This window comes from Cyprinus carpio, chromosome B15, assembly GCF_018340385.1.
Source record: "Cyprinus carpio isolate SPL01 chromosome B15, ASM1834038v1, whole genome shotgun sequence".
In the NCBI taxonomy this organism is placed as follows: domain Eukaryota; kingdom Metazoa; phylum Chordata; class Actinopteri; order Cypriniformes; family Cyprinidae; genus Cyprinus; species Cyprinus carpio.
Genome location: NC_056611.1, coordinates 10,792,696 through 10,936,874, shown reverse-complemented (window position 1 = coordinate 10,936,874; position 144,179 = coordinate 10,792,696). Strand labels below are relative to the sequence as shown.

Below are 144,179 nucleotides of genomic sequence, written 5' to 3'. Positions count from 1 at the left end.
GCATGTGCAAAGTAATAACTCTGTAGGACAGGGGTCTCCAAACTAGATCCTGGAGGGCCAGTGTCCTGCAGAGTTTAGCTCCAACTGGGCTTAACACCTATCTGGAAGTTTCTAGTGTCTAAGAGCTTGATTAGCTGGTTCAAGTGTGTTTAATTAGAGTTGGAGCTAAACTCTGCAGGACACTGGCCCTCTAGGACCGTGTTTGGAGCTGTAGGATAAAATAATTTTTTTTATGTACTTTATTTACATTTACTTTATAATGCTGCTGTTTGCTGACATCATGTCTGTGGTCAAAAATTAAAATGATTGATGCCTTGACGCAGCGCACACATGCAAAGCTCGGGATATGACGCATGCGCGTGGTTAAAGCTAGAAGGGATACGTTTGGTGCTACTGGGCATGCGCACATAAATACAACCTAATTTGTCACACTGTACAACATTAGTATTTCATTATTGTAAAGTGTAAGTTTAAGGCTATGTAGGTGTAGACGTTAATAAAACACAATCTAACAGGTAGAAAATTAAATTAGAAACATCTAAACTTTTCAGAACGCAGCAAGTGCTCCGCTGGTCATGTGACAAGAATCAACGAATCAGCTTCATCCTTTCCCATAACAAAATTGAAAACTAAGCCAAGATGGAGAAACAGTTGATCATAGCTGTACAAGGATAGCCATTTTTTAAATGAATTTATTAGCAGAGCTACTGCAAGGGATTTTAAGTGCTGGATATCCATATATCCTTTGCTGAAACTTCTGCGTCTTCATGGAGAGCAGGTCATGATTGCTTAGCAACGGTAGACGCCACTGGACCAGAAGCATAGAGAGTGCTTTGGAAAAAGGGAGAAAACAGCACGCCTGGGAGAATTCCATAAACTCTTCCACATACCGCTCCAGAGGACGACCATCTTGCCGGATGGAGGAAAGAAGATCTTCATCCCAGTTCATATTTTAAAGGTCTGTCCTTCTGTCATGATGTAGTGATAGAAATAGCACGAAGATGAAGGAGATCAACAAAAGTTATCTTAATAAGAATAATCCAGGGGAACAGGCATGGAAACCAACTGAAAACACATTGAAAACTAGGACAAAAACCAAACATAACTCTAACAATACCAGAACAGGTACCATTTTTCAGCAGCGTCAGCACACACACATATTATCTCCCATTATTTCCACCATCAGCCCACTGTAAACACAATTAATTTACAACCAACACCTGTTATCACACAGCAAATTACAATATTGGACAAAAGCTAATTTTCTAAATTTGCCTCATAAAATAAATCATATTGAGGCTGGTGGAAGAACATTTTTCTTTAATTAATTTACTTTTGCAGTCAGGCACAAAGATTAACAACCCTCATGGTCTTCAGAGGCTCCATAATGATTCATAATCACTGTGTGTCTCATGTTGGGATTGGAGGAAGTGGGTCAGCGGAGTTCAGGGAATGGTAATTTAAGATTTAATCCATATTCCACTGCTGCTCATGCAGTCATGTGTTTTCTCTTGAGATCATTTTGCAAGCTCATCAGCTGTATCACAGGGACATGGAGAGCTCCCACAGGATCATATTTACGGGATGCACATTATATTGTCTATTAAAAGTAGCTAAAGTATTGGTTTAAATGCAGATAGATTGTACATTCAGCAGTTTTTTTTTTTCTCCTGACCTCCCCTGGCCTTCATACATATCGACTGACTCATCATTTTAACACACTGAATTTTTGATTTCTACTATAATGCTCTGAGATCAAAATACAAATGCATTGAAATCTCTGCCTTACCATGTTCAGTCAACCATGTTCAGGTCGATCAAAACATTTGCACAAGCACGCAGAAAGTCAGAGAGAAAAGCTGATATTAAAACACACCGCTGGTAGCAATAATTAAATCAAAGACCCCATGAAATCAATTTTTTTTTTTTTTTTGTGGCTATTAGTTCACATCTTTGAGGCACTTTAGATTGCACAGCTTTAAAGCCATTTTTATTGTACTGCTACAAGTTTAGCAAATATGAACATCTAAAATGTAAAGTCTTTGGGGCGGTTCAGACAGCATGTTTTTGCATTCTATTGCACTTTTCCATTGTTTTATATATATATATATATATATATATATATATATATATATATATATATATATATATGTGTGTGTACAGTATACTAAATATAAATGTGTGTGAATTAATATAAACAGATTAATATAATCAGATTTGATCACACATATATTTTGTAAACCCCAATTCAACATATTTATATGTAACTATACTTTTAAATATGGTATAATGTAATAAATATAAAGTGTATATATTATATTATATTATATTATATTATATTATATTATATTATATTATATTATATTATATTATATTATATTATATTATATTATATCATATTATATTATATTATATTATGCAACCAGATTTGTAATTATATTTACCAATGTTACTACATTATGTTTTTAAAGATTATTTAAATGTAAAAATAGGGTAAATGTGTAAATTATGCATTATATATTCTTAATCAACCCATAACAATAATAAATGTAAAAATTCTCTAATATTGGCCGATAACTGATATATCATGCTTCAGGTTCTATAGCACAAGGAAATTTGAAAAAAGCGCTGCATCTGAGTGAATTTACAAGGTTTTTCCATTTTAAACCCTTTATGCTGTTCATATTTGTTTTCTTACTACTGCTTTTCTTCCTTCATGTGTGCATGTCCTCACCTCCAGTCACATGTTGTATGCAGTGAGTGGGTGTTGTGGAGGAACCCAAGGGGTTTGGGACACGCTCTCACTCTCTTTCATTCCATCTTTAAATCTTCATCTCTCTGGACTGTGAAAGCAAATTGCCTCTCTTTAGAGCTCCCCTCTATTCACAGTTTCCAGAGTGTGGGCAGAGGAAGAAGGAGGGAGAATAAAAGTCGGTCAGGATGGCCTTCAGTTACAGAGAACTTACTAAGCGTAAAAGAAAAGAAGAAGAAAAAAAATACAGCTGTCATGATCACAGCCCAATAGATAACTCTCTCCTCCACTTCTATGATATTTCCCCATAACTGCTGGCTGTTCAGGGCTCATTGTCACAATAAGGAACTCTCCGGCTGGTCAAAGGATTTGAAGTATTCTTGGGAGTGTCAGCACTGATTCCATACACATGATCAACACACAGCCTGCAGGATACATTCCTCTTACAAGAACAACCAATTTTATTTAAACTATATCCATTTAATACAGACTGTGGTTACACTAAAAGACAGCGTTTCAGTGTTTTAATTTTCTGCATAATGTTGACAGGAAGTTTTTTTTTTTTTTTTTTTTTTTTTTGAAAACTTGCAGTTAGCAGCAGGTCTCATTAGTCTTTAATACGAGGCGTCAAGTGGGCGAGAGCTGCTGCACCAAAGAACGAAATGAAGTGGGAATCAGCAGCAGCTGGTCTTCCTGATTGGATAATCTGTGTATCTTTGGTCTGGGCGGCCTCACAATATGGTGGCAATTTCGTTGTTAAGTATGCAATTACTGTGCCATGGCACTTGAGGTAAATAAGCGAAGGCGAAAAGGTTATTATTCAGATCTAATGATGCAAGTGGACATAAACATCAATTACGGAGCTCTCCCACAGTTGCAGAACATTATGTTTTCAAAATGTGCTGGAAACTTCTGTTTACATCTTTCATTGTGTCATAATTTCTGTATAGTGTTGTTTTCAGGGTCGCTTCAGGAGTTCAGGGTCATTGAAAGTAGTTGAAACGCAGTCGGTAGTTCAGAAGTGGAAATGAAATTTATCCTGCTGTGGCGTGTGTTTTGACCCTCAAAGCTCTCCTGGCACCTAGAGTCGCCAAGAAACTGCCACTTTCTCCTCAAATCATTCATCTTGAGCGGCACTGCATCTCTTGCACACTCACTCCATCTCTCATCTCTCCCAGACAATCAGCCATAAACACTTCAGCCTGACTGGACGGGGGTGAAACAACTCGAGACGATTCACTGAAGCACCAAAAGTGGAGGACTAATACCTCTCATGAGGTGTAAATGAATTTAATTCACATATTTGGCTAATCAAGGGCAACGTTTTAATTGTATCCTATATATGCTTTGTGAAGAGACTGCAAAAAAACGCCTCTAGGGACGAGCAAAATAAAGAAATAATGGATGAAAATAATGTTTTTTAACAGGAACTGTTTAACAGGAACAAGGCTGCTCTGACATTTCAGTGGCAAGTGTGCTGATTCATTCCTCCCTCTTATTCCCGTCTCCACTCCTCAGCCCACGGATTTCAATGCCGTAGGCCTGGCGGCCTGCTTGCCTGCCCCCACTTAGCATAAGAAAAACATTGTCTTAACCCGACGCTGTTCAAATCTAGTCAGAGAAGAGATTGTGTCCATGCGATGCATCATTCTACAAACTGGACACTCATTGTGTTCTTGCATTCTCAGTGCCAGTACTTATTTGGTCAGAAAAGTAAGTGAAATGCATAAATGCCATATTAGTAACCGTTGCTGATTACTCCAACATAGCTACAGAAAGGTTGAGAACACATAAACACCAAAGAGAACTGACAGATGTGGTGTGCATCAGTTTCTTCCAATCAGTTATTACAAGAGTAAGTTTGGCATAAATGCCAGACGATTATTCATATTGCAGATGCTATGTAATTTCAAATTAAACAGAGTATATACATCGGAAGGACATTTAGAATTGTTATGATGACAGGTTGTGATTAATGGCTTGAAATGCAAGAGATATAAGGGTGGTTTTCAGCGGACTCTCTGAAATGCTGGATTCTGATTGGACAGATTGACTTTGATCTGATTGGTTGTGGTCACTTATTCCCTGATAATGACCTAAGCCAGGTAAGACGCCAAAGTGAGTTTAACACAGGTGAAAATGAGGCAGTAACTTCTATGGAGTTTTTGTCTGCAGATTTTATTTTTTTCCAGCTGCACAATCAGTATTAGGTTAAACAACCGCACAATCCATTGGATGCACTGTTCTTTTATCCCTCACAATCTCATTATATAGTGCTACCCTGACTAAGGTCTATGGCAAAACTGTATAATGACTTTTTATCTGCATATTTGAGGGCTGCTTTCTTTCATGTCTCATGTCATCTTGTGCCTCAGTTATCGACAGTGTTGAAAGAACAAGTGTTTTGTACACTGTAATGGATCTTTTCAAATTAATATTTCATGTCCCCGTCATTATTTACAGAAGGTGGTGAAAATAAATCTGCATTATTTATCCATTTGATCTTTCATTTAAAAAATAAAAATAAAAATGAATAAAAATCTAACATTTACTTGAAGTGACACACCTTTAGACTTCTAATGTGTAAAATATATCTTAAGTGTATTCCCATTCATATTAGCATTTTTTAGCACCAGGGTGAACATGAAATTATTCAGCCATGGCTTCCTGTTGCATTAAAATATACATTTGACGAACACAAAGGCCAATTTCTCATAATCATCATTCACAATGAGTAAGACCAAAGAATATAGCTCTGATGTGCAGCAAAAGATTGTTCAGCTTCACAAATTAGAAAGTGACAATGAAAAGAGCTAAAGTATTGAAAATCCCCATTTCCACTATTAGGGCAATAATTAAGAATTTCAAATAAACAGAAAATGTTACAAATCTGCCTGCAAGAGGATATTTATCTATATTGTCTTAGAGCAAGGTGAGGAGGAGAGTTTGAGTTGCCAAAGACAAAATACTGTAGTTGAGTCTTGTTGTCAGAAAATTCATAAACAAAAATCTAAATCTGACTGTCCATGCTATAAATCTTATAATGGGCCTGATCTATTGTTAGGCATTCTCCAAATTCAAAATGTTTATACCAAACACGATTGGACTAATTCAGTACCAATTGGGTTGGTTTTGTTACACAGAACTGGCAGCCCTTTTTAATGGAAAATACCAGTGAATACCGCTGTGCCCCTGTAAAATATTGCTGATAAATCCCTGTCTGATGGCATAGATTACCATATAATGAGAATCATTTTCCCTGATAATATTTATTGATATAAGCAGTCAAACTGTTTCGCAAAAAGGTCAGAAATTGTTTGCAATTCAGTGAATCATTCATATGGGTTTTTTTTTTTTTAACAGCATTTTACAGCAGAGGTGCTGGCGGAGATGGATATGTACCTACAACCTATTTTAGGAAACAAAATTTTCCTAAAAAGTAAAAAAAACAAACAAAAAAAAGAGTATCAAAATATGGGTACACTTTTTTGATGGTGGCCTGTGCCCCAGTACTCATGAAAGGCTATGCTTCTGGATGTGAGTGTACATTATACCTCAAATGTCCATCTTGTTTGTACTTCTCAGTTTGTTGAGGCCCAAAGCTTACTAGAAACTCTTTTCCCCCTGGAATCTTTGTGTTTACTGAGCTAATAAAATATAACTCAAATCAATAATTATTGTCTAATTATAATGTATGTGTCAAATAGCTGTGTAATAAGCAGGATAATCACTTATTTAAAACAGTTACATAATAGCATCATGAATATTGTTGCCACTGCATTATTTTTTGTGAATGAATTAACTTTGAGGAAAACAAATATACTGTATGTTATAATAGCTACCCACTCATTTGTATGGAGTAAATTGCAAATGCACAAAATCACTCTTTTTATTTTTTATTTTTTTCTTGTGGTACTGTTTAATTGAATGCTATAAGAAGGCTGAGCAAAAAGACAGCAGAGGAGCAAGGAAGAGAAGAACAGTAGAACGATCCTAGCAGTAAAACAACATCAGATAAAATATGTAAATATGACCTTTGTTTTTACACAAACCTTGCTATTATTTTTAATAGAACGAGAAGTGCTTTCTCAGAAGCTCTGGTTTAATTCAAACACTGTGCTACAGGACTTTATAATAGTGCTGTCATCCATAATGGAGTATGCTGAGAAAAGAAGCACAATGTTTGTACAAAAGCTTGTATGATACTCAACACAGGTCAGAGCCTCTTGGCTGAAACAGTCTTAGAATTAGACTTGATCACTTACATGCTGACATTGACCCTTGACATATATCCACTCACCTCTGCATGCATCTTGGATCGCCCCAGTTCATTTTAATGAATTTTGCCAAGAGCAGGCCATGTAGGCACAGCTGTAAATTATATAAGGCCTGAACATTCAAATGTGTCAGCGTTCTTGGCCCAGGCCTGCCTCACCTCATTCTTTATCAGCCATGTTCAACATGACACATGGAGCTCACATGGGAAGTTCACATCGCTCAGAGTCACAGGACATAAATTCAGCTCAGTGTCACCCTCACTACGCTTGTTATGCAAATCTCAGGGACGAAAGATAAGAGATTGGCCCATGAGATAATGCTAGTTCAATTTGCACTGAGCTGAAAAGACCAGCGATGGATGCGATCTTATGCCCGACCTATCAGTGTGAAGAGCCACTTGCAATCAGTGGAGTTTTCTTTCATGTTCAGTGCATGTAGGGCGGCTGTGAGTCTGTGTTTGACATATTCGAAACTGCTGAAAGCAATAAAGAGTTTTATGTGAATTTGAGGTGACGTGTGGAATTAAGATGTTGAAATACTTTCTCAAATCCCAGTTTAATGCATAGAGACAACTAAGGAAGTTATTTGTAGGTTGTCTTCTCGAAGAAAGTAAACACTGTCACTCTTGTGACACATCAACATTGCTGTATTTTTTTTTGTTTGTTTGTTTTTGTTTCGATATGTGTGTTTCTAGCATAACCAGTGGCGTGGGTGTAGGGTAGGACTATCTGTTCGGCTGAGCAAAGCTGGGGGTTGTAAATTACAGTTCATAAATTTACGGTCCATCAAATTACAGTTGAACCACTGATGTCACATGGACTATTTAAACAATGTCCTTGCTACCTTTCTGGACCTGATAGATGCATTGCTGTCTATGCAGGGTCTGAAAGCTCTCAAATTGTATCAAATTCATGTTCTAAAGATGAACAAATTTCTTATGGATTTGGAACAACATGAGGGTGATTAATTAATGACAGAATTTCATATTTGGGTGAACTATCCCTTTAAGGGTAATACACCAAAGGTCTACTTTAATGTGTGTACACTCACAATATCAACAAAACTTTGTGCTTTTGTAAAACAAAGAAAACAAACAGGACACGCTTTGTGCCGTCTCTCTCTGTGAACTGGAATGCAACACAAAAATGAATGAAACTCAATGTATAGGTTACTTGTCTCACATACATAAGAAATATATCTATAGAAATTTTTAAATGTCTACTTTTAAACTAACCAGTTTGAAAACAAAAACTCTCTGATTATGTTATCCATATTAAAGATACATTTCTCTGTGAAGGTGCATCCACTGTACTCTGGAGATAGTCAGTATGCAGTTCATCTTTGCAGCTGACACTGACCCAGAAAACACTGGTTTATTAATAAATAATTAAAATATATCCTTGCTATTCATAGTCATTACTTTCACTGTTTTTTAAAGCAAGCTTTTTGCATGTGCTTGAGTGTAGAATAGTTTATGTATTAAAGGCCTTTCAAGTATATATCAAAGTGATTTAATTAATAGAAATGTGTGATTAGTTGACTAATGACTTAATTGAACAACTATTAGTCAACTGTAAAAGTTTATAGTCAGGGGTAACCCTAGTACATAATTCATCATTTCTGGCACTGATAATACTTCTAATTCCTTTTTAGAGTTCGAAGAAGACTACCATTCACTGCCATTTTATGGACACACATAAGCAGGACTTTTGTTGTTGTTGTTTTGTTCCAGAAAGAGAAAGCTGATATAGTTTTTTACAATAACACTAATTTAATATACTAATAAGATATTTTGAAGAATGTTGGTAATCAAACAGTTTTGGTTCCTTTTGATGTTCATTGTCCTTCCATTGTCCTGTGGTACAATATCTGGCACCAAGACAAAAGCAGCAGATCCTTTAAGTCCCGCAAGTGGTGAGGTGAAGCCTCAATGGATTGGATTTATTGGTCCAGCAAATCCCATATATTCAGTCGGATTGAGATCTGAGGAATTTGGAGGCCAGGGCAACACCTCGAACTCTTTGTCATGCAAAACTTTCCTGAACAATTTCTGCAGTGTAGCAGGTGCATCATCCTGCTGAAAGAGGCCACTGCCATCAGGGAACGCCATAGTAGTGAAGGGGTGTACATGGTCTTCAACAATCTTTAGGTAGGTGGTACATGTCAGAGGAACATCAACATGAATGCAGGACCCAAGATTTCCCAACAGAACATTTTCCAAAGCATAACACTGCTGTAGGGCTGACTGTTCACTTGCTGCTTAATATATCCCACCCCTTGACAGGTGCCATTTGAAGGATATGATCAATGTTACTTCCTTCACCTGTGACAATGTAAACCATTTAAACACGTATTCAAGGGAATAATGAATGGTAATGATTTTATTTATTTATTTATTTTAAATTTTTGGGTGTACTATTCCCTTAATATTTCCCCCTTTAGAATTTAAAAGCATAACTTGTAAATTCTGCACCATTAGCATCAGAATATGCAAAAGACTTTTTAAAAGTCCCACTCTAAACACAAACCATCCTGCTGGTTGGGATGCTCAAAGAGAGCAATGCTTAGTGTCACAGTGTCTAAAAATTGACAACTGAGGTTATGAAAAACATGGAAAGCAACTGTTACACGACGAGTCAATAACCATTTCTTCTACACTACTCAGTATTCAGCTGTCAAGCTCAACCCCAAATTTAGTTGATTATTCCATCAATTCGCCAGCCAAAAAAAATGACTTCTCCAGATGGTCAGTCTTCTCAAGTGCTCTCTCACAATTCACCAACCTCTATGAGCTGTATCAATATTAATTCATTCCGCTTCTTGACCTTACCAGAGGCTCATTACTGGACAAGCAGGGTCAGACTGCGTTTGGCAAGTCGTGTCACGGAATGGTCGGCTTCTAATGAACTGGACACAGCTCAAGCCGTTCTGCGCCATACCACCTCATTATCACTGTGCCAATGGCATTAACAGAAGTGCCTGTCACATACAGAGCTGCCATCTTCTGCTTGGAATAGCATAAATGTCACTTGATGTCCACCTTATTTTTAATGTAAGAACGTGTGAGAACTATTTGTACATTGAATGTGCGAGTCTTCTAGTGTCATCAGCTTTTCACCAGTGTTATTCTTTGTAATGGCTAATAAATCTGAAGTCTCGTACAATCGAAGAAAATATCTTACTTTTTCATTGCAAAATAATATAAAAAGCTGTCATTTGGTTATTGTTTGGAGATTTTTCATTAAAACTGAGTTTGTAAGCAGTTATAGTACAATTTGTGAAACGGCTAGAAGAAAATATACATGCATAAGTTACGTAGTCTTAAAGAAATGACCTAAATACCACTTAATCTAAATAGGCTGCCATGACCAAGTGTATTATTGGATTCCTTTCAGATTTTGAAGGAAGTGTAGTCAAAGAAGTAACAGAATTTTTAAGCAATCTCGCCCTAAAAAATGAGGGTGTCATATAAGAGGCTATTTGAGGAGTCGAGGTTAGAAGCACTTGCTGTTTTGTGTGACTCAGTTTAAGATGGGCTGTCTTCTGAAATCTCTGGGTAAATCCACAATCAGAGTTTGAGTCAGAGATTTCTGATCTGGCTCTATCCACAAGAGGACTATATACTGAATTTGGGGCTTTGGAGTCTCTGATACTTACTTCGAGGTCAAAATTTGGCTTTCATGATGACCTTTTCTATTTTTTGGCCTTTTTGACAAATTTATTTATTAGAACAGGCGTCTTCAAGGAAGGCATCTTTCAGGCCAATAACAATTTTAGACAGGCCAAATATGACTTGGAGTATGAAAGACTTAGCAGAACCATTATATTTTATTTTTGTCCTGACCAGCCATGATGACAATGTGCAACAGGATTCTATTTTTGGAATCATTTATATTTCAAGTTTAAATGTCACAGCTGGGAACAAGTACTTATTATATGACTGAATTTGATGGGTTGTGATTGGGTCTAGCCATCTCCCAGAAGTTTCTGGAATCTTAGCACATTGCATTCAGTTACGACATGAAGAAATGGACATCCATTAAATCCTGACCTAACATTTTAATAAACCAAGTGAAATTCCAAATGAGTTTCGACTGACAGTATGTTGGGAAGAAGATTACAGAATTTTCGAGTGAAAGGTGAAAAAAAATGCATGGTAACTCTATATATTTCTTATCAAGGACCTCAAAGAAGGGCTCTTGTTCATTAGCCCAAACAGGCCGGTAATGAGCATCACAGGCTGAAATTTAGTACAGTAGATCATGTTCTTTCTAAAGGTCATTCATGCCCTAAAATGCTGGGCTGGATATGAACACGTTATGCTCCAGATCTATTTGCTCTCTCCCTGCCTCCCCCTTTACAACACTGTACTCTCTAGTGGATGTCAGATGTCTTTCAAAAAGCCAATTTCTGACACAAGGCCAGCATGCCGCAGGAAGCAGCTTTCAAAGTGATGGGCCCCGGGTGCTGTTGGCCTGATTCAGCCCTGCAAACAGAGGCAGACAGAGAGGAGAGATGAGAGCTAATCCTGAAATTAATGATTGCTTTGATTCAGAAGAGAGACCTCACATGACTCATATTTCTTCACATGAAGATTGCAAAGAATCCGTGAGAGTTAGAAGCACCGGAATAGAGTTTTGCAAAGTCTGTGGGGTGTATGCCATTTGAAGCCTTTTGACTCTCTATTGCCTCACTCTGCTGTTAATTTTATAGCTGTATTATCTGACTATGCATTAACAATTGTCTCATGTTTTCCTATTTTTATTTTTCCTAGGGATTTTAGATTAAACATCTAAAACATGAAATTGGTGATCATGGTAATGATTATGGCAGTGATGATTATTATGACAATGGCATTGATGATGTTGCTGGTAATTCTGGTAATGATGGCAATGATAACAGTGGTGGTGGTGGTGGTAGTGATGATGATTATGATAATGATGGTGGTGGTAATGAAATTACGGTAATGATAGAAATAATAACAAATAGTGATTATGATTATGATGGCAATGGTTCTGGTGATTATTGATAATGATGATGATAATGGTTGTGGTGAGTATTGATGATGATGCTAATGGTGAGGATTATGAAAATTATGGTAATAATGCAATTGACAACAGTGGTGGTGGAGATGATGATAATAGTGGTAATGATAAAAATGATGGTAATGATGGAAATGATAACAATGGTAGTGATGATGATTATGGTAGTAATGTGAATTATGGTAATGATGACAGTGGTGGTGGTGGTAATGATTCAAATTATGGTAATAAATTAATAACTTGTGGTGGTGCTGCTGGTAGTGATGAGTATGATGGTAATGGTGGTAATGAGGGAAATTGTGGTAATGAAAACAGTGAGGTGATGATTATGATGATGATGCTAATGATGAAAATAATGATAATGATAATTGGTGGTTGTTGTGGTGGTGGTGATGATGGTGGTGGTAATGATAAAAATTAGGTAATGATGGTAATAAAAATGGTGGTGTGATTTTGATGACAATGATGATGAGGATGACAATATTGATGATAAAATAGTGGGATCGGTGGTAGTGATGATGATGATGATGATGACAATAATGAAGATAATGGTGGTTGTAATAATTTTGATGACAGTAATGATGATGTTGGTGATGTCAGTGATGATATATACAGTAATGATGAAATGTAATAATGACTATGAGAATAATTGATGCAGATGAGGATGATAGTAGTAATGACAATGATGATTTCCTTATGAAATTGAAAATTAGTTTTACACTGACGGCTTGCCAATTCTTTTGTAATCTTGTTACAAATACATCTATTTACTTAATGTAAGGTAAAAGTATTCTGTCACTGTAGTTAGAGGGTCTCACTACAGTCAAATCATGCAATGAAAACTATAGACTTTAGGCTGTTTAAAGTCTGCAATATAGGTTTTATTCTTTTGTCATCCCCCATTTTAAGGAGTTAGGAAAATCAATAAAATGCTTTTAACTTGGTCATTTAGCACTACAAACTTACCTGGTTAGGTGTTATGTTCTATTCTTTTGGCTCATCCTCTCAAGTGGTTTACTGACAGTTGCTTTACTGTGTGAGAGAGTTCAGAGAGGACGAGTAATACATCATTTGTCCACAGACCTTCTTTTGTGCCTTTGCATAATTGATCAGCCCTACATTTACATATCTCAACAGAGGCGCGTGCTCTACGCCCAGTGTTGACTGGCGGTTTTCTCCTACTGATCCCAAACCCTCACTTACTGACAAAACAAAGATTATATGGATCCACTGTGGTGTTGAAGATATAATTAACTATGCAGGGTTTATACAAAAATTGCACTTGGACAATAGATGTATTTTCACTGAAAATGAATGAATAGTGGTTTTGTATGTGTAGTACAGGATGTGAAGTGAAGAAAGTCAAAGACATGGGAAAACACACATGCACAGGGTATAAAAATATAAGCTCATTCACACACTGGAACTTTGTTCTAAAGCACAGGAAGCAGCCTACATCCTACATAGACAGCTACCTAAAACTGAATCTGATGAGTGACTAATTTGGATCTACACAGACAGCAGCTTCCACATGTGAAGTGCACAGGAAGAGACTCAACTCACGATTGATTCCAACAGTGTTTATTGGCATGTTGCTAAGCTAACAGCAGCTGTGTCCGAAACCACTCCCTATCCCCTATATAGTGCACTACTGTAGATCAAGTATCAGCCATTTTGCAGTGCTGTCTGAATTCTGAGTGAGCAAGTTCATTCGCTACATTTGTTCACTACTTTTTACCCACAATCCTCTCTAATTTTGTGTGTACAACCGATGTACATTCGCTGAAGCATTTTCCGGAAAGCTGGATGATATATATTGAGTTTGAATGAGAGATGCAGTTTACATCTTTCTTATTTCAGCTTTAACATTTATTTAAAATAAAAATATATTATTTAGACATTAACTCAGTTTAATGTTTTACTACTAAATTACTGAGGTGGCGTTGTTGTCCATTTACAAGAGATGACAGGGATGTTATGATAGTATGGTGGATGATTACGAAAAATATTTGTAAATCACATAGTGTGTTCATTCTAATGTAAAATTAAAGGTCGCCTGAGGGCGCTCTACAATCAATGTCATGTTATTTAACTGCAAAATGCGGCTTGGGAGAGTTTCATTCCACAAAGCTGTCACAGAGGTATGTATAATTATAAAGTGATTGTGAGTGTCATTGTTATTAATATTATTTTCTAAAATAAGGTACATGGAAGATAAAACTACGTATGTGACAAAGATTTCCGCGACAGCTCCAGCTCTCTGACGTGCAGCAAATACCTAAGTGTCTGAATTCATTCACTTCATTTTGTTCACTCCTTTCTGACATAGTGCACTCAACTGCCATGCAGTCACTATATTGGAATTAGTGAATGAGTAAAGGAGTGAGCAATGTCAGACACCACTAATGTGATACTCTAATAAGTATAAATACATATGCTGTATAAATGAATAGTAGGTAAAATTTTACATTCTTGGTCCTTTAAACATGGGGTTAAAAAAATAGACCTATTCCGAAATGGAAAACACTCCAAAATGAAAATTTGCAGAAAATATATTCACCCTCAGGCCATCCAAGATGTAGATGAGTTTGTTTCTTAATCAGAACAAATTTGGAGATTTGTCTTTTGAAAGAAATTCTGCAAACACCATCATCTACAGTATGACATTATATCAAGCCTCAGTCAAAACGAAAATACCATAAATTATCCTACCAAAATCACTTTACTCTAGCCAAACTTCAAATCAACACAGCACTAAAATCTTCTTTCAGAGACATCAAAAGCATAGCCCTTGTATGCCACAATCTTCCAGTGAAGGGCTTTCGACAGTTGCTACAGACAATTACAAAAAAAAGCATGATCATCTCAATAGCCTCCTCAAAACATCTAAATGCTAGACACTAATTAGATGGTTGTTTGTTCAGGCTCGCAAAAAGCAAGTAGCAAATGATTGTTTTGCCAACTTCTCAATCTCAACTCGCACTTTACAATGCCCGATAAAAATAGTATGCTATTATAGTCCTAGCTAATCGAACAAGCTTTTCTTAAACAGTCAGAGTTATGCTGTGCCAATGGATAAGATTTTAACTTAGCTAAATGAAAACAAGTAAAGGCATTTGATCATTTTAGTTTAATTTATGTGATTTCAAAAGCACTAATTAGCATATTTTCTTTATGGTGTATTAAGAATAAATATACCATAAAGCAAGTTCTATCATTTCTAATCAGGCATAACATAGATAACATTTCTTTCTCAGTCAATAGAAAGGTTTTGCTGATGAAGGGGTATAGGATTCCTATTCAATTTCCATTTCAATAGGAACTATGGCAACATAAAAGAGAAATGTGCATTCATCAAACCATTTCATGAGGTCTTAAATGAATCTTTAATAATTTAAATAAACAAACTTCCATCTTGTTTGATTAGTTTAAAGTTTAGAAATAGATACGTATCTGCAAAGACTTTAACAACAGATGTTTTTGACACTCTTTAGATTATTTTTATTTTATTTTTGTATTTTTCCTGGTCTTTAGGAGCTGGCTTTGTTATGTGTTGAATATCAAGTGCATGCGGTGAAAGTGTGCATGGCCTCATTACCTATCCTTCATTAGCCTTTATTGATCAAGACTATATATAGTTTGCTGAATAGGTCACACATACTGTACTGTAGGTCATACTCAAAAAAACAAAAAATAAAAAATAAACAGTACAAAACGCAGATGTTATTTTCATTAAGGATGATGCTTATACAACTGTGAAGAGAGTGTCCATGTTATACAAATATTTGACCGCGTAATCTGTTTGTTTGGTGTCAGCAATCCCTTAATCTCATCCGCTGTATATGTGTGAAAGTTGGATTCATTAACAGAGTAAAGGAGTATGAGAGATGAGAGAGTTCAAGAGTATAGACATGATGCCAGATTGTCAGAGATAAACTTGAGATGAGAAAATGAAGAACAATAAGAGTGAACAGCTGTGGATTGTTTCCCATTTTGGAGATTAACCATAATACCAACACAAGCCGATCAAGGGGAGGCTAAATAAATTAGATTTTTATTCAATTTAATTTGTTTGTTATTTCCTTGTTTTAATTTCCCTTTTAATGTATTCCCCTTCATTAAATGGGTTATTTTGAGATAATAAATGTAACAAAGTCAAACAAACACAGTCAAATAAAATTAATTAATTAATTAATTAAATGGGAAAAAATAATAAAAATGACAAAAGCACATAAAATTACTAAAATGTAAACAAAAAATAAACAGAATATTGAAAATATAAAGATAAATATGAATGTAAAATATTATTAAATAGCATAAAAGTTCATAGTTTCAAATCAAACCACTTTAATTTAGTATTATTTATACTTTGATGGTATGATTAAATATTGGTTTACACTTATTTGCAGTTAATTATTCAGCATATCATCTAATTTATTCCAATAACATTTTTAATCGATTGGCCACTCTAACATTTTCATGTCTCTATCACAAAGCCTTATTTCTGATCGATAAAGTAATAATTTTCTATGATTAAAAAAAAAAGAAGAAGAAGAAGAAGAAGAAGAAGAAAAAAAAACACTTCATCTCTAGTGTTTATTTACTGGCCGTGGTTTACAATCTCTCACACTAATGTCCTGGTGAGATAATCACAGGATTCTCATTTGATCTGGGCCTCCTGGGTGAAGTCTGGCCAAAGTCTTCCATCAGCAATTTCCTGTTGTCATTGATTCTGCTGTTGTTCACTAGCACACAAGAGAGACGATGCTCATTTCAGCTGGCCCAGGACCAGTTTACCTGGCCCGCGTTGCACATACTAATGCAGCTGAGCTCCAAAGCGCTGACTGGACTTGAACATCCAGAACATTGCAGAAAAGAGGTTTCCTGATCTTGTGCAGCGGGATGTGTACTATTGCTAATCCCATTTAGAACTCTTCAACACTGTGAACGGCCTGGTGGAATATTCATGAGGTAATTAGAAGAATGCTAATTAATTCCTCATAAATTATTAACAAATTGCCAACACACATGCTAACATCTGTTTGTTTTGGGGTTGCAGAAAAGCTTGTGTGTTGAGTGGTACCACACTGCATTCCAGTGGTTGGTGATGGTATTACAACACATCCATTAAAGGGACATTCTGGGTTAAGGGATAGTTCACCCAAAAAAATTAAATCCTGTCTTCATGTGCTCACCCTCAAGGTGTCCTCAAATTGAAAACAAAAGAAGATACTCTGAAGAATGTTGGTGACCAAACAGCTGACAGTAGCCAATTACTTCCACAGTATATATAAAAAACAATAATAAATAAATAAATAAATAGTAGACATCAATGGCTATAAGCAACTGTTTGGTTACCAGCATTTTTTAAAAAATATCTTATTTTGTGTTTAAATGAAGAAGAAAAAAATACAGATTTGGAACAACATGAGGATGAGAAATTGATTTTATTTTTATTTTTTTTCTCTAAAGCTTTACTATGACTACAAAAATAATTTCAAGGCATATTGTTAAAACATTTTTCCCCCACAAAAGCAATTGTCAAAGCCACAGAGGCATAACAATAACCTGTCAATAGTTGGTATTTATTTACATATACAAATATAATAAATAATCATATTGTATGTAACTATTCTTTTAAAGATGGAGAAGCTTTGTGGCATAGTGTGCATCACAGAGGGACTACTAAGAGGCCAGCTTGATGCATGGTGTTTGGGTTAAAGAGGGGCATAAACTGAATCAATGGAGAGCAATCGATAGGGGGTCCGCTTGGATTGACTTCACATTACGTACAAAGATGTTGCTCTCAAGTGTATGTACACCAGCGGATAGACTAGACAATGGCTATTGACAATAAGGTCACTATATAGAAAAACAAGGCTCTGTAAACAAAAAAGATATTCAAGCAGTTAACAGACTATATTAATGGATTTGGATTTGTAACTAGAGGCCTTTGTCTTATGATTGGTGCATATTTTTCTTCAACTATGGACACTTTGTCCTTGTGGAATAAAACAACTGAGAAAATTAGAGAGAGGAAGAAAAAAAAAGGAACATTAGGTTTTGCCTTGCCCTCTAATTTCCTCCAAATTTCTCAATCTGGTAGAGCATCTATGGGATGTGGTGGACCAACAAATGTGATCCATGGAAGCTTCACCTCAAAAGTCAAGTTGAGCTTTATAGTCATTCCATTACATATATGGACATACAGTGGAACGAGATGTTGTGTCTCGCAGGACCACGGTGCTACATAAATAAACATAATATAAACATACAACACTAGACGTGAGAACAATTTTTAGACCTATACTATAAATAGTTGACTATACATACACATAACCTAGGACAGACTATACAATTACTTTACATAATAACTGTGCATGATATTGTGCAAAATAAATATTTAAAGTTAAGAAGCAAGTAGTGCAGTATGATTTGTGGTGCATTCACAAGTAAACATTTGTGTTATATTATTAAGTCCTTGTAACATGGAGTGTTTGTATGAAAGTGTCTGGTGCATATAGAGAGAAAAGAGTGTGTTTTTCTACAGGTGATTTGTCCAGCCCACTCACCTGTCCGTAGCACACTCAGAAATGCACAATGTTCTTGAGGTTTTCAACAGTTTTCATGTGGTGTGGTGTGGTGGGATGGGGGGAGAGAGGGTCCTGGTTTCAGGAGCTAGGGCTGTGGATGAGGTTTCAGTGGGTGGTGAGGTTGTTGGAATTGAGGGCTCTCACAGCCTTGGGGAAAAAGCTGTTGAGCAGTCTTGCAGAGTGGGCTCTGATGCTCCGGTACCGTCTTCCTGATGGCAAGAGCTGGAAGAGACTGTGGGAGGGATGGGTGGGGTTGTGCAAGGAAAATGTCTAGAATGGAGGGCCTTGCAGGACCTGCAAATGTTTTGGTGCCAGAAACATTATGAGGCCTTGTGGAGTCAATATACATTTAATCTGAGTTAAAAGCAGGGTATATAATGACGATAACACAGGGTCCTTCTTTATCTCTCCACCTTGGCTAAAATAGTTGACAGATTGAGGCCATCGGATTCATTACTTGATATTGTGCCACCAAGACTGACCAGATAAGCTTTTGATGTAGCTGGGCCTTGTATTTTATTGATAAAAAATAGCTGTCTTGTATCAGGGACTGTTCCTGCTTTTTTTAAGCATGCTTTAGTACACCCTTAAATCCCTTATATGTGTGTGTAGTACACCCACAATTAAATCCTTAAGTTGGATCCAATCGATCATTCAATCTAGGCCTATTTCAAAATTACCTTTTCTCTTAAAAGTGCTGGAGAAAGCTGTTCTCATTCAGTCCTTTTTTGAATAGGAATTCTTTATTTGAAGTATTCCAGTCTGGGAGCATGATAGTACAGCTTGAATGGTTGGTAGGGATCCGTGGCACTATTTTAACATTGTTTAAGTCCTTTCTAACTAATAGGAGCTTTGAAGTTACCCTGGGTACATTTACATCATCTTTGGCATCTCATAGAAGTGGGAACCCTCAAGGATCCATTTTGGGACCAATTTTGTTTTCATTGTTTACATTGTCCACGATATCACGATTACAGATTGTCCAGAATGCCGCTGCTTATTGACAGGTTCTCGGAAATGCGACAATATTACTCCTGTGCAGTGTTGGGAAGGTTACTTTGGAACTGTAACAGGTTAAAGATTACAAGTCACCCTATGTAAAATGTAATAAATAGTCTAACTTTTTTAATTACTTTATGAAAGTAATGTAACCGATTACATTTGATTACTTTTCTAAAATCTAAAGGTTTTCAACTGGTAATCATTTTAAAACAAAGGGTTAACATTACAGTTGTAGTCAACACTGATTACTGTCAGACTTTCAAAATCCATCACTTGAATTAAGATTATTATTATTACATTTTAAAGCACAGCTACCACAAACTCACTTACTTTGAGATCATTCTGAAGTTAAATACAGATTTAAAACTATAACAAGAAATACTTTAGTAGCTATGATACTGTTTTTTTTTTCAATCAAATATTTGTGTAGTTATGACAAGAAACACTGGCATATAACAATGGCTTGGAGGAAACAGTTAATCTTAAAAAATAAAGCATATACACAAAACAAATAGGAAATAAAACAGTTATCAAATGAGCATGTCCTATTCTGTGTTCTAAACTCCTGAAACATTGGTGTCTTATATTTTAGAGCGGTCAATGCAATTTATGAAAGCAAACAATAAAATCTGTATGTGGGTATGTGAAAAAATAAATAAATAAATAAATAAATAAATAAATAAATAAATAAATAAAAATCAAAAGTAACCCCCATAAGTAAATTTACATAATTTAGTTGCATGTAACTAGTTATTTCCCAACACTGCTCCTGTATAACAGATGTGTGTGTGTACTGTATTTGTATGTTTTGCGGTTTACATATGTTTTAGAATCTGTACAGCACATTGGTCAACTTACTCTTGGTTTTAATTGTGCTTTATAAATAAATTGTCTTGCCTTAAATGCAGTTGGACAAAAAAAAAGAAAAAAAAAGCCATCGCATATGGACAACAAGGCACAAGCAGAAGGTGGTGATGCAGTAGAAACTAATCAGAATCCTCACGGGTTCTAGCATCTAAATCTTTACACTATTTAAAGTATTTCTGTGTATTACTGTATACTACTTCAATGACAATGATAATAAAAGAAAGTCTCCCCCTTTACAATATCTCCACCAACTGAAAAAACATCTGAGTCAATAGTTAATTCAGTGCACTAAAGTCAGTCAAACATTCATGTACTTCTAAAATGAACTTTCTCAAATAAAAGATATTTCAATCTTTCATTGTCTATGCAGTTCTTCCTCTATGATTATCTATAACCTGAGTGGAGCATCTCACAAGTGTTGCTCCTGTGCAAGAGTGAGCTCAGTTGCTGAGCAACAGCCTTCCCCAGTACCTTGGAGATAAAAGACATGTGAAATAGACCAATAATTAAACCAATCACAAGGATCTGCTTTCTTAATTAAGTCTTTAATGTCAGCAGTTTTAAGGAATTCTGGCATGCGATTTTGCAAAATCAGTGGGTTATTTTTACTAATTCATGCGCCACAATTTACCAACTTCACACTGCGAATCTATGAGCAGCATTAAAGGTACAAGACTGAACAGACATATGCTGTTCTCTGAGATGGGACCAACCAACTGGCTCAAAAATAACAAGCTGTCAGCGGAAGGAACACATACACTGTTACTGTAAACTGAAGAGAGTCTCATTTATTGACTGGATCTTTGCTATTTCAGCCACTGTATGAAAAGTGTATCTATGTTTATTCTTAAAGGGCTCACAGAATTAATTCTTTAATTTCCCTTGACCTTTTCAAAAGTTCCTCCAATGTGCAAAAAGATCATTTATTTAAACTACACTGCAGAAAATTCTCATTCAGGTGTCAGGCAGATGAATATATTAACAGATATGACCACCCGGCATTTGCACGTCAGCAACATATATTCTTTGCTCATTAATGGAATAGTTTACCCAAAAATGTAAATGTCCTTAAAATCTATTCACCTGGCAAGCCAAGACATAGATATAAGATATTTTAATTGTCTTGATGTTTTTTTTTTCTTTTTTTTTTCTTACAAACATGCAGCTTTTCACTTCACAAGACAGACTGCAATGGATTATTTGTGGATTCTTGTGATGTTTTTATCAGCTGTTTGGACTGGCATTATTATTATTATTATTATTATTATTATTATTATTATTATTATTATTATTATTATTATTATTATTATTATTATTCTGACATAACCCATTCACTGCAGAGGATCCATTGATGAGCAAGTGATGTAATGTTAAATTTCTCCAAATCGGTTTAGATTAAAATAATAATAATAATAATAATAATAATAATAATAATAATAATAATAATAATAATAATAACAATAAATAAATAAATCAACTACACTTAGTGAGCAAATATGTTTTCTTTTTTTTTCTTTTTCTTTTTCATTTTATTTTGTGAAATATTCCTTCCTAGGCCCACACAGTCAAAGACAATATTACGGATAGATACAATAACTCAGTTAGTACAGTACATAACAATCTTACAATTCAAACACATAAGGCACATTTCATTGTAAACTATCTGAACGGAAGGAGGCTAGCTGTTTTGTACGTATAATTGTACATGTTGCAATACATTCTGTACATATTAATTTTGGATGAACATTACTATTAAATGTAGATTAGCAATAAAAACCCATTGATTATCTGCTCAGAGAGGAGATAATGTGTAATGTCAATGTAAAACTTCTGACCTTTTTTTTATGGTGGGCTATAGCTTAAAAATATTCAGTGTCTAAAAAACCATGCAAGAAAATGGAAATCTTGTCATGGTCTTACTTTCTCATCATGTAATTAATTCAGGAACCACCAAGAAGAGTCGCACTGCATATAAATAAAGGTTAGGCCTATTCTGAATCTTAAAGTCTTTGTAATTTGCATTAACGAGAGCCACTAGATGCTGCAGCTGGCTTACATTTGCAAACTGCAATACATCTGATGAATACTGCCACTGTTGTATATTGCATCATATAATTGCTCTTATTAGTTAATACATATTAAAGTCAGCTTGTTCAGTTCAAACATCTGGCCACTGCATATGTTCAGTAACAAATAATGGATTATATATTATCTTACTCATGAATAAACTCACGGATCCGATGAATATTTCAATGATTCAATCATAAGTGATTCAGATTGCTGGTGTATAAGCACTATTTCAATTTGACAACAAACTTTGCATTGCAGTATAATGCTCATGTTTTATTCATGAATAATTCCTTTTTACAATGCTGATGGAATTTCTGACCCATGTTATGACATCATCATGTCCTTCATCAGATCAACAGAAATGGCAAAGTGTTTTGTGAGAGCTAAAGGTGATGAATCAGAAAAGAAAAAAAAAATAGAAAAAGAAAAAAAAAAAAATGAATCGATCAATGTGATAAATATCTTTGTTTATTGCCTCAGGTGATGTACCTACCGGAAACTTAATTTAACACGATGTCTCTCTCTGTTCTCTTGAGGAAAACGCTGACATCAAATGATACACTAGAGGGCGAAAAAGATTCGTTTTACTGTTTGTGGAAAGCGTACTGCGTTCATTTGACCGACCTCCTCCGTTCCTTAAAGGGATAGCCATCATTTACTCATCCTCTTGCCGTTCCAAACCTGAATGACTTTCTTTCTTCTGTTCTGTGGAACACAAAATGGATATTTTGAATAATGTACTAGTCACTGTTTTTACGGATAAGATGGATAAGAACTGATCAAAGGAAACTAAAGGCCTACTTTGCAGTGCTGATAAGCTCTCTTTAAGCACAAGAACTATGTTCATTTTTGCTGTTTAGAAAGGAGAACATCTGTTTTAGTTAGTTAATGTTTTCGGACCACAGAGGATGTGGTAACGGTTTCAGACACTGTTATTTAACCACCACAGAATGTGGCAGGAAACGATAGCGCTTCGCTGATGGGAACAAAGAAATTTTGAGTCATGAGAGATCCGAAGTCCATACACAAGATCTTCTGGATCATGGAATTTCTGCCTTTCGCTTAAAATATATTTATGTGTTCTGTTATAAGGGAGAAAACAAACTTTGCAGGGTCTTCATGCTCAGTTATGTGGTACCTGTCCATAGTATTTACCTTCACAGGTAAGCACAAATGCATTATTTTAATCAAGCATATTAAGCATTTAATTTACTTTTTGAATATAATATGCACTCATTCGGTTGACAGTATATGGAACCCATGGTTGTGTGATAACCAGTCCAGACCAGAAGGCTAATGCTGGGACAGATGTCCATTTGTCGTGTAATTTCTGGCAATGTCCTGGACCTCTGGACATCATGTCTCTTAGTGTGGAGTGGGAATTCAAGGTAGGCTTATTTTTTAGGAATACAGACATACACAAATATACTTGACACTTTTTATACAAGCATGTATTATTATTATTATTATTATTATTATTATTATTATTATTATTATTATTATTATTACTTTTTTTTTTTTTTTTTTAACACAGGGTATCTCCTCTGAGCCAAAAATAATCCTCTACTACATCAGAAATCGAACTGTACCACTTCTTGGTGTGTTTTTTCAGGGAGATGTCGAATTAGGGAGTTTTGATATACATCTCCCGTCTGTGACCCATGAGAACAGTGGAACTTATTTATGTAGATTACGTCTCAATGGCATTTTTCACAAGAACCAAACACACCTTATTGTGCAATCAGGTAGAAAACCCTCCTCTCTCTCACACTCACTCTATCTCTCTTTTTCCACAGTTTATGTATTGCTTTTTTGTCAGTCATTACTTATTGTGGGTCAGCTGTTCATGCAACAAAAAGTAACTGGACAAAGGGATAATATTATTCAGCCATTAAATTGACACCTTAAATTAATCCCAAGTGACAGTAAAGACATTTACTGTATAATGTTACAAAATATTTTCATTGTCATCAGTTTTTCTGATGAGTGAAATTCATCTTCAATTTCAACGAAATGATTGTTGATCAAACCAGTGCTGTCGCTGGTCGAACTGGAGCCTTATGCATAATTGTGTGAGTTTCCTTCATTTTTGGAGGAAATAGAAAGACCTGTTAGTGTTTAAGTGTTTAATGTTAAGCAACTGTATGTGTGCATGTTCTGTGATCGTATGACTGGGGGACAGGACTAATGGCCAAACTTAGATTGTGTAAATGGTGTGCCTGCCCTAAAATTAATTTATTTAATTTAATGAAAATTAATAACATGTATAGTATCTGTTCACATGCTAAATGTACAATTTGCAGCATGCAGATTTAATTAACTATAAATACATAAATAGTTGTGTTTGCTTTAATTAATTAATCTGAGCAAACAGCTAAAGTATATATCTATGTGACACTGAACAGTTGAGTAATGACTGCAGAAAATGCAGTTATTGAGTGCTCTTTGTATTTAAATTTTGTGTTCAGTAGCTTGCTAATAAATGCCAGACTAAATGAAAAAAAATAAATAAATAAATAAATTAAACTTCAACTTCCATGGCATATCCAGCATACAGTTAACAACTGTCAAAGTTGATAAAATAAAGGTTTCTTTGTGGATTAGAGTGTGAAAAGACCTCCAAACTCATTTTGCCCATTTGTTTTCTTCAGCACTGACCAGGAGAAACAATCCAGGTGTAAATCATCTGCAGAAACGTCCTCCCTGGTTGCTGCCCCTGGCCTCAGTGGCATCAGTGGCTGGGTTTGTGTTACTAATTGGTACAGTTTTTTGGGGGAGGAAAGCTTACACGTCAACCCAGAGAGAAAACAACTCAAAGTAAGTCATTGTCAGTTCACAGAGAGAAATAGCAGCCTGTAAGGCATTTTTTCTGGCTTCATGTTGTGTTTTATTTTCTACTAGGCAAAATATGGAAGAGGCTAAAACCAGCACTGATGCTGAAGACAAGGGAATTATATATAAGGTAGCACATCTATGCAACTTCCTTCTGCATGTCTGCTCTCATTTCCTTTCTGTAGTGGTAAAGTTAATTATTAAATCCAATTTTCTTTGATTTACATTTATTCTGTTTAAATTAAGAAAACTGTGGTTGAGGTTTGATTCTTAAATGTGTAAATGCGTTGTTGCCTGGGTCTTGAAAATGACTTGCGTCATGTCTCAGGTGGGATTCAGCATGCCTGACCTCGCAGACGTGAACAGTCCTCCTAGCAGTCCAGATAACATCTATGTTACCATGGTAAGATGGACATGAAAGCAAAATATAAAATAAACAAAATAATGTGAATATTTGAGTTATTAAATGTTATGTTAACGTTAAGTGAGAGTAGATTTTGCATGAGTTTGAACTTCCCTTGTGTAAAAGAAGTGTGCATATGCTTGTTGTGGACCTTAAATCTTAAAACTGTATTTTTAGAAACCCGTTTTGCAAATAATAACATTTTAATGAACTAAAAGTCCACTTAAGTGTACTCAATGAAAGAGACTTTCATGACTATGTTTCTTAACACACTTTAGTACATAAAAAAAAAAAAACTTTAAATATTATTTTCAGATTAAATATTTAAGTTTGAACTACATTTTAAATCATTGTTTTAATAACTATTTTCATGCTTTACATAGAGGTGCATGTTTCAACAGAAATTGCATTTAAGTGTTTACCATAAATGCTTAAAGTACATTCCATATATATTTCATAAACAACAGAATTATGAAATTACATAAAGATGTAAAGTTCTAAAACTCTCTTTAAACCATCTATATTTATACTGTACTTCATACTGTAAAATGTCATGTGGACATTAATTATACAGCTTAAATCTATTCTTAATGACGTGCATCTTCATTATTCTAAGTGAAATATGAATATGCATACATCCTTTCATGTGTAAACTGATTATTAACCATTTATCACAGAAACAAAAAAAAAAATGTTCACAAGATGTAAAATGGCTTTTGTTTGTGTGTGTTTGTGTGTATTCTCAATCGCTGGAAGCAGCATGGTTTGCCATTCGCACCAGATGTTCCTGCCACAGCTGGACGCAACAGACGTCTTCCCTCTGATTGGCAGCTGAAGGATGAGGAACCCGTATTTGTCCGCTGATACCAAGATTTATTAGTCAGATCATGCCACTTGAAAGATGAGACACAGAATAAGTGATTATTTAAATTAGTGAGAGTAAGTATTGTCAGATATGCATTATATAGTCCCCAAACAGACTGTTTTGTGTATTATTTTTCAATACTCACCAGCTGTACATCACTGTACATTATCCCTCATAATAAATCTGTTATTTCCTCATGCACCTCTTTCATCATCTACCAGATGTCAACAGTGGTCAATATAGTTTAGTTACTGCACTTCATTGTGAGCTTCAGCCCTCGACTTTTTCCTCTATCTTCTCAATGACTTCTCATCAGCATGAAATTGCCAATTCTTCTAACTGTCTCTCTGTCTCTGAAGAGGCAAACAAAATTGCCCTGCAGTGGAGAAGTGGTTTTAGCATTACACACTTAATTATTCATGCCAACTGTCCTTTGAGATTTAAGGAATCACAGATCACGAGTTTTGTAAATCACAATAAACTAGTTGCTAACCATTACTGGCATCAAGGCACACCCTCAATGAATGTGCTCTCATTTCACTAATCAGATAAATAGGCTACACTGCCTACTGTATATGGCTATGTATATCTTTAATAATCATCATCGTATTTTTCGGCACCATTCTCATCCCTTGTGTGCATTTCCACCTCCTGCTCATCTCTAGTGCACTTTGATCTCCATTAGTGAGGAGATGAGGAGAGGTTGTCCAACTGCAAGCTAGAGCCTTATTATTTGGTTTTGCGTCAACGGCCGTTTGGATTTTCTTAGGCTGATTTCTGATTTTTCTCAAATTATGAGACACATGTAATATAAAGATGCATTCAGATTATTTTTTTTTTAAATCATGTAAAACTGATTCATATCATATTTTATTTGCTGCTATTATAGTATATTGTAACATGGTTCAACTGAACCCTCAAACACGACAAACAACAATCCACAACCATACTATCAACCAGTTTTCCTTCTACAGACACTGCCAGCCATATCATAGCACAAAATAAAAACATTTTACGTGGTTTTTTTAGTATAATTGAAACGAAAAAAATAGATCTCAAAAGCTTTTCTGTTTTTATTGTCCGCTACGTTTATTGTCATCGACCAAAATGCCTATTTTATTGCATTTTGGGAAAACGCAGTGGGCGTCTTCTTTGAAATTATCCTGCGTTGCATTGATGGTATTTCTGGGTAAGTAAAAAAAGCTTTTAATATGGGGGGAGAAAAAATAAATAAATTAAAGCGCACCATTAATTTCAATGTACCAGTCAAACAGATGTGTTAATCTAGCCATTTGTATGCGTTTAAGGATGCTCATACAATTAGAAATATGTCATTACATCATAGCATTTGATAGTTGTTACAAATCATCTGACAAATACATTGAGCAACACTGTTGTGATGTTTTTCACATCGCCATCAGCATTCACTGTTTTGATTGTGAAGCTGCTGCGAGCGCGTTCAAGACTATAGAAAATAAACAGGATGTATTATGTCTTTTTTTCATATCCATTGTCACAAAAGAAACAACACTTGTGGGTGTTTCAGAAAAGCAGCTTTGATAAACATTGAGCAGTGCTGCGGGTTTAATGATCTGTTTAACATTGTACAGTTAGGTCCGTGTCGTATTGTCGATATAGAGTCAATATGTAGTGTTTAAATTGTATCACGCCGTTTATTTATGTTTTCAGTGACGCTTTTCTTGAAGTTGCATCGTTACACCAGTAAGTGGCAACAAATGAATGTGTTTATGAGCGAGTCATAGAATCTTCCTCTCAAACGATTCCTTCAAAGCGCTGACTCATTCAGAACAAAACACTGCTTATCTGCTGCTCTGAGACACACACACACACACACACACACACACACACATATATATATATATATTCTGCTTCGTTTTGAACTATGTTCGCTGGTGGAACAAACATAATTGGAAATATTGTGATTAATGAATGCATACTCCCTCCCATTGACTGTTCAGTAAAGATATTGATAAAAGATAATAATAATAATAATAATAATAATAATACTTTATAATATTACTAATTGTATTATTAATACTTTATAATAATGCAATACTTTCTGGTGAGGAAAATTGGCCTGATGAAGTGAATCAATATTGAACTGAAGTATCTATATATATATATATATATATATATATATATATATATATATATATATATATATATATATATATAGATATATATATATATATATATATCAATAAATGTATAAATGCAATCAAAAAAGTCATCGCCTTGGAATTATAAGGTTCTATCTGAGATCTTTTGTAATATGTGTACATTTTGGGACTTTTTTAGAAAACAAAAAGGATTCTGTCTACAAGTCTATGGAATGCTAAAACTTTAAAACTCAATATCTTCAAAACTGCTCAGAATGCAGATAAAACCTTGGAATTCCAAGGTGGCGAAGTCTAGTTAAAATAATTAATGAACAGTCATATCCAATATGCATGTTCTGGTTATTTTGCAAATAGGTTTATTGCTACAGCTGTGGCCTCATAAGACCATTTCTGTTAAAGGTTGCATGAGGATTATGTATTTCAACAGAAGGCAGATGACCTACTTTCTTGTGCATAACCCATGTGGTATAGTTTACAAATTATAATTAATTAATATTTTCTTAGCAAAGTACTGTTAATTGTAGGCTTAACATAAAGAAAAAGGAGATGCACACACCAGAAGAGCTGAATTTGGAAGTTTGATTCAAGTACAAGTGCAAACAATGCAGTTTTTCTAAAAAGCCACTAGAGGGCGGAAACCCCAGTGTTTCGGTGACAGTAGAGGAACATGACCTGCAATTACAATTAAAACCCAGTTTCAATTAACTGTCTACCTCTAAAAATCCTCACACTTCTATAATAATCTTAAATGATTTAATACATTTAGATGATATGGCCATATGTAAGAATCTAAGAGCTATTAGACATGTTGTTAACACAGATGACAAACACAGATGTCCATAAAAATGCACAGTTAATGTCTTCACATTAATTAATTGATATATTTATTTAAAATAAATGCCACTTTATTTATTCATGTATTTATTTGTATCTGTTGCAATGGCATTCAGAAATGTGTCTTAAGTGTTCAAATATGTCATGCATTTTAATGCAAGTTTTTATCTTGAGAACTGAGCCTTAGTAACTTCCCTGTGTAAAATGATTTGCATATCAATACCACATTCAGGTATATAGATAAATACTATGGATTTTAGCAATATTTGTGCGGCATACTATTCTCCAGGAGATTGAACTTAATAATACAATTCAGTCAGCTTCATGAAAAATCCTGAATTATTCCACAAGCCCCAAAAGCTATTGAACTCAATTTCACTATTGAAACCGCCTCCTCTTCTTCTTCAGTGTAAAGGTAGGCCTACACTGCACTACAGTTTTTACTGTATTTTTCACTAAAACCACTAGCCACTAAAAAAACTGAATAACAAAGTGCAGTAAATGGTAAAACTAGCTTCACTATGTCATGATTATGATGATAAATTAACATAATATGATAAGAAATACTAGTTTGCAGTATCTAGCAGCATAACTCACCATGTACTGTTTTTGTACGTGTTAAATAACTCAAAGCAGATCGCACCGGAAGCCTCGCACATTCAAGTTACAAACAGTCGCACACACTCTTACGTTAAAAATAAGGTGGATAAGATGTTCTTTCTTCTGTGGAACATCATGTGAAATACCTTTCATACAATGAAATATGATGACCGAGAGCTGTCAAGTTATAAACAGAACAAACAAAAAGGTAAATTAAAGAGATGATTTCAGTAATTAAGAAAAAAAAAACATGAATATGAGTGAGATGTGAAATGAACAGTGAAACTGTAGACTGTATATCAGCTCACTTAGAACGCTGCTCAACCAATCAGATTATACTGTAGGACTATATGTCACTGATACCATATTTACTAATTATTGATTCTGAAAATCTAGACAAAAAAATATTACAAATATGGAAGACTTGTAGGCTCTGTTTTCCTGTTCATGCTATGTTTAATGTACTTAATGTTATTGATAAACAGAATGAAGTATATTTTGTTTTTATCAGAATGGTACAGTATTTTCTACTCAAGTCTTTGGATGGGATATTAAGTAAAGATTATGTTCCATGAAGATATTTTGTAAATTTCCTACCATAAATATATCAAAACTTAATTTGTGATTAGTAATATGCATTGCTATGAACCTCATTTGGACAAATTTAAAGGCATTTTTCTCAATATTTAGAGTTTTTTTTTTTTTTTTTTTTTTTTTTTTGCACACTCAGATTCCAGATTTTCAAATACTTGTATCTCAGCCAAATATCGTCATATCATAACAAACCATAAATCAATGGAAAGCTTATTCATTGGAAAGTTTTCAAATGGAATTAAATTATACATATCAATAAAATAAAAAAAAAATACCCTTATGACTGGTTTTGTGGTCCAGGGTCACATATGCAAATGTTTTATTTTTCTTCTCACATGTTCAGATATTAAAATTTAACAAAACAGCAACAATGTCCATAGATATCGCTATCAGTTCACACTGATGTTAAGATTTTCTCCGACAAGTGGATGCGATGAGACTCGTTTTCCGGTTTGGTCAGGTGACATTGAAACAAACATTGAGCATTGAAAAAAAAAAAATTCTTTAAAGCTGCTTTGAAACTATATGCATTGTTATAAGCAGTATACAAATAAACTTGAATTGAAATGAAATCTACTGTATGCAATAAACAAGTTAGGTAAGAAGTAATCTAAAAGTAACCAAAAAGAAGTTAGATCAAAAGAAATCTAAAAGTAATCAGATTAAATGTGTAATCTTATAGATTACTGACAATTTGCGTTATGTATTTTTGAATTAGGAATGGATTACAGTTTGTAAGTAATTTACCCAGCACTGTTTGTACTGTATGTATGTATTTGTGTGTGTGTCTGTATTATTTGTTTTTGCATGTATATCCAGCTCCACAATGTACCTTGTCCACATTTCTCCTTTTACCATAACCTTGAGAGCAGAAAAAAAGAGGACACAGACAGCACAGGGAGGGTGTAGGGATGGGGTTTGTCAGGGACTGTTGTGTGAGAGAGAGCTTCACTGCAGTATTTTATGCCTACAGCTCTCTGAACCGGTGAATATTGGTATATAACCATCAAATCAGTAACCCAAGAGTAGGCTAGAGATGTCAGTGTTAGTCAGACCCCTTATATAAACCCAAACATTCACAAACAAGAGTGAACAGATACTAAAGATTCACTGTAGCTTTCAAACTACAACATCATGGCTATTATTTCCTGATTCTTTTGAAAGAAATGCATGGATGCGGTGATTAAATGTGCATGGTGTATGTGAAGGAGTTTTAAAGCGTCTCTGCCGTGGTACATACCGCAGAGAGAAACGGACTAAATATACATGAAGGTAAAAGGGTGGGTGGAGACGACATTGACGTAGTGCCGCTATTGAGTAACACGCCTGGCCGAGTGCTGACTCTGCATGTGTGTGTGTATATTTATGCTGAACATGTGTGTGTGTGTGTGTGTGTGTGTGTGTGTGTGTGTGTGTGTGTGTGTGTGTGTGTGTGTATTTCAGCCTACACTGAGAGCCTATGTAGGATACAGTGACATGATGCAGCACTGTATCATTTGTAGCACAAAAAATGTTATGTATATAATGTATTGTTGTATATCTGTAAAGCTCAATGTTGCCTTGTTAGCATTCTGGGTTTAGCGCACCATAAATCATAATAGTTACTGAAGCTATTCATATATGCGTGAGGTTTGTGTGTGTATGTGTGTTTTCTCTGAACACAGCTGCTGTAGTTCTTGCTCTCTATCCATGAGGACACCTGATTTTTGTAAAGGGAGGGGGACGGACTAAACTGCAGCACTTTGAGGGGGGGTGGGGATGGGATGGGATGGGAGGGTATGACGAAGTTGCCGCTACTGCTGCAGAGAGCCGGGCCGATAAAGCATAACTGCTGCAGCAGTGGGAACTTGTCCAGAAACACAAAACTCCTGACTGCAGAGGGATGAAATGGTGCAGAGGTGGAGGAAATAAACCTTTAGACTATAGGATAATATTTTATTTGGCAAGTAATGATCATAGTTATAGCAATGCAATTTATAGTGTATGCTTAATACAGATACAGATTAAGAAGTCATTTATTTACATTGAACTTGCCAACACTGAAAAAAAATATGGTTTATTTAAGGCATTGTAAACATATTGCTTAGAGTAGAATGTCATTAATATTGTAATACATATTAAAATATTTAACATTTATTGGGATTTAAATAAGTTTGATACCAAATGTTTAAGTGAAAGCACGATTTTTTATGTGGTCTCAGATTCTTGTCTTGTGCTGTTTTATATATATATATATATATATATATATATATATCCTAATTTATATATATATATATATATGATATATATATATGAATATATATGTGTGTATATATATATATAGGAAATGAATGCTTTATTCAGCAAGGATGCATTAAATTGATCAAAAGTGACTTAAATACTTTTCTGTGATTTTCTATGAACTTTCTGTTCCACAGATAATAATATAATTGTGAAAACAGTTTACAGAATAAAAAAAGCAGCCAAACTATTTTCAAAACAGGTAATAATAATAATAATAATAATAATAATAATAATACTTAAGCACTAAATTTGCAAATTAAAATAATTTCTGATATATCATGCAACATGTGAGTACTGATGCTGAAAATTCAGATTTGCAATCACTGCAATACATTATATTAAAAAAATAAATATCCAAATAATATTTACCAATATTCACAATATTTCACTGTATTTTTAATTAACTAAATGCTGTTTTTGGTGAGCATAAGAGACTTCTTTCATAAATAAAATCTTACCAACCCCCTACAAGTTTGAACAAGGCTTATCCAATCCAAATTTACAGTCAAAACTAGTCATTCTATAATAAATTAACTTTTAAAAGGTGTTTGGATTACATAATTATATATTCATCATTAGAAGCTATAAGATAACTACTCAGACCAATGTGAAAGTTAAAAAATAGCTTGTTTATCTTTTGAAAATGACATTTTAACTTACTTGAAAAGGCATTTTCATGCACACTGCATATAAAACATGCACTTTACAGAAGTATCTCACCAATCAGATGTCATAGACATGTATATTTTCATCTCTCATAGCCTGTCCAGTGAATTCCATGGATGTGCTGGTGCCACCACAGATCCTCACTCTCAATGGGACTGATGTCAGAATCCCCTGTGCATTCACTTCATGCTACAAACTGGACCCCAGCAAGTTTGCCATGAACTGGACCTATCAGGAGACAAGCAACAGTACAGAAGAAATTGTGAGAGAAAACAAATGCTAAACATGCTAATACCATTGTATTACCAATTCTTTAAAATTACACAATTCCCTTTTTTCTTTACCTTTCTCAATCTACCTTCATCCAAAATGTCTTCTTTTCCAAGTTCATGACCTATAAGAACAAGATAACACCCTTGAAGTCGACCCGATTTGGAGATCGAGTCATATTTTCTGGAAACCTGGATAAGAACGACCTGAGCATCACTATCTCAAATGTGCAGTTGACAGACGAGGGCATCTACAACTGCTATGTGCGCAACCCTCCAGACCGCATTCGGGGCCACGGCATCATTCAGGTCTTCGTCCCGACTGAATGTAAGGCTTCAGTATGGGCCAAGAAGCTCTACCCGGGTTATTTTAGGATAGGCTATGATGAATGGTGTTTCCTTATTGCAGGTGTTGTTAAGTCCAGAATTAGAATAGAGTGCTGCATTGATGATACATTTTTGAAGGTTGCTCAACAATAAGACAAATTTCTAGTGGCTTTTGGATTATTATAGAGAATAAGTTCTGCAAACAACAAATGTTTATGATTCTTACATGTTTTTCTTTTCGTCATGATAATCTTTACAAATGAAGACAAACTTTATAGATTTTGACGCCTAAATACAATCAAAAGAAGTAAAAAGCTAAACATCTGTAGTCCTTTTAACCAGTTGTTTGCAGCCGCCTTTTTCAAGACATGTAAAATATCTTAAGCAGAGTATCTATTCACGTTAAATGCAAATAGTCCGCCTTGTTGGCAGAGGCTATTTACACTAACTCCACCCACCAACGTTTGTTTGCGTTAGATGATATTACAAAAGACGGCTGGCAAACGACAGCTCTAGTGGTGAAGATGATAAAGCACGTTATGCATTCTTTTTGACGCGATTGATCCAAGTTCGAATCCACCTTTTGTATAACTCGTTCTTCTCCCTTTTTACATCACATATTTAAGGAGTAACGCAATATTGTAATGCATTACTTTTAAAAGTAATGTAATATATAAATTAGAGCCCGACCGATATGGATTTTTGGGGGCCGATGCCGATGCCGATATTAACTCGAAAAGAGCCGATTTATAAGCCGATATTTTGATTTTGAAAATAAACTGGATATTAGACCCATTTCCTATAAACTACACTTACACAACATTCAATAGCAAAATATCTGCCTGTTCTCTGTGTATGTGGGCTGTATAAACCATTTTCCAGAAGGGATTATGTTAAAAAAAGCCTTAGATGACAGTCTCAATGACTAAACAAATTGCACATCAAAAGTATATATCTTTTTTAATGATCAAAAGAACACTGCATTAGAGGAATCTTTGCAGAAGTAGTCCCACACTTTGCTGCTACAGCTTTCACCTTTTTTCAGCCATCTGTAGGGCAGAAAGAGAGACAGAGAAAGAATAAGCATGTGTATTAATAATATCACCATGCATCATTACTCATGTCATTATTAGAATTATAATAATAATAAACAGGGATCTCCTACATAGGCAAAAATGAGAAATATAGAGAAATATATATATATATAAATATATATATATATATATATATATATATATATATATATATATATATATATATATATATTTGTCAAGCAATAGGTATTACCTATTACCTACTTATATTTAACTATATTATTACAACATATCCTGTTATGTCTGTAAAGCTGCTTTGAAACAATCTGTAAAAAAAAGAAGAAAAAAAAGCGCTTGTTCAGCTCACATTTATTTACATGTCCCCTCTGGTTTAATCATTTCTGACGCACCTACTGTAGTTACTGTAACTACACTATATTTGCTCTCACCAGACACATTCACAACGGACCCGTATATCTTCTCCTCTTCTCTTTGTGCAGTCTGAATCAAAACATCGTCATGCGCTGGCGAACATAAAGTTAGCCTACTGTTACCGGAAGATTACGGAATCAATTCGAAGTTGAATGGTTAACGTTAGTGTCATGAACACACCGTTGTCAATTTTGAGAAGAACCACCTTCAAACAAGTTGATAGCAAGCATTTAAGGGGCCTGCTAAAAAGGAAGCTATGTTTGCGTTAGAATAACGTAACAGTTGTTGTTTTTTCGAGGCACGCTGTACATAACTTCTAGTCATTGACTACACGCGCCCCCCTGCCACAGTTACGCGGTCATTATGTGGGAAACACTGCAGATATATTTAGAATAGGTTAAACGCTAACGTTATAGTTTGACCTCTTATTAACGTTCGCGCTCTTCCACTGATAAACATGGTATTAGCTTTGTGGCTAATCTAATATAGCAATGCATTAGCGGCTGTAAGTGATTTTACAGAATATTTAGAAGTGATAATGATAGGACCGAATATTTAGAAGTGATAATGATAGGACCGTTAGCTAGAACTACCACACTGTTTTTATATACAGTGTATGAACTAAATCTACAATCATTTCACATGACGAACAACAGACTCACCGTCAAAAGAGTACATCTCAGTGGCTCGGCTGATAGCTTTCTTCTGTAGTGGATTTCTGGCGCTGTTGTCAACTGGGGAGTTGCAGAGCTCCCTCTGGTGGGCAAACTATGCAACACTCATAACATGAGTGAAGCATGAGACTCTGTTTTTTTTATGTTTCATCAGCCGTTATAAACGCCGATGCCGATTTAAATGCAATTAGCTCATATCGGCCGATAATATCGGCCGGCCGATATATCGGTCGGGCTCTAATATAAATTACATTAGCTCCCCAACACTATTTATAACATTACTGTTGAACCACTTAATTATTTATTTATTTATTTATTTCTATATGCTAATATGCTACTCTGGTTTATTTTGTTTTCCTCAATTTTTGTCTTCCTCTGCCCAGTGCCGCCACCAAGAGATTCGACCATTGCTGTTGCAATCGGGGCATCTGTGGGGGGAATTCTAGCTTTGCTCATTCTGTCCATGGTAGTGGTGAAGTGTATTCGCAGACATAAGAACCAGGAGCTGATCTCAGATGAGCAGAAGATGGAGGAAGAGGGCAAAGCAGATGGAGAAGGAGGCACAGAAGAAGCAACAAAGTAAGAATTTCTTTGTTTCTTTTTTTTTTTTCGTAATAAAGAGTTATTCTCTATAAACAAACTGCTAACTTTGAATCCTGAAACAGACAGCCCTAACCGCCATCTTAGCCCTGGAGGTCTAACGGATGGTGGAGCTCAATCCTACACATTCTGGTAAAAATAATTGCTAGCAAGTGTGTTTTGGTGGGTCATGTGACTGTGGTTGACAGTAGCCCTTTCAAGTTCTCCATCTTCGTTTCATTAGCCTGTTCTTTATGTTTTATGAGTTCTGGACCCGAATTACCTGGTTACTATCAATATGTTTGTAATCTTGCTTTATCTGGTTGGGTTCTGTAATGTCTTTGTGCTTGTGGTATGTTTGTGGTATTTTTTTCTACATAACTGCAAATGACCTGCACTTGCAACAAGTTCTTTTAACATATATAGCCAATAATCTTAATTTTCTTTTTTTTTTTCAAATACCAAAGTTGTACCTATAAATAACCTGTATATACCTACTGTACATAAAAAATGGCATTCTACTTGCTTGTCAATTTCAGTTACAAAAAGGGCAATTAACACATTTAATTAAATGTGACATTTTGAAGTAGAAAAAAACTGAAACAGTATTTTCTAAAAATATACTTCAACAATCAGTTTTATATACATATTGTGCAACTGTACAGATACTGTACCTCATTGGTCACAAACTCAATTCCTGGATGGCCACAGCTCTGCACAATTTAGATGATAAAATAGTTGTTTGTTGGTGATCCAGCTAATCAAGGCCTTCGGGATTACTAGAAACTTCCAAGCAGGTTTAATTTGGAGCTGGTTGGAGCTAAACTCTACAGTCATGGCAGTGACATAAATTTTGTGTTTTGCAAAGTTTGCTGCTTCAGTATTTGTAGATTAATTTTCCACATGTTTCTATGTTATACTGAAGAACAATAATAATTTACAGTGTTGACCCTTGTTCTTCATAACCTCTGCAATTAGTTCTGGCATGCTGGATATTAGCTTCTAGACCAAATCCTGACTGATGGTGATCCATTCAGTTCTCTGAGTTGATCACAATTTGTGGGCTTCTGCTTGTCCACTCGCCTTTTGAGGACTGACCACAGGTTCTCTATGGGATTGAGATCCGGGGAGTTGCCTGGCCACAGATCCAAAATTTCAATGTAATGATCTTCGAGCCACTTCTTTCATCATTCTTGCTTCGTGACATGGTGCTCCATCATGCTGGAAAATACACAGATCATCACCAAATTGCTTATGGATCGTTGGATGAAGTCGCACTTGCTGGAAGTTTTGATACCATTGTAAGAGAGCCCACTCCCTTGGTTGAAAAGCAACCCTACACATGGATGGTCTCAGGATGCTTCACTGTTGGCACAACACAGAACTCATGGTAGCATTCACCTTTTCTTCTCCAAACAATCGATTTTCCAGATGTCCCAAACAGTCGGAAGGTAGCTTCATCAGAGAAAGTAACTTTGCACCAGTCTTCTGCTGTCCAATCCTTGTACTTCCTGCAGAATTTCAATCTGTCCTTGATGTTTTTCTTGGAGAGAATTGGCTTCTTTACTGCCCTTCTTGACACCAGGTCATTGTCCAAAAGTCTTGGCCTCACTGTGCATGCAGATGCTCTCACACCAATCTGCTGCCATTCCAGAGCAAGCTCTGCACTGCTGGTGACACGATTCCATAGCTGACTCCTCAGGAGGAGACAGTCCTAGCGCTTGCTGGACACTCTGGGACGTCCTGAAGACTTCTTTACTGCAGTCAAACCTCTCTCCTTGAAGTTCCCTATCCAAAGCTACTCTCGATGCTGCGCTCAATAGCGCTAATGAGAACATTCTTTGTTCAACCGGTTGTGAAGCATGTGTGTCAGACACGCCAAGAATTGGCTTAAATAACCTCAGCAGGTGATGTCATCTGATTACGTGAACCTGAGGGTTATAAATAGACATAAAACGGACACATCTTGAGGTTTCTTTGTCTTCAGAGACCGCATTGTGTGTGTGTGTGTGTGTGTGTGTGTGTGTGTGTGTGTGTGTGTGTGTGTGTGGCATGCTGCTGAAAGCAGTGTAGTTTAAAAGGAAGCATGTTGAGAGTAAAAAGTTTAAGTTTAAACAACTTACTATTCTTGTTGACTGAATCTGTAAGACATGCGTGCCTCGCTCTTCATGGCCGATCTCTGAAGATAAATCGTGTCTCTATTGTTTGGAGTTTTGGGAGAAAAGCAAGCTGCTGTCACGTTCTAGAGCGGCAGATGTGAGCACCGCGGTTCACTTCCTATGCGTGCTAGGCTCTTTTCTCTCACGAGGAACGAGCTGTGCCCGGGCACTTCTTCAGATCGGCAGAAGTTGCTGCAGCTCTTGCTTCTGTTGAGATGGACATTAAAAGTGCTGCCTCCAAGCGCTCCTCTCGCGATTATAAGCATATGAGGAGTTACTAGGTGGTGACTCGTGTAGTGACCAGATTAAAGCCTTAAAGTGAGATATCTTGTACATTATGTTTTCCTTGACGAAAGGGACGCTATCTCTCCCCTAGAGGAGCATCATCGCTTTTTTCAAAAAAAGAAAAAAAAAAACAGCCAATGCTCCCTACCAAACAATGTAGCAACATCTACACGTGGAGGGAAAGCTTTACACGCTGTGGGTCAGACTAGTGCTGCCCTGCCCACATGGGGGTTCTGCAGGCATATCAGGCTGATCTTCTTAAAGATCTGAGTGCCAGGAGGAGGCTTTCAATAAGTTTCTCACTCACTGTGCTCAAGTGTTGGAGCTGTCTAGAAGAAAAAAAAGCCCAGTCCCGACCCGGTCCAGCTCCTCTGGGGCAGGAGGTTCAAAGAGAGAGTGTGGCGAGTCGTGCGCCCCCTCGTAAAGACTGGGGAGCAGCTTGTAGCACTTGACAGCCACAGATGAAGATGGACCTAAGAACGGTCATTACGACCAAAGAAAGGGCCTGAAGCTGTGCCCAGGACAAAGGGTGTGTCCCCTCAGGGAGGGCCATGGAAAATTCCAACAGAAGTTTAGGGCTCCTTCCTGGCACCCTTAGGGGATCACTGTAACCTCCGCCACCACAGGCCACCACTGGTGTTTTGGGGGGCAGCGATCTCCAGTGAAATGTTACATGTTCGGTTGTGCCTTCAGTGTTTCAGGACACCAAACATTTACATTCCCCCCAGCAGAACCAGTGTCACGATTAGTGCCCCTTCAGAGAAGTTGGCAGTGTGGAAGCTACTGCCAAATATCTCCCTGTGGGTAGAAGGGACTGTGGAGAAAGGCTACAGGATTCAAATTGTGTATCGTCCTCCGTGTTTCAATGGCATTGTCTCCACTTCCGTGAAACCAGAACCTGCCAGTTCCCTTGCCAGACAGACAGTCAGGCTATTGCAGCTGGTATTTTCTCATTCCCAAGAAAGATGGGGGGTTGCGTCCATTGTTAGATCTTTAGATGACTGGTTTGTGACTATCGATCTAAAGGACGCATATTTTCACATCGAAATCTTGCCACAACACAGAAAGTTCCTGAAGTTTGCTTTTGGGGGCGGAGCTTACCAGTATCAGGTTCTTCCATTCGGCCTAGCTTTGTCACCCTGCACGTACACGAAATACATGGATCTAGCTCTGGCTCCTCTACGACTCCAGGGCATCCGCATTTTAAATTGCATAGACGACTGGCTGATTCTGGCTCAGTCTCAAGAGCTTGCGCTTCGACATCGGGATGTCGTCCTAGCTCATATTGAAAAACGTTCTCTCTCCTGCTCAGAGGACAACGCATTTAGGGGTTGAATGGGATTCGATCACAATGCAGGCACAGCTGTCTCCTGGATGCATCGAATCCATTCTAAATGCCCTAAAGAACATCTAGCTAGGCCAGAATATTACTGTTCATTACTTTCAGAAAGTTCTAGGTCTCATAGCAGCTGCATCCACGGTGATACCTTTGGGCCTCTTGCACATGAGATTGTTTCAGTTGTGGCTCAGAGCCAGGGGATTTCATCCAAGGGCCAATCCCCGAAGGTGAATAACGGTTACACGCCAGGGGCTTCATACCCTATCTATGTGGTTCAGACCCCGGTTTCTGACTTTGGTTCCCACTCTAGCTCCGTGTTGTCTTCGCAAGATGCTAACGACAGACGCTTCCCTCATGGGTTGGGGTGCGGGCTTGGATGGCCGTCCAGCCCAAGGGATCTGGAGAGGTCATCTTCTCGAATGGCACATCAATTGCCTCGAAATGAAGGCTGTATTTCTGGCCCTGAAATACTTCCTCCAGCAGTTAAGATGCTGCCATGTCCTAGTGTGGGTGGACAACACGGCGGTCGTCTCATAAATAAATCACCAGGGTGGACTGCGTTTGCGCTTTGTTGTACTTTGGGCACAGGACAAGTTCCTGTCCCTCAGGGCGATTTACATCCCTTGGCATATGAATGTGGGAGCAGACTTGCTGTACAGACAAGCTGGAAAAGCCAAATCTGGGAAATATTTTATGAAGCTTCACAGGAGACGGCACAATGTCCCCTCTGCTTCTTTCTGTCTTCTCAAGCTCCCATAGATCTGGACGCCATGGCCCATAATTGGCCCAAATGGGGTCTTTATGCATTTCCCCCGATCGCTCTGCTCCTGGCCAAGGTCCTTCAACATGGGTTTAGCCTCTTACTGATAGTGCCCCATTGACCGACCAGAGTATGGTTCTCAGATCTAATATCCCTCTTCGATGGCTCGCCATGGGCGATTCCAGTCAGCAGAGATCTTCTGTCTCAGGCGCAGGGGACAGTATTTCATCCCCGGCCCGAGCTCTGAAACATTCACATCTGGCCCCTGAGGGGGACCAACTAAGAGATGCTGGCCTTCCAGCCAATGTAATAGAGACTATTCTAGTTGTCCTCAGGCACATGCCCTAGTACTCTCAGAACCTACGTGGCCGCTTTTTCGGCTAGCCATGTTTTGATTGACGGGGTTTCTGTGGGAAAGCACCCTCTAGTCGCCCATTTCATTCGTGGAGCTAAGCGGTTGAGGCTGCCCACTAGAGCTACGGTCCCTTCATGGGATTTAGCCGTAGTGCTCGAGGGGCTGGCTGGCACCCCTTTTGAACCATTAGAATCAGTGCCTGCCAGGCTTGTGACTCTAAAGATGGTTTTTCTTATGGCCATTACTTGTTTAAAGAGAATTGGGGATTTACAGGCTTTGTCAGTCCTGCCATCGGAGTTTAAAACATCGGAGCAGCAAAGACTTCATTTACTGTGTCCAGTACGTGCTCTTCAGATTTACATCCACCGCACTAGCCAGTGGTGTATGTCAGAGCAGCTTTTCATATGGGGAAAGAAAGACCAAACTATGTCACTTTGGGTGAGGGATGCTATTGCCTAGCCTACGAGGCGCGTGGTCAAGCTACGCCTCTAGGAGTTAGGGCCCATTCAACCAGGGGGGTTGCAACTTCTACGGCTTTAGCAAGAGGTGTCCCCTTGCAGCAAGTGTGTGATGCGGCAGGCTGGTCCTCTCAGCACACATTTGTCAGATTATATAGTTTGGATGTTCATGCTTGAGTCAACATCCCAGAGTCATGTCTGAGACCTCTTCGATGTTTGTGTGCACACACTACACAACCTTGGGGGTCCAGAAACTTCCAGTGCGGCGGCTTTGGTATTCTTGTTCCCATTAGCGCTATTGAGCGCAGCATCGAGAGTAGCTTTTGATAGGGAACGTCTCAGGTTACTTGACTGTAACCCTGTTTCCTGAAAAAGCGGGAACGAGATGCTGTGCCTCAATGACGCACTGTCGATGTGCCTGGATGTCTCTTCAGACAAAAAGGTAACCTGAAGAAGTGTCCATTTCACGTCTATTTATAACCCTATAAGGGTGAACGTAATCAGATGACATCACCTGCCGAGGTTATTTAAGCCAATTCTTGGTGTGTTTGACACACATGCTTCACAACCGGTCGAACAAAGAATGTTCTCATTAGCGCTATTGAGCACAGCATCTCGATCCCGCTTTTTCAGGGAACAGGGTTACAGTCAAGTAACCCGAGACATTCTTGATGATCCGGTAAATGGCTCTTTCAGATGCAATATGCTTTGTAGCAATTTCCTTGCATTTGAGGCCATTTTGATGCACAGCGATGATGGCTGCACATCTTTCTTTGGAGGTAACCATTACTAACAAGAATACAATGATTGGAAGTGCTTCTTCCTTCCTTTTATAGCAATCAGTGTGCTCTTACAATCTAATTAGTATGACAGTGATTTTACCTGACTAGAACTCATTCACACTTTCATGTGCTGCTGATATGATTAGTCAATTAATGTTAGCTGGTCATTTTGTGTCAGAATCAAAAAACTTGCCAATGAAGCATTTAGCAATTATTTAAAATGCATCTGATCACTCTACACAATAATCTAGAAACAATGTTAATGAACACCACAACAGCTTAAGCAGCAAACTTTGTAAAACACAAAATTTGTGTCACTGCCAAAACTTTTGGCAACGACTGTACAGAGCTGTGGCCCTCCTGGAATTGAGTTTGCAACCACTGCTGTACATACTGTAAACTGTTATATAAAAAAAGTTATGGAGGAATGTCTTCCTATATATATATATATATATATATATATATATATATATATATATATATAGATATATATATATATATATATATATATATATATTATCAAAACTTTAGAATAGATTTTAGATTAGATTCAACTTTATTATCATTGCAAATGTAAGGTACAAGGCAACGAAGTGCAGTGTTTAAATATGTAAATTGATATGCATTTTAAGCACATTTAAAAGTAATGATGCAAGTGAATCATTGTTATCGGTATTTGGAACCACTTCAAAAATTAGACAAAACTGACTCAGAAATTAAACAATTTTTTAAACTTTCTTGACATTTTAGTACATACTGTAGGTCCTGGCAAATGAATCAGATTTTTTTTAAAAAAAAAAAAAAAAAAAAAAAGGAAAAAAAAAAAGAAAGAAATTGAAATTAAAAATTGAAATTGAAAAAAAAGAAAGAAAAAATATCAAAATTTATCATATTTGCTAAGTCTAATGGTATTTTTTTTTTTCTTACAACATAACCACAAATGGAAATCATACAAAAAATCAATGTTAATATTTAACCTGCTGATTGAACATTCTCACTTTTTTTTTCCATTGTCTTTCTTTTTACCTTTCAGAAATTTAAGCCTCCTGCCTGAAGATATCTAAGACCTTGTTTGACTCTTCATCCTATAACGGTCTCATTCAACATTCCTCGGTTTTCTCATGTAGCAGTAGCATGTCATAAAGGAAGATCTCCACCACAGTGCCATGGTGTCCAGTTACCAGTGAGAAATCACAAAGGGTTTCAAACTGCCTCTTCCACTCAATACAACAGGTTAAGGTGATAACTTCCTGCAGAACTCTTCGTTTAGACCACCCTTTTTTCAAAGTCAAGTAATGTATTTTTTTTTTCTTCTGCCACTATTAGCACTATTAATATCAGCCATCCAGTATTTCTGCTGAGAATTTTCTAAAGAGATGAATTTTAAATTATACAAGGTCCTCTTACAACTGCCAAAGTGTTTTTACCCTTATGGTGTTTATACATTTTAAGAGTTTCTTGAGAAATCACTGCCCTCAACAACCTCTCAAGTGGATGTAGAAACATAACGTGTGTTTGTGTGTGCCTTCTCATTGTGCCAGTTTGCTTCTGCTGGGTCTAGAAGTTTATGTTCTTTTTACAGCAGACTATTAGGCAGGACCATGACTATACATCAGTGTTCAAAATCTATAATTCGTTAGTGTACAGCACATAGTACACCTCCAAAACATGTACAATCAATGCATGACAATTTTCTTATGCATGATACACAATTTGCACAAAACAAATCATCAATTTGCACAAGCATCTGGCACGTTCCACAAATAGGGTATATTTTGCTGTTCCATGACATTTTTTTTAAAGTCTTAGAGGCATTAATCCTATGTTGTGTTTTTTTTTTTTTTTTTTTTTTTTTTGGACCTATTAGATATTGCATATTTGTTATCTAACATGAAACATCTAACATGTTTTTTTTGTGTTGGTTTGTTAATTGGTAATTTGGACTTCCACCTAAGAGGACTTGGTCTTCTTGGACTATCTAACAATTAAAATCACAGAAAAGCATCATAATTTTAAAAGATGAAAAGTAAAAGTGAGTGAATTCTTAATTTCTAATTAAATAATTAAATTAAAATGCATTTTGAGGCCCCAAAAATAAGCTAGTTTGAATGTTAATAATCTCTATTTTCCCAATTCTGAATAGACAAAAGATCAAACAAATATCATACTGAGTGGCAGCTTAATTTATGCCAAATTTGTTCCAATTTGCAAAAAAAAAGAAAAAAAAAAAAGGAATTTCAGCTATTTTACACCCTATTTATGGAAAATGCCATTTCCAAAACATTGCTTTCACACATAAACATCATTTCAGGTGCAATGATTCGTTAAACATGATCTATTTATAGATAAAAGCGAAACAACCTATACACAAATTTGATTGCTAATATTATAGATTGTGTTTGACATGTATGTTGTGGTGTGTTATTGAGAATGTGTGAATTTATTTTACATGAGTATCTTATTGAACGTATAAGCTGTGAAAATAATTTTGTCAATACTGAATTTATTAACCTCATAATCAAATTTCACACATAATCATATAATCTGTTCTGAAAGGCTAAAATGGTTTTAAATTGAGTAACAAGCAAATGAAAGATAACGGATTAATGCGCATTTAATGGAAAGATTAAAAAAATAATCAATTATGCATGACATCATATCATATTTGTATGCATACAGAGGAAATACAAAACTTTTTTTTTTTTTTTTCATGTGATGGGAATCCATTTTGATAGTGAAACACAGTGATTGTGAACTTTCAGTGGACTCGTGGTAATAGACTGCAGACTGTGTAGTAGATTATGTAGGGAATGGGGCAGGTCCCCTACATACCTTCTGCTAAATCAAACAATTTCAACAATTTTCAGAATAGCCTCAGTATTATTACAGCATATTTTGTGCTATGGTCAGGAAATGTGAGTATTAAATAGTTCTATTTGATTAAAAAATAAATATATCAAAATATATATAATATGTTTGTATATTGTAATCTTCTATGATGTCGAAAAGTAGCAGTATATGTCTAATTTAAATATTCTGTATATTTAAATTGAAAAAAAAGACAGTATCATAGAGATGTATGCTCATTTACAAATGGTTTTGTTCTACAAAATGTTCTGATATAAAACCTCATACAAGATAGACAGTATTTGTATGCAGACCATAGGAGTAAAGTATTCCAGCACTTAATTCACCATGTATGATTACTTAGTGTGCATGCTGTAACACTGCATTCTTGCTGCACAGGCCCAAAGCCTGGAGCCACAGTGATACTGAGGCCAGGGAGCCTCACCCTCTGCTGGGCAAAGCCGACACCCACACTGGCTTCTGTTTACTCACACTTTAACTCACTCAGTCCCCTTCTGACTGGCTTATTTTATTAATTTTTTAACTGACATATGTGTTATGTTACACTTCCACATCATATTGTACTCCAATACATATTTAATAAATCAAATTATATTGCTTGTTGTTATATGAAAATGTACTTTGAAGGATTGCTGTGATACCTCTAAAATGTTGCTCCATTTTGACCTCAAATTCATTGTAGGGAATGTATCTATTATTATTGTTCATTTGAATGTTTAATTCAGTAATGCTTTATTGTATTATGAACCAAAACTGAGATTTGCATATTGTGTAATCATAACTGTTAACTGTTATTGCTATGTATTCAATGATAATCATGTATTCAATGACACTCAGTTACATATGTACATTGTATTTTTACCACCGTGTTTTGCATTAGATATTTGCATAATGTGAGCGACATCAGGCATCCACAAGATGTTAAAAAAGGCTCCTAAAGGATATAATAAAACCATTAAGCTCATAATTTGATTTGCTGCACAGCAGTTAACATTAAGCCAGCTTCTGAAATCCAGACTGAGGCTTAATGATTTTATGGCTAGCGCTTTAGTGGTTGCCATTCATAGGTTTAGTTGCCAGGAAACATGACTCCAAATCCCTGATTATCTAGCCTGATATTATACTGAAGGTGAATTGTATCATCACATATATAATGCAACCATGATTGTACTGCCTTGATGTTTTGTTTCTGTTTTGCATTTGCCTTCAAGATTTCATTTGTACATCAAGATCATTCAAACATAACATTTATGTGGGCATAAAAAAATAACAGCAGTCCAGCGAGGTTGGTTGGAATGGTTTGGGGACCAGTTTTTGCTTTATTTTTTTCATCATGCATGCCTCTGTTTAGTGTCTCGCTGAAGGTCTGACTCTGGCCTACTTTAAATACATACTGTATACTTGCACTGCACCATAACTAAGAGCTGCATCACTGATTGTTTTTTGTTTTGGTTTTGTCTTTTCAATAAAAACAAAGAAACAAGGCATTTTGGTTCTGCCTCTTTTTAAATCTAAAAATGTTTTATTAATTAAAAGTAATAATTAATATTCAAAGAGATAGTTCCCTCAAAAATGTATTAATTTACTCTCTCTCGTCATGTTCAAAACCCATGACTTACTTTCTTCTGTGGAAATCAAATGAAGATGACCCATTCCTTTAAAATAAATACAATTTATTAAAATCAATATTAGTAGAATTAATGATAAAAAAAACAAACATTACAATTACTGCAAGTACTGTATTAAAATATTGGTTACTGTTTTAAAGCAATTCAAGGGCATTAATGCATTAAAAGATGACGTTAATGCATTAAACCCAACCAAACTATGTTCCACTAAATGGAAGTCTTAAAAAAAAAAAAAAAAAAAAAAAACTGCTGGAGAAAACTGCTGCACAGGCAAAAGTGAAGGTGACTCATGCATGCAAATATTCAACATAGATATTTATCAAAGTGGCAAAATCAGACCACAGCAACACGACAACTTAAAGTTCAAAATAATAAAAATCTGGGAATCTGATTATCTGCAAACAAATCTGAGCTGAGCAAGTCATTCAGTTAAACAGAGCATATGAGTTTTGAATCTTTTGATCAGTACTGATTTTTTTTCTACTGTTTTTTTTTTTTTATGTTATAATTTTGAATGTTAATATGTGCTTCTACTACAGTGACTCAGCAAGGCAGATGTAATTTCAAACATCTGCTGCAAAAACCCTTTTAATAAGCCACAATTAGTCTGCTTTAGAATACACAGATGTGATTATTTCTCATTTTGTTATTATTATTAATTATTTGTATAATGTCCTCAAATAACAGTTCTCTCTCTCTCTCTCTCTCTCTCTCTCTCTTTCTCTCTCTCTCTCTCTCTCTCTCTCTTTCTTTTTAAACTGTAATGTCAAATTATTTGAGGGGGAAAAAAACAGTATTTCCATATTACTTTACATAGTATTTATTGTTTTCATAAGGGTTCCTCTTTTCCAACTTCCTTCTCCTTGATAACACGTCTATAGTCAATGTACAAGAGTACATTTCGAAATGGTTCAGCAATGCTTATTTGAGAACGAATGTTGTTTTGTCTGTCTGTCTCTCTCTCCCTCTCTTCTTTCAAGGAATTTCTAATTAATAAAGTTTCTGCCATTTCCATGATAGAAATGTGACCATTTGATTCTTCTCTACACTGAAATAAATGGTAGCCAAAAATGGCAACATCTAAATGAATTGGCTTAATTCAAGTCAAAATTAAAATTTAACATCACTGAAGCTAAATACTTGAGAAAACCTTAACCTTAAAAAAAAATAAAAATAAATAAATAACCAAAGTTATATCAGTAATATATTGTGAATTTTTGATTGCATCAAGTAAACCTCTTAAGGGGAGAACATACTGTAACATGTAACTTGTACTGTAACTTGATGAGAGTTTTAAAATACACAATGCAATCCCTTAGTATTTTGTAAGACAAGTCTGTAACACTATAGCCTCACCTTCATCTGCATCTAAGTACAAGTGTATTTGTTTGGTTTAGGAAAATTTAAATTATAACCATTTTGCATTACTGATGCTGACAAGTATTGCTAAATTTCCTCATGAATTTTGTGATTTACTCCTTGTGTGTAAAGAATTGTAAAAACTCTTCATCATGTACGTTTTCCACACATACAAAATAATTTATAGTTTTGACAGCAAACCTAAAAATGTGCTTCATGTGGTACTATCTAAATTAGTAAATTTCAAAATCACTAAATCACTTACATTACGTCACACCAACAAAAGTAATCTGAAGTGTTGAATCAGGTACAAATAGTTCTTAATGAATAACTGCACTACATACACTTGTATAGCACTCACTGCCATAAATAATATGGCAAAATACTCTAGACTAGAGTGAGTTTAAAGAGATCCAGATGCATGAATTCAAAGTACAACCAAATAAAATTACAGTTTTACTTACCTGGTAAATGACCATAATATGAGAAGCCTTCGCTCTTAAATTCAAAGAAATTTTAAAGGGCAACCCAGTCCTGTGAAGCCCGTCCTGCCCACAAGTTCAAACTTCTCCTCCGCTCTCAGGCCTCAGCATCAGTGTTCACCGTCCACGCATCATAAAGTTATAGAAAAAGAGAGAGGAAGAGAGAAACAGAGGCAGGGAGGGGTGCATCCTCCCGCAGACACCCTTTTAGTTGTTCCCGGGACGATAAAGGTCTGAAGAGCTGCAGCATTGTACTTTAATGCAGAGTGAGCGAGAGAGTCAACGACATAGAGGGAGATTCTAAGGTCACTGTTACGCACTTGAAATGCAGAGACTCTCTCACTCTCTACCTCTCCGGCTCACCTTCTCCCTCCTCCTGCTGTCCTCCACACCTTTCCTCCTCCTCCTCCTCCTCCTCCTCCTCCTCCTCTCCCCTCCATTCCTCTCTGCTTTTCCCTTCTGGCTAAGTTTTGCAACATCATGCTCCCCTTGCTGGTGCAGTCCAGGGGAGTTGACAACATTTCATGCGTTCCAGTACTTGCATATCATTTGATGCGTGGCGTCCCAAATGAAATCCATTCATACCAAGGTCACGTTAATGAAATATTCTTCTCTTTTCCTTTTCTATAGCCCAGTCAGTCTCAATTCAAAGCCCATGATTGTGTTTCTTGCTCCAAAGTGTCCCAAACTCTGTCTTGTTAATGCATTCCTCCATTCTTCAACCGTGAGTGGGTCTCTCTTGTCCAATCTCTCTCTCTCTCTCTCTCTCTCTCTCTCTCTCTCATTCTTACTGGTTCTATACAGTAGACTGCATTATGGGAATTGCTCTCTCTCTCTGATACTCCACCCTGCACAAGCACACACACACATATGCTGTGATATGGACTCCCAAGGTCACATTGTCCTGAATGTGTGTGTGTACAAGAATTTGACCACAGGGGGTTGATATCGAGTGCTATCCTATAAATCACAACTGGCCACACAGGGCGACATTCTGTCAGTCAGATATCTGTGTGTGTGTGTGTGTGTGTTTGTGTGTAAATGTCTCTGTTTGAATCGGTTGTCTGTGAAACAGCTGCTGTCTCTTTTTGGTGTCACATCTGCATCAAGCGACGGCTTTTCATCAGCCCACGATCAGGCCTAAAGATTTAATCACAGTCATCAGAAACAAAACATATACTTATCTTTACGTAACCACTAGTGAAAGGTGAGAAATTCCGGGATAACCTATCATTTTTGCTATAGTATGCTGTATTAATTTGAAGATTGAGTCATAACTGTTATCTTGTTGCCCCTTTAGACCACAAGTCTAGATAAGTCACATGTCTTGAATGGCCAAAGTGATTGACTAGCCAAGTGTCTCAGTCTATAAAACTCTGACCACAAGGGTCCCAGACCACTTCCCCATGTATTAAGCTTTCCCTTTTAACAGCTGCACTGCTGGCTCATCTGTCGTTCAATCCAATTGTTACAATTCTGGGCAGATGAGACACAAATAATCAAATAATCCATGGGATAGCACGTTTCAGATTGCTTAGACTGACAGAGCCAGGCTTTTTAGTGGAATAAAGTCTGTTCCACAGTTCATCATGTTTGTATTCAACTTTTAACAATGGCTGAAAAGAAATTTAAATTTGATTAAAAATTCTGTAATGAAATTAGTGCCTAATAATTCACAGATATATCTCAAAACAAAGCAGAAGAAGTTTTGCTCTGAAATAGCTAGAATAGTTGATACTCAGTGCTTCAAGCATCTGTATCTTTCAAAGATTTGACGGCACCAAAATTACAAACATTAAAGTATTTTTGCATTTGTATCTTTCAAAGATTTGATGGCAGCAAAACACTGTTCAGCCAATCGGAGCTAGAGACTTCAGCCAGTTTCTGCCATGTTTGTGTACGGTAAGCGGTCAATAAAAAGACTGCAGTCTATGAGCATGTCGTCTGAAGCTGAGGCAACAGAATGCTTACCTTGAGATTTTCTTGGCATAATAATATATCCATGGAGCTTGTGAAATGATTGATAAAAATTATATATCTAATCATGAATTTAATAGGGAAAATGCAATCACTGTTTGAGCTAAAATAAGCAATAGCCACTGACATAATTAGATAAATCTAGTGCTAGGAATAAAATAAATATAAAATAAAATAATGCTTTTTTATGATTTCATTTAATAACATTCTTTAATAAATAATAATTAAATAATATTAATAAGTTATGTACTTTATTAAATTATGAGGCCTAGGATATAAATAGTGTCATAGAGAGAGGTTTCAACAGCCAGTCATTTGTTTACAAGCCTTATATTGCCTCTATGTGGAAAAAAAATGTTTGTGTGTGTTTTTATAGAGATTATAAAGTGGTATTATATTTTGTGCATATTATATTTTTTATATTGTGTATGAGCTCAGCTGGGATACTACAGGACTCACAAGTGTCCATTACTTCATTTATCATAGTATTTTAGTCAGACTAGGTGGTGTTTGATCCAGCTTCTCTTCCTGGAACCTTAATCATTGATCCAGTCCTGCATTGTAGGGTGGTTTGTGGTTAGTTTTACTCAAGGCCTGGCAAAGCTCCAAATAGAGAAACAGACAGAAAGAGGTAGATATTCACAGGAGGGGGGTGGGTGTAATAATATAATATACTAAGTCGTCTTCAGAGTTTCAAAGGAGGTCCCTATGCTCAGATTTGCCAAGATACCAAAGATTTGAAAATTAACTCAAACATTTCTCAAAAGGCTATGCTATGCCTGGTAATTTGCTAGTTTCCTTAACTGTATAGCGACAATTTGAGTCTATTTTAATTTCTCTGATGGAATTTTAGGAGAAACTTCAGAGGGAAACACTCCTGAGAATTGTCAGAAATTAACCTTTTTAATAAAAGGAACAATACTTTCCCCCTGGACCCCCTCACTGACACTGTTGCTGGCCCAGATTGCTCACTTATTCAATCACTATTCCCTGTATAACGAATGCTACATAGTGCACTAAGTAGAGAGTACAAAGCAATCTCAGGAATAGATATTGTCTACATGCCCTAGGTTGATGGATATCTTTTTTTTTTTCTACCATTTAACCATTTTAACCAACCATTTAATTTAATTTTATTTTATTTTATTTTATTTTATTTTATATTATTTTATTTTATTATTATTTTATTTTTTTTTTTTTTTTTTTTTTGTTCTCTTACTAGTGATTTTTTATTTTATTTTATTTGTCTGAAAATATGAGACTCCTGTTTTTTTTTTTTTTTACCCACAACAAGACAGGCTTAAAATACAACTTGAGAATGAATGTTAAACTATGTCAATTTATACAACAGATAAATAAAAGGTAATTTATTAGAGGGACATCTTGGACCCCACATTTTAATTATCTGGGTCATTTTTTGTCACATTTAGTGCAGTTTTTGCCCCGTGTTATGTTTAATTTCTGACCTTGCTCCCGAGATGTGAGAGAGCAACCTCTGAGCAATAAAATATTTTTGCAGGCATTTCAACAAACTTAGAACAGAAAAGTAGGGAAGATAAAACACAGAAGGCAGCAGTAAATGCAAAATAACGATAATAGAACTGACTGAACTGAAGTCATACAATCATACACCGATACTGAAACAGATAGGGGCAGGAATAAAGAGTCCCATGCTCACAGGCACAGGCTATAAAGGGACACACTGAAGGTTTTATGATCTCCACAGATGTGATTAGTCTATAAGACACCCCCACAACACACACCCATCCCCACCTCACACACTCTCATGCCCTCCCTTATTTCTCTCCGTCTCTCTCTCTTTCCCTCTCACTCGTCCCATGCCTCTGCAGTGGCTCATTCTTTCCTGCGCCGGCTACAGACACACACACACCGCCCCCCTCCACCCCTCTTCTAGCCACTCATCCCAGCATGCGGTACCTATTCAGGGGTAAGAACCAGACTGAAAGTGGAGCTCTGCGCTACAGCTGCCGCTGAATGAATGCAGCATTTCCTGCGTCTACAACCACGTTGAGTGAGACAGAGTATCAGCGAGACACTGCCGGCAACTGAGAGCCACTGATCTGAAGATCAAGCAACGGATCAGGTGCTGCCTCCGTATTTCTCGCTCTCTAGTTCCCTCTCCCTCCCTTACTGGGACATACTGCAAAGGAGGATCGAGGACAGGAAGGTACTCCGCAAGACTTCTCAAGCTGAAAGTCTAATTTCGTGTCGGGTCCCTTGTGGCCCCTCAGACCTACAGTATCCCACCCAAGACATACAGCAGAAGACTTAACCAGGGACAGACAGGCAGGCACAAGTGGGCAGACAGTCTGGCATGGAGTTGCAAGACAGAAGATCATTCCTGCACAGGTGTGCGCGGTCCGGCGATGTTGTCCACGCCGGTCTGGTCGTCACACTTCTGATTGGTAAGTCTCTTGCAATCATTCCCCTACATTGTCCCCCTCTCTGTCTGTTTACTCCTAAGCCCACCATCCTACGCTTGCCTAGTGGGGTGGCTGCCAAAATGCTGCATTTTTTGCATGGCTTGCACAAGTCGTGAGGACCAAACAAGCCGGGTTATATACTTGTTGCTGTTTGTGGGGGTTGATTTGTTGAAAGATCTCAGGTTTCTATGTCTCGAGAGGATATATTCTGGGAAGACTAGGTTGCTTCTCTTAACTCTGGTGAAACGAGAGGGATAGAGGGTGAAAAAAAAAGTAAAGTATCAATACATGGAACAGTTCATATCAAGGAGGCATGATCATGTTGGCATCTGATGTTTTAAATTAGTCGATATTGATGGCAATCATTAGGTCTATCAAAGATCGTACTTAACATCTTCACCTCCAACACAGTAAATCCATCTCAATAAGTGACTGAAATACTCTAGTGACTTTGCCTTTTCTTCCCAATTGTCCTTCCAGCCATGTCCATTGCACTGGGTCGTAGCCAAGCAGATTTTAAGGGTGAACACATCCTCCCTAATTTTCATATTAGCGTCTAATTGTTAACGGCGACAGATTCTGGAACTTTAAACAAATCTTGTACATTTTGGTTACTTCCATGAAAGACCTTCTCCATTTTTACTCTTTCCTGCACATACTTTTTACATCAAAATCTGATGATCTCACTGTAAAAGGCATTCACTTTACCTCAGCTGCAGGATGTTTTTGGGACGTGTGGCTTTCTGTTTTAGAGCGTCTTTATGATGTATCGCGCTGTGTGAGTCTTGAATCACACTGCACAACAGTATGCTGAGCTCACTGAATTTCGCCACTGAATTACATGAATTCTTTTTGAGCAGGTGGGCCCGGTTCTTCCAAGCAAGCCCCCCTCCCCGTTCTCTTTACTGCTTGTGAAGGTGAATTAGAGGCCGTTAAACTAGGTCATTTTCACTCTCTCCTTTATAGCATGAACTCAGATGGTTAATATGCATCCTCTGCAGAGTTCCCAGTGGACTCTGGGAGGTATGATATATTGCTATATGTTCGCGGCACATCCGTCAGGTTATGAGAAGGTGCACCACTTAGGGGCGAATCATCATTCTGACAAACGACACAGTTTTGCTGGTGGTTTGATTACAATTTTTCCTATCGGTGTGCCTGCAAATGATAGAATGTGAGGTTAATTGCAATATAAACAACCCTCATTCATATATTATCAGAGTTCATCAGATCTGTCTGCGTCCGTGCCATAAGAAAAAAAAAAAAAAAAAAAATAAGTAAACTGTCATTTAAAAGTCTATAGTGTTTAACACAGAATTCTTTTGAAATCAAAGAATTGATACTGCATCAGTGCTGTGAAAGAAAAGAATTTACTCACTTCTCAGAGGCCTGGGAGATCTTGAAAGACAGAAGTTAAATGTTGAAAATGGCTCTTAAAACGGTTCTGGTACCAAACAATACAGCGTCTTAATAGTACCAAATGGACATTGCTTGTATTTACTAATATTTTGAATAAAATGAAATGTCAATACAGTTAATCCTGTGCAATATGATAAGAACAGGGCTCTATAAATAGTCCAAGAGCACACGTGTGTAATGTCATGGCATGCAGAGCATGTGAAGAGCAGTTGTGGTATCTCCTCTTCCGACACTAGTCCCTCACACCTCAGAGTGATTAGGACAAACATGATTAGGAGCTCACGTCTGGACCCCTAGGCAGAACCTTTATCATCTCTGAAAATTAGCAACATGACAGTATAGGACCCACCTGATTGCGAGGAAAGTATCTTATTTATATGTACATAGTTGCTGTCAGTGTTGCCAACTTCACAACAGCTGTAAGATTTAATGACCTTTTATACCCCTTTTAGTATATTTTTCAAAAAGCACATAACAAATCAAGCAATTTTCTCGACAAGCCTTTGTTTCTTTCCTTGGAAGAGAATATAATACAAAGGGTGTGCTGTGAAATTCATAAATGCATGAGATAAAATCAAGTCAGGCAATGTAGTGGTTATAAATCAGGATTGTGATGCTATTTCATACTCATTCCAGAAAAAGAAGAAAAGATGTACATAAGAACGGCTTTATTGGGAATTTGGATGTATTAAAATACAATATGTGAGCACAAATGTAAAGGGCTGACTTTATAATATGATGACATCATGAACATGCGAATTAGCACGACACAATCTAACATCATTTAACCACTTGAACTTTTACTTATGTATCTTTGTGTGGACATTCTCTACACTTTTTTTTTTGTTTGGAATTTCTGAATAATATAACTATGTAAACATTTAAAGATCATTTAACATTTAAAGATTTTAATCATAAATAATATAAAGAACAAAAGCCATACTACTTAAGAGTTTACAGCAATAAAAGGGACAAATTTTAATCAAAGTTTACAGTGTTTTTTTTGTTGTTGTTTTGTTTTTACTATATTTTTTACAGGGTTTGCTTTTAAATGGCTGTCTATGAAGAAACTTTTTATTTTTATTATTCAAAAATGATAATGATAAAACAGCATCTACCAGCAGTGGTGAACTGCCAAAGGTTAAAAGCTAAATCATGCCACGCTTGCAATACTAATGCTGTGTGAAAAGATTTGTGTTAATCAATCGTACATCTTATTTGTACAGTTTCTCCATCGAGAATGACCCAGCTGTACTTGCATGATTCTAAAATAGCAGCCCTCTGGCCACCGAGTGGACTGACTGGCCTTAAAGGGACTTTGGTTTAATCCAGCAGTAAGATCTGAAGGCTCTGAAGTATGTTTATGATATGTTGATGTCACAGGCTGTACATGGAGTCCTATTACATAGAGTAGATATAGTTATACATCACTCTCCTCTCTCTTTCTTTCACTCAACTTCACTTTCTTTCTCCCTTCACTCCCCATGCCCCGTTAAGTAGCCATATGAACCTTATACCACTGCACATTAGTGTCTGTGGATATGTATTATGGGTATTGATTATCTCCCAGGGATGGAAGGTGAGGTATTGAAATTTCTAAATGCAAACTGTTTTTAAATGCAATGTTTTCAAATATATGTTATATGTTACGTGGGTGCCACATATGGCTTCACACACACACACAACACACACACGCACACACACACATACATATATATATATATATATATATATATATATATATATATATATACTGAAATTTTTTTGTAATGCATTTTATTCAAAAGGGTGGTTAAAAATGTCCTTTTCTGATTCATCCAGTATCAATTCCTAAACTGTAACAATCAATATTTTTTCAAAGAAAATTTATACTTAGACATGAACCTGCAAATGTGTATACATACTGCATATGAAGAAAAAAACATGGTAAGTCAAATATTTATAGGATAAAAAGTGGTAATCGGTTAATTCAAAATTAATCTTAATACCTTAATTTCATATAACTATTGCATATAAAATATCCAGTAATATTTTCAGAAAGTGATTGTTTCATTCATAAGTGATTTTTATTCATCATTTCAGTTTTTATTTCTGGAAACCTAAGTACTTTCATATATTAAATTGGCGTGATGTTTGGCATCTTATGACTGATTTTAAAAATGTATATTTGTGAAGTATATCACTATTTAAATAAATCAACAGCATACACATATCAATATGGCTTTCATTAAAAGGATCACTGTTAAATGTAAACAAACATTCATACATTCATTTTAAATTAACTTAACAGAATATTTTTTTTTTCCTCTTTTTTTATTTTATTTTATTTTTTAATTTTTTTTTTTAGTGGGTCTCCTGCTACGTATGTCCCTTCATCTTCCAAAATATATTTTTTTCAAGATATAACACATTTGACCTTTTGGCATCTCCAAAGTAGCATAGCTCACTAATATAGCACATATAAGATAAAATTGCACAAAATCGGCTCACAACTGTTACATTATTTGCTGTCATTCCCTGACACTGCAATGAGGAACTTTAACATAGAGTCAAGGGAATGTCTTATCAGGGATAGAGATAATGAGATATGATAGCTGGCTGAAAATTGATGGCCTGAATAAGGGAAAGAGAAAGATGCTTATGAGGGGCAGAGTGATGGGAGAAAGGGGGGTTGTTTGCTTTAATTAGTTTTGTTCTCTGGAGTGATACTCAGTGGAATAGTGGGTGTAGATTTAAGGGGAAGATCTGATTAATATTATGTGAATCAGATCTAACACAATAATGTCATTCTATTTTAAGCTTTACATTTCAAATTTTATAATGCATAACATTTATTTTATTGTATATATATATATATATATATATATATATATATATATATATATGTGTGTGTGTGTGTGTATATATATATATATATATATATATATATATATATATATATATATATATATATATATATATATATATATATATATACTATATATACTATCGTAGTGCTTTGATTTTTTTTGTTGTTATTGATATAATATATATATATATATATATATATATATATATATATATATATATATATATATATATATATATTTTGAGGTTTTAGTAATTTTGTTTTTGTCATATATATTTTCATAAATAAATAAATAAATAAAATTGCATTTATTTATATAAGTTATTTGCCATGGCAACATTTCTCATTTATTTATTTATTTATTTATTTATTTATTTATTTATTTATTCAATATTTATATTTTACTTTGGCTTTATTTAAAATGAACAAAAAACTATTTTTAATAGTTTTAGTTTGTTTTAGTTAAAATAAGTCTCAACCCACAGGTTGCTCTTTTATTGCTCAGAAAACAAAGTTCTTATTCATGTTTCATTATTTAACTGTCACATTTCTTTTCTCCTATAATTCCGACAAAAAGAACAAATGAGTCCATTGTTGAAATACAATTATTTCATAAATCCTATGAATGTAGTAGTTGAAACTAATAACTTTAATACATGACAATTAATGTTTTTTTTTTTTTTTAATTCATTGAAATCTCTGACTTGTGAATTCATAGTTTATCATTCGGCAAACCTGAGCACAGGTTGAGACACTAAAATTCTAGTGTGAAACATGTGAGATTAAGAGGTCTCAGGAGAGCAATCTTGGAAGTATAAGAATCTAGAAGAGAATCTAGAACAATTTATTTAGATAAGACATCTCATTTGTGAATTGTCCTTCCTATGGGAATCTACACAACCAATGGACTGCCCATCCAGTCTAAAAAAAATAAAATAAATAAAAAAAATAAAAACAATTAACAAGCTGGACCATCTGTTTGCAAGTCATCCATCAATAAATATGGAAAAGACTTGACAAAGTGGCTTGTGGTAAAATGATAAAAATGATGAGCTCCCGTCTCAGCGCAATGCTGCAGTCAGTACATTAAACGAGAAAAGGCTGACGCATTACTGTAAGCCATAGCTCCTCCCTCTCCTGTAGACTGCACTCTCAGGGGGAATTAGGGCCAGTGGAAACAAATGAGGTGGATGGAGGTATAGAGAGAAAAAGGGGTAGAGAACGAGTGTGGAAGAATGCTACAGTAGAAGCAATGGTAATGGTCCCTGCCAAAAGTGTAGATGATACAAAAACTTGTATCAGGAACATGCATTTTACACACACACACACATATATATATATATATATATATATATATATATATACATATATATATATATATATACTGTAAACATTATGTATTGTCATGGTAACGTTCCATTTTGGCATTATTGCCACTCAGCAAAATAATTTAACTCATAACTCAACTTTTTTACAAACTTTTTTTACTTTCTCGTATAAAAAAGTTATACAAGATTGATTTTATTTTATTTTATTTTATTTTATTAGACAATTTCATTATTCTTAAAAAATTAAGGCTGCATCTGAACTGGTTTCTAAGCTAAAGTGAGTGGGATTTTTTTGTTTGTTTGTTTGTTTTGTTTTTACAGTGTAAAGTATGAGTCACCATATAATTTGCAATATGAATATATAAAAGAGTTTGGTTCCAAAACGCAATAAATCCATTTTGATCAATTTGAGTAAAAATGAGTAAAAGTGCACCATTTGGGACGGGGCCTAGGATGCCAGGTGTATTCAGAGCGCCGCCATTACTGTCTAGAGTGCGTGGAATGGTGCGCTGTGATTGGTTGTTATTGTTTACAGTGAGTGGAATGGTGCGCTGTGATGGGTTGAGCGGATATATCGCATTCTAAAAAGAAAAGGAATCTGGCGTTTGTCGCGGTTTGGAAAAAAATAACTCTGCGAATACCGCATTTTGCATTAAATTAAAAATGGACTTTTCAATACCGACCAAATACAATACTGGTTTTGGCGGAAACTCTGTTTTTTTTTTTTTTTTTAAATGGCATTTATCGCATTTGGAACCAAACTCTTCATATTTAGCATGCTATTTAATAAATTATTTTTGCATTATTTTGTAGTATTACATGTTTCCCATTTTGCACCGAAATAAAAGCACCAAAATAATACCATCTCATTAGACATAATATAATATAAGATAGTTAGATAGGATTTTTACGGTGCAGAAAAAGCATGCAGTGAAAGAGGATGGATATGAAGAGAGGGATCAAGAAGGGCAGTGAAAAGAGTGAGTTACAAGGAAAATTGGCCAAGAGAGAAAAAAGGGTGTAGGGGTAGGCATACTTTTATGTGGATGCAGATGGGGGGAAACCACCGCTCAGAATTCCAGACACTTTAAAGAATTGGCATGAAAAACTAAATGATAAATCAGATTGTTACCCACGTGCTGACCTCACCAGAAGGTAAAAATGAACTCATGCTGAAACAGTCCCCTCAGCAAGAAAGAAGTTTGAGTTGAGATGATGAATTATTTACTGACATCCTGCTTTGCAACTACAGGGAGAGGCTGGTCAGATGGCAGAAATTACTGTATTAAAAGAATTTGTATTTATTGGCATTTAAGAGGCATTATTTTATTATTTGCTATTTTATAAAAAGAGATTGTTTCTGTAATACCTCTCTAGAAAAGAAGCATGTGAGTTTTTATCAACCTTGACAACTTGGAAAAATCTGCTCCATAGTCAAAGAGCATCTAGATTTTTCTCGCCTTCTGTCACCACCCAAACTCACCCTGTCAGAAGGCAAAGGAGAGAAATACTGAATTTACATAGTTTCAAATATTTTATGCTACTTTACAGTATTGCAATTATTATTTTTTTTTTTTTTTATCACTCGATTATTTACCAAACACCAACAATTCAGTATTCAAAATATATATTTTTTTCTAACAATAAACATTAATTGGCAGAAATTATAATTGATTAATCAATAAAATGAGTTGGCACATAATGCCTGTTCACACCTAGCACGAAAACCATAAAGATAACAATACAGTAACATTGTATTGGCATTCAAATATCAAGACACAATATTCTGTTTCTTACAAGCACATGCTGCAGTTGCATCGTCTGCTGCTTTAAACACTCAAGCTCTTTAAAGTGTGTTGGATACTGATCAGCTGTCAGTTTTTTATCATTCACATAAAAAAATAAAATAAATATAAAATAGTTCTAAAAAGTAATGAGGATTCTCATAGAATTATAACGTTTAAAACTTTATATCGTTCCTTGGCATAAATACCTCTTTAACTGTGCGCACATGCAGAACATGACCTAGAGATATAATACCTTCACTTTTAGGATGTAGAATTTTTAATCAATTAAGTATAATGTTTGAGGTAATGCACCACATATCAACTAAGAATCCAGACTTTTTTTCTAACAAGCAACAGTGATTATCATGAACTCTCTCAGCCTGCACTGGTGTTGATAATGCCATAATGGCACATAGAATGGCATGTCACCCACGCCAAATGGTGTGTCAATAAATAACACTGGTCACCGAGAAATTACTGTTTAACAAAAGAGAGGCAGAGATGGAGGTAGCTAGGGTTCAGGTACTGTATTCCAAAATAAGGGTTGGCTTTTAATTAATTAATTCCACAGTGACTGAATGAAAACATTGTAGGAATTTTGAGGAATTTATCCAAACTCAATGGCAGTGGAAATTATGAAACGGAATGGAGACTGTGGGGATGAAGGTTCGAGTTTAATTAAAACAGCTTGTAGATTAGATGCACCAAGTCTTATGATGGACACACACAAGCAATCCATTGATTTAATTATCATTCCTTTCCCTGAGGTTTCTGTCGCTGGTGTTCTTCGTAAGTCTGCTAAATTAATGAAATAAATATGCAGAACAAGGAACAGCAAAGTTTGGCAGACTTTCCCCAAATTAGCATTGCATTCTTGTGGTGTTATTTAGCAATAATAACATCGATTCTGCTTCCTCACCATTGGGTGAGTAGAGTGAATGTGAGTTGATCCACACTGCTGAAGGTGTGCTGTCCACAGCACTGAGAAGTCTTGTTCAGCACTTGTTCCACGATTGCTTTGGTTAGATTAATTACCAAAACCACTGGGCTGTTAAGTCATGAATTGTTTTCTATAACAGAGTGATGAAAAGCAACAAAATGATTTCCCGGGTTGCAGAGAAACAGACATGCATTTGGGTTTCTCTTTCTTCTGTGCTTTCTCAGAGCAGAATGTTTGCAAACATTTCCTTGTAATAGGTGCCAAAACAGACAAATGTATTTTCTCAATTTCACATTGCACTAATAATACTTTAACACTTTTATTATTTCATGTTGTAGATCACGAAATTGCAATTGATTTACCATTGAGATGCAAGTTTTAACAAAAAAAATAAATAAATTATACAATGATAAACCTCACAATTGAACCAAGATGTGTTGGAAGTATAAATTATTATATTATTTAAAACGGATTCATGTGGGTGAATTTTCACATTGGTCTGAACAAAAACTGCAGACTGGATTATTGAAAATGCACATTCATTCTCTGCCAGTAGGAGGTGCTTTTGGAACATCAGAAATATAGTGGTTTACCCAGTAATGGCTGTAAACAAAGCAGTTCAGCTAATAAATGATACTTTATCAGGTAAAATGAAAATGTGATCAAAACTTTTCTGAAGACAATCGGTTCCCTTCAGAGGTTTATTCATATAAAAACTTGAATTTAATACTTTCCCCATGGTTTCACAGACAAGGCTTAAGCTAGTCCCAGACTAAAATGCATGTTTGAGCTGTCTTAACTGAAAATATCTTGCTCTGACTTATCTTAAAAATCATTGTTCTGTGTCAAGATGCACACCTGTAACATTTTGTTCTAAGGCATTTTTGTAAAAGTTACTTGAATATCTTAATTTAAGTAAGGCCTATTCCTGGCTTAAGCTATGAACCGTTTGTGAAACCGGGCTTCAAGTTTTTAATCTAATCAACATGGGCATGGACAAATATGGATGCTTTATGTAATATATATTTATTATTAGTAAAACCATAGTTAACAGAGCATGAAGAGTAGACATGTTTCATAGGTCATAGATGTTTTTCAAAGAACTTGTCCATGTCTATTAGACACATGAAAAAACAACAATATAGAAATACTATGTTCCTATTACTTCTCTTTCTTTGCACTGAGCAATTTACTTACACAAACCTGTTTGCACTTTCACACGACAGGGCAGCTCACTTCTTCTGAACATGCAAAATGTACATTTATATTTATTATTACATTTGTTTGCCTCTCTGTGCCACATACTGTATTTTGAATCAGCTAAATTCTCAAAACTGTTTTCATTTATATATTTGACTGTTTCTGTTGTCAGACAATGGGATGCATATGAAATAGTGACTGAAATGAGACCCATTAAGACTAACCAGCTCTCCCTTCCAAGATGTTAATCTGCACAAAAATCCTGATTTATAATCGTGCCGTCGTTTGATAAAATCAGAGAGGCTACGCATAAGATAAAAACAATGGCTGTGCTGTGATTTTGGCTATACTTGCATGTAAAATTAGAGAAGCAACACATCTGTGTTTTAACTGAAAGCTCAGCTCCTTTCACCCACTCGCTGAATGAAGCATACGCAGAGAGAGAGGTGTGCGGGCGCACTGGGAAAGAGAGACCTCGCGCTCGTGTGGCAGTCAGCTTCAGATGCATAATATTTTCATTTGCTACAAGCAGGATTCACAAAAAGCACGTTCAACTCAGACATGCAGACGGTTATCGTGGTAATAAACACTGTAAACAGCAACCGTTCCTGTGGCCGCGCTTAATGCGGATCTCGTATATGAAAAGCATTTTAGGGGGCCCTTGGCTTTTGGGGGCCCAAGGCAGTCTCCTACCTTTGCCTAATGGGTAAGTCCGCCCCTCGTGTTAATTATGTCGGTCTAACAGCATACTAATAATGCACAGCAAGATTACCGGTGTTCGAAGAATTTCCAAATGTGAAATCCAGCCATTTAAATATAGAAATACATGCAATCAGGAATTTAGCTTGAGAGAAAAATATTTTAACCCTTGTATGGTGTCCGGGTCTGTGGACCCTTTTTCACTTATTATCAAAAGAAAAATGATACTTGTAATTTTTATTTTATTTTTTTCAATAAGTGCACCACAATGACTAGTCTTCCACCTATAAGAGAAACTACAAGGATCAAAAGCCAGAAAGTGGCAGACAGAGGCAGGCATATGACCTTGGTGAAGAGACTGTTATCTTTCTTGAACCCTGGATCTTAACGACTGGTGTCATCTATAGTGCTGTACAAGGCTATCTGATCTTAACTGCTTGCCTTAAGCTCGACTACGTCTCAAAACTTATATACATAATTACAGAAAGAGAAACATTTTAGAAAAATTGTCGCACCGCTGAAAACTGCTGAAATTTTAAGTCAACTACACTTACAAAAAGTTAGAACACCACAGAACATCTTGCTATATGCACTGAAATTAAATACTGAGATGAATGCATTTAAAATAGTCCTTCCCGCAAAGGCTCTCAGACACATGCTACAAATACCAGAGCTGGGGTCAGCATTTAATTATACTTAATTACTTATACTATACAAAAAAAATAAAAATAAAAAATAAAAATCGAGTATGTTTTTTTTTTTTTTTTTTTTAAGTTACTAGTAACTTTTTAGACCAAGGATATCCTGAACTTACTAAGTACTACTTTTTAATTTACATATCTGCTCAGTATGCTGATAATATGTTAATAATATATTAATGGACCATCACAAAGTGGTTGACTGGAGATAATCAAAACTATTGAAATACAGAGAATACAGGGAAAATAAATTCAAATATATATCAAGTGTTTTGTTTGAACACTCAATTATTCAAATGTTTCATATCTTGTCAAATGTTCTAGCTACTATTTTGGAACGGTACATTTTTTTACAATGAAAACATTTTTTTTTTATTATTATTATTTTTTGTCAGTAATGTAAATATAATGTTTTATGTTATTCATTGTATGAGTGACCTCTGATTGCAGGATGACGGCACTATAGCTGCAATATGAATTCTTTTTTTTTTCATATATTGGTTGGCAGTTCTCATGTTTCTTTGATGATATTGTTTGCTATTTAGCATTGTTTATGGAATTCATCATTAGGTGTTTATTAGAGACACTGGCCCCTTATGAAACGGGGCAGAAAACAGTTAATGTACAAGTAAAGTAGGTGTGGCAATAATAAGTCCATCTCTTCTTTATTTTATTGCCTACTCTCCAAAAGGCACTCCTGTGTTAGATGACATGGGTATTGTGGTTGTCTGGCTGGTGTGCATGAATTGGTCTCTGGATCTATTCAACTTCCAATTCAATCCAAACAGCCAAGTCTTTGGGAGTTTTTAGACCTGTAGATCGTTTGCTTTGTTCAGAAACAGAGATTAATTTGTTACAATGTTGAATTTTATTCTTGGTTTGGTTCAGTTTTACAAGGCATCACTGCAAAGTGTACCAACGAATGTTAGTAAAGCTGTCCTCTTATCTGTCAAAGTTCACCTGTTTACGTTCCTCTGTGTCATTCATCAAGATGGATTGACAAGTTCGCTCTGCAAGCTTATTGTGGCTTTATAGCTATCCTGGCACACGCAAAAATGTATGAATATAACCATCATTCCCTCTCTAATATATCTACCTATATACAGTATCTCCTCTTCAAGGAGGTCTCAGTACGCTTGTTTGGTCCACTTTTGGCGCACACCCGAGCATTCACACCTGCCCAAAGAATGTGCCCAGATCTTGAATTTAGAAATAGTGGGTGCATTTTTTAAAAAAAATATTGGATTGATAAACGTCTGTAAGGTATAATCGATTACGGTATATTACTGCATCAATGAAGAATCGTCCTCATCCGCATCGCGATGCATCAATGCAACGATTAATTTCAACACCTCTAGTTAGAGGCCATTAAAGGGATAGTTCACCCAAAAATGAAAATTAGCCAAAGATTTACTCCCCACCTAGGGCATCCTAGGCATGTCTGATATTTAATGTTAATGGTGCCCCTGTTTCTGAATCCCAAAACAGGATTTCTGGATTCAGAAAGAGGGGCTCCATTCACTGCAATTATACTCAGTTTCATTTTTTGGGTGAACCATCCCTTTAATAGTCTCTGTTCCATTCATTCGGTCTGTCATAAATGCTCTCTTTTTGTGGGGTTTTCAGTGTCTGCAGAATAGGCTGGTCACAGTCTCAAGTCCTGTTTTGAGAATGTTTTTGTCAGTTCTTTTGTAAAAGGAAACAAAGTAGCTGTTAAGACACTGAGCAATTCAACAAGTGCAATGCAACCAATGACTGACTCCTCTTTCTATCAGTCTCCCGAGATTTAAACTCCCTTTTATAGCCATGAGTGTTTATTATGTATAAGACAAGGATTACAATGAACTGGATCTGAAACAAAAGCATTCGTATTTAAAATGATGTTTTGCTTGTTACATTGTTACATTTTCAAAACTCTTATTAGCCTACTATTAATATCACAACAGATCATCAAAAGTGCACCTACAAACTGTGTGTTTTGCAATTTGTGAACACAGCATACAAAGGAATGAAAGTGATCAGAGACTGATCAGAGATGTATCAGAAAAAGGGAGACAGATGGCATCAAATATAGCATTTTACATTACATTATGCCATGTGATACTGTATGTAGAGGTATTACCATGGTGGAGCCTGTACATTACTATAACTCAGCTTTCATCTGAAAAGTTCAGCTACAGTATAGATTCAGTGATATGGCACAGTGAGGACATTTTTTTTGCACAAAACCTTATGGCCAAGTCATACCTTCATCACGCCTTTTAATAACACACTGAATTAATACTGCTACAAACATTATGGATTTTATGTGAGTTATGAAAAGGTGATTTGAAACATGTATCTTGCATTACTTGCTCTTGAATGAACTGAATGAAGTGCTAAATTAAAAAAAAAAAATCATACTGTTCTGGTGATCGAATCAAATGTTCTCAATATATATTACAATAATATTATGTTTTGAAACAATGATTATGATAATTGCAATGAAAGCATAGATCAGTTTTTAAAAGAATGACTAACAATGTTACAAGTTGGATTTTTGTACTAAGAGTTTTGAATTTGATTTACACCTTACATGTGAAAATACAATTATATAAAATCAAATATGTTTTTTTTAAATAAATATAAAAGTTTGTATGTACTGTTTTTTTGTTTTTTTTTTTAGTTTTTGAAAGAGTCTCACAGAGGCTGCAATTATTTGATCAGCAATACAGTAACTGTAAGATATTTAGAATATTATTACAATGTAAAATAGCTGTTTCTATTTTATTATATTGTGCAATGTAATTTGTTCCTTTGATGTCAAGGCTGAATTTTCAGCATCATTACTCCAGTTTCAGTTATTTTATTATGCTGATTTGCTGTTAAAGAAACATTTCTTATTATTACTAATATTGAATACAACTGTGCTTGTACTATAAGATATTTTTGTGGAAACTGTGATACATTTGATTTTTTAGAATTCTTTGATGAATAGAAATCACATTACACAGGACATCCGGGTGTTTGTTTGCTCACTGTATTGTGAATACTGATTATTTGATTATTATACAATTGACAAAATGCTTTATAATGCAAATATCCAGAGATGTATTTCAAGCCATACTCATGTCTCTCAATCACTGTTTATTGTTCTTGTTAGGATAAAAAGGTGATAAAGGTTCGAGTTTAATTAAAACAGCTTGTAGATTAGATGCACCAAGTCTTATGATGGACACATACAAGTAATCCATTGATTTAGACATCATTTCTTTCCCTGAGGTTTCTGTCGCTGGTGTTCTTCTTAAATCTGCTAAATTAATGAAATTAAATATGCAGAACAAGGAACAGCAAAGTTTGGCAGACTTTCCCCAAATTAGCATTGCATTCTTGTGGTGTTGTTTAGCAATAATAACATCTATTCTGCTTCCTCGCCATTGGGTGAGTAGAGTTTTGTTGATGCGTGAATGTGAGTTGATCCACACTGCTGAAGGTGTGCTATCCACAGCACTGAGAAGTCTTGTTCAGCACTTGTTCCACGATTGCTTTGGTTAGATTAATTACCAAAACCACTGGGCTGTTAAGTCATGAATTGTTTTCTATAACAGAGTGATGAAAAGCAATAAAATGCTTTGCCAGGTTGCAGAGAAACAGACATGCGTTTGCATTTGCGTTTCTCTTTCTTCTGCTCTTTCTCAGAGCAGAATGTTTGCAAACACTTCCTTGTAATAGGTGCCAAAACAGAAAAATTTATTTTCTCAATTTCACATTTACTACACTAATAATAATAGAAGGCCTAATAATTGATGTTGTGTTAATTATTTTGGTCTAACAGCATACTAATAATGCACAGCAAGATTACCACTGTTCGGAGAATTTCCAAAGGTGAAATCCAGCCATTTAACTATAAAAATACATGCAATCAGGAATTTTGCTTGAGAGAAAAATATTTTAACCCTTGTATGGTGTCCGGGTCTGTGGGACCCTTTTTCACTTATTATACTAATACTTGTAAGTATTATTTTTTAGAGAGAAGAGAGAGAGAGAGAGAGAGAGAGAGAAAGAGAGATATTCGACACCAGTCATACTGTTTTACATTATCTAAAAAATACAATAAATGCTACTTTTATTTTTCAAAATCATCATGAAAGCTAAAATATGACTATTTTGGCACAAAAATTTTATATATGACCCTTTTAAAGCAGATCAGAACATAAAGTTCACAGAAGGATAGAGGATGGCCACAGAAAGAAAACATCTCTAGATAGGAGAGTATAGGAGAGAAAAGGAGAAGAGAATGATCATCCATCAGACAGCATCTTTTGTGCATCAGTTATTCGTACAGGATGTGTGTATGTCAATGTGATGACAGGATCAGAAATGAACTCTCGTTTTTTTATGCATTATTTGTGTAAGTAGTGTACTTTGATTAGTGTTATGACTGTGTGAGAAATTAAATGTGTCAATAGCCAGAAAGCGGCAGACAGAGGCAGGCATATGACCTTGGTGAAGAGACCGTTATCTTTCTTGAACCCTGGATCTTAACGACTGGTGTCATCTATAGTGCTGTACAAGGCTATTTGATCTTAACTGCTTGCCTTAAGTTTGACTATGTCTCAAAACTTCTTTACAGAAGAAGAAACATTTTAGAGAAATTATCGCACCGCCGAAAACTGATGAAATTTTAAGTCAATTACACTTACAAAAAGTTAGCACACCACAGAACATCTTGCTATATGCACTGAAATTAAATACTTAGATGAATGCATTTATAAATAGTCCTTCCCGCAAAGGCTCTCAGACACATGCTACAAATACCAGAGCTGGGGTCAGAAAACAACTCTGAATGTCATATTGAATGGCTCTTTTTGTCATATTTTATGAATGTAACGTTTGTGAACTGTTATGCTTGATGTTGGCACTTTAACATGTACTGTAGGGTAAGATACAAATAGCCTATGGCAAGCCGTTTTAACATTTAATATTTAAAATGTATTACTAGCTTTTTTACATGCTACTAGCACTTATTTTTTAGATGCTAGTATCTATTAGATCAGCTATTTGTACTGATGTATCAGAAGAAGGGAGACAGATGGCATCAAATTTGTAATTTTACATTACATCATGCCATGTGATACTGTATGTAGAGGTATTACCATGGTGGAGCCTGTACATTACTATAACTCTGTTTTTGCACAAAACCTTATGGCCAAGTAATACCTTCATCATGCCTTTTGATAACACACTGAATTAATACTGCTACAAACATTATGGATTTTATGTGAGTTATGCAAGGTGATTTGAAACATGCATCTTGCATTACTTGCTCTTGAATGAACTGAATGAAGTACTAAATAAAAAAAAAGTAAAAAATATCATACTGTCTTGGGCCCGGTTCCCCAAAACGTTCTTATTGCTAAGTAGTTCTTAACCTATTCCTTAACCTCTCTCTTAACGTTATGGCACGATTCCCGAGACGTTTGTACGCTAAGTATATCTTCTGCAAGTCATACTTTTGTAAGGTTGGTCTGGACCATTCGTAAGCTCTCTCTTAGCGTTGTTTGAGCTTAAGACGCTAGTCGCTGCCACTGTAGCAATCTTTAGAAATCAGCACAGCGCAGTACAAGTCAAACTATGGTATGTTGACAATGTTGTGGCTCAACAATGATTTTATGTTATGGACATTTTAAGACTGATAATAAAATATGTTCACAATGGATACAGGCCTATTTTTGAAGTTGACTTTATTTGGTATCAGAACTAATATGGTGGTAATTAGCCTAGGCTATTTCGTAATGTCATTAAAGCATTTAAATTGGCAATCACTTTTGATAATTAAAATCTGGCAAACAATTTGGCTATAAAGATAAGATCTATAAATGGGTAAGCATGGTGGTATCCAGTAAGCGACCAACTATGACAGCGATCCAACGTGTCCTTGTATTGAATCAAAGACGGCGCCGGCCGCGGAGCCGTTTCGTCCATGTCAATTTTTTTATTCTGCAAAACTTAAGCCCTTTTGACATTTTGCCTGATGTGGCTATATTAAAAAAAATTTCGCCTCCCAAGACAACTCATTATGGAGCTGCTGGACCTTCTCAGACCTGCGCTTACCAGGCTAACGCGGCAGAATTTTGCTTTAAGCCCTGAAGTCCAGCTGCTTGCAGTGCTAAGGTTTTTTGCTACAGGGAGCTTCATCGAGGTCGTGGGAGAGGGCTATGGCCTAAGCAAGACCTCGGTGTGGAGGTGCGTCCACACTGTTACCAACGCCCTTCTGTGCCATGCCGGGGATTAAATCCGGGGAATTCTGATTGTAAAGTTCCTTACCATTAATATAAAAGTGTATTACATAATTTTTAGAAGTCGTCAAACCCATGTCAAGAAGCGGCACAAGTGGCACAACGGGATAAGGAGTATGGATGGTTAGCTAGGGATACCCGGTTCGTCTACCCGTCACAACATATCATGTGAACATATTACTGACAATTTGATAATTTAATTAATATTTTACGGATAACTTGAACTGTTAAAATAAATGTTACTAGAATAATTTGAGGAATGTTTCTTTTGCATAGAACGTGTTGTCTTTCTTAATGCCGTAATGCACCTTCGTGTGAAGTTGGAAAATCGATTCCTGAGCAATCAATGCCAACTAATTCAGCACCTTCACTTGGGACAGCGCCTTTGTAACGTGGAACATAAGAGGCAGCATGTTAAGCCGCTTCCTAAGGGACACTTCGGGGAACACACTTAGGAACATAAACAACTTTGGTAAGATATATCTTTCGAGTCTTCTTAGCGCGCTAACAGTGAGCGTTATCGGGGAACCGGGCCCTGGTGATTGAATCAAATGTTCTCAATATATATTACAATAATATTATGTTTTGAAACAATGATTATGATAATTGCAATAAAAGCATGAGATCAGTTTTTAAAATAATGACTAACAATGTTATAAGTTGGACTTTTGTACTAAGAGATTTGAATTTGATCTACACCTTACATGTGAAAATAGTACCAAAGCGAGAGAGAGAGAGAAAAAAAAACTGTAATATATAAAAACATACAAAAAAATACAATTATTTAAAATCAAATATCTTTTTTAAATAAAATAAATATAAAGTTTGTATACAGTATACTGTTTTTTTTTTTTTGAAAGAGTCTCACAGAGGCTGCAATTTTTTTTGATTAGAAATACAGTAACTGTAAAATATTTAGAAATATTATTACAATGTAAAATAGCTGTTTCTGTTTTATTATATTGTGAAATGTAATTTGTTCCTGTGATGTCAAAGCTGAATTTTCAGCATCATTACTCCAGTCTCAATGCCACATAATCCATCTGTAACAGAGTCGGAGACGTTCGGATCCATTTGCAGTATGTTTAATAAGAATGGTCAGACAGGCAGAATTCAGATAACAGCGTCAAGTGTGTCAAGGGATATCCTGAAACAATAACAATACCAGGCAGAGGTCGGGGCAGGCAGCAGAGAATCAGTGTCGGTATAAACAATCAAAAACGTCTAAGGTTACGTATGTAACCCTGGTTCCTCGAAGGAACGAGACGCTGCGTAGGTGACGCTTTGAGGAAACGCCCTCAGCGTGACCCGCTCTGAATCACGTGTGTAATCAGTCCAATGGATGGGCGAGACGTCATAGGCGGGTGACGTCAGAGACCAGGAAGCTTAAAAGCAAGTGCGGCGAAGCCGGCATTAGCATCAAATGGATGAAGCAAGCGCGGGCAGAGATGCCGGAAGTGTGGCACTGTGACGCAGCGTCTCGTTCCTTCGAGGAACCAGGGTTACATACGTAACCTTAGACGTTCCTCTTCAGGAACTCGAGCTGCGTCGGTGACGCTTTGGGGAACGAGAATGCCCACGCCGCCAGACTTACAAATCTCTGCCTAGTGTGGGAAACTGCACAGCTAAAGCAAGAGGAGGAGTCAGGCCCTGACAGTAATCGGGACAACCCGTCCAATGGCCAAACTTCAGAGGAGTGAGTCTTGACCCCCAAGAGAGGGGAGATCAGAGGACTCGAGGCTTCAGGATAGCATCCTGATCCACCGCTTAGCATAAGCTTCTTCTGGCCGGAGGCCTTAGCCTCAACGCACCGCAGAGGAAACATGTAACCAGAGGGTGTTTGCCCACTGACTGGCCACCGAGAGGGGCGCGGTAGGTCGCAATGGCCGGCACGTAGACCTTCAGGGTGGAGTGGGTCAACCCTGTGGAGAGAAGGGCCTGCAGGAACTCCAGCACTGTACCAACCGGGCAGTTAACTGGGTCGAGCTGGCGGTCTCCGCACCAAGAAGTGAAAAACTTCCACTTCAAGACATACAGTTTCCTCATTGAGGGAGCTCTGGATTGGAGAACAGTCTCAACAACCTCGGTTGAGAGGCTGGAAGCTAAGATTTGTGCCTCCTCAGAGACCACACCTCCAGCCTCTAAGCTCCATGCGGGGGCGCACCCTCCGCCTGCGAGAGGAGATCTCTCCTGACGGGAACCTCCCATGGAGTGCCGTCAAAAAGAGAAATCAGGCCATACCCGGCACGGCCAGAACGGGGCTTCTAACAGCAGCCGGACTCCGTCCCAGCGCACTCTCTCCAGAACTCCCGGGAGCAGAGCAATCGGGGGAAAAACGTACAGATGAAGCCTCGGCCACATCTGTACCATGCCGTCCAGCCCCAGTGGAGCTGGATGAGTCAGAGGAAGCCAGAGGGGACAGTGCAATGTCTCTCGAGTTGCAAACAGATCCACCCGAGTCTGGCCACCAACTGTGCTTCATCACTTCAGTGTGAAGCCGTCATTCCCCGGGCCTCAGCCCCTGCCTCGACAGGATGTCTGTTCCCAAGTTAGATGCCCAGGAATGTGGACTGCTCTCAGCAAGAGGAGTTCGTCCTGGGACCACACAAGGATCTGGTACACTAGTTTGTACAAACGGTGTGAGCGCAGACCTCCTTGGTGGTTGATGTAAGAGACCACCGCTGTGTTGTCGGTGCGCACCAACACATGGTGATCTCTCAGGTCCAGGAGCTCGAAGCACGGCCAGCATCTCCAGGCAGTTTATATGCCATGTAAGATGGCGACCACTCCACAGACCGCGGGCAGGGTTGCCACTCATGACCGCACCCCAGCCGGTGAGGGACGCCTCCGTCGCTAGCATCACGCGGTGACAAGGAGCTCCCAGCACCAGGCCCTGAGACAAGAACCAAGGCTTTCTCCACATGTCCAAGGCACGTAGGCACCGCCGCGTGACCTTTAGCATGCAAAGTGGGTTTCCCCTCGGGGAGAATCCCTTGGTCTTGAGCCACCTCTGTAGGGATCTCATGTACAGTAGGCCAATAGTATTCACGTTGGACGCAGCTGCCATCAGACCCAGCAATCTCCGAGACTTCTTGACAGAGAGTGACCGGCCTTCTCTCACTCTCACGACTGGAGTGAGGATCGACTCGATCCGAGCAGGTGACATAAGTGCCTGCATCGTGGTCCAATCCCACACCACGCCCAGATAAGTGGTTCTCTGTACTGGAGAATGCACACTTTTCTTGGCGTTAAGTCTTAACCCCATCTCTTTCATGTGAGCGAGAACGACATCTCGATGCCGAACCGCCAACCGCTCTGATCGAGCTAATATCAACCAATCTTCGATGTGGTTGAGTTGTGAAAGCGTGGGGTGAGAGTGCAAGGCCAGAGGAAGAACCGTATTGGTAGGCTTTTGCCCCCAAAAGCAAACCTCAGGAACTTCCAATGAGGAAGGATGGAGAAGTGCATCTTATGATAGATCGTGACACGCCAGTCCTCGGACTTGGTCTGTGCAAGCGTGCTGAACTTCAGTCCCCTGACTGAGCGGTTCAAAAAATGCAGATCTAAAATAGGACACAACACATCATCCTTCCTCGGAACAGTGAAGTACCGGCTGTAGGACCCGGACTCTGCAACGGGAGGAGGGACCACCTCAATGGCCTCCGTCCTCGGAGAGTGTCTACTTCTGTTCCATTACCAGATCCTGCTCTGGGCCCCCCAAGGTGGAAAGGTCCCCATTGAACTGAGGCGGAAGAGAACCGAACTGGATTCTGTGGCCTCTCACTACAGTGTGCAGGACCCACTGAGACACATTTGGCAGTAGTTTTCACGCTGCCAAATAGTCTACTAAGGGAATCAGCCTCTCGAGACTGATCTCTGGTGTCATCAGAGCAGTTAGCTCGGTGCCCTGAAGCGGCGCACCAGCAGGAGACGGCCGAACTAGCTGCTCTGGAAACCTCCCAAGAGGTCGCGAGCCTCTTAGCACCGCTACGTTTCCAAGCGGTTAATGAGAGAAGCGCTCGCCGGAGACCGATGCGCCCTGGAACACCGGCAGGGTTGGCAGATCAATCTCCTGAGGGCACTGAGGAGAGACGGGCACCATGTAATGCGGTGTATACCGCTCTTCCCCAGAGGGGCCTGCCCTCTGAGGTCCTGAGCCACAGCATCAGGACTCTCATAGCTGAAGTCTTCTAAAACGACGGTCCTCAGACCCACGTCGTCTGCTAGGAAGACTAGACCAGATCCTGCTCGGGGCAGGACCCCATGAAGTACACTTGGCAGGGACTCCCATACTGCCATGTGACCTCGTAGGGGAACCAGTCTCGCGAGACTGGCCTCTGGTGCGCCTAGAGCCACTAGCTTGGTGCCCTGAAGGGGCGGACCGGCAGGGGACGACCGTACTAGCTGCTCTAGGGACCTCCGTAGAGATCGCGAGCTTCTTAGCACCACTACGTTTCCGGGCGGTAACTGAGAGAAGCGCTCGCCGGAGATCGCTGCGCCCTGGAACACTGGCAGGGTTGGCAGATCGATCTCCTGAGGGCCCTGAGGAGAGATGGGCACCGTGTAATGCGGTGTACACCGCTCTTCCCCAGAGGGAGCTGGCCCTCAAAAAGTCCTAAGCCTTATGCGTCAGGACGTTATGACGAAGGCTCTCAAGCGAAAATGACGGTCCGCAGAACCGCTTTCCACTAGAAGCCTTCAGCCTGAGAGCGCCACTCTGACTCTAGCATCAGCGGAGTACAAGAAGTGACACCCCCGGCGCGAGGGGCTGGAACACAGTAGGGTTGGGACTGCTCCGCCCAGCAGCCCCTGACCGCCTCAACCTCCTCAGAGGAAGAGAGGTAAACACGTGTTCTCACTCGAGAAATTACAACCCAGGAGCCCCTGTACATCTAACTGTCATAGTCAGATAAATATTTCAATTTATTCCTCAGAATTAAATGTAGTCAATAACCAGACGAGTAAACACGGTCTGGAAAGATACACATCAAACGAAACCAAGAAATATACACGTTGCGCGGGCTTCCAAACCTCGAGCTCTAGATCTAGTGAACACGGGTGGAGATAGGACGAGCCGACTCCAACCCGTTCGCCAGATCATGTGCGATTCCCGTGATCTCGGTCGCCGCCGTGCCTCAGCAGCAGCGGGACCGCAACCGCTTGATATCACGCACGGACACACTCCTCTGAGCGTGCCCGGTGAGAGCGGAGCGCTTAACAGCGAGAAAAGCACAATCAGCCCCCAGAGAGCCGACTGCGCGAGCTCCACTCCTCATTAAAGCTGCTCATTATAATATGCTTGCTTGTGTAACTGATGCTTGTGCAACTGGCGAGCTCATCGACGCCTTTCACATCAATCTCCTCAGAGAAAGACAGGAAGAGCGTCGCGCCCTCTCATCGGGGAGAAAGTACCGCAAACGCGGGCTTCCGAAACTCTGAGAGCGGGCGCCGGATCTGGTGGTTAAGGAAGAAGATAGGGACTTGCCCGTCTACATTCCTTCCAGCGGATCCGAAAGCGAAACCCGCGAGCGCAACCACCGCTCTGCCGCGGCGAAAGCGGGGCTGGCACTGCGAGAAACGCCAGTGAAGGCTCCCTCCTCAAAGAGAGCCTTCTGAGAGTGAAGCAAAATGCTCGCATCGCAGCCGTCAACTCCCTCGAGAGCTGATTCTGCGCGCTTCACTCTCAAGCAGACAACACACAAACTGCGTGTGTCCCTACCCTTTTTCTTTGCGGGCAGGGAAAACACACAGCCTGGACGCTGCCTGCTCTCGCCCAAGACTTCTCTTGATTGAAGTCTTTGACAAATGGATCTTATCAGTGGACAAACAACACTAAATAAGACTCACAAACAGATAGCAACTGACACACACAGAGCGCTTGCTGAAGACAGAAGGCTAATGCCGGCTTCGCCGCACTTGCTTTTAAGCTTCCTGGTCTCTGACGTCACCCGCCTATGACATCTCGCCCATCCATTGGACTGATTACACACGTGGTTCAGAGCGGGTCACGCTGAGGGCGTTTCCCCGAAGCGTCACTGACGCAGCTCGAGTTCCTGAAGAGGAACCAGATAAACAGTCCAAGGTCAAAAACAAGGAAGCAAGGCAAAGCAAAAAAACAGGGAACAGGGTAGAGGCTAAACAATAATCAGCAAAATGTGTGTGGATGTGTGCAACCTTTATAGTGCGAGACTGATGAGGTGATGACAGACAGGTGATTGCAATTGATGAGGAGTCCTGGCAAAGGATTATGGGAAATGGAGTCCAGGGTGAAGTGACAAGAGTCTGGAATGGAGTGCCCTCTAATGAAGCTCACGGGCACTCCAGCTAGAGATCGTGACATATCAGAAGTCATTTTAATATGCTGATTTGCTGCTGAAGAAACATTTCTTATTATTACTAATATTGAATACAACTGTGCTTGTACTATAAGATATTTTTGTGGAAACTGTGATACATTTAATTTTTTTAGGATTCTTTAATGAATAGGAACCACAATACACAGGACATTTGGTTATTGCTTGCATGTGAATACTGAGTATTTGATTATTATACAATTGATAAACTGCTTTATAATGCTTTTTAATGCACACACAAATATCCAGGGATGTATTTCAAAACATACTCATGTCTTTTAATCACTGTTTATTGTTCTTGTTAGAATAAAAAGGGGCTTGATAATCTGTGCTCATCTCTTCCATTTCTCTCAGGAGTGTGGTATGCTCAGGCACTGGAGGTGAATACAGGCAAAGTCCATTTTATAGAAGTGATGAATGGAAGTTCAGTGCTTTTACCCTGCACTTATGCCAGCTGCATTGGCATTAAAAACCTTTACTTCAACTGGCAGTTCAAAGACAATGGGACATTTGTTAAGGTGAGATATTCAACCGTTTCTCAAGCACACTTATTTTCATGCAGTTCATGCAAAAAATGGTGTGGATTAATTGTTCAAATACTCTCTAATGACACTATCTTTTCCTTCAGCTCTGTGAGGCCATCATCCCAGCAGAAGGAGTAGAACCTAATGTGAAAATCTATCATGAGCGGGTGGAGTTTGTCGGCTCCAGCAAACAGAGTAACATCTCAATCTTACTGCATAACGTCACCTTCGAGGACCAGGGCGAGTACATCTGCTTCGCCCGCAATCCCAAGGAGAAGGATCGCAACCATAGTGCAATTTTCACTCTTTATGTAGTGGACGAATGTGAGTTTCCACTCTCCATTTTACAAAGGGCCTCATTTTAAACAATAGTGTTGTTCTTTTCTTATTATGCTTGGTGTTATACCCACCCAGATCAACTCAACACGTGTTTGTCTTCACAGTGAAAGAGGTGGACAACACATTGACCCTCATCATTGTGTCCGTGCTTGGTGGAGTCATAGGTCTGATCATTCTCATCATGGTAGTGAAAGCTGTAGTCCTCGCCATTCTAAACAAGGTCCAGGAGAAGAAGTAAGTCAGTTTTATCCTGAGCAAAAAACTCTACAGGAATGAAACTGTAAAGCTGAAACAAATGAACAAATTTCAACCTGCCCTTGCTTTCTAATTAGATGCTTGGCAGATACTTTGCTACTAGATACTATAATTGGTCTCTTAGACACATGACATATGGACGGACGGACGGACGGACAGATAGATAGATAGATAGATAGATAGATAGATAGATAGATAGGACAGATCTGATAGACAGTTAGAATAAGCCCCCCCCCCCCCCCTTAGTTACTGTTGCTCCCTCAGACAAACAAATGGAGCTGCTCACTGTCTCACAATGACAGCTGTCAGTGTGAAAAAACCTTGTCCCACAATGTTTTTGCACAATTTTGGACACAGAAGGGCCACCATTCAGTTGGGAATTAAATATTCCATGGAGGGATTTATAAAAGATTTAAAAATAAATATGGTGGGTAACTCAAAGCGAGGGTTTACAGGTCACAATGCAAGTGGGAGAAGTCTCATGTTACAGTCGTCACGATCGCGGATGACAACATGCAGGATCAACACTGTTCATTTACCGCAGAATACGTTTAACTAGTACATTTAACTAGTTTAATATGGAGAGGCTCTGAAATGTAGACCTTCATTTATTTACTCACTAATTTTAACGTTAGCTGGTTTTAGCCAGGATGACATTAACATTCTGCTTGGGCAGATGAAAATTGTAACTTAATGAGTGTATGACAACCAGAAAATGAACGTTTTTGTCTTCATTGGGATTGGGGTTGAATGCTTAGGGACATTTTGCTTGGGTTTAGTAAATATAATAAAATAAATCATTGCCCATCCTCTCAGGATACCTTGAATCAGTGTCACAAGTACCACAGGCACATCATTTTTCCATTTTAGTAGCATAAACACCATCAAACCTATGAAAGCTTCAGATCTTCCAATGTTTCTTTATGGTGCTGAAACCTAAAGATGTCCGAGTTCTGCTCCCCATGCAACTGATACTTGACTGCCATTGGCTCATCTGCGTTCGAGGGGAGGGGCATACCGATAGGTCAGTTACGAATAAACTTGGACTCAGACGGACTCAGGTGGTCTTGGTGAACATGGAAGATTAAAAACATAAGTAACAACATAAAATTTAGGAAAAAAACTCTTTAAATGTCTTCCACTCAAGCTCAATTGGTTGAAGTCTAGGACTTGACTCGGATTGACAAGGTGGGCTCGGACCCAACACTACAGACTGACCAACAGACAGATAGATAGAACATTTCCATTTATAATGGGCAGGGGTTTGCTACAGCAGGGAGAAATATGCAGAGTCATGCTCCGTTCTGTTCTCTGTAAATGGTGGCATGTGTGCTGCACACTAACAGAAGCGACCCACTAGGGTCCAGTGCTTGTCTTGTGACTTTGACAGTTTTTAAACCCCTGTGAGACCAGAGCAAATGCCAATAAATATCATTCTGACATTTTGAGTAAATGCCAATAACAAGGCATTCTGGGTAATGGTGATTGGGTCATTCCTCTTAGGACAACATTTCCCTGTTTCTTCTGTCCGATTCATTGTAACCTAACCTATATTTGAACACTTGAATGGATTATTCTGGAACGTCAACTGTGAAGATCACTTTCTGAAATGATAAAAACAATATTTTCCTAAATTTTAAGATGTCTACATTCACATAAATTACATTTTTAATATTCAATGTTCATATATTTTTTTAGAGTGAAAAAATGTAAAGTTTTTTTTTTTCTTGGAATATTATTATTATTATTTTTTTTTTTATTGTTATTATTATTATTATTATTTATTTATTTATTTATTGTTTTATGGCCACTCTTATTTGTTAATGTCTGTCTTTTTCCCCCCTTTTTCTTATAGTAAAGAGTGCCTTGTGAGCTCTTCAGGGAATGACAATACAGAAAATGGCCTCCCGGGATCCAAAGCAGACAGCAAACCGACACCAAAGGCATGAAAAGAGCGTGTGTGTGTGTATACATATATGAGCATATGTATACATGCATACATAGTCATACAAGAATGAAAGAAAGTCATAACAATGGACCGTTTTATTCTCTTTATCTCAAAAAAATAAAAAATAAATGCTACATATGAATATGTGGAAATATATATTTTAGATTGTGCTTGAGGAAAAATACTAAGTGCTGCAGGCTGGATCACACACCCTTTGCTGGACTGAAAAGGCATAAAAAGATATTGGGAAAGCAGATGATTGGAGACGCTTCGGTGCACTTGCATTCTGCTCTTGTCTGTGAGACACAGCACACACACACTGCCTTCTTCACGAACTGCCATATCCTTTCAGTGCTCGACAGCACAAGACCCACATTATAAAATGTTTGCGGTAAACTTCCAGTGCAACTTTACACATCCTCACACTGCATTCCAAACGTTCCCGAGGTGGAATCTCTCACACGCTAACAAGTCAGTAACAAAACAAACACAGAAACGCTTTTCTGGAAAATACTAAACAACTTACACATTAAAAACCAAGGGTGCCTCTTCAAATTGGAATATGTTTACCACCAATTCAAGCAGCTAACCGAGTCTGATTATTAACCGCTCCCACTATTTTTACAAGTGACATTAAGGTCATAAAGAGCAGGATGCGAGTGCACTTGAAGGGCAGAAACACACTCTATGCAATAGCACCCCTTGTGGCAATGCTGATATTACAACACATACATTCTGTGTGCGAAAATAAGGTTGTGTAGAGTGTTTTTCATGGCTAAAGCATTGTTTAAAAGAAAGTAAAAATAAAAGGACTTACCAGAGATGCAGATAAGGTGTGTATATCCAGCATCCAGCCCAGCACGGTTTATTCTATTTATTTCTTTTTCATTTTTTTTTTCTGCTTTAGATAAAACACAGGTGCCTGTTATCGCTTCAAGCTCCACATGCTTCCTGGGAGCCTTCAAATGCTATACAAATAAGTTAATTAAACAATGCTCACATAAAAAAGCAAAAAAAGACCAAAAAAAAAAAAAAATTATTGCTTAGATAATAAAAAGATTAAAATATATAGATAATTTACAGAAACCAACTCCCTGTAGAAAATGAATGATCTTCTGATGCTGCTTTCAATAACCAATAACTTTTCCTAATGCATGTGAACGATTTTATACAGTACATCTAGAGTACTATGTATCCATTTCTCCGAATCGTGTTCTCCTGTCTCTTCTTAAATGACTGATCAATCTGTGCTTGTCGTATACAACGTCACAGTTCATCTTGTACGTATCCAACATACAGGCATGAAGGGCCACTGTAGTTAACTGGTAAAGCTTATCATGACATCCAAACTTCACAGGACACAATATTGTTGCTAACTGCTAATGTTGATATTTAGCATCCGAACTAGCAAGCTAGCCACTTCAGTGTGCTAAACTCCACCAATCCTCACAGATGCAGTGCTAATACTTACGTTTTCATATCATCGTACAAAGCCACACGACTTCTGTGACAAATTATAATAAATAGTAATTCCTCACTTGCATCTCAATGGCTAGCATTAGCATAAACCTCTCAAAACTTCTCATAGATAAGATTAGCTTGATGCTAATTCAAGAAAACACATGAATGGTGGAAAATACTTGTTGGATTTTGTTTCTTAGACGTTTTGGAGCTGCAACGCGAACTCTGTTTATCAAAACAAGCCAACTTTCCAAATCTTTCAGTAGTTATTTAAGATTCAAGTGCCAAAACAGAACTGCTAGTGGAACGGTGGATGATTTACTGTTGCTTCCATCTTGTTACGTTTGTCTTCCTCTTTCCTTTTGTATCGGAAACCCCATAAATGCACAATTCCCGTTCATATCCATATCTGGGTTAAGTATAAATGTACTGACAAATTCATAACATGCGATGAATGTCACTTTGCGATTACGCTGCAAAAAAAAAAAAAAAAAAAAAAAATGCAATGAAACTCTACTAGTCTTCCGCCATAACCCAAAGATGAATGTACACAGTGGTTGTAGTTATGGCAGAGTTCAGAGGGGTCGTTTCTGGGCACTTTATTCATAAAGATATACGTAACAGTGTTTTGAATGCTCAATCTATATGTAGAGCGAAGTACGAATGATATACAAACTCTGATATTAAGAATAGCGGAACAGGAATATTTTGACTCTTTGAATGGCTATATCTCTTGTATGTGCACATATTAGCAGTCTTCCAAATCACTTGACTCTTTTAGAAATCAGGGGCTTTGGCAATCTCAACTGTTTGGGATTCTTTGACAGAGCGGTATGAAATCCTAGCTTGAAATTCAAGTATTTATTGAAGTTTTCAATGAATTCCTTTGAACTGCATCCATAAATGTGTGTTAAAATCAGCCATGATTTGGATAAAGGGTTTGGTGTCGCTCTGTCTGTCAGATGCACTGTACAATAATGTGGTTAGAGTTGTCGAGCTATTCACATTGCCTCTTTAATTCATTTATGGCAGAATGTTTTACCATGTTATGCTTCTTAAAGCTTGTTGCCTTTTGTCATTTGCAGATAGTGTATTTATGAGGAAACGATCACATAAACAAGGAGATTACGTAGATCAGCAATACTTTAAAAAAAAGAAAGGAAAAATGTAAAAAAAAAAAAAAAAAAAGTTAATACATGAGTGCCTAGGCTCTCGAGAATGGACTGTTGTATGCAAAACGTGCAAATCGAACTTTTATTAGAGCTTCATTTTTTTATTATTTAGCTATTTTTTAGTTATTATGTTAACCTAACTCCTGTTCTGCCTTGCTTATGTATCTTTCTCCCCCTAAATATTTTGCACTTATTTGAATCAGATGTTTATTGATAATGAAATAGTGAGGTGGTTCTCAACCGGTTTTGCTTTGAGTTGGACATCAAGTGGCGTAAACCATAATGCTTTCAGAATCATGCATTGAAATGACTAAATATTTCCATGAACTGGAGACTCCAAATTTAGTATTTAATTCAGTTTAGTTCATGGTTTCGAAAGACACATAACCTGTCGATGTTGGAATCTGTCTTACTAGAGTGGGAGGTAAAGATTTGCCAAAATGCCACAGAATTCTTTGCATGATCCTATTTTGATAGAATAATGCATTTAGTATTTGTCATTCCGTCTGTGTTGTAAAAAAAACTGACCTGTGATCCATTTTTGGTTGGCAGCCAGTTGAGAACCACTGGTGTAATGTGTAGCTGTATTGATGCATAGATATCTTGGTCTGGTTGCTTGTGTCTGCTGGAATGGTTGGCTCAGATCAGCCAACTCTGGGATCGGTTAGTAATGTCTGGGCAGGCGAGCTGCATCACTGAAACCAGACTGCATAGCTGCAGTGTTGCAGTGTGAACCGTATCCTAAGAGTGCAGCACTGAGCCATGAATCTGCACACATCAGGCTGTGTTTCTCTCTGGATCTGAAGGGTTATAGCAGGGAAAACTGAAGGGATATGTCTGATTTATATTATAAAAAAGCAAAATCCTGCACTCTTTTAAAATCCTCGTACTATATTCAGTTAAGAGTTTGGCTCTCTCCGATCTGATCCCATTTAGGAACAGATTGACCTTTTGTAAAGTAGACTTACAAAATAATGGATTTCAAAACAACTGGATTTCACTGCCTGGGTGACTCACTCTCACTGCCAAGCCAAGAGAGTGTGAGGACTGCTGTGTGCTCCAACACATTCCAAGACGCTCTGTCTCCCTCTAGTGGATTTTAAGACTTCCAACATTTTTAAATAATCAAGGATTCCAGTCACACTGGCTATGTTTGGAATGGCAAAGTATACTGCATACTGCATAATGCGCAGTCTATATTGAGTACTGTCTGCTTTTTAAAAATAGTATGTAGAACAGTATGCAATATGCTTCACGTTTGTCACATGACTGAATTAAGCCTTACATTTAATTCAGTAAAAGGAATCAAGTTATCATCTTGTTAAATAAAACATATTTTTTCATGTTTAATACAATTTTATGTTAAATCTAGCAGTAATAATTCCAGGGAAATCAATCCGACCGAAAAGGGAGTTGTGTCATGTTGTGCACATTGCATTGTGGGGATACAACATTCTACGCCATGTGCTCTACTGGTATTTTAGTATTAATTATGTACTGTTATTGTATTTTTGAATTAGATTTTATTTTATATGTTCAGTTTTCATGAGTGTTGCCAAGTCTGACAATGGAAAAATCACATTTGAGCTAGTCTTGATTAGCAATTGGGGTGGTTTTGTTTTTGCAGACCTGGCAACCCTGGTTTTCTTTTTAATTTTAGATTACATTTTAACATTGACATATTACGTTTTTTTTTTTTTTTTTTTTTTTTCATATCCATTTGTTTAATTTAATTTAATTTTGTAGTGGTAGTAGTTGTTTTAATTAATTTAATTTAACTTTATTATTTTTATTTTTTTTTTACATTTTTTAAATTTGAGTAGGCCTATTTTTAGTACTTCAGCTTTAAATTAAGTGTTCCATTTAATATTTATTTCAGATTATTTAAATTTCCAATATCCATTTTTAATTGTAATATAACAACATTTTTGTGAATTATATATATAAAAAAGCAACAACACATGCTATATATCGAACATGTGACCAGATGTAATAGGAATTCCATACATGTTGAAAATCACATATTGCATACTGCAAAAATAGTACTAGTAGTATGCTAGCATGCTAATCCAAACCTAGCCATTGTATAAGGACAAATGTAGAGTTTTAAAGTTTGTATTTTACGGGTGTGCACAAGTGTTCTTTGTGCACCACATAGTCTAGACAAATTTAAGAGATTTTATTCATATACATAAACCAAGACAACAGCCTAAATATACAACTATCTAATCTACTTAAACACAAGCCCTGCTGTACCTCCCATCAGTGCACCCAGGAGAACGCTCCTTTCATTTGAACTCCCTCTTCTGTACATTTATAAAGGAACCGGCTAAATAATAGGCAAAAAAAAGGTCTGAATGGATAGCATTTGAATACTAGTTTTGTGATCATTGGCTCTGACTGAGCACTTTAAACACTTACAGACACTTCATGTATACTCTGAAAAACAAAAGAACATTAAAAAACATGTATGTAGAGCTTCCCTTTGTACCAACATCTGTCATAATCCCTGTCATAACTATGCACCTCAGTAGATTTCTCTGGATTGTAAAGAATAATCTAATAAACTAATGAATATATCACTATGCGAAATAAAGGTTTGCAAAAAAAAAAAATATTACTAGTTGTGTCATTTACTGGTTGTGGAGTCATTGAAAAAAACTTCCTGTTTACCACTCTTCACTTTAATATAATGAATTTGACATGACAAACACAAATCTGTACAATATTTACAAAGAAATATCCTTTACTTTCACAAGTAGGGTGAATTCGGATAAAATGGATGACTTTTTTGACACTGAGATGACTGTCAACAAAGCCCTAATTACCCGAATCCGCCCTAAGTTAATAAAAACCAACACTCATAAGTTAAACAAGTTGAAAGACATTCATAAGAAAAACAGGTTGAATGACGCATTTTAGCTTTGTGTGCAGTTTACATATGTTTTCTGAACAAATATCAAAAGCCAGATAAGTCTGAATGTGACTCATTTAGAACTGAATACTAACCCACAAAGGGAAATATGTGACGTTCACGTACACACAGCAGTTAAATACAGGTGTCACTCTTCTTTTGAGCGCTTAATCCCAGTCTATATAAAAAGAGTTGGCCTCTGTAACTGATGTCATAAATTGTCATTACATATTTGATGTTATATGTACGATTTATTAAGTGTTTCAAAGGCACCATGGTATATTGAGTAAATGAGCACTGGCTTTAATTCAAGATAATAACATGGCACCCAATATAAATCATCAGAACCTCACAACAGTACACGTATAGACAGACATATTAAGAGAGAGAGAGAGAGAGAGAGAGAGAGGAGAGAGAGGAGGAGAGAGATAGAGAGAGAGAGAGAGAGAGAGAGAGAGAGAGAGAGAGAGAATAAAACAGCACCCTCTTGTGGCTGTTGTCTCAAAGTTCATTTGATGCCACTTTAATTTAAAGGGACAGCTCTTTTTATTATTATTATTATTATTCATTCATCCTCACAAAGAAATGTACAGTAGCAGAATGTCCAAGCTTCTCTTCTCCGAACATTAAACGCAAATGGGATGATATCAACTTTAAATTGTATTGTGTTCCAGACACACTTTTTCTTTTTACTAAGAATTCTGCAGCTTGCACATTCTACAAAACATCTCCTTTTGTTTTCCCCAGAAGAAAGAAAGTATTACTGACTCGGAGCAATGAGGGTGAGTAAATAATGACAGAATAGTCATTTTATGGGCAAACTGTTCCTTTAAGATTGCATTGCTGTCCCAAAAAAGTGGTAGATCCACAAAAATAGCATATGCTTTCTCATTATATACATACATGATATATTTCAGTGTGCAAAATCTTTTTTTCATGGCACCTTTAAGACCCTGAGCAAAACTCCCACAGTGATTCCTCCACAAATTTGTGTGAATCAATATATCTTCAGTAGAATATCTTCTTTCTGAGGACTGAAGATCTCTGTGAATCTGTGCTGTGGCTTTTACTGTTTTTCTTTCCATCCCAGACTCACTGGTACTCCTGAAGACAACAAACAACCATTAGTATTCCAATCTACTACTTTTAGTGCATGTGTACACAGACACATGCTGCGTCGGAATATGCCTATTTCCATACTAAACATTACGTGAAAAGAGCAGTATGTCTGAATTCATCGAATTAAAACAAACAAACAAACAAAAACAGTACGGGAGAGGATTTGTGAATGGCAGTGAAACGACGCAACATGTTGGATGTAGTGTATACGAATTTTATTCATATTACCCATTGTAATGGAAGCCAGTCTCTACTTTGGAAGATAACTGCATCACTTTATCTCACAATTCTGACTTTTTTCTGAATTCTGATTCGCAATTCAGAGAAAAACATCTGAATTGCAAGATATAAACAATTCTGAGAAAACGTCACAACTGAGAGAGTTAAACGTAAAATTTTGAGATAAACCCAGAATTATGACTTTTTCCGAGTTTATACCTCGCAATTGTTCCCCCACACAATGAAAAATTAAAAAGGTATTTGTGATTTTTTATTTTTTTTTTGCACAATCTGACTTTTTTTATATCTCAGATTACTGACTTTTATTTTTTTCAGTTCACTTTTTTCTCGCGATTCTTACAATTGTACGAAGAAAAAATGTAATCAGAATTGCAATTTTTTTAATGGAATATAGAACTGATTGGAATCGCAAGAAAAAAATATATAATTCTGGAATTATATCTCACAATCTGAGTTCATATCTCGCAATTTTGACTGTTTTCTGAAAATTGTATATATCTAGCAATTTTAATAATAAGTATATATCTAGCAATTTTGAGTTTATATCTTGCAATTCACTTTTCTTTTCTCAGAATTATCAGAAAAAGTCAAAACTGTGATAAAAAGTCACAGTTACTGTTTATTATTATTATTATTTATTCTGTAGCTGAAACAAGCTTCCATACATATTCAAACTATATACATATACGGACAAACCTTTTTTTAGCTGTCGTAAAATAGGTTTTGAACAAACATGCAATTTCGGAGTTTTTTCAGAACAATGTGCTCATACCTGCATGACTGAATGGACCCAACTGAGCATCTGGTCCATGTTGGTGTAAACACCAGGATGATCTTGTCTGGCACAACCCAAACCCCAGCTCACAACACCCACCAACATCCAGCGGCCGTATGAATACACCAAAGGACCGCCGCTATCGCCTTAGAGAGAGAAAACATACAAATGTTATTTTAATAACACGGCAATCGTTTTACCTAACAGTACACAGAAAAGAATAAGACTTACCTGGCACGCATCCACTCCTCCCGTCAGAAAACCTGCACAGATCATCCTGGGAGTGACAGAAATGCCGTACACTGAGGGACTTGAGCACTGGTCTGTGTCTATAATAGAAATCTGAGCCTTCTGTAACTTTGGAGACAAATTTCCTGCAGGAAAACACCCAAATAATGTTAAAGTTTGTGGTATTAGAGGCATTTGATTGAAACTGAGTTTGAATAATAAGGGTTTTGTTAGAGAGGGGAAAAAAGCAAATAACCTTTTTCTGACAAATGTCCCCAGCCGGTCACAACTACGTTATCTCCTCCTTTGAGGCCAAGATCTTGAGGTGGCAGACATACTGGCCGACGGGATTCTGAATGTGAAAAGTAATAATAATAATAATAATCATTACTCCCATTTGGCATGAACAAAAGATAACACAAAACATTGACCTTGAAGGATTGAAGGAATGTACTGATGTTAAAATTATAGCTGATGCTAATAAGCATTTTATCTATAAATGATTATATTTTATCTAGTAAAATCAATAAGGGGATTTGTCACAACATTATAATTTACTGTATAAAAATTTGATATATTGATATTAAATTATTATTGTTCTGCTTTTTTAAATGCATTTTAGCAGAGTACTGTTAAGTCACATTTCAGCACAAAATCTTATATATATATTTATTTACTATTTAGCACATGCAAAAAAAGATATAATTAATAAAATAAATAGTTTATATGACTTAACTGTGAGACAATAATATACCATAATTACATTTTGATTATAGATATATATATATATATATATATATATATATATATATATATATATATATAATATATATATATATATATATAATTAAATGATGTATATTATGTATCAAAATATATCATTAAAAATAAAAAAAAATAAAATGTAATTAAGTCGGACCTTAATTTAATTAGTTCTATGTACCTTAATAATAATAATAAACATACAAAAGATAAAAATATAAAATATGACAATAATTATTTATTATTAAATGAATAACGCATTTATTATCAATATTGTTGTTGTTTATCAATTAAATTATTATACAATTCATTTATTATTATTATCATCGTCATCGTCATCATCATCATTATTATTATGTTAATATTACTACAACTAACATAAGAAGAAGAAGAAGAAGAAGAATATTCTTCTCTTATGTACTGTACATGTACATTTCTTCAGTACTTCCAAAAATACTGATGAGAATGCATTTCTGTGGCCAAGTATAAATGGAATGCTGCTATGTCGAGTTTAAAAGAAAGTAACTCAAACTTTCTGGTTTTAAAAGTCAAACAGTGAGTGTTTTGTGTGTTTGTTTGTGTGTGTGTGTGTGTGTGTGTGTGTGTGTGTGTGTGTGTGTGTGTGTGTGTGTGTGTGTGTGTGTGTGTGTGTGTGTGTGTGTGTGAGTGTGTGTGTGTGTGTGCTGATGTACCTCCAACAGTGATGGGGGACTGGAGTCGTATCATGGCAATGTCATAGTCGTTGTGTCCTGATATGTAATCTTTGTGGACGAGGATCTTGTCCACATAAGAAGCTCCAGAAGAGCCCAGGTAAGTGTTTCCAGTGACTACCTTCCATCGGATCAGAGCCTTCCTACCCTCCCTGAAGAAGAGAAGAGCAATGTGACCTCTTTAAAAGCATTACTCGTTTAAGAAACACCCTGTATTAGTTCTGTTTACAAAGCTTGAATGTATGCGGTCAGGTAAGATGCAAACAATTCAGTACTGAGTTCTTTTAATTTTTTTTATTTTGCACGGTGAATGATGAATGACGTACAGCACAGTTTTCAAACTGGGTGAACTTGTTAGGGTTATAAATGATTTTCAGAAATGAATGGAGTTTATGAACAAATCTTTGAAGTTAATGCTAAAAACATGTTTACTTCCATGACTCATGTTTTCCAAATGTAACAGACACTCCTGACTTCAAAACAGCACATCATTGGTTGCGTTAACTACCTGAATGTAGGCTATACACAATATATAGACATACATTGATGAACCAGGTTTTAATGAAACTGCAGCAAGGTGCTCACGAGCTACAAATGCAAATTCACTGCAAAAAAGCAGCAACCTGGTGCTAGAGCTATTTCTACCTGTTCTACCCCTTTTAATGTACTTTTGGTGGTATAAATAAATGTATTTAACAAAATATTATATAATATTGCATATTACATCCAATAAACCCTAATTAGTTGAAAAATTACCATACATATAATGCTACTATTACCATGATTATTATATATGAAATAATAATAATAACAATAATATATGGTATAAAGAAGTTTATTTAGGTTGATTCCACAGTATTACAAAATATTGGCTTTTAATATAATCAGTTTTTAGGTCACCTTATTTTCAGTGTACCAAATTAAATTATAAAATAATAATAATAATAATAATAATAATAATAATAATGAATTATTATAATTAACAAAAATAATTAATAATAAAAATTAATTAATAATTATATACATTATGAAAGATTAAAATTATATAATGAAAATAAATTGTATATCTTATATAAAATATGTAGTTATATGTATATGTAGTTGTTTTTGCTGTTCTTGTTTAGTTAGTTAATTAGATAGTGGTTTGTTGTTATTGCTATTTATAATAATAATAATAATAATAATAATAATAATAATAATAATAATGATAATACTAATAATTATTATTATTATTATTATTATTATTATTTAGTTTTTTAAGTATTCATATGAATTAAATGAAATGCCTGTGAGAGCTAGAGGGTTAAAGAGATGCATTTGCTTTGTAAGAGTGTTTTACACACGCACCCGCCGAAGCAGTGGGCCGCAGTCACAACCCAGTTTGGAGACACCAGTGACCCTCCACAGGTGTGCTGGCCAATGTTCTGCAGGCTGACCTGCCACGGCCAGTTCTCAATGATAGCGTCCTGTCCGCCTACAATCCGCTCCTGGTTTCTGGACAACCCACACTCCGCTGCAAAATAAAACAGCCAATAATAAATCAAAACAGAAATCACACACAAAACATGCCTGTCATCATAAGAAAACAATATATGATATTAAAGTTGTATGTTCTAATAAAATTCAACAATACAAATATGTTATATCATAAATCTAACATTATATGTCATTCCTATAGCACAGTCCTTCCCAAGGGATAGTTTAACCAAATATGAAGCTAAATGTCTGCAGTTCTCATCTTGTTCTCTTTCTTTAAAACAGCATGTTTTAGCATGTTAAATTGCCCAGTTCAAATGACTGAACACACCTCTGATGTTGTATTGCTAGTTTTGTGCTTGTTGTAATTATATATGTTCCATTATTGATAATGCCATAATTGGTTGTTGGATAAGGATTCAATATTTACCTGAGCATGTTAATGCAACGACTGCTCCCTGACTGCATACTTTACTGAGAAAGAGAGAGAAAACATGGGAGAATGTCAGAATGCCTACAACCAAAACTAATAATGGCTCCAGCAACCCCCAAAATATGAGGAAACTTAATTCATACTTAATATTTGACAACCAGAAAAATGCCAAATACTTTTGTCTAAATTGTAAACAACATATCTACTGCTTTATCATTTAAAACCCTTCTTTTTCTGAAATGTTTAACTTCAAAAGTGCCCAATCCTTTCAAGGCTACTGTATGTGCAGTGTATAAATCTACTCACAGATCTGATACGGTCGACTGGAAAGTCTGGGGTTTAGATGAGCCCACCATACAGAAAGACATCTTCAGATCAGTCGGCAATATACCCACTTGAACTGCACTGAAAGTGGGTTTTTAAAAAAAAAAAAAAAAAAAAAAAAAAGACAATGACATTAATGTCAAATGATGAGCTGTATTCTTACATGTATTTAGCATTCTAAAATGATTACAGGAGGTTTTAATCTAATATGGATATTAGTTAACTAAAACTAGAACTTCAAAACTTTTATTACTTGAAATATACTTTAAATACAATTAATTAAATAAAATATGAAAATGCTTATTTTCTTTCAGTCAGCTAGTTGATACTAGCTATAAACTATACCAAAATAACTAAAACTAAAACTGAAATAATATTAAATGAAAAATCAAAACTTTTATATATATATATATATATATATATATATATAACACAACACCATATTATATATAAAAATGTATTAATTTATATTATTTTTTATTTAATTATATTATTTTATATATTCATATTCACATTGTTAAAAAAAAAAAAAAAAAACACTATATAAATGGTAAAAACTCACACCACAATTACAAAAACTAACCAATATTTAAATGATAACAGAAAATATTATTCTAATTAAATTTTCTAAATCAAATAGTGTTGCAAACTTCGGGAATTTTACGTATTTCTTGTTAAAACAGGAAGCTGTTAAGTGTGTAACGACACTGTGTTTTGTGGACCAGAACTCACGCTGAGTAGCCCAGCTGTTGGCACGCAGTCTCAGCATGTTGTTGGGTGAAACTGTCTGCACATACGCTTTTCCATTTACTCTCATCAGGCCTGAATATCTGCAGCACATTGCGGGTTGTCATCAGCCGTACTGTGGAGACAGAGACAGAGAAACAGTTTAAAATTCATATATCTGTATAGTCTTTTAACATACCATTGGCATTCAGGAAATCAGACAGAAAGAAAGTTAGGTTGGGGGATCTGTCTTGTTTATCCTGAAACCGGACACACAGGTTCTAGCAGTGCTAACTGCATACATGTTGGTGAGCAGGTATGTGGGCGTGTGTTTGTGTGTGTGTGTGTGTGTGTGTGTGTGTGTCTTACGGGGGAAGGTGGAGTTGGCTCCAAACTTTATGACACAGGCTGACTCATCCTCGGCTCCGCTGCAGTCCTCCTTTCCATCACAGGCCTTCTCCAGCGGAATGAACTTCACTGACTTGGAGCAAAAATAATACTTGGTCTCGATCAACTGCTTGACTGTTTCATGAAGAGGAAGAAAGAGTAAAAACAGCACTTGTTATTAAAACAACCAACAATGAGGTCAAATGAATCAGTTTGTTTTTGTTTCTTGAGTCACAACGGTCAAAGGAGTGACTAAATAACTGTTGCTGATGAGAAGATAAGACTTGTCAATTTGTGACTCATTTTTATTTGCGAAAAGTGAATGTGTGAACGGTTATAAACAGAAATAGCAGGTAAATGTCCCTCACCCACATTAAAAACAAACATTAAAGAGGCCTGCATCTCAATTGAACTGTATTATCAAGACAATATTTTATTTTATTTTATTTTATTTTATTTTATTTTATTTTATTTTATTTTATTTTATATCAGGTCAAGTTATCGACATTTTAAATGTTATAAATGTTATAAAATATATTCATTCATAACTTGTTGATTCAACACGTTAAAAATCCTATAAATTTATAGCAATCATATTTACAGCAAATAATGTATGCAATGTGTTGCAGTTTAAATGTTTAAATTCATACAAGGTAGTATTATATATATATATATATATATATATATATATATATATATATATATATACATATATATATATATATAATGCATTGATTTGAATTTTATATATTTACACATTAAAATTCATACAATTTTTGCTATGTATAACAGTTTGCATGTTTAACATTGTTTTAGATGTTATAAATGTATACAGTTTATTGGATTGTTATAAATTTATGTGATATATTACAGTCTTCTTTTAATTTTATTATTTGCACAAAGTATTAATTAAAATGTTCACAAATTTTAAATATGGTTCATGTTTTCATATCAAATATTAGAATGTTAAACATTTATGCAGTTTTCATGATTTAAATTGTATAAATTCATACAATGCATTAATTGGAGATTTTACGTTTCCAATGCTATGATCTGTGCATGTTATTTTAAGTCTACCATTTAATATGTATGAATGATAGCTTTTATAGTTTTGCTGTTAAATAATTTTTCTGTTTCATAAGTGTTTTACTGTTTAAACTGTCATATATAAGCTGTATAATGACAGATTTTAAGTGTAACAGTTTGCCCATACAGTCTAATAAAGCTTTTTCATTTAATTTAATCATTAGAAATGTCCGATAACTTTAAAGCAGCCAAGTCTTAAGATTACATTTCTGAGTTTGAGACACAATCCTCCCTGAGAAATATTCACTGGAGTGAAAGCAGGACAACTAGCCTCAGCCTTCATCATTTTCGGCTCAAATGAAATCCTTACTGAAGTAAGCAGCCACAGCCACAATGGCCATTACGACCACCACCATCAGGACTGTAATGATGATCTTTTTCTTGTTCCGCCTTTTCTCCGCCTGAGTCTTTTGAGCCGTCATGAGTTTTCTGTGTTTTCCGGGCCGAGCCACTGGAGGAGAATATGAAAATCAGTCGAAATCAGTGCAGTGTTGTTTCTTTCTCGTAATACACCCACTTATATCATGAGTATGAGTAATTACTGGGCTGATACATTAGACCAGCTACCCCAGACACTGTACCTTGTTGCTGTGGTGGGTTTAAGGGTCTGGTGTTCTCTTCGGGAACCTGAACTTCAGTCTGGGAATGAGAATGAGGAACAGAGAAGAGGATAGAGAAAGTGAGAGGTTATTTTCTTATTTCTTTCACACACACAAACCCCTAATGCTTTATGACTCAGCTGTAGTTTTCTGTATCGCTTTCAATGTGTCACAAGGGATTTTTTTTTCCAAGTTGTTCTTGAAATCTCACACACTTCCTTGTAAACCAGCCTACTCAGCTTAAACATGTAGGCTGCAGTTTACCTGCAGCAAGAAATAAACAGTAGCTCCATTTATTACACTCTGAGGTTCAGCAGCAGACCGCAGGAAGTTAATGAGGTAGAACGTTTGATACAGCAGATAGATATTATGTGTATTATATGTTGTTTCTTGGTTACATAATCCAATGGGCTTTCACATCTCTTTCAATTTTACACCTGTTGATCTGGGATGGATGGTGGAAAACTATAATAGTCCCAATGTTGTTATGCTCAGAGACCAATACTCTCCTGACAGCTCAGGCACATTTCTCTTGTGTATTTATGCAAATATCATTTTAATTGTATCAGATTAGACATGGCTCATGGCAACCCTAATGTAGACTGTTGTTTCACTTTTAAGAACATTTTGAGAACCTATATATAAATGTTCATGAATGGGGGCATTTGTATTAATCATTGTAGTTTTAAAAACATGCTAAAATATCTTTGAACTTTAATGTCTCCTTAAAAACCTCTATCTGTTTATTTTAATGTGTACTTTATCGAGGCTAAATAAACCAGAAATGTCACATCTGAGAATGTGAGGTGAAACTTTAACATCAGCCTTCTAGTCAAAACAGTGACTAACACTTAGCATCAGAGTAACGGCTGATTCCAGACAGCTCTGTCACTCAAAACGCCCATAAAATAACAGTCAGAACAAACTGTTTCCAAACACACATCCAGTCTCAACAAGAACATGAGACTCTCCAGATTAACACCTATTTTATTATTGTCGGACAAGACCTGAATGAAAAAAAACCTTATTTGAATAAGGAAAAATGTGTTAACTTAATGTGCTATACTGTAAGTTTATTCAGTAAAATCTACATTTTAAATTCATTAATAGAAATAACTTTAATTACCATTACTATATGTTACTATACTATAAGTTTGACATATTTGGCAACAACAGAATTCCAGAATTCCCTTGTTACATTTTATTTAGAGTGATATAATAGAAAGGTATTTTTCTCAAAATGGCATTTTAACAATTGTAATGGTAATTTGGAAATAATGGCACAGTTTAACAGAAACTGATCCAAACGCAAATGATCCAAATTCGAGTTTATTTTAATAGCAGCCTATAAATTATGGCACTCATTCCTAGCTATTGGGAGTCACAAACTGAGTAGCCACACTTGTTTTACCAAGAAACCCTGTGAACTGAGGTCAAGAATGGGGTGTGATAGCTTCCAAATTTGTGCTGCTTGTATATGTTCATATGTACAACAAGTTCCAGATGCATGATTGATTTCTTACATGATGGAGTTGTACTGACACAAAGCATTCATAATGCAGCATCCACAGTGTTTTCAATACAGACTTAGTTTTGGGGTGTGTTCTTCTTTCTTCTTCTTAATTGCTCAACCACTATGAGATGACACACCTTAAAACATACATTTGTCTTCTAAAAATCAAAAGAGATTTGATAATGGCTTTTCCCAAAAGGCATTTTCATACAATATCCCCAGGACACTCCCTTGTTTTTGTTACATCACAACTAAATAAGAGAGACAAACATAAATAAGACAAACGTACATGTAAAAAAAAAATGTAAGCAAAACTATAAATTTTATATATATATATATATATATATAGATATAGATATATCTATATATATATATATATATATATATATATATATATATATATATATATATATATATATATATATATATATATATTATATAGATAGATAGATAGATAGATAGATAGATAGATAGATAGATAGATAGATAGATAGATAGATAGATAGATAGATATAAATCCACCCTTAATTAATTATAAAATTATATCATACTTCAACACACTAAACATCCACCATAGGTCAAAGATCACAGCCAAAGGGAGCAGCAATCATCATAATGAAACTATTTGCAATATTATTACAATATTGCAATATTATTGCAATATTACCAACATTGCAGCACAATATGGTAATTTTGTATAGTAATTTGCTGTATTATCACAAAAAAATGACCTATAGTCTGCATTGGTTTCAGCATCGTACTCTAATAAATTACAGTGAAATTGTGTAATATATTGGTGAGAGTGCAAATAAAATTAAAATTGAAAGGTCTACATTGGAATTTGAATCCCCCTTTCAACAAATACTGAAACCACTGAAAGCTCTTTGAGAGACAGAGACTGAAAGTGCAACTTCGTGTAAATGGGTCATTATCACATAATGAGATCTGGGCAGAGAGAAACCAGGATGTAAATAGTAAGGATAGTATGAAAAACATATTCAAGAGTTCACTAATAATGTTAACTGTAAAATGTACAACAACAAAATATCTAAAACCAGACAGAACAGGAGGAAAGGGAAGTATAAGCTAGTAAAACAGGCTCATGTCATGAGTGACAGTGTACTAGAAACAATGAAATTACAACAAACAATTGCACAAAAGCGCAATGTCATGCAAGAAAATGATGTATAGCTTAAACATTTTGTCCTTTAGCATTGTCTGTCCCATCCAGAATATCTGGATATACACTCATACTGTTTTTTACAGCTCGTTCTGGTACTATTGCTTTGTGAAAGAGATCTAGTCATACACCAGCAATTACTGACTACATGACATGCCAAGTGTTGTTACTGATTTTACTGTACAAGTCAAAAATAATCAACTTTCAGGTCCCTTGAGGAGACTAGAAGAACACTATACCTGACAGACCCAAAGAGATTTTTCAGGTGAGAAAGTATCAAAGCTGACTCATGCCAAAGCAGATTAGTTACACATGCCAACCTAACAGCTCCTTTCAAACTGCAGCCAAGCATTTGTTATTAACTTCTCAGTTTTTGCAGTTAAAACTTCAAGCATTCTAAACTCACTTGCACCTTGCAACAGGAACCAGGCCTATTCAAATGACTGAAATGCAAAGTAGGTATTTTTGAACCAGCATGGATGTTTCATGTGTAGTCTCCATATACTCTAAACAAATCACACACACACAAAAAAGTTATAGCTGTGATTATTCCTGCACTATATAATAAGGATTTAAAAAAAAAAAAAAAACATCTCACCAGAACTAAAAACAATGACTTGGGCTGTTTCTAAATTTTTTTATTTTTTTTTATTTTTATTTTTTTGCTCACTTTAAGTCCAATTCTCACAATAAACTAACTATTAATGGCTTTTTGCCTCAGTAAACTCCTAATTTGCTGCCGATTAATAGTTAGTATGGTAGTTGTTAAGGTGTTAAAAATTAATTATGGTCATGCAGAATAAGACATTGATATGTGCTTTATAAGTACTAATAAACAGCCAATGCTAGTAATATGCTTGCCAGTTAATAGTCATCCATAAAATAAAGTGTTACTATAAAAAGTTAATATCGAGTAACTTACATTTTAAAAACAACCAGCCAATTTGTCTACTCCTCGTCCACCAAAATAGTTCCAAACGCAGCCAAACCGAACACCAACACACACTAGAAGTGTCTCGTTCCTGAATGCTTCTATGTTTTTGAATAAATACGATAGGTTGAGTGGATTATTCAATGACTCGTTCATAGTCACGTTCCATAATGATACATTTTTCAATGAATTATTTAAGTGAATGATTCAGTGACTCAGTTGTAAAATGTTCACGTGTTCTGTTCCTTGAATGAATCAGCTGTATGAATAACGAAAACAGTCACTTGCCACCTACTGGCCTAACAATGTAACCTGCAAAAGAGTCAGCGAAAAATCCCCATTACGAACACAAAGTCTGCATACTATGTAGCATCCTGCTTTAGATGAAAACAGTTTGTGAAAAAAGTTCAAATTCATAAAACTATAAGTGAAAAGTCCTACTGTTTCTGGTGAGTACATATCAGACAGGCACTTTACTATCCCATTGGGCCACACATGATAATGACAACATGATGGATGTAGCAAGGAACACAACTATTTTATAAACATAAAGGCTATATTTGAATGAACTATTGACATTTTTATAGCAACTCCTTATAATAATAATTTATCTGCTGTCCATCTGATTGTAAATCAAATGAGTTTGGCATGACTTAAAGATCGGTGCAAGATTATAACAAATGTACAATAATCGCACAATTCTCGACAGATCCAACCATACCATTCTCTTCTCAAAATCACACAACAACACAATCTACACTTGTCAACCTAGCGATCAGCAAAGTAAATGTCCTCCTTATGTTTGTTCTGACTACGTTAGTTTGTTCTTTGAGCAGAACGAATCAGTTTACACTCACCCTCATGGTTTTATCACTGCTGTCGACGCGTTCCTGCAATCTGCCGGCTGTACAGACCACAGCAGACTGGCCAGTGGAGACCACAGAAGCCACTTCTATGCCAAAAGAAGACACCTCTTTCTGCAATCTTCCTTTTCTAAATGCAAAATGCTTCTTTCTTTATTTTTCTGTAACTTCTTCCTCGTCTTGTCTTTCACTTAACAATTACTGCTACCCGATCTGCCTTAATGCTGTTTCAGTCTTTTGAAATCTTCCACCTATCCAGCTTCGGTCTTGTGGAGATTTGTTTGGAGTTTCCCTGCCCCCGATCAAAACCTTCACCTATGTAAAAGGATACCGCCCATCTCACCTAGATACGTTGCTCCTCCCGCTGCATTCACTTCTTCAGTGGGACGGTGCCAAACTTGTGCTTGGTTGAGCAGGATTACAAGTTAATCTGCGTGCAGGGACGCTATCTGCACAGTTTTTGAAGCTTTTTAAACAGGAAACGGCCCTCATTTTCCCAGATCCTCTTTCAAACAGGTTTTGGTGGCTATGACGAGTAGTTTATCATTGTTATTATGCTGTATGTTAAGTATTTTAATGAGGACAGCTCATGAAATAAGTTATTAATGTAGATCGGGAATCTACCGGTTTGTCACAATGAAATAACTGACCATATCAGTCATGTTGCTTTATCATTGTTCATGTCAGAATATGTTAGAACTCAGTGACCTCTTTCATTAAAAAGATTTTAAGTTCCCTTCAGAAATTGTGTCAGTGTTAAACTTTTTTATGACTGTGAACGTGTTTTCACATTTGATTTAATTTGAGCTACTTTATTTATATTTACAAAATTTCACTTAAATGCACTTTACTTCACTCATTCATTGTACTTTACTTCTGAAAATGCTACCTGTCAGTATACAGTTTATGACTGTGAAATAATTCTCACATGTGTGACCCTGGACCACAAAACCAGTCATAAGAGTCAATCTTTTGAAATCTAAGATTCATAAGATTATAAATATACATAATATTTATGAATAAATCAGCTTTCCATTGATGCATGGTTTGTTAGGATAGCACAATATTTGGCCGAGAAACAATTATTTTAAATTTGGAATCTGAGGGTGAAAATAATAATAATAATAATAATAATAATAATAATAATAATAATAATAATAATAATAAAAATAATGAGAAAATCGCCTTTTAAGTTGTCCAAATGAAGTCCTTAGCAACACTAATCAAAAATTGAATTTTTATATATTTATGGTAAGAAATTTCATAGTAAAGACCCTGAAGCTCTTTTATCACTTTAATTTATTTCTTTAGAGAAAGAGGACTCTAAACATTGAGTGAGATGTAGAGAAAAGATTGTCTGTGAAAGTTCTCGGTGGGAAAGTGATCATGTTTCTATAGGGTCAGGTCAGTGTGACCTCATCCTGATGAGTATGACCCCATGATACTGGTCGATATCTCAGTCTTGTGTTAGGAAACTGTGTGTAATGAATTCCAATGACAAGGCCATTGTTTAACACATACTGACTAGCCAAGACCAGAGCTGTTTACCTCACTAAACATGTTGTTGAGACTGCCCTCGTTACAAAGTTGCTCAGCCACTATTGTGATGTAGAGATACTGAAGCGCTGTGTTACTCAATGACTCACTTTGTTTGTGTATTTCAAATTGCTTTAAAACTGAGCAAGAATGTGAAAAACAAAGTCAGTGAGAACATGATTAAGAATGTTGCTTAACTGCTTAAATACAAAAAATAGGAATTAAAACAGAGCTTTATTTGTAAAGCCAATGCCATACAGCAGTGCTGGTTAAAGATTAAAACAACACAAAAAAAATAAAAATAATAATAATAATAACTGTGTTCTGTATAGTGTAATATTTAGCAGATCAAGCTGATTGAATTAAAAACATTCATATCCTGATATCTGATATACAGAAAAATCTGCTGAAACTACTTATCGTGACTGGAATATTGTACAATATCAACGTAAAAAGAAGTAAATGTCCATAGATATGCTGCATCATGACAGTAAAACCAAATTAATTAAAAATGTAAACATTACTTTCCATTCCTCTCAATAAAATACTGTTCAATACATCAATACATATGCTGTGTTTCAATATATGGCAATATATGAAGTGTCTAAAACATTTATTCCAAATCTCAGATATTCTTTATTATAATTATTTATGTAAAATAAGTAGAGATTCACAACCAATTTTAAACAAATAAAATAAAATAAAATAAAATAAAATAAAATAAAATAAAATAAAATAAAATAAAATGAAGGATAGACCCTGAATATCTGGTAATCAATTATTTATTGATTTTTTTTTTTTCTGCAAAATTATATATTTAAACTTCCTGTTAAGCCCATGTAAAGCGGAACAATCTACTCACATCCGGTCTAATACAAATACACACACTTACTAAACAAAGTTTACAGTAAATGCAATTTAATTAACTTTAATTATGATGCTGCTATTAATCACAACCCATAGAACAATTACAAGTCCATGTTCCTTACACATCTTCTAACTTAAGCAATATCCGCTGTCTTACATATCATATGTGTTTTTTTTTTTTTTTGGAAAAGTTTATGTCTTACATACCGCAACATCAGCTAACATTTAATATAAATTAATAATAATAAAAAAAGTACAATAGAAAAACTAAGCAAGACCTTACTGTTTTAAAATAAAATCCTGATCTGTATTCCAAAATGATCTGATGTTGATGAAGACCTGTCAGGATGAGTCAGATCCTATTCGTCCTCTGTGTTCATGGAAATGAGTCTTCACAAGGCAAACCAGTTTTAAAACAAACATACATTTTAGAATCAAGCCTCTTTATATCCGACCCTTGCCTCTGTCTTTCCTTTTCCCCCCAACTTCATTGTCCATATTTCCTTGTCTTTTTTTTTTTTTTTTTCGTATATGTTACATTCTGTGGAATGAGATAGAAGGAAGTGGTCTTATTTTTCTTGTAGTGATTTCTCAACTCATATCCTGAAATCTCATATGGAGGAAAATGGGCTCAGATTACTGCATTACCAGTATATTACACAGAATCAGTGTGGAAGTATTTTTTTATAGATGTGTTGAATCATTACAGCAAAACCAAAGTAAAATATGATGTGAATCTCTTACATAATTACACAGAAGGATCAGGGCAGGATTAATCTAAAGGCTAGGTGGAGCTGAAGCCTGAGGCCCGGGGATTGAGGGGGCCCGACGTGATTGGCTGTTGAGGAAAGGAAAATTAGACCTAGAAGAATTGATTGTCCATCGGGAGCACCCGAGCTTTTACCGGTGTGCCGAATGCCGAAATCCCACCACACCCCCACATATTAGTGTCTGGATATTTCAGTCCAAAAGATATGAGCAATAAAACATGTCTTTGTACTCATTTACACTAGAGTTGCGGGTATCTTTTAATCACCTCGGCTTCACTGTAGCACATGGGAAACAAACACTTAAAGCCAAGTGATGAAACTGCACTAAGTTACCTAATAAAACCACACGACGCTGCCGCCACACGCTGACAACGACTCTAGCTCGACACTTTCGCCGCTCTATTGAAGTGATAATAAGCAGCGCTTGCCCACTTGAATTCCACACACGACACTTATATTTGAACAGAAAAGTCTCTGTGGTGAAGCTAGCGGAAACCAGATTGAATAGCACTGACCATGTAGACTGTAGTGTAGAGGTAAACTGTACAAAACTGTAAATAAGCTATTTAATCCACAGCACCACACCTTGACTGTTTGGGCCAGATGGGCTGAATTTTAGCATCAGTCCAGCCCTGATGATTCTCCTCTTCTAGGGCCAGAAAGAAGACCTTCTATTAATAAAACAATTTAAACTAAATGCCTTAAGGGAGCTGTATATGCTCACAAATAAATAAATAAATAAATAAATAAATAAATAAATAAATAAAAGGGCCGCTGTGGCCTTATGGTTAGAGAGTTGAACTTGTAACCCAAAGGTCGCAGGTTTGAGTCTCAGTGCTGGCAGGAGTTGTAGGTGGGTGGGGAGTGAATGAACAGCGCTCTCTTCCACCCTCAATACCCATGGCTGAAGTGTCCTTGAGCAAGGCACTGAACCCCCAGTTGCTCCCCGGGTGCTGGATATATAGCTGCCCACTGCTCTGGGTGTGTGTTCACGGTGTGTTCACTTCTCACTGCTGTGTGTGTGCACTTGGATGGGTTAAATGCAGAGCACCAATTCTGAGTATGGGTTACCATACTTGGCAAATGTCACGACTTTCACCTTTTCACTTTTTTTCAAGTTGTTGTTGGAAGCCTGTTTGCTTTGACTTCATATATCTGTTATATTTAGTGTGCATACACATTGTATCTCTGTGTGTTGAAAAAATAAAATAAATAAATAAATTATATATATATATATTTATATATATATATATATATATATATATATATATATATACTATATATATATATATATATATATTCCTGTTGTAGAAAATGTTGTGGCACCAAGACACTAGGGGCCCTATGTGTTCTTAATCCAGGCCTGAGAAGGACACATCTATGTGTTAAAGTAAAACTGAGCAATAAGGTTGTAAGTCACTTTATAAGTTGTCATAAACAGTCAGCTCTTATACAGCATATGCATTAAACATGATTATATTAGATTATGTTATATTATTTTATATTATATTATATTATATTATATTATATTATATTATATTATATTATATTATATTATATTATATTATATTATATACAAAAACAAAATTGTATAATCAATCATACAGTCCCTATTGCATTTCATATATTATTTATTTATTTATTTTAGTGGAAATTTCAAATGTAATTATATTTATATTCCACTTGTGCGGTGTTTGTACCAAGGCCTCCTACCAAAGCACAGTTTTAAAAGCTCTCATTTTATTCAAGAACCACAAAGGTGTTATTTTAGGATATTTCAGGCCTGTAGCCCAGCGAGAGGCACGTGACAGGTTGTGGTTGATGCCTTGATCTCCATGTTCAAAACATTCTGAGAACTCTGCAGTGAGCGCTGTGTTTATCTGCCTTTCTGCTCTTCTTCTGAACTCTGCAGTTGCTCGTTTGCAGGACAGCAGCTCTGTTTTCACCAACTTTACACAGTTTTGAAATAAACAGAAACAGGTGCAAAGGGGGAAATCCCCACATGGGGACAGCCATTTCCTCTTAAATGTAGAGCTAATATTCATTGATCCTCCAACTCATATTACATTTGACCTACTAATCTCTTTTACACACATACAGTACACAAATACTGTGTCTGGAATGCATTTGCCACAGATCCTGTTATATCACTCAATATGCTGAGGGCAAAAGGAAGGGTGATTTGATATTATAATGAGACCATTTTTCATAATCTAAAAATTAAAAGTCGTCTTCAAAACACAAATTAAGATATTTTTGATGAAATCCGAGAGCTCTCTGACCCTCCATAGATAGCAAGGGTCCTACCATGATCAAGACCCAGAAAGTTAAGGATATTGTTAAAATAGTCCATGTGGCATCAGTGATTCAACTGTAATTTTAGCTACAATACTTTTTGTGCACAAAAAAAAAAAAAAAAAAAAAAATTCTGAAGGTCTTATGGGTTTGGAATTACATGAGGGTGAGTAATTAATGATATAATTTTCATTTTTGGGTGAACTATCCCTTTATCTATTTAATGTGGTATATTTCAAGTCTTATGAACATTATACTTTTTTTTTTTTTACTGATAATCTTACATCACTTGAAGGTGTCAGAAAGAGCTCATTTTAGCTTCACACAAAAATTACTGCTTCAGTGTACAATGACTCATTTTTTTTGTAGACTGTCGTTTAAAGCTTGACATACATTGTCATGATATTGAAGAAAGTGACCAAAATGTTGGGTTACACAAATAAAAGAATAATAATAAAAGAATACCAGTTTGACGCAACAAGAAGGGTGAGTAAAATATGTATACATGTACAGTATATTTCTAGAAAGTCATCACAAATCATTTTTTGGTCAATGCTTATTCCCAGCAAGTAGGGTTTCACTTTTTAAATGAATGAATTAAATATAAACAAAAATTACAGGCCTAAATCTTAAAGATGCTTAAGATAAATTACCCTTCAAGGACAAAAATAAAATAGTCACTGGAGCTTCTGACACATTCAGTTGGTTTCACTTACAAATAATGCAAATACAACTGATCTGAAGCCCAAAAATCTGGAACATGTAGTTACAATTCCAGAAAATATAACTATAGTGATTAAACTAATGTAACTATGTGCTCCAGAACTAAATAACTAACTAGCAAAGAATACTTACACCTGGAGCCTTGGGGATGAACATGGACTGACACGGGCATTTAAGTCTTTCTCTTGCATAAGGCTGAACTTTATCTCTCTGGTTTTGCATTTCCTTCCTTATGTTTCCGGCTCTGTCTTATACAAGCCCCTGTTGAATCAAGGAGTATTTTTTGCATTCTGAGAGAGGAAGTCCATGAAGGGCCTGTGGTTAATGCACATTTTGGTTAATGCCCACCAATCTGTTGTATTTCACCTCTTGAACAGCAGAGGGCATTACGAAACACCTGCATATTTACGTAAAACCGATCCTCCCCCACAAAGTGTGCACTGTAATGAATGAGAACGCAAAACCTCATTCCATCTGATTCATAACCAGACAGGTGACATTAAACTAGATGACAAATGTAGGTGTATATAAGAAGACGTGGTGAAGACATGGTGTGCCATACTTCACATTTACCAGAACAGAGCATATCTAAAAAACATTCTATTTTCAACTGAACACATTCTAACCATTTGTCCTTAAACCACCAGTCTCCAAATGAAAAAGGAAATGTAGCCTGAGTCTTGGCATGACTGAAAGAAGTGTCCTCATCACTAAAACAAACTAGCCAATAAGCTAACCCTTACCAAAAAGTAGTATACTTCTAGTTTTTTTTATTCTCAGTTTAATTTTGTTAAGTTTGATTATGTTTTTTTGTATTATTTTTTTTGAAGTTATACAAATATCAGTGTTCTAGTAGTATACTTGTAAGTGTACTGTTTCAATACTTCTTGGAACTAAATTGGCCCATTTTCTAGGATATAAAAGTAACTAGTTCACAACTAGTTTACCTCTATGTTTGTAATTTGTACTGCAATTATACTAAAAGTGAACTTATAGGTATACTGATAGTTTACTAATTAAATACTTTGTTCACTTTGAAGTATACTCTCAGTAAACTACTAGTTTTGTAGTTTTATACTGCAAGTATACTCATAAGTTTTCTTTAAGTGAACTTTACATCATGCTTTAAGTATACTACTATGTCCCTATTTAGATTTTAATTTGTATATATTTTGTTATATGAATATCTGAACATACAAAACATCCAAAGAAAGAACAGGGTATATGCTTGTATTCTAGCTTCATGCATTCTTTTTTTTTAACACTTTAATGTGGGTAACTTTCATAAAAAATAAAGAAATAACATTTTGAACAAAAAGCTGAAAAAATAAATTCAGAATGATAATCAAAACGTAGATGGAGTCGATTAACACCCCAAAGCTTGACTGTAATTATTACCTCTTCATCGGTCGACATTTTATTCCACAACATTACAGTTTTGATGCTATTTCATGTCAGATGATTGTGTTAGATTACATGTGTTAGTATCTGTTGTTGGTTCTTCTTCTTCTTCACTTGTGTTTTTTTTTTTTTTTTTTTTTGGAAATTCTTTACAGAATATCTGTACTAGCGCCCTCTACCATATAGCAATGAAAACATGGATTCTAGGAACACCAGTATAGCTCAAATATATTTAGACTTTTTGTAAGTATAAGTAAAGTATACTTAAATGTCATTTTAAGTATATATCTGAAGAGTACATAAAGCCCATTTCTGAGAAGTACATAAAAAGTAAACTAAAAGCATACTTTCATATTTTAAGTTTAAAAGTAGTATACAAATAGCACACTTGTATGAACTTCTTTTTCGTAAGGGTAAAGAAACAATCAGAAAAAGCGAAGTAGTCAGGTGAAAATGAAGCACCATTGTAAGAGGGTGGGCCTTTTACAAAATGTCAAAAAGAGAATGAAGACAAACCAGTTTAGAAAACTTCAGCTTTTCCCGGTCAGCAGATGTACACAAGTCTAGTTAGCAACATAGAAAGCTAGCACTGTATCAGACAAAGACTTGTTTCTCTGAGTAAAAAAAAAATAATATCTCAATTTTCTTCTGAGCACATTGTAAAACAACTACAGCTGCTCTTAGGAAAAAGGCATCATGGGTAAGAAACTCAATTTGTCAGAGTGTGGCTGTTGCTGTTCACAAATAAGGGATTTTAACTTGAAGGCTTTAGATTTCATTTATTTAAAGCATTTAAAAGTGCTATGATGGTGTTATGACAAATCTCTTGTGAAGTTGCTGATGCATCTACTGAATTAATACATGTAAATTTATTCACAATTAATATGTTTACAGTGTTCAGAACTTCAGGGACACAGTGTGTTTTTTTTTTTTTTTCAATGTATTTGTGTGTTCATTCGACTTTTAACATTGGACAATAAATGTGTTAAGCTAATATGCTAGATTTTAGCAATTAACATTCATAATTAGCAATAGTTGTGATGATTAATAGTGTCTTCTGCCTAGTAAATAGCCTAATATGTGCGTTTTTGTCAAACTCTTAGTCACAAGTTGGGAATTTAATACAATCAGAGACTTCCTGCAATTGTCTGTGGTGATGTCACATAAAAACAACCAAAATGGCAGCAGTCAGTAACAATTAGCATTATATAGCTACCAATTACTGATAAGTCATTCTTTTAAAACCTGTTATGTGGTGTGCTTTCCTTGTTCTTTAATAACCTATACTGTATTTCGAGAGCATGCAAATGAAAGATAAAGGAGTGATTATGTATTTTGAAGTCAACAACCTCAACCAAACTGCACAGGGATCTATTTTGATGAGGGATATGAGTCTAATGTTGCTCCTAGTTTGCTTACTTATACTACATATAAGTATGTACTTGTTTTGTGAAGAACTTTGTAAGGTTTTGTGAACTTTGTAAGGTTTTGTGTGTTTTGTAAGGTTTTTGGGACATACTACCATGTCATACTTGTGTCTTTAACAGTGCTGTTGTATAGCTTCTATGCATCCTGTCACAGTAAACTGACCCATCAATCATCTTGTCACAGTGGACATCCTTATATGCACACTCAACATGTTATTTAATTTAATTTAGCTACTTAACAATTAATTTTACCATATTTGAGAGAAAAGGAGTAACACATTGATCTGCTAGCCTAGTCTGATGTTTTGCATTACAATGCATTTAAAAGTTAAAGGGTTAGTTCTCCAGTTTTTCAATGAAAATTCTGTCATTAATTACTCTCCGTCACATCATTCCAAATGTGTAAGACCTTTGTTCATTTTAGGAATACAAATTAAGATATTTTAGATGCATGCATTGCATTCCACATAAACATGGCGCCAAAGGTCACCATATACAGTGATGAAATATTAGTCTATGCAGTCGCAGTATAAAGCTCACATCATCTTCACTGTCATTCACACTAACTTCTCAGGTGACAGATTTCCTGTTAAAGACATTTTAGACCGCCCAGGTTCCTTTGAGACACTCTCTTTTAAATTTGTGACACACAAATTCTACAATTTAGGGAGGATATTATGTGAGCTGAAGTGTGGCATAAATCAATAAGTCCAACAACAGCCCAACATTCGTACTAAGTATCTTTGGTTTGAAGAATATTTTAAAATACTGACAAACTTAAATTCTATACAGTATGTGTGTAATTTAAAAGTATGTGATGGAGTTCTGTAGTTTGTGCATGTATTTTGAGCTGATTATGTGATGGAATCTTCCAGATAGCTCCACATCAGTGTCGATTGGGATAGCCGTGGCGTTTGGGATCTTGGGATTGTTCGTGCTGATCTGTTTGGTGCAGCTCTGCATCAAGAAAATCAAATGTTGCGATTGCAAAAGTAAGCAGCATCTTCATTCCTTACTAACAAACCAGCATTCATTAAAGTCCTTGAACTAGTAGACAACTATGCAAGTAAACAGTGAGGATTTTTTCTTTCTTTCTTTTCTTTGACAGAGCCTTCAGTGAAAGACAAAATTTTAAAGTAAGTAATAACTTACTGATATTTTTTTGCGTTTATGTGTGGAATCATTTTCATCATGGCTTATTTCAGTTGTGTATATCTTTACAGGAAAGTTGGGATTACAAAATCTTCACCTCCGTTTTCAATCAGCAGACTCGTTGACAAGAAATAACGGCCATCAATGCTCATATGACATTCTCTCAATGTAAATACATAGTGTACATACCCACCTTTTTTTATTTTACAACACCTGTAACTAAATATTTCCATATTATTATGAAATCTGTCGAATATTATTTTTTATTTCTGTGAAAAGTGTGAATAACGTTTCTGAGGTAAAGATGTCAGTGATGTTAGGGATGTTGATGAGTCATAACTGTTTAAGATCATTTTCCCACAGCTAGGGAAAAAACAGCACACCTTCATTGCTCTATGCGATCGCTTCTCTTGTTGTTTTTCTTATTCTCTGACATTCTGTGAATTTTGTCACTGTTTCAGTGTCACCACAGAAACATAACACAGCCTTCTTCTCAAGCCAAACTGTTTCTAAGTAAAAAATAATGTCAAAGGTCACCATATGCACTGATGAAATATTAGTCTCTTCAGTCGCAGTAGAAAGATCACAATATCTTCATTGCGATTTATAAGTCCTCTCTGGTGATATATTTCCTGTTAAGCAACATTATGTATGTGATGAAATATTGATCTTGACTCTATAATAATATCTGATTGTAATTTTTTTAAAGGAATATGTAGTCATATTTGGTCAGATTTATTAGTCTAGTATATTATCCTCTGTACATATGTGTGTGTGTGTGTGTGTGTGTGTGTGTGCATGTGTCTTCAAATATTATCCTTTATTAGTTGTTTAATGTTATTTTTCAGTTCAACTTTCCACTCAAATTGTTTTGTTCATATTCTATAAAAAAATATTCAATTTATAAAATTAGAAGCATTTTGGACCCCATTGAACATTTCTGTTGTGGTTCCTTTTCCTCTTTGTTCTTTGGTTATCATCGTTGTTTTTCATTTGATTCAGTTTATGGCAGTGTCTCATAGCAGCGCACTAAACCGCAAGCCAAACAGAGCTTCATTAGCTCTTTAACTCATGCAACTCATGCAAACATCTATAGAGGCTATTTGCTTCATGAGCTGGCAAGCAACAAGAAAAGCATTGCGGTGGTCTGTAGGAAGTGAGAAACAGCAGTTAACATTTGAGGTTCAACAGCTTTTTATACTCAGTGACTTTTTTGAGACCAGGCCTGTCAGAAACATCTGCTGGTCATGCAAACCCCACAGGATGATTAAAAAAAAAAAAAAAAAGCCTTTCTTTAAACCACACAGACACTGACATGCTACAGTGACTTGACAACTTAAAGAAACACTAAAAATAAAATTCTGTCATTACTTACTCACCCTTATGACGTTCAAAACAAAGTCATAGTTTACTAATCTTTATATATATATATATATATACACACACACACACACACACACACACACACACACGCACACATTTTTCTTTAGGTGTGCATCTTGCCCTGTTGTTCATGTAGCCTTCACACTCCCTTTGTGGTCCATGGAAAATATAACAGCATGTGGGTTTGAAGTCACAATGAAGCAGCTTCCATTGACTCTGAGTGTTCTTTTAAGTAATCATGTGAGTCATCATGACATGCATAAGAAGATTTGTTCATCCCTTATCATTTATTTGTGTATTATTCCATTACAGTTTCAGTACACACTTCAAAATTACAGCCGCATCAAATTGTTAGCATGAATTAATTATTATTTTGATTCTTTGCAGTGAAACAGCTTTGCAAAATGGTCTGAATCATGATTTAGTTTTATTCTCGCTGATTGAGTCTCACTGAATCATTTGGAGTGGTTTGTCAGTTGAAGTGCCCCTATTATGCCATTCTTTAAGGTTCCTAATATTGTTTTTGGAAACTCCTATAGTAGGCTTACATGCATGCAAGGTCAAAAACACTTTAGTTTTGTCAAAATATGGATTTAATGTCCCCTCATTATCCAATGATTCTCAAATGATTTGTTCAAAGCAGTTCTAAGATTAGATGCCACGCAAGTGGGATTCAAATGACGACTCGTTTAGACTGTTCAGAGTCGATTCTTACTTTTGGGAGACAAGAACTTTACTTCTATCATGACAACTTGCAGAAGATTTTAGCTCGGTAACAGATATGACAATGTTGGTCTTTGAGGAATAGATCTAGCTATGCTGCTGCTGTTGGTTATTGCTATTGTTGTAGATTATTGCTGCTGCTACAAAGCAAGTACAAGAACTTGCTTCTGTCAGTACATGCACTGATACAGTGCTGCGAGTATTAAAGGGATACTTCACCCCAAAATTAAAATTTTGTCATTATCACTTACCCCCATGTCGTTTCAAACCTGTAAAAGCTTCGTTCGTCTTGGGAACACAATTTAAGATATTTTGGATGAAAACCTGGAGGCTTGAGTCTGTCCCATAGATTGCCAAGTAAAATACAAAGTCAAGGTCCAGAAAAGTATGAAAAGCATCATCAGAATAGTCCAAAATATCCAATATCCATATTTATTCAAAATATCTTAAATTGTTTTTCCAAAGATGAACAAAGCTTTTAAGGGTTTGGAGCAACATGGGGGTAAGTGATTAATGACAAAATTATCAATTTGGGGTGGAGTATCCCTTTAAGACATACTGCTGCGGCAAAAATAGCATATATAATAACCCGCAGCAGATCTATACAGGTGCAACTAGGGAAGGTGGAGGGTTTCAGAGGAACTCTGGAAGCGTGCCCCGAACTGCTCTAGTGAATACTAACCAGTCATTTAAATAAAGCAGTAAGTTCATTGCCTGCATATGCAATGTGAAACAATCAGCTTCTGCCAAGTGCTGTGAATATTGTCCGTTTGCATTAACAACCCATCAGCCAATGCAATTTCATGACAGAAATTGGCATTTTTTGTGAACTTGTGTCAACTTTACAACTTTGCAGACCTTTTACATTCGCATATACATTACACACTGCATGAAAGGCAGTATTTGAAAATGGCATAATTGGGGCACTTTAAGATACTTGGAACTGGATATTTATGTTTAATTGAAACAAACTGCTACTTTTTGAGTGGTAGCTGTGATAAACTACTGCTGTGTCTTGTGAATAGAGTGCAGTTCACAGAAAAACTAATTTGTCATGCTCAGATGTACAGATGTGATTACATTAAAAAACGTACTTTAGCTGATGATATTTAGCAAAAAGACCCCACCTTAAGGATACATTTAATTTTTTAATTGGCCAGGTTTCTGTATGTATCCTCAGGTGAAATTTGCAATTGCCCTTGACAACCAGCATATGAATTATTTGCATGTGTGAACAATTTGGTTAGATAGATGAAGGCCTAATAAAAAGTTCTAATGAATTGTGGAATGCTATTGTGATATTTAAGCATGAGGCAGTTGCATTCTACAATTAACTTGATACATTCAATCATTTTTTTTTCTTAGATATACTGAGAAGATACTGCTGATGAAGAAAAACATTTTTCTTATGAGCTTTTTATTCTCTTTCTCTCTGATACTCAGCACGAGCCGTGCATAAGTCCACGTAAATGTCAAAATGTTTTGAATTTGAATCTTGCAAAATCTTACACTGAGAAACTGAAGTTTATCTTCATGGTAAGCTTCTTTGTTGACTCATTAAAAGTTGATAACAGCAGGGAAGTGTGTAGTAGGATGTTATCTCTTATCTATATATTAGGGTGGGACAAACCCTGAGATGATACACTCAAAGTCTCTCCGTTCAGTGTCAGTCAAATGTGGCAGATACTATATGTGAGGGCGGCGAAGAAGCTGGGAAACCTCAGTCATGACTAAGTTCATGGCAGTTTTTCGCATGGGGGAGTGAGATGTCAGCTTAACCCACAAAAACTCCACGATTTTCCCATTCTCTTCTAATCTGTAGGCATCTTTTCTTTAAAGGGTGACACAGATAAACAAATGCAATGTCTGTGGAGTTCACTAGATGAGAAGATTATGATTTCTGCTACTGTAGAATTTCCAGAGATCTAGTTCGTTTTTAGACCTTATTGAGATCTTAGTTCTAGTTTTTATTTTTTGTTATTCTTCATTTGGGTAGTTGGATTGACGTGTCAAGCACTAAAAGTGATCACATGCTATACATCTAAAACTACTTTAAATTACATTTTTAAATTCTTATATAATTATCATAGATTTTTGAGTTGTGACATCAAAGACAGAAGACAGGAAGTACATTCTAAAGCACTTCCTGTGTTTTGTCTTTGGTATGTTTCAGTTGCTCTGTAGAACGTCAATTGAATGTATTAAGTTGATTGGTACAGTAACAATACAACTGTATAAAGTGCAAATTAATGCACAAACAAAATTATTTATGATCATATTCAGTTTCAGTAGGTTTTTAAAAGATCTTTTGGAAATCATGAGTGTTGAATAATGAGTGTATGAGATTATCTTGAGAGAATAATTGAGAAAGTATTTAATTCTATTGACATCCTTACATTTTTACCAGTAAAAACTGATTTGTTTGTCAATACTCATTATCAGAATCAGAATCAGAATCAGAATGAGCTTTATTGCCAGGTATGTTCACACATACGAGGAATTTGTTTTCGTGACAGAAGCTCCACAGTGCAACAGAACAAAAGCGACAGAACAAAAAACACATAATAAAGAATAAAAAAATACAAAAAATACAAATAAGTAGGTAAGAAATGACAATATACAAATTGACAATTGTATGGCAGGTATATTACAATGAGCAGTTGTGTATGTACAGGTATATTATGTGCAAAAAAAATAAGGTACACTAAGTATGTGTGTATGTAAATATAAATAGTGTAGTGTGTTTCACAGTTATTATTAAGTGTTCATTAGATGGATTGCCTGAGGGAAGAAACTGTTCCTGTGTCTGGTCGTTCTGGTGCTCAGTGCTCTGTAGCATCGACCAGATGGCAACAGTTCAAAGAGGAAGTGTGCTGGATGTGAGGGGTCCAGAGTGATTTTGCCAGCCTTTTTGCTCATTCTGGATAAGTACAGTTCTTGAATAGGAGGTAGGGTTGTACCAATGATTCTCTTAGCAGTCCGGACTACCCTCTGTAGTCTTCTGAGGTCAGATTTAGACGCTGAGCTGAATCAGACAGTTACTGAAGTGCAGAGGATGGATTCAATGATGGTGGAGTAGAACTGTTTCAGCAGTTCTTGTGGTAGGTTGAATTTCCTCAGCTGGCGAAGAAAGTACAACCTCTGCTGGGCCTTTTTCACAATGGAGTCAATGTGAATGTCCCACTTCAGGTCCTGAGAGATGGTGGTTCCCAGGAACCTGAATGACTTCACTGCAGTCACAGTGCTTGTCATGATGGTGAGTGGGGGGAGAGCAGGGGGGTTTCTCCTGAAATCCACAATCATCTCCACTGTTTTGAGCGTGTTAAGCTCCAGGTTGTTGAGAGTGCACCATACAGCCAGCTCTTTAACCTCCTGTCTGTAAGCAGACTCCTCACCGTCCTGAATGAGGCTGATGAGTGTGGTGTCGTCTGCAAACTTCAGGAGCTTGACAGAGGGGTCCTTAGACGTGCAATCATTAGTGTACAGGGAGAAGAGCAATGGGGAGAGACCGCAGCCCTGGGGAGCTCCAGTGCTGATTGTACGGGTGCTGGATGTGTATTTTCCCAGCCTCAATAGCTGCTGTCTGTCTGTCAGGAAGCTGCTGATCCACTGACAGAGGGAGGTGGGCACGGAGAGCTGAGTTAGTTTGGGCAGGAGGAGGTTTGGGATGATCGTGTTAAAGGCCGAGCTGAAGTCCACAAACAGGATCCTCACATAAGTCCCCGGTCTGTCTAGGTGTTGCAGAACATAATGCAGTCCAGTGTTTACTGCATCATCCATGGACCTGTTTGCTCGGTAAGCAAACTGCAGGGGGTCCAGTAACGGTCCAGTGACGTCCTTCAGGTAAGCCAGAACCAGTTTTTCAAATGACTTCATGACGACAGACGTTAGAGCCACAGGTCTGTAGTCATTAAGTCCTGTTATCTTGTGTTTCTTTGGAACGGGGATGATGGTGGAGCGTTTGAAGCAGGAAGGCACTTCACACAACTCCAGAGATCTGTTGAAGAGCACTTACCACCCCTGCAACTCCCCTCCCTCCCCCACCATTCAACCTGCGCTTAAGGTCTGTGTAGAGAACGTGAACTGGGTCTTCAGGAAGCAGAAGTCTAGAAAAGCTTCAGGCCCAGATGGTGTTTCACCTGCCTGTTTAAAGTCTGTGCTGACCAACTGGCCCCCATCTTTACACAGATCTTCAACAGATCATTGTAGCTGTGTGAAGTTCCCTGCTGCTTCAAATGCTGCACCATCATTCCAGTCCCCCAAAAGCCCAAAATCACTGGACTTAATGACTACAGACCTGTTGCTCTTACATCTGTGGTCATAAGGTCACTTGAAAGACTGGTCCTGGCCTACCTGAAGGACATTACTGGACCCTTGCTGGGTCCTCTCCAGTTTGCCTACAGAGCAAACAGGTCTGTGGATGATGCAGTCAACATGGGATTGCATTACATCCTGCAACACTTCAACAGACCTGGGAATTACGCAAGGTTCCTATTTGTGGACTTCAGTTCTGCCTTTAACACCATCATGCCTAACCTTCTCTCAGACAAACACATACAGCTGTCCGTGCCCACCTCCATCTGTCAGTGGATCACCAGCTTCCTAACAGACAGGCAGCAGCTAGTGAGGCTGGGCAAACTCACATCCAGCACTATCACCATCAGCACTGGCACCCCCCAGGGAGGTGTTCTCAACCCACTGCTCTTTTCTCTCTACACGAATGACTGCACTTCAAAGGACCCCTCTGTCAAGCTCCTGAAGTTCGCAGACGACACCACAGTCATCGGCCTCATCAAGGATGGAGACAAGGAGGTTGAGCAGCTGGCTGTCTGGTGCAGTCTTAACAACCTGGAGCTAAACACTCTCAAAACTGTCGAGATGAAAGTGGACTTCAGGAGAAACCCCCCTGCACTCCCCCAACTCACCAGATCAGTTGAACAGCACTGTGACTGCAGTGGAGTCATTATCACTTACCCCCATGTCGTTTCAAACCTGTAAAAGCTTCGTTCGTCTTGGGAGCACAATTTAAGATATTTTGGATGAAAACCTGGAGGCTTGAGTCTGTCCCATAGACTGCCAAAAATAACAGTGTCAAGGTCCATAAAAGGTATGAAAGTCGTCGTCAGAATACTCCATCTGCCATCAGACGTGCAATCTGGGTTAAATGAAGCGACGGGAAGACTTTTTGTAAGTGAGGAAAACAAAAATAACAACTTTATTCAATAATTCCTTTGTCAACAGTCTCCTCTGTGTCTCTCCATATCACCGTATGCTGTATATGTGCTGTTTCTACGTATATTTAGCTTTGATTTTAAATAAACCAGCACATTCTTGTGGCGCGGATGATACAGAAGAACATACACAGCATATGGTGAAATGGAGAGACATTTTTCTATTTAAAGGAACATATCATTTACCACCTGTTTCAGTGCAGGGTAGTCTGTAATACAGAAAGTGAACCATTTTCAATATTCATCAGCCTGACAGTTTCAGAATTGAGTGTGAGGTGGGTATAAATGTTGTTGTTGTGTTCTGTATCACTTGAAGTTGTGTGGTTTCTTTGAGCAACCGATTTGCTATTGAGATGAGAAGCAAAAGTGCCTGCCATTCTACAAATGACTGCAAACACAAGACTTTTCGGAGAAAGCAAGTATTCAAATCAATCCTCAGGCTGTATCGCAGTCTATATCAGACTGAGGTCTTTCTTTGAAAAAAGATTTGATAATTACTACAGTGCCCAGAACGATTTCTAAAGCAGTACAAACACTTCCCTGAAAGGTTTCAATATTTCCACAATGTGGAATCGCCATGATCGTTTGTCTCCAATTCAGCGTTTCCAATTTCCAATTTTATTATGCAAAGAGCCTTTTAAGCTTCTGTGACAGTGTGTTAAATCTGATGTGGGTAAAGTACTTTTTGTTTCCTTCCCTATCTGAAGATGGAGGTCAATGATTGCGGCTGAGTTTCGCTCTCTTATTCTCATCCGCTCTCTCAGTCTGTTTCGTCATAGCGCAGTGACTGTATGGAAATACTGAGTAATGGGTTTGCACAAGATCTGTGAGTTCTTGCTTTGGAAGATATGTTTATATCCAGGACTTTACCGGGGTACGATGCTCATGGATTCTCCATCAGGTTTTTTTTTTTTTTTTTTAGTTAAAACTATTTTAAATAACTGATGTGGTTTGCATTAGCTGTGAAATGCATGTTATATCACAAGCATTTCCTGTCATTTTAATATGCAAAGAGTCATGGGTTTTCGTGGGTTTCCACTAGAGGAAGTGTTGTTTTTTTCTTGTGTCATTAGTATTTGTATATTTATTATTACATTGGAATTTCATACCTGTATAATATTTCCTTATGATTTGCATATGTTTTTGCTTGTGATATGATATCCACATTTGGACCACATTTGGAATTTTGGAGAAAAGAATTTGATATTTTCATTTTAAATTATTTGTGTCTTGTCCTGAAATTACACTAAAGTTTTAAACTAAAACAGTACAGCTTGTTGTTACAACACCAAGGTTATGGGTTCAATTCCCAGGGGAATCAAGAACTTGTGTAAATGTGTACCTTGAATGTAATGTAAGTCAATTTGGATAAAAGCATCTGCCAAATGCATAAAAGTGGATGTAAAAAATAAATAAATAAAATACTGGAGCTTTATTAAGCAAAATGCAAAAACATCAAAGCAACCACATAGCAACACTCTTGCAACCAAAATAATTACCATGTTGGTGAGTTCTGTAAAGGAATGCACTTTATAATATACATATATATATATATATATATATATATATATATATATATATATATATATATATATATATATATATATATATATATATATAAATGATCTAGATATTTGTATTATTATTAACATTTGTTTGCCATCATTTCATCACATCCAACACAACTCAATATTCGGCATATCAAATCATCAAAACATTCATACAATGTAAATATGTAAAATGTATGTAGAAAATTGCAAAAGTGTGTATGTACAGGTTTTTTATTGTCATTGAAGGTTTTACAAAGCACCTTTTAACATTGCACAAAAGGTTCTTTATAGTGAAAAAAGCTTTTCAATATTTAAAATGTTCTTCACACTACACTCCTAAATATAAAGGTTCCAAAATGGTGTTTTTGCAGTGATCTCATAGAAGTTCCCCAAAGAAACTTTCAGAAGAACAATGGTTACTTTCTTTTTACTTTCAAAAAAGCTTTTTTTTTTGACTATGGAGAACCTTTTGTGCCATGGAAAGGTTCCGTGGATATTAAAGGTTCTTCATGGAACTATCAAGAAAAAATGAAAAGAAAAAAAAAATGCTTATTTTAAGAACTGATCACTTAAAGGTTCTTTGGGGAACCTAAAATGATTCTTCTGAAGCAATGCTGCAAAAACTCCTGCCGTTTTTTGAGAGTGTAACATAATTGAGTCACTGTATCAACGGTGGGGGAGATACATGAGTTTAGACTCAGCGTCATCGTCATCGTATTCTGATAGTATCTCACTCTTGGTCACTAAAATAGAAGCTGAAATGTCTCCTCTACAGACGGCATATGGGCAAAATTATGACCATATGCATGCAGGAAGTCACAGATGGGCAGCCCCACTTCTGACAGCCCAGTATCAGCGGCACAGCCATATTTAGCATCTCTCCGCTGGACAAACAGCATGAGGAGAAGCTGATACGCTTTGTTCAGTGCTTTCACAATCATGAAAATGTCTTCCATCTCACGTGAATGTCAGTTCTACGTCTCCTAATTTAAGAGGCAAAGTGTCCAGCTGGCAAGGTTCTTGTAGAAGTAGTGGACAAGTGATAAAAAGCGATGACTCGCCGCAGTCCTCGTCTGACTGGAAGGACGAATCTTCCAATCCTGATACATTCACAGACTGTAAAGGAGATTTTATCAAGTAGTCTGGTCTGTCATTTTCATTATCGGTTGTGAAAGTACAGCTGGATTGCTCATGAGACAACGAATCACTGTCTGTTAGGAGAATCCTGGTTTTGCACCACATGCAAGTCTCAATTTCAGAACACAAGCACGTCACATGACCAGACCGATAGCCACTGCTAGGACTGGCCATGTTGGTGTCTTCATCACATGGGATGGTGGCCTCGCTTTCAGCATCAGCTGAAGGACTCTGACTACGATATCCATCCCCAACTACTAGTATCTCAGACAGGAGGTCACCATCCGTTCCCTTGAGATTGTCGGAAGCATCCTGGTCTCCGATTCCCAAGCCACTGTCCTCTTTTCTTTCACTTTCATTGCTGCTATTTACTTCACCATCTAGAAAAGGGAGCTCTTCCAGGCTTCTTCTTCCACTGCTGAGGCTGTCCTCTGTGCCTGTCAGACTGCCACAGCCACTGTCTTCCTGTCCCGTAAGTCCGTCTGGTCCTCGGTTCTTAATCGAATGCTGCTGGCCGACACTCACTCCACTGTCTGTACTCTCTCTTCTCTCTTTGTCCTCCTCCAAAAGTTCCTTGTTCTCATCAAATGCTTTACTCTTTCCCACCATTTTGTTGCTAGTCAGGAGCCATCCCTTGTCAGTGACTGTTTCCACTTGGATCAGTCCGACATTCATAGGGTTCCATCCATTCACAGCAGATTTCTGTTGAAAATAAAAATTAGATGATAAAAAAATAATTAAAAGCTTGAAGAGTATTTTATTTTATTTCATTTTATTTTATTTTACTATATTTTACTATATTTTTTTTTTTTGTTTTGAAATAAATTATTATTATTCAGCAGGGATGCATTCATTAAAGAATCCTGAATAAAATAAAATAAAATAAAATAAAATAAAATAATAAAATAAAATAAAATAAAATAAAATAAAATAAAATAAAATAAAATAAAATAAAATAAAATAAAATAAAATAAAATAAATGGATTGTTGTTTCCACAAAAATGGTTAGAAGCAAAACTGTTTATAATACTGATAATTACTAAGGATAAAATGTTTCTTGAGCATCAAATCAGAATAGTAAAATTATTTCTGAAGGATCACATGGCAAAGACTGCAGTGATAGCTGCTTAAAATTTGGCTTTGTCATCACAGAAGTAAATTATATAAAAACATATATATTCAAATAGGTATTTTAAATTGTACAAATATTTCACAATATTACTCTTTTTACTCTATTTTTGATCAAGTAAATGCCTTGGTAAGCATAAGATATATATATATATATATATATATATATATATATATATATATATATATATATATATATATTTTTTTTTTTTTTTTTTTTTTTTAATATATATATATATGTATACACATATAATTGTATATAATGTATTCATTTATTATCAACCAGAAAGTGTTAAAATAGTTTCATTTTGAGTGGAATTGTGTTATCATTTCAACCAAACAGTGCTATAATATATACACAAGTAATAAAAATTCCCCAGCATTTCCCTTTTCTGCTGCTGTTCCTCGAAAGGAGAAGCGACACTAATGACATGGGTTAGTACTGAGCATTTCTTCTCATACTTTATTCCTTTTTTAAGACTCTGAAACTGGCTTGTTCTAGCCCTTTTGGTTTTGATGAAACTGCATTTATTTTAAAATCAAAAGTTGACTCACCAGAACAGCTGGCATTTTACCAGGACGCCTCAGGAAGAAACAGACTGCGAACATGAAGAAAGACATGACTCCAACTACACCAATAACGGCCATGGAGATCACCAGGGACGCATCTGACAAACAAGAGAAAGTGATTTAAATTTTACCAAGAAATAATTTTAGAAACATACATAGAAAATAATAATCCCAAACACAAAACGAAGGGTCTTAAATTACCCTAAAGGGGTTTATTTTGTGCTACATACTACTTATTAAATAAATACTGATTCATCTTCTAAAGGGATAGTTCACCCAAAAATGAAAATTCTGTCATTAATTACTCACCTTCATGTTGTTCCAAACCTTTAAGACTTTTGTTCATCTTCAGAACACAAATTAAGAAATTTTTGATAAATTCCGAGAGCTCCCTTCCATAGACAGCAAGGATCCTACCATGATCAAGGTCCAGAAATGTAGCAAGGACATTGTTAAAATAATCCATGTGACACCAGTGGTTCAATCGTAATTTTACAAAGCTATGAAAATATGTCTTGTGTGCAAAGAAAACAAAAATAACGACTTTATTTAACAGTTTGTCACCTCCATGTCCATTTTAGAGAGTATCCACTGAATATAAACAACGTATGCTGTTCTGTGTCAGCAGCACCACGTGGATACGTTGTTTTCATTCAGATCTTAGCGTAAACAATGTAAACAACATATCCAAGTGGTGGTGCAGACACAGAAAAGCATACGTTGTTTACGTTCAGTGGATAATCTCCAAAATGGTGCCAGGGTGACACGGAGGAGACAAATTGTTGAATACAGTTGTAATTTTTGTTATCATTGCGCACAAAAAGTATTCTCGTAGCTTTGTATAATTATGGTTGAACCACTGATGTCACATGGATTATTTTAACGATGTCCTTGCTGGATATTGATCGTGGTAGGAACCTTGCTGTCTATGTGAGGGTCAGAGACCTCTCGGAATTCATAAAAAATATCTTAATTTGTGTTCCGAATATGAACAAAGGTCTTAATGGGTTTGGAATGACATGAGGTTGAGTTAATAATGACATAATTTTCATTTTGGGTGAACTATCCCTTTAATGTTTTGTTGGCAATATATAAAAACAGCATCAGAACCTTCTTCTATTTGAGAGACTTCTGTAAAAAATAGATGATTATTATTTATTTAAATAGTGTTCATGTGCTCTACAGTACCTGCTGATGGATATATGCAGCGTGGTAATGAGGTGTTGCTCACACCACTAGATACCATCTCCACTTTCACTTGGACACAATACTCCTGCCATAACGCTAATGATGTGAACTCCACATCTCCATCTTCATCATCATCAGTTACTGTTAAAGCCTACATCCAAAAAAAAGAAAAAAAACACTAGTTTAGAGATGTATCGAACGCCCCCAGCGAGACAACGTTCTGAAGCATTTGTGAAATTAGTCCAATAGAAAAGCGAGACGTCATGAGTGGGGTCACGTGAGCAACCACGGAGGCATAAAGGCATATCTGACAAGCACACGTTAGCTTCTGCTCTTCAGCCAGCACATCTGTGTATTTAAGTGTGTGTGTTGCATAAGCACTTCAGTCAGTCAGTATTTCTCTGTTAGAAAGCAGACAATGCCTTAGTGTAAAAGTCCTCGAGGGGGGCAACCGCCCGGCAATGGTAAGGCACACGAAAGCTCGTCCCCTCAGATGAGCATGCTAGAGCAGTCAGGTCGTCAGTCCCTGCCAGTTATTCACTTCAGGGCACCAAAGTGGCTCTTCTGGGGAAACCCGAGGCCAGTGTCAAGAGACTGGTTCCCTTAGTAGACTTTCTGACAGCGTGGAAATTTCTGCCAAATGTCTCACAATGGGTCCTGCACACTGTAGAGAGAGGTTACAGAATTCAGTTTTGGTTCTCGTCCACTTTGCTTCAACAGGGTTATTCCTACGTTAGTGGGCCCCATGCAGGCTCTAGTATTGGAACAAGAAGTAGAAAATCTCTTGTGCCCGTGGGGGAACCCGCTTTGCACGATCAAGTTAACGCAGCGGTGCTTACGTGCCTTAGACATGTGGAAGAAACCTTGGTTCCTTTCTCAAGGCCCGGTGTTGGGGGCTCCTTGTCGTGGTGTAACGATAACGACGGATGCCTCATCACGGGTTGGCCTCCCTCCGAGGTCTGTGGGAAGGCCATCATCTCATGTGGCACATCAACTGCCTGGAGATGCTGGCCATGTTTCAAGCTCTAAAACACTTCCTTCCAGACCTAAGGGGACATCATGTGCTTGTCCACACAGAAAACACATTGGTGGTCTCCTACATAAATTGGCCGGGGTGTCTGTGTTCATGCCCCCTTTACAGGCTGATGCACCAGGTTCTCCTGTGGGCTCAGGTAAAGCTCCTCTAACTCAAAGCAGTTTACATCCCTGGGCATCTCAATCAGGGAGCAGACATCCTTTCAAGACAGGGGCTGAGGCCCGGAGAATGGAGGCTCCACCCCGAGGTGATGGAGCTCCTTTGGAAGGAGTTCGGCCAGACAGAAGTGGATCTATTTGCGTCACAGGAAACGACACACTGTCCACTCTGGTTTTGCCTCATCCATCCAGTTCCGTTTGGGTTGTATACCATGGCCGAGTATTTGTCTGTACGCATTTCCCCCGATCACTCTGCTCCCAGAAGTTCTGGAGAAAATACGCTGAGACGGAGTCCGTCTGCTGCTAGTAGCCCCGTTCTGGCCAGCCTGAGTATGGTTCTTGGACCTGGTGTCTCTTCTCGACTGCTCTCTGCTTGAGATTCTGATCAGTGGGGACCTCCTCTCTCAGGCAGGGGGCACCATCTTTCACCCCTGCCTGGAGTTATGGAAGTTGTGGGTGTGGCCCCTGAGGGGGCACAGTTCATACCATCAGGTCCCTCAACTAAGGTTGTTGAGACCATACTACAGCCCAGAGTTCCTGCCACGAGGAAACTGTATGCCTTGAAGTGGAAACTTTTCACTTCTTGGTGCGGACAGCAATTGCAAGACCCAGTCAACTGCCCAGTAGGTTCAGTTCTGGAGTTTCTGCATGAGCGATTCTCAGCAGGGTTATCTCCGTCAACTCTGAAGGTTTATATGGCAGCCATTGCTGCTTACCACACCCTTCAGGGTGGTCAGTCATTGGGGAAACACTCGTTAGTTACATGTTTCCTCTGTCTGCACACAGAAGGTTGAGGCCAGTACAGGGCACCAAGGTGCCCTCATGGGACCTGGCAGTGGTTCTGGAGGCTCTGTGCAAAGCTCCCTTCGAACCCATTGAGGATATATCTGACAAGCTCCTCACTCTTAAGTCAATATTCTTACTCGCTATAACCTCACTGAAGAGGATAGGGAATGTTCAGGCAATCTCTGTATCGTGCCTGGAGTTCATCCGGGCATGACTAGGGAATTTATTTGCCCGAGACATGGGTATGTCACTAAAGTGCCCAGTTCCTCGCCGGGTCCCATTGTACTGCAAGCCTTTTGTCCTCCTCCCTTTTAGGAAGCAGGCCAGGAAAGACTCAATCAACTCTGTCCAGCACGTTCACAGAGCTGCCCAGTGACCTAAGGCAGATCAGTTATTCATTTGCTTTGGTCCACCTAAGAAAGGGGTTCCAGCAACCAAGCAAAGCCTGAGTCGGTGGTTGAGACCATCACACAACCAGTCCTCTGGCCTCCATTCACCTATAGGGGTCAGAGCGCACTGGACTAGGGGTATGGATATATCAGTGGGCGTGGCCCTTCAAGATGTTTGTGCTGTGGCAGGTTGGTCCTCTTCACACATTCATCCATTTCTACAGCATGGACCTGACATCTACCCCAGGGTCCCAAGTTTTCTTGTTTTGATGTGCTCACCAGATACACACCAGACAGGTATGGCGCAGTGGGTATTCTTGTTTCCATACCGTTCAACGCAGCTTGTGTTCCTGAAGGGGAATGTCTCAAAGTTACGTATGTAACCATGGTTTCCTGAAGGGAACAAAATGCTGTGTATCCCTGCCATGCTCCCTGCGTCCCTGCAGGCGCTCGCTTCTGCAGAAGCTAACATGTGCACTTACCGGTTGCTCCTTTATGCTTCCTGGTTGCTCATATCACCCCACTCGTATCGTCTCGCTTCTCTACTGGACTGATTTCACATATGCTTCAGAACGTGGTCTCGCCGAGGGCATTCCAAAAGCATTTGAAGCAGCGTCTCGTTCCCTTCGGAGAACCATGGTTGCATACGTAACCCCGAGACGTTCATTTATTGCAAATACACTTTGTCAAAAACTATTTTGGAATAGTCAACTAAAAACCAACCTGACTCTCCTGTCCTTTTGGGTACAGAAAGACAGAGTAAATTGGTCCATAATCAAATAGCTTATTGAGAAATGGCTTTCTGTAAATCTTAACCTTCACCGCATTAGGGGAGGAAGAGAGGTCAAACTCTGGAGCCAACAATTTGCCTAAAACATGGAAGGAAGATCATCATTACCAATTGTACAACCTGTAGACAGTAAAACAGGATGTTGTTTATACTTAAAAGAAAGTAATATTATCTGTATTTATTACACTTTTTTGATAAATATTAGTCCTGTGAATACTTACTTAAAGTAAACGAACTTACTGTCATATAAACGAATTCGTCTTGCTGCTGACCAGGAAAAGTTGTAATTTCCTTTAAACAGTCCAATCTTTATTTTCGTTGTTGATTTGGATATAAAGTTCCCAAGTTCACATCTAGTTTCTGTAGTCATGTTACACTCTGGCACAATGTCCCATTTAGCATTAGCTTGCATATATCTATCAAATAAAAGACAAGTAGATTAGCTTTTTTATTGTATTGTAAATTTCATTCAAGAAAAAAGGAGGGCAAAAACTTAATATTTTCGGCAACTGAGAACATATACATAGTTTTATACTTTTTAGTGGATAGTAAGGCAAGATTTCTGCTTACAGTGCTGTCTTTACTTGATAAAGGGCATATACGGGGGCTCCTTTAGGGGGATCCCAGAGCACAGTTACATTTCCCTCCCATATGTCTAACGTCACATTTAATTCCAGTGGCTCACCTGTGAAAAAAGAGGAAAATGATCAGAATTATCAACAGACTTTCCCATACTTTGAACCAATTCTCTTCCCTTCCCAGTAGAGAAGTGGTTTATTTGCACTTGTTCCAGTCAAAGCTGAAGTCTCACACTTGAGGTTACTGTATTTACTGTGAATAAATCCTGATCAGCTGTACTTTTCAGGTGTAGGTGACATGAAAACACCTTCTTTTTAGTCATTTTACTAATATGGATCTCTACATAATCAAGCAAACTGCCAACCAAATCTTCCCAAAAAGAATTTACACAATGCTATACAATACAATATATTGGCGAAAAATAGTTGAGTAAAACATCTAATTACACAAATTGTTGTTTTCTCTAACTGCATTTTCTATGGTGGTTTTAACAAGGAATAAAGGTCTGTTTTAACATCTGAGGAACCTGATGGATATTCACTGGAGTCGGACATTGATATCCTTGTCAAATAAAGAGATAAATTAATAAATTAACACATATTGTCATTGCTATACAGTATATTAATTTTGAAAGGTTTTGAGGTCACTGGTGGTGGGGGGGCTCCAAATTTGGTGAGGAATTTACATCACTCACGTCATCACCGTGACAGAAACTGGGGACTTCAAGTCAAGCGCCCACTTGCACTTTGTATTTACTATGATTTTATTTATTTTTTTCAGTAGTGTGTATACTATCTTTTTATAAATATGTAATGTAAGTGTACAAATATTATTTTATATAAATAATTTATATTTTTATCCAGTAAAAAACATTGTTATCGTCTAGAGAGAGAGAGAGAGAGAGAGACAGTGAAAGGGAGAGAGAGAGTCGCCTAGCAAAATTAAGAATAAGCTTTAAAAAAATAATAATAATAAAAATAAATAAATCTTACCTCCTATATAAACTGGGGCGTTTATTACAACCAAAAAAGAAATCCATGAAGTCCAATCCATATTTATGTCAGTAGAGTGTCATATCCAATATTAAATCCAGATTCCAGTCCAGTTCCTTACAAACACACATAAATCTCAATGTCAGTATGCACTGTTCCTGATAACTAAATAACTGTTCTAACAGAGCCAGCTCGATGTTCAGTTACTGCTCAGTTTCGTCCGCACATCTCTCTCTCTCTCTCTCTCTCATGTGAATGTGAGGTTGAGTGGTTGACTGGCTCTCTATGTATTTGCACTGTGAACTTCCCCTCTCTCTGTTTTGCTTTAGTCAGTCTTCCGTGATGGCAGATACAGTATTTCCCCCACTCTGAGAAAGCTATGTTTCTCTCTCTCTCTCTCTCTCTCTCTCTCTCTCGTGGTTATAAACATGCAATCAAGTGCAAACTGTAGACGTGTACATTAACATGTGAAAATTAAAAATAATAAAAAAATTATGTGTGAATCTATAAATACTATTCCCAATGTAAAGGGAAGTACCAATGTACACATTAATTAGGGAGAGTACCAGAGTTATCACATTTGTTCTTGGTATTTACAAAGGATTTTTTTGTTAGTAATAGCTCATTAAGTTCTTACTGTTTGTGATTTACACTTTTTTTCTAATCTATAAAAACTGGTGTTTCTCAGTACTGAACTACAGGTATGTTTGCATATCAGCGTGTGACCACATGCACGTGTGTGCATGCATATCTGCGCCTGAAGTGTTAGTGGTAATACATGCACAGTGATTGCACATCATTTTTTATGCAGTTTTGCTCATCCGACTGACTTTCTTCTACAGATCTATTGTTTGCAGAATTATTTTTCTGAGTACAGAAACCAACTTTGACATTTGGCGGGGTGTGGTTGGAATTTGTAACCAAGTTCTGAGAAGAGGACTGAGCTGTTGTGTATATTATGATTTTCTGTGCATTTTCAAGTTTTGTTTCATTAACATCAATTATTTATACTTTTTTATATTTATGTTATTAAAGTATAAAATAAATATAAATATATTAAAAAGTAAATTAACACACACACACACACATACATTATCCTTAGTTTATTAATTTATTAATATAAATTATATTTTTAATGTTTTTATGTATTTTGTATTAATATATACTTTGATTTAAAAACAGAATAAATGTTTTAAGTCAAAGTATATTGTAATACAACATGTATGTATATATTTATATATATATATATATATATATATATATATATATATATATATATATATATATATATTTATATCTTAAAAAGAAAAAATATTGCTACTTTCGTATTCATTTATGCTTTTATATAATTGCTTTGAATTTAAGTATAAAATAATAAAAACACTAAAAAGTACATAGAAATGTATTTGAATCAATGTTTTAATCCTGAGCAGAATGTAATACAATATATATATTAAAAAAAAAAAAAAAAAAAAAAATATATATATATATATATATATATATATATATATATATATATATATATATATATATATATATTGTTGTATTAACCTCCATTCATTTATTCTATTATACATTATGTCTAAATCATTATTTTTCAGCAGAGAAGGACCTTTTGCATAAGAAAGCTGCAAATTCGACTCACACGGTCTGCATGTTTCACTTTCCCATTAGATAAAGAACTGAAAACCCGTGTGGTAATCCATCCAGCTCATACCCACACCCTCACACAGCCCTGTTTCTAAATGATTTGGTCAACTAATTATGATCGTACTATAGCCAGTGTGCATTTTATTAAGCAGAATCATCTCACCAAGCAAAACCATAAATAACCATAGCCGGCTCATGCATGCTCAGCTACCATTTTTCAAAAAAAAAAAAATAATAATAATTTGAATGATTTGAAAATAAATTGTGTTTGGTTGGATTATGTTTTTGTTTTAGTTTTTTTTGTTGTTGTTGTTTATGTATGTATCTATGTATGTATGTATGTAAATAGGTCAAACTCAGGATGAATCACGTACAGAGGATTCACAATATCTAGGGCATGTCTCTATATTTAGACTAAAAATGCATATATACTGTACTCAGATCTCCATCGAGAGTACAAAGCACACTGAGATCATCACATGGCCTCTTTAGGAAGGTTCACTGAATGAAGTTGAAGTTTAACTCTGTAACTAGAACATTGATTGAACCAGATTAAAATAATTTGACATGAGGTGCAGACTGTTGCCATGGCTATCTGGAAGATCTCTGACCCCTCTTCTCATAGTCACACAACAGAAAATGCACAGCACTGAAAAATAACCCAATCTAGCAGTGTGAAAACCACACAAAAAGAAAATGGCATGGTGACAGTTTCCTATTCAGCATGATAAATGTAAGGACCTATTCTGACAAATACTTTTAAAATTAAAATTAAATTTTAACCAAACATGTGAAACTAATATTTTGCATCCTTTTTCACAGGTCATCCGAGACTAATAAGACATTAACTTTCAAACTGTACTTTTTTAAGTAAAAAAAAAAAAAAAAAAAAAAAATATATTTTGGAAATGTCTATTTCATAATGTTAAAATGTGTTGTTTATGTTGCCCAGCCCTTGCAAATTAAGGAAGTGTATTTGAATTTTGCTCAGCACTGGGTTTCGTTTTTATATTTTGTAAAATGTGCTGAAGTTTTCGGACTAGTTTCATGGTGTTTTCATTGTTTCACTGCTGCTTTTCAAAAGACAAGGAATAGAAAAATAAAAATGATCAAAATTCAAGAGACATGGGTAACTGAGGGTAATTTAAGGAATAACTGAATCATTTGCTCAATGGATTCTTTCAAAGTGTAGATTAATTCAGGAACCAACCTGTTTTCTAGGGCTGCCTCCCTAATAGTCGACTAAATGTTAGTCAACTAGAAGAGGCTTAGTTGACTAAAATTTTAATAGTCGTCGTAGTAGTAGTAACTTTACAAGGTTAACCTATAAATATGCGCTATTAGTGTTATTTTCTGAAAATCACAGAAAAAGCTACAAAACAAAATTGTTGTGAAAATTACATATATATATAGGACATTTGTATAGTACATGCTATTGTAAAGACTGTAAGTATATCCCACAAAGCCTCATTTTCATCAGCATTATATTCTAAAATTCAGCGTAAATGTCTATAGAAAAGACTGAGTGTCGTCTCACTCGAGTATTCACCACTCAGATGACTTGAATTTAATAATGTGTAAAACTATTTGATGTTGTCATTATTAGGCTCATTTTGAATGTCCATATTCCATATTTGGAAACACCAGCACTTCCCCAGAAACTATCAAGGTCATCTCTGTTTGGAAGCTCCTTGCCCAAAGCAAAGGATGGCACTCAATAGAGCCAAGACAGCCTAATAAAAGGTCAAACAATGCCCTCTTCTGGCAAGATATATTACTGTCACCAGGTGGTGGAATTGTAAAAAAAAAAATCAGGGGGGATGGTGTGGTCAATTTCTTTGGGGTGGTGGGGGGGTTATTGTTTGTGGTTTGTCCCTTAGCTAATTTTACACAATGAATACAAAATTTGGCTGCCCACTGCACCAGGTGTATGTGTGTTCACTGCTGTGTGTGTGCACTTTGGATGGGTTAAATGAAGAGCACGAATTCTGAGTATGGGTCACCATACTTGGCTGTATGTCACTTCACTTTCACTTAATTGTAACTTGCTCATGTTATTGTTCTTTGTGGATTGTAACAGTACACTCTGTACGTGGCTTTAGGTCTTAGATTTGATTTTACAAGTTAAAGTTAAAGAAGTTATTTGAACATACACACATGATTATTGTGCGTATAATAATATTAGTATTATTTTCAGGATGACATGTCGTCTGATCAGGAGGTGGTGGTGTGCTGTTCTCCTGGACAACTTCACTCCGCAAATGTATGTAGCTGTTTGAATGTTCCTACATTAAACATTAGTCTGTACTATATCTACCAATATACCTACCTCTTGTCATTTATTCTTTTAGCTCTCAACCATGAAGGTGGGGCTTCATCATCAAAAGACAATGTCTTCAGGCAGAGTCCAGCGAAGCAGGTTATTTGTGCACATACATTTATTAAGAACTAATAATTACATATGTGTTTACATGCAGAGGTATTTTTATTTATTTTTTTCTAGTTGTTACAGCTACATAGTTGTTCAGCATCAAAGACAGCTTAACTCACTTTCAGACAGCAGCGAGTGTTTGAAATAACTTCTGTTTGCAATCCAATGTGGATTCTGTTCACCATATAAGACAGAAATATTTATATTCAATGCAAAAGATCTCCATGTGGTTCATACCGGCTGTTGTCAGACTCCTTGTACATACAAAAAACTCACTTGATTATTACAGTTAATGACAAAATGAATGTTTGGAAATGTAAACTGATATTTCCTACTGACACACTACAGCAAAAGATAGAAATAATTGGCTTAAAACCATTTTTTTTTTTTTTGTGTGAAAATACTAACATGCCTAAGACTTCTGCACAGTACTGTATATATTAATATTTTATAAGTAGTATTATAAAAGAATATTAATCTTTATTTTTTTTCTTATTCAGAGTATGCAGTTGTGACAACAATCTATCAGGTTTGTCTAAACCAAGGTTGTATGTAGTCAGTGTTTATATAATGTTTAATAACATTTATATTCAAGTATGGAAATCTTTTCTGAAATCCTCAGTGAAGTTATTTTGTCAGCGGGGTAACTGTGCATATTTGACACTTTCTCTGGTATGCAGATGGTTTAGGGATGTGGTCACTCAAGAAGTTTTTCGGAAAGCAGCACACTTTGCCTGTTTAGACAGTAAGAACCCACCCCCCTGCACATTCAGTGCACATTCTCTAATTGAATTTTCTAGTATGAGGCTGTTAAACTTTTTATTTATCTTTCCTGTATTTTGTCTTTACACTATAAGGTGTGGCCAACTGGAAGAATTTCACTCCCATCTACCGGAAAGAGTTCAGATGCATGTACAGCTTCAGGGAATGCTTGCAGTGCAGAACCCTTTTCCAGTCATACCCACCAGAGTATAGGGGAAGAGGCCGACATGGTGAACATCTGGGCTTTTACTCAGATGTTTACACAGGATTTTGCTCCCAGAACTGTTTTTTTTTTTTTTTTTTTTTTTTTTTTTTTTTTTTTTTTTGCGGCAGGAAAAACATTGGTGTGTTAAGTTCATAGAAGGGAAAGAGAGAATGAACTGAGAGCAACTGGTTTTGATGTATTAATTGATGTCATTTAAAGTTAAACTTTGCAGTGTATAGTGTTTTAATAAAAAAGCTATGGCAAACACGTGCATGACAACAAGTTTCAGTCATTTACATCAGTCTATCATTATTTAAGGTTTCCCATTTAATTAATGAATTCTTAATTTAGTTGTGACAGCTCTGTGTAATATTTCAATAACCAATGATTTTAAAAGTGTTTAAGCAGGTAACTTCATAAATTCAGGATTAATGAGGTTTTCAGTAATGCAGTTCAGATAACAAATAACAGAAAAAGTGACAAGTGTTTTTGGGTTCCAGTTCTTTAGAAACTGTATAGTTCCTTCCTTGCAAAAAGTAGCCATGGTTTTACTGTAGTAAAAATATTTGTTGGCATATATGGCATAATGTGAATATATAAATCAAGGTACATCTACATAACCATACTTGCATTATATTGCAGTGTCACTTACAAAAACCAGCAAATAAAGCCGAGGTAGTGTCCAATATAGCCGTTGAGTGAGAAATTGTAAATTAGACCATTTATTTCTATTCTGTTCATTGTAATCCACCACTCTTTGTATTTCTACTTTCATGGGATGTTGTGGAAACGCAACAATAAATGCAAAAACACTAAATTTATATTCGCTTTTTAATTTATATTAAAAGTTTATTCGTCTGAATGTCTACTTCCACATTCCAAGCCTGCTCACAGTCATAATTCTCTACACCAATAAGCTCATTTTAATCATAAACCAATAACTGTTCAGGTGGGCGGGGTGACACCTGTCGCCCTGCCCCAACGTGTCACCCCGTCCCATCTTCCAATCTGCACTCTGGCCTACTATGCACCGGCTGGTTTAGGACTGTCATGGATAAATAAAGATGGCAATAAAACCGCCTGTAGGTGGCAGAAAATCCCTGTTTTAATATATGATTTATTGAATCATTAAAACCAAACGATTCGTTCAAAACGGCTGATTCAATTAGAAACAAAACAAGTAAATGGACCATTGAATCACTGGCTCACATGATTTGTTCAAAAACAGATTCATTCAAGGAATAAAATGCGTTGCTCTACACTGTTCTATACAATAAAAATACATAAAAACTCATACATGGATATTTTTTCTTTCATTGCTTGAATTATAAGGGCATTCTAACTGCATTCTAATGGGCTTCATCGCGCAGCGAATGCTTCTTGACTCTCAAGATGTTTTTTTTTTTCTTAGAGTCTTAGAGTCTTAAAGTCGGTGATACTCCTCAGCTCTCCTATTGTCTCTCAGTCTCTCACAGTCACACATACAGCACAATGACATTATGTCAGGAGAATGTCTTTAAATTCTAATCAAGGAAAAATCATACCTTCTGTTGTCTTCTTTTTAAAGAACTTCAAAAGTTCAAGCCCTGCTCTCACCAATGACCAAAAGGTTATATCATTCACAGCAGCAGTCTCTTGTAGACAGACCTTTGAATAATAGCATAAAGTGTGGTCCATTTTGGAACTTATTCTGACCAAAAAACATATACTTTGATAGAAGTTACCATTTCTTTTACTCGTAAAGCAACAATAAGTTCCTTTTATTTTACATTTTTTATTGTCATTTTAATTTTTGGGGCAAGATTATCTAAAAATACATTTTTACAGTGGTAAACATACAGTACCACCATACTGTAGTACTGAAGTCATATTGATGACTTACAGATCATAAATGTGTGAGCTACTAAAAAGTTCACAGATATGGATCTCAACTGGGCTGGACGAGCTTTCTGCCAGGAATGCCTGTAACTTCCCCTTTGCCCTTCCTCAGAATGCTTCCTTTTGACAACATCAGCACTTTCCCATGTTTTCTCCTGACATATGTAATTTTAGTGTGTCACTTGCTGCCATATTATAATGAGATTTTCTAAATGAACTGTTTATGTCATCAAAACACTGGTTTATTTTTCTCATTTCTGCTAATACAGTATGTGAGGCAGAGACTTGTTCAAGGTTGGAATGAAGCACAACCCAACCTCCATGATAACAACAATAATAATTATGTTTTGATATTTTGCTTCTTTATGTAATTTCATTCGTGTCCTTCTGGCATCTTCCTGCTCTAACAGAAAGTGTTCTAAATGTATTCAGTTCTTTCATGGAAAAGTGTTAACGTGTTTCTTGCCTACTTAGACTTGAGTTGAGGTTGTGAGTCAAATGGACAATTGTTTTGACTGAAATGTAGACTATTAAAAAAATCGCCTACATAATCCAAAATGAATAAATAATGTTGCCCAATCCTATTCCTGGAGATCTACCTACCTGAAAAGGTCCCCTTCAGGAACTCCAGTTGCATCGGAGAATGCTTTGGGAACGCCCCCAGCATGACCACATTCTGAATCACATGTGTAATCAGTCCAATGGAAGGGCAAGACATCATAGGCGGGTGACGTAGTGACCAGGAAGCTATAAAAGCACATGAGGTGGAACTGGCGTTAGCTTTCTGTCATTCAGCGAAGTGCTCTGTGTTGTGTCAGTCAAAATTTCTGTTGTGAGTCTTATTTGATGTTGTCTGTCATAAGCAGGTCATAAGGACAATGTCCAAGGCCACAGAGAAAACAAAGCATAATGGAAAAAGTGAGCAGCGTTTCAGGTCCTCGCTTTATTATGAGTGGGGATACACACAGTCTGTGCATTGTTTGCTTGGGGGCTAAGCATGCGGCATCGGCTCTCGAGGGGGCCGATTGTCTGCATTGTGAGCAAATGCCATTGTGCTCGCTTCGCTCCCGGAAGGCTCTCTTTGAGCAAGGAGCCTTCGCCAGCTTTCCTCGCGATGCTGGTCCTGCTACAGCCGAGGCTGAGTGGCGGCTGCATTCGTGGGGTTCGCAATTTGATTTGGCGGAGGGAATGGAAACGGGAGGGCCCCTATCTCCTTCCTTACCCACCAGATCCGGTGCCCGCTCTCTTGGATCGGAAGCCCACACTGCGGTTTCTTCATCCCCTGGGGACCTGGCTCAACACTCCGCCTATCTTCCTCCAAGGAGGTTGATGTGGAGAGCGTCGAGGAGGATTCGCCCCCTCACATAGCACAGTATGAGGAGTGATTGGAGGTGGTTACTTGGGCCGTAGCTAAGTTAAACATCGACTGGCCGGCTGAGAAACAAGCTGAACCACAGAGAAGCAAGTTAGATGAGTGCTTTCTGCGGATTAAACTGCCACCTCCATGCTGCAGCCTACCGTTCTTTTCTGATCTCCACACCAAGGTGTCGAAATCGTGGGCTAGACCGTATTCATCACATCTATTTATCCCTGCTTCCTCTCACTATGCAAACGTGGCAGGGGTTAGCGATCACGGTTATAAGGCGATGCCCCGGGTAGAACAGACGCTTGTGAGCTATCTGTCCCCCGGTGCGGCATCGTCTTTAAAGGCTCCTGCATTGCCCTCTGTTACATGCAACATCTAGTCTGGTGGGAAAGGGGTATACGGCGGCAGGTCAGGCTGGTGCATGTCTGCACACCATGGCGGTGTTACAGGCGTACCAAGACGACCTACTCAAGGAGCTAGATGAAGGCGAAGAAATAAAAACGCATGATATAACGTCGCTTCTTGTGCTCCCCCACAATGGGACTGAGGTCAGCGGTGCTCTGGGTTGAGGGCATCACAGTCGAAGCCCGATCTGAGGGTCATACTTCAGAAGAAGTCCTCGGCCAAAAGTCCCTGACATGAGAGGTTCAGGGCCTTCGGGTGCGGCCCCTACTGGGGAAGAGCAGTGTGCACTGCAGTATACAGTGTCCGTCTCTCCTCAGTGCCCTCGGGAGATCTTTCTGCCAACCCTGCCATCAACGATGCTTCAGGGCGCAGTGGTCTCCAGCGAGCACCTCCCTTCAGTTTCTTTCACCTGAGAACGTAGTGGAGTTGAGGGGCTCGCTACCCCTTCGGGGATCTCCAGAACAGCTTGTTCGGTGTTGTGGAGTTTAGAGGATGGCTATCGCTTTGGGTTGTCGATAATATGTAGTTATTCTGTGTTGTGTTTGTCATACTCTTGGGCCCCGAGCAGGCTCTGGTATTAGAACAGGAAGTCAATACTCTCTTCAGGAAGGAGGGCATCGAGGTGGTCCCTCCTCACGACAGGGGGCCTGGTTCTACAGCCGGTACTTCATTGTTCCAAAGGGCTGTGTCCCATTTTAGATCTACGTCAGCTGAATCGCTCAGTCATGAGACTGAACTTCAGAATGCTCACCATCAAGAAAGTTCAGATCTGAGGACTGGTTTGTTAGGATAGATCTAAAAGACGCATATTTTCATGTCTCCATCCTTCCCACTCACAGGATGTTCCTGAGGTTTGCTTTCAGGGGTGAAACTTACCAATACTGAGTTCTTCCTTTCGGCCTAGCACTCTCACCCCACACCTTTACGAAGTGTGTGGATGCCGATCTGACTCCACTGTGACTCCAGAGCATTCGCATACTAAATTGTATCGACGATTGGTTGATTTTAGCTCAATCCGAGCAGATGGCGGTTCGACGTTGAGATGTTATTCTTGCTCACATGAAGGAGTTGGGGTTAAGACTAAACAGCAAGAAAAGTGTCCTTTCTCCATTACAGAGGACCACCTATCTACGCATGGTGTGGGATTCGACCACGATGCAGGCACGGTTGTCTCCTGCTCGGATCCTCATGGTAGTCAAGAGAATCAGAGAAGAAATAAACACGCATTATATAACAGAGCTTAGAAGGACTGCTGATCTATATCTCTGCACCACCAAATTGACCGGCAGCTCTAGTGGCAGCAGAGAGACATTTATGGTTGACCCTGTCAGATATTCAAGTTTTAGACAGCGTTCTAGGTTATTACATGCAGAGTTTTTAGGTCCTATAATTAACACCTCTGTTTTTTCTTTCAGAATTTAGCAGTAAATTACTATTTTTATATCGACTATGCATTCCGTTAGTTTTTCAAATTGGTATGTTTCGCCGGGCCATAAAGAAATATAGAGCTGAGTATCATCAGCATAACAGTGAAAGCTAACACCAAGTTTCCTGATGATATCTCCCAAGGGTAACATGTAAAGCGTGAAGAGTAACTGCCCTAGTACTGAGCCTTGAGGTACTCCATAGTGCACTTGTGATCGATATGATACTGTACCTCTTCATTTACTGCTACGAATTGATGGCGGTCATATAAGTATGATTTAAAACATGCTAATGCACTTCCATTAATACCAGCAAAGTTTTCTAGTCTATGCAAAAGAATGTTGTGGTCAATATTGTTGAATGCAGCACTAAGATCCAATAGCACTAATAGAGAGCAGGTCATTTGAAACTCTAAGGAGAGCAGTCTCAGTACTATGATACGGTCTAAATCCTGACTGGAAATCCTCACAGATATAATTTTTCTCTAAGAAGGAATATAATTGTGAGGATACTACATAGGCGCGGGAAGTGGGGGTGCTGAGGGTGCTGCAGCACCCCCTGTTTTTTGTGGGCAACTGTTTAACTGTTGGGAAAAAAAAAGAAAAAAATCGGCGTCTATTTTACATTTAAAAAATGCAAGTAGCTGGTATTTGTGGCAGACTGTGATTGTGCTAGTCAAGATTATATAAGGCGGCCACCAGTTGTTAAATTCAGTGGTGTAGATGGTAAAGCGGGTGTTATTCTATCCATTTCATCGCGATCTAACTGGGTTCGAATCTGCCTTTTGGCTAACTTTTTTTTCTCCCTTTTCAAACTTCAAATCACATCGGAAAAGCATCAAAAAGTTGAAAATTAAGTATTGGGTAGGATTATGGAGGGCTTTTTTCCCAATAAGGTGGCATCCATTTAATAATTTGAATTAAAATTTACACTCAATTTGCACTCAGCTGGTTTGTAATGTATTACAATGCTGAGGTGCAGATAACTGCAACTATTTTTATTATTATTATTATTATTATTTTACAACATACAAAAACTGCAGAGAAATCTGTACCTAACCAAAATAAAAACAGATGAAGCTTAGATGCCCGACTCCAGACCCGGACAGCCTCATAAAGGTGATTCATTAGACTCTCCCTTAGCAGCTCAGTGTTTTACATTTGTTTGGAAAAGGACCATTTACATCCAAATGTAATTTAATGCACACAGAACACAACCTATAAATATATTTCAGAATATAAATTGCTTAATCTGCCATTTTCAGTAAGATTTAACGTTACTAAATGTGTTTGTGTTCCTGTGCGTTTAACTGGAATAATATCCAAAAGATATCTGTTTTAAAGCAGTGGGTAATTACATTTGTTGATTTGCTTAAAATCTACTTTGCGATTCTGTTGGTGAACATGTTTATGGTGCATTCTATTCAACCTGTTTATTGCTAGTGAAGCATAAATAGACAACGTAGCCTTTACAAATAATTTGCGTGCAATGTATCTGGTTGCCATGACAACCTCATGCGCTTGCTGCTGCTGCGCTAATCATAGTAAAACCGCTTTTAATGGTAACTTACATGGTTTGTAACTTTGTATGTTTACTACAGAAATGCTAAAATGTATTTAAAAGTTTGACTGACAAGCGTCAAGCTACCCCTATGTGTATAAATAGAATTGAGCTATTTGCAGTTTAAATAACATATCACTAAAATACCTGCTATAACCCCCCCCCCCCCCCCCCCCCCCCCCCATCCCCTGCGCGCACAGCAGGCCCAACCTAAAACATCTTCCCACGCCCCTGGGATACTACCTTTTCTAGTATCTTGGACAGAAAATCTAGGTCTATCATTAACTAGTTCTTTGGGGTCAAGTTGTGGTTTTTAGATGAGAGGCTTAATAACAGCCAGTTTGAAGGTTTTGGGAACATATCCTAATGACAATGATGAATTAATAATAGTTAGAAGAGGATCTATGACTTCTGGAAGCACCTCTTTTAGGAGCTTAGATGGAATAGGGTCTAACATACATGATGTTGTTTTAGATGATTTAACAAGTTTATACAATTCTTCCTCTCCTATAGTAGAGAATGAGTGGAACTGTTCCTCAGGGGATCTATAGTGCACTGTCTGATGCGATACTGTAGTTGATGGCTGCATGGGTACAATTTTATCTCTAATAGTATCGATCTTAGAAGTAAAGTAGTTCATAAAGTCATTACTGCTGTGATGTTGGGAAATGTCAACACTTGTTGATGCTTTATTTTTCATTAGTTTAGCCACTGTATTGAATAAATACCTGGGGTTATGTTTGTTTTCTTCTAAAAGAGACGAAAAGTAATCCGATCTAGCAGTTTTTAATGCTTTTCTGTAGGATAGGTTACTTTCCTGCCAAGCAATACAAAATACCTGTAGTTTTGTTTTCCTGCAGCTGCGCTCCATTTTCCGGGCTGCTCTCTTTAGGGTGCGAGTGTGCTCATTATACCACAGTGTCAGACTGTTTTCCTTAACCTTCCTTAAGCGTAAAGGAGCAACTGTATTTAAAATGTTAGAAAAGAGAGAGTCCATAGTTTCTGTTACATCATCAAGTTGTTCTGAAATACTAAACAGACCCTCAGTCAGTGGATAGTTGATGCCATTACTACTGCCTATGAGTCCTCTGATCTCCCCTCACCAATGGGAGTCACGGTTCACTCGACCCGAGGTATGGTGGCCTCCAAGGCCTTCTTAGCAGGTGTGTCTATGCAGGACATCTGCAACACAGCAGGGTGGTTCACGCCCCTCACTTTCGTCAGATTCTATGGCCTAGATATGCAAGCCACTCCTGGCTCTTCTGTTCTCTCATCCTAGTTGTGCTTTTGCAGGGATTTGCAAGTCTAGCTGCGTGGGCATACTCATTTCCAAAGCATTCTCCGATGCAGCTTGAGTTCCTGAAGGGGGACATCTCCAGGTTACATATTTAACCATGGCTCCCCGAAGGGAATGAGACACTGCCTCTCGGGCCATAATTCTGGCATCCCTGTGAGCGTTTCCTTCATTCCTAGAAGCTAACGCCGGTTCCACCTTGCTTTTATAGCTTCCTGGTCGCTACGTCAGCCGCCTATGACGTCTCGCCCTTCCATTGGACTGAATACACATGTGATTCAGAGTGTGGTCCCAAAGCGTTCTCTGACCCAGCATCTCGTTCCTTTTGGGGAACCATGGTTACATACGTAACCTGGAGATGTTCAGCTCCAACCATAATCAAACCTGTCAGTAATTATCAAGTGTTACTGGAGACTATTGATGTGTTCCATTTGTACTTGTAAGTTGGAAATTCTGAGTTCCCTGTAGGGACTTTTAACTGGAATGCCCTCAGAAGTCGGAGTTCTGCCTTGGAATCGCAACAACTCCAGCTTCAGAATCCAATATGCTGCTCAGTGCATCAACAAAAGAGAAACAGAAGTAATATATTGTTTATTAGCACTTCTGTTTGTGTGTGTCTTAGTCAGGTACGTGCAGAGGGGGGAGCGGTGGGTGCCCTTTTCCCCTTGATGCCCAAAGTGCCCTTTTGTCAAGGCAATTTTTTTTTTTTTATGTTTGATTAAATGCCATTTTTTTAAGGTTTTTGCCCTTTTATCTAACTATTAGTAAAATGAATGAATAATAATTTAAGCCATAAAAAAAAATATCCACATGATGACTTTTCACCTGATGATCTCATCATCCAGGACAATCCCTCATGTTCAGACATGTTTATTTTGGACAGGTGCTAGGATGCCTTTAATTTAGTGTGCTGCTGGGATGAGTTGATTTCTTAGGGGGGTGGTGTTTTTTTTTGTTTTTAGTGTTAAATAATTATTATTTTACAAGAATGGCGTGAAGAGAGCATGCACAGCTGTTGTTTATATTGCTGTTTGTAGCCTGTGGTAGTAAGGTTAGCTGTAGCAAAGGGGCTATAATATTTTTGTTCAATATTTTCCTAATGACAATTTTATGCTCGGTTTATAAAGACTACTACGAACACCTTTTCCCCATTTTTATCACAGAATAAGTCAGTGAATATATTTTTATAGTTTCTAGGGTACTAAATGATATGTCAGTCAGTACTGCATTATTCATATAGTTTATTTATTACCTGGAGATAACTCAAAAAACACACATAAACTGTATATTCTGCAATCGTGCATTTTATTGTCTTACCATATCTTGTTTTTTTTTTTTTGTTTGTTTTTTTGTTTTTTTCAGCTCAGCTATAGCTATAGCTGGATGTTTTTTGTCCATATTGGGGATTTAAGTAATTTCTTCTATGAGTCTGTTTTGGACTTTCTTCACGAGAGCGCCCTCCAGCTTTGAGTATGAATTAAACACTGCATGAGAGTGTTGGGCGCTCCAGATATTCATTTCTACCAGAAAGACTCAGGAGATGAAGATAAACCCAATTTACAAAACCAATACAAAGAACAGAATTATTTTGGTGTAGGCCCCCATCTGTAGCTTGAATTAGATGTTGTAGGTTCCAGCTAATCCTGTCAAAGATGAAGGAGGGCGGAGCATACCCCCGAAAGAAAAGGACAGGGTCTTCCTCATGGACGCCCCGCTTGCACCTTCTGGCCTGTTCGGTACCAGGAGGCCCGTAAACAAATATATATATACTTACATTTAGTCATTTAGCAGACGCTTTTATCCAAAGCAACTTACAAATGAGGACAATGGAAGCAATCAAAATCAATGAGAGAGCAATGATATACAAGTCCTATAACAAGTCTTAACGCAGTAACGCAGTACATGTAGCAAGGTTTTTTTTTTTTTTATTATATAATAAACAGACAGAATAGCAAAAGAATGGAGCAAGCTAGTGTTAGAGATCTTTTTTTTTTGCTTTTGTTAATTGTATAATAAATAAAAAGAAAACGGATAGAACACTAAAAGATTAGAAAGCTAGTGTTATTATTATTTATTATATATATATATATATATATATATATATATATATATATATAATATATTATATATATATATATATATATATATATATATATATATTTTATATGCCTAATATATTTCTATATTCCAGAGTGATTAAGTGGTGCAAAGAAAAATTAATTTAACTTTTAAACTTAAAATGGTCTTTGCTGTTCTGTTTCTTTTTCAAAACTGCCTCACAGTACTTGCTGCTATATCAGTACAGAAGAATCCATTTTGATACACGTCTCAGCAAGGAGCACAGCTCCATGTGCCCCTTTTATATTTTGAGCACCTGCCCTTCCAAAGGTCTCTCCATGGCCCTGGTCTCAGTAAACTCAGTGGTGCACACAGTAGGCCTACTCTTCAACCTGTATTTGTGGACATGATACTATGGCATTATCTGTGCAAAATACTGCTTTTTATGTATTTTTTTTATTGACTGGAACAAGGGGTCCATGTGGATGTGACATCATTCCCAGCTCGGACATTTGGCTTTCGAGACAAAGGGAATGCAGCAACTGTAAATTCAGATTTAATGTACAAAAATGTTCTCGGTGTGTCATGGCGACATCATGTGGTCAGTATGTTAATGTGACATGTGATTGACCTGAAATTTATGCTGCTTTCCAGATGACACAAAATTAGGATTTTACCCACCTCCTATGTCTAGAACACTGCTTGAAATCGGACATCTGACCTGTGAACTTGGAACAGATCCATCAAACCCGACTCCAGCAAGACACGTTTGACGACACTGCATCCAACGAGCATCCAACGATCCAACTTAAAAACTTAAATGTTCCCTCTTCCGACCTCTTTTGGAACACGACATTAATTAGTTTTTTTCAGTTATGTTTAATCAGGGTTGCCCTCATGAAAATTAACAATGGTTTTATTGTAGTAAATGTGTAGTAACCATGTTTTTTTTTTTTTTTTGTTTTTTTTTTTTTATTACCATTTGTATTTTTATATTTTTGTTTAATATAGTATGGTTGGTTTTTTGTTGTTGTGGTTAATGCATGGTTAATTTATGGTTATCATGGTTTAATTATAGTAACCATGTTTTTTTTTTGTTTTTGTTTTTTTTTTGGTTTCATTTGTAGTAAAACCATGGATTATTTTCATAAGGGTGGAGCTGAACTTTGCAGGAAGGTAGAACTCCAGGAATAAATGTATAAAATCTCAAAGTAGCCATTCTTAATTTAGCCAACAGAAGGCAGTGTAGAGTAAAGGTACGCTTAAAAAAAAGTGTCTTGCTTCCCAGCTGAGATCATGCACAGTCAATAAGATTGCTAACATGCTTGACTTTAATTATATAGTTATAAAAGCCATAAATAAAAGCATTTATTAACAATAAACAACAGCTTGCACTCATTTGTTTAACTACCTTGCTTTGTTAAAGAAATCAGATGACTTTCTTCAAGAATAAATGAAGGACAAGAGGAGGAGCTGCTCCCTAGCGTATTTTTCTAATGGCATAAATGAAAACACAGCTTCCCTTAAAACTTGTTCAGTGATTTATCTTGAAAAAGATATTCAAAATGTTTCAAGCATTTTTTTTTTCTTTGTTATCAGTCTTATGAAAGTGTCTTGTCATGTCCCAACCCTAGCTGTCCTCACCTGTATTACATCATAAGTCTAAATATATATCCCTTATGTTTACCTTAGTCATTGCCTGCTGTTGAATGTGTAACCTAAGCCTTTTAAAGTGCATTTTGCATTGCAGTAATATTCATAATCAAATACTCTTGTTGTTTAAATA

At 36.7% G+C, this 144,179-nt stretch overlaps 5 protein-coding genes and 1 long non-coding RNA gene across 11 annotated transcripts; 4 read left to right on the top strand and 2 right to left on the bottom strand.

The window, feature by feature from the left end:
* Nucleotides 1–23,183: 23,183 nt before the first annotated feature.
* Nucleotides 23,184–26,901, top strand: LOC109106512. Of its 2 annotated transcripts, none has more exons than XM_042739201.1 (7): nucleotides 23,184–23,767; nucleotides 23,853–23,992; nucleotides 24,217–24,349; nucleotides 25,256–25,421; nucleotides 25,506–25,566; nucleotides 25,765–25,839; nucleotides 26,599–26,901. In XM_042739201.1, exons 1-7 carry the CDS (start codon nucleotides 23,680–23,682, stop codon nucleotides 26,701–26,703), a joined length of 768 nt encoding a protein of 255 aa, XP_042595135.1. In that variant the 5' UTR covers nucleotides 23,184–23,679; the 3' UTR covers nucleotides 26,704–26,901. The 2 variants fall into 2 exon arrangements, with proteins under 2 accessions (XP_042595135.1, XP_018975408.2); XM_019119863.2 differs by having other exon boundaries at nucleotides 23,197–23,767; nucleotides 24,139–24,349.
* Nucleotides 26,902–27,643: 742 nt separating this feature from the next.
* scn2b (sodium channel, voltage-gated, type II, beta) lies at nucleotides 27,644–47,628 on the top strand. Of its 2 annotated transcripts, XM_042739203.1 has the most exons (6): nucleotides 27,644–27,893; nucleotides 33,918–34,084; nucleotides 34,209–34,419; nucleotides 36,942–37,137; nucleotides 37,224–37,290; nucleotides 44,309–47,628. In XM_042739203.1, exons 1-5 carry the CDS (start codon nucleotides 27,812–27,814, stop codon nucleotides 37,231–37,233), a joined length of 666 nt encoding a protein of 221 aa, XP_042595137.1. In that variant the 5' UTR covers nucleotides 27,644–27,811; the 3' UTR covers nucleotides 37,234–37,290; nucleotides 44,309–47,628. The 2 variants fall into 2 exon arrangements, with proteins under 2 accessions (XP_042595137.1, XP_042595136.1); XM_042739202.1 differs by lacking the exon at nucleotides 37,224–37,290.
* A 5,541-nt stretch (nucleotides 47,629–53,169) lies between these two features.
* On the top strand, nucleotides 53,170–83,276 carry scn4ba (sodium channel, voltage-gated, type IV, beta a). The gene is made up of 5 exons (XM_019119836.2): nucleotides 53,170–54,015; nucleotides 77,938–78,101; nucleotides 78,212–78,431; nucleotides 78,551–78,680; nucleotides 80,557–83,276. Exons 1-5 carry the CDS (start codon nucleotides 53,925–53,927, stop codon nucleotides 80,648–80,650), a joined length of 699 nt encoding a protein of 232 aa, XP_018975381.1. The 5' UTR covers nucleotides 53,170–53,924; the 3' UTR covers nucleotides 80,651–83,276.
* A 2,674-nt stretch (nucleotides 83,277–85,950) lies between these two features.
* Nucleotides 85,951–102,414, bottom strand: tmprss4a (transmembrane serine protease 4a). Of its 4 annotated transcripts, none has more exons than XM_042739199.1 (13): nucleotides 102,235–102,414; nucleotides 95,044–95,101; nucleotides 94,773–94,913; nucleotides 93,359–93,511; nucleotides 92,996–93,125; nucleotides 92,246–92,359; nucleotides 91,937–91,980; nucleotides 91,378–91,543; nucleotides 90,013–90,182; nucleotides 88,815–88,910; nucleotides 88,562–88,704; nucleotides 88,328–88,477; nucleotides 85,951–87,300 (listed from the first exon to the last, which is right to left on the bottom strand). In XM_042739199.1, exons 3-13 carry the CDS (start codon nucleotides 94,882–94,884, stop codon nucleotides 87,289–87,291), a joined length of 1,290 nt encoding a protein of 429 aa, XP_042595133.1. In that variant the 5' UTR covers nucleotides 94,885–94,913; nucleotides 95,044–95,101; nucleotides 102,235–102,414; the 3' UTR covers nucleotides 85,951–87,288. The 4 variants fall into 4 exon arrangements, with proteins under 4 accessions (XP_042595133.1, XP_042595132.1, XP_042595131.1 ...); XM_042739198.1 differs by lacking the exon at nucleotides 102,235–102,414 and adding an exon at nucleotides 99,892–99,990; XM_042739197.1 differs by lacking the exon at nucleotides 102,235–102,414 and adding an exon at nucleotides 99,543–99,831.
* Nucleotides 102,415–107,662: 5,248 nt separating this feature from the next.
* LOC109113406 lies at nucleotides 107,663–111,114 on the top strand. Its single transcript, XR_006156538.1, has 4 exons — nucleotides 107,663–107,840; nucleotides 109,443–109,559; nucleotides 109,676–109,703; nucleotides 109,791–111,114. It is a non-coding gene; the product is annotated as an uncharacterized LOC109113406 (long non-coding RNA).
* A 7,707-nt stretch (nucleotides 111,115–118,821) lies between these two features.
* LOC109067033 lies at nucleotides 118,822–127,683 on the bottom strand. Its single transcript, XM_042739196.1, has 7 exons — nucleotides 127,360–127,683; nucleotides 126,359–126,473; nucleotides 126,029–126,204; nucleotides 125,722–125,867; nucleotides 122,630–122,780; nucleotides 121,427–121,539; nucleotides 118,822–120,445 (listed from the first exon to the last, which is right to left on the bottom strand). The coding sequence occupies exons 1-7, from the start codon at nucleotides 127,418–127,420 to the stop codon at nucleotides 119,564–119,566; spliced, it is 1,644 nt and encodes a 547-aa protein (XP_042595130.1). The 5' UTR covers nucleotides 127,421–127,683; the 3' UTR covers nucleotides 118,822–119,563.
* Nucleotides 127,684–144,179: the final 16,496 nt, after the last annotated feature.

Coding starts and splice junctions, on each gene's coding strand:
- LOC109106512 (XM_019119863.2), top strand. CDS start 23,680: ATGTGTTCTGTTATAAGGGAGAAAACAAACTTTGCAGGGTCTTCATGC. Junction 23,768..23,852: donor CATAGTATTTACCTTCACAG/GTAAGCACAAAT, acceptor TTCGGTTGACAG/TATATGGAACCCATGGTTGT. Junction 25,840..26,598: donor ATAACATCTATGTTACCATG/GTAAGATGGACA, acceptor CGCTGGAAGCAG/CATGGTTTGCCATTCGCACC.
- scn2b (XM_042739202.1), top strand. CDS start 27,812: ATGCCTATTTTATTGCATTTTGGGAAAACGCAGTGGGCGTCTTCTTTG. Junction 27,894..33,917: donor TGCATTGATGGTATTTCTGG/GTAAGTAAAAAA, acceptor CATCTCTCATAG/CCTGTCCAGTGAATTCCATG. Junction 37,138..44,308: donor GGCACAGAAGAAGCAACAAA/GTAAGAATTTCT, acceptor TTTACCTTTCAG/AAATTTAAGCCTCCTGCCTG.
- scn4ba (XM_019119836.2), top strand. CDS start 53,925: ATGGAGTTGCAAGACAGAAGATCATTCCTGCACAGGTGTGCGCGGTCC. Junction 54,016..77,937: donor GGTCGTCACACTTCTGATTG/GTAAGTCTCTTG, acceptor CATTTCTCTCAG/GAGTGTGGTATGCTCAGGCA. Junction 78,102..78,211: donor ACAATGGGACATTTGTTAAG/GTGAGATATTCA, acceptor CTTTTCCTTCAG/CTCTGTGAGGCCATCATCCC.
- tmprss4a (XM_042739197.1), bottom strand. Junction 93,512..94,772: donor GGCTGTGGCTGCTTACTTCA/GTAAGGATTTCA, acceptor TTCATGAAACAG/TCAAGCAGTTGATCGAGACC. Junction 91,544..91,936: donor CGTTGCATTAACATGCTCAG/GTAAATATTGAA, acceptor TTTATTTTGCAG/CGGAGTGTGGGTTGTCCAGA.
- LOC109067033 (XM_042739196.1), bottom strand. CDS start 127,420: ATGGATTGGACTTCATGGATTTCTTTTTTGGTTGTAATAAACGCCCCA. Junction 121,540..122,629: donor CTGCATATATCCATCAGCAG/GTACTGTAGAGC, acceptor CTTGTTTGTCAG/ATGCGTCCCTGGTGATCTCC. Junction 120,446..121,426: donor GTAAAATGCCAGCTGTTCTG/GTGAGTCAACTT, acceptor TATTTTCAACAG/AAATCTGCTGTGAATGGATG.